We start from the raw sequence: 144,179 nt of genomic DNA, 5'->3' as shown, positions 1-144,179 counted from the left end.
CAACAGCTGAAGAAGGGGAAATTTGTAGCACTGCTGCACTATCCTCAGACCCTCCTCTTCTTCTCCCTGTGCAGGAGTCCCCCCCATGCCCCTATTCCCTTACCTCCACAGCCAGCCAAAAGATGCTGGGGAGAAGACAGTGTTCCTGCTAGGCTGAAAGGGGCTATATGTCTCCACCCCTTGTCTCTATAATTACACCCTTGCCAGCAGGGTCTGGCCAGTGGCATTTTCTCCTAATTTCTTCATTCAGTTTCCTTCCTTTGCCAGAAGCAGCTGGGATTTTATTATATCATATTTACTGCAAGCCAAGAATAACAGCTCTTAACTTAGTGCTGAAGAGGTGGAAAGGCACAACAAAGAAAACAATCAGTGCCCTGTAATAGTCTGGATACAGAAATAGCACTTGAAAGTAGAATAAGCACAATATGATCTATTGCGTCCGCCCTGACATGTGACGGGGCCCTCAGCCAATGGGGCCAATGGAGCTGGTCCATTTTGTCACTGGCTGTAGGTTTTTTTTTGCAGGGAGCATTGATAAGGGAGCTCATGCTGGGCATTTGCTGAAGGTAACTCTGGTTCAGTAGAAAGGGACACCAAGCCCTTTCTAAACACTTCACAAGCACTTATATTTTTAACTTAGTAAAGTTAAAATGGCAAAGACTTGCACAGACGTGTGTGTCCAGAATTGAATACAAATTAGTACATTCAACTGTAATTACCCTCAGAAGGTCTGCATTAGTTTCACAGGTGACCTGGACTTTCAGCCTTACCTTCCTCATGTTCTTCTCTCCTCCCCCTGTTGTATCCTTCACTTAGAGCGTCAGTGACTTGGGTAGGCAGAATTTACATGCTTCATAAAGTACCAGGCACATCTAGGGGGCTCTGTAAGTAACAAAAAATAACAATGATGATATCTACACAAGCACAGCAGGAGTCACAGCACATGACAAAGGAGAAGACTCCGAGGGTCTAACCCTGACTCTGCCACTAAATGCTGTGTGTTCTTGGGCAAGTCAAGCATAGCTCTTTGCCTCAGTTCCCCCTATGAAATGGGGAGAGGAGGCCACCACATGGGTGTGTGAAGTTTGATGTGGCAACCCCCTATTTGCACAAGCACTGCACCTTCACCTCAGCATCCAGACAACCACACACAACACAAACCAATATGCACAAGTACCAGCCACTTGTATGCACACACACTGAACACATATCCATCTGCACAGGGGCTGTACTGGATCACTCACCTACACACAACACAAACCAATAAGCTTAGACACCTAGGACCCTGCATATTCACACAGCTGTGCATATATGGCCTTGTCTACACGGCAGAAGTAAATCGAAGTTATCTAAATCGATTTTATAAAACCGAATTTATAAAATCGATTTAGAGCGTCCACACCAAGAATCTTAAATCGAATTTGTGCATCCATGGCCCACGTCTTGCATCGATTTCAGGAGCGGTGCACAGTGGGTAGCTGTGACACAGCCATCCCATAGTTCCCACTTCCTGGTTGACAGCCCAGTGCCTGCTGGGACCAAAAACATTGTCCCGGGTGCTGCTGGGTACAGCCTCACCCCTCCCTTTGTGAAAGCAGCAGCCAACCATTCCGCGCCGTTTTTCCTGGGTGAAGAGAGCAAACGCCATAGCACAGCAAGCATGGACCCTGCTGAGACCATGGACCCTGCTGATACCATGGACCCTGATGAGACCAGTGACGCAATCGTGCAAGTTTTAAACAGCTCGCGCACTCTCGTGCTGTCTATGCTGAGCCATGACCTGCAAATTCAGGAGAATAAGGGGAGGAGGAGGAGGGAGGAGGAGGGACAGGAGGAGAATTGGAGTTTGAGGAGGCAGCTGCGCACCGCGACAAGAGCGATGATGATGAGATGATGAACATAGAGACTGATCTCTCCTAACCGCAGGACCAGCATTTTGGAGCTACTGCTGGTAATGGGTCAGCTTCTGCCCATTGAACGCCGATTTTTGGGGCACGGGATTAAAACAAGCACAGACTGGTGGGACCGCATAGTTTTTGCAGGTGTGGGGATTCCCCAATTTCCTGCAGAAGTCCTGGCTGCAATAACTTTCGCATAGCGTAAGAGTACTTTCTTTGAAACTTTGTGACTTGCTTTCCCCTGCCCTGAAACGCCATGATACTAACATGAGATGCAGCTCTCACTGTGGAGAAGCGAGTGCAATAGCCCTCTTGGAAGCTTGCAAACTCCAGACAGCTAACCGGTCAGTCGCGAATCAAATTTGGAGTGGGATTGAAAAATCTACCGTGGGGGGCTGCTGTGATGCAAGTAGCCAAAGCAATTCGGTTTAGGCTGCTGCTACGAAAGTTTGTGACTCTGGGTAACGTGCAGGTCATAGTGGATGGCTTTTTGCTGCAATGGGATCCCCTAACTGTGGAGGGCCATAGATGGAAACCATATCCCTATCTTGGCCCCAGAGCACCAGGGCGCCGAGTACGTGAACCGCCAAGGGGTACTTTTTCCATGGAGCTGCAAGCACTGGTGGATCACAAGGACGTTTTACCAGCATCCACGTGGGATGGCCAGGAAGGGTTCATGACGCACGCGTCTTCAGAAAACAGTCAACTCTCTTTAAATGGCTGCATCAAGGAAATTAACTTCCCAGACCAGAGAAAATAACAGTGGGTGATGTTGAGATGCCTGTCGTTATCCTGGGTGACCCAGCCTACCCCTTGATGCCATGGCTCATGAAGCCATACACAGGCAGCCTGGACAGTGGTCAGGAGCTGTGTTCAACTACAGGCTGAGACAAGTGCAGGATGGTGGTAGGAGTGTTGCATTTGGGCGTTTAAAGGGGAGCTTTCGATCATTACTTACTCGCTCAGACCTCAGCCCAAAGAATGTCCCTTAGCTATTGCTGCTTGCTGTGTGCTCACAATTCTCTGTGAGAGTAAGGGGGATACCTTTATGGCGGGGTGGGTAAGCTGAGGCTAATCGCCTGGCCGCTCGACTACTGAGGCAGCCAGACACCAGGGCGATTAGAAAGAGCACACCAGGAGGCGGTGCGCATCAGAGAAGCCCTGAAAATGTGTTTCGTCGCGGGCCAGGGTATGGTGTGATTGCAGTGTCTTTCCCCTTGATGAACACTCACCCGCCTCTATTGACTCCCTGTAAGCAACCACCCTCCCCCTTTACTTACAGCTTGGCTGCAGGACTTTCAAAATCATACAACCCCCACCCTTTCATTACATGTGGCTGAAGGAAAGAAAGCCAGTATGTTTTTAAAAATCATTTAATCTTTATTTAAAACTCATTTGTTATTGCTTTAAAAAACATGCGTTCTTTTTTAAAGGATCATTCCCTGTAAATTAGGCCAACCGCTCCCATCCCTTTTGGATGTATGTCTGATATAGAAAGGAACTATATTCAGAGGCACAGATTTTATCTAGGTATCCCTGAAAGCTGTGCTTTGGGAGAGGATCACAGGTAAGGAAAAGCCCATAGAAATACATTTCAGCTTCATTACAGCCTTTTGCGTTGGGCTCTCCATGGGGGTGGAGTGTGCTGGTGCAGGAAGCCTTTCCCCCACGCGTTCTAACACGTCTGCGTGAGGAGATCATGGAACTTGGGGAGCGTGGAGGGTGATTAAACAATGGACTGCAGTGGCACTCTGTACCCCGCTGCTGTTTCCTGAACAATCAACATGCGTCTGAGGATTCAGTGTGATCACGCAGCAGCAGCTCCGCGTTCCATCAACGCCAGCGCCTATCTTCCTCCCTGCACCTCTGATCTTACCTGCCTGTCTTCCCTTGCGCCACCACAGATCTCTTCTACCTGCCGATTCTTCCTCCGCCACCTCTTTCTCTTCCTCCGCCAACCCTCTCATCTCGAGCGTCTCTCCTGTCCTCCCGAGCCTCTCTCCTGTCCTCCCGGTCACTGGCATCTTTCTTGTATTTTGCTATCAGTTCCTTCAAATACTGATGATGACTTTGTTACTGTGGCTGACTTCCATGACTTCTGAAAACATTTAATCTCTCGTTCTCCTTTTCTCTCGCCTTTTGGCTAGCCTTCGCAGATGGGGTAGGGAGTGAAGAACACTGCACAGCTGTATGGTGGAGGTAAGAGACAGAAAGTATGTAAAAAGATACATTTCATAGAAACAATGATTCCACTCACTCACACAAATATTTCTAGCACAAAACTATGCCACCTTATTCACAGGACATGTGATGATTTCACTGCAAGGTCACATTTTTTCATCTAATACTGGGAGACTCTGTCCCCTGGGCTCAGAGCACAGTACAGATGCAGCTGCCGGTACTGCCATTATAAAATTTTGCTTCAAGCAGCCATGGTAAGTCTTTATGGTTTGTCTCACCCCTCCCTGCTAAAGCATCATCGCAGCCAAGTCCCCTCCACCCAGCTACATCGAGTGGCATTACAGGGCATAATGGCCATTGTTTTCTCTCCTAATGACAAATTAATTACTTATTTAAACCAGTCACAATGAACGATAGAACTCTGGTGAGAGTTACAGCAGAAGAGGCAGAGCGAATGTTTCATGCCTGTGATCAGAGTCCTGGCGCTTATGCATCTATGCTTTGTGAAAGCAATGATTCGCAAATTACGTCATGCATGCCTGGAGGGGCAAAGCATCTTTCATTGGAAGGACCGGCTAAGGCAGCATTGCCCCGAAATTTACTGAAAAGGCTCTTTGATTTCCTGCAATATCAATTCATGGAGATTTCTTGGGAGGATTTTCATTGCATCCCCAGACATGTTAAGGAACTTTTCATGTAACTGTAAATGGCTAAAAAAGAAATGACAACGCATGCTTAAAAATTGATAAGTTAAAAAACGCTAAAGTTTTTAAATATGACTGATTTAAACATTTACTCACCGCTGGTTCCCTTCCATGGCTTCACTTTCTGTGTAGACTGGCTTATCATTAGACTGACACAGGTTAAATTGGGCTCAGAAAAACTTCCTGGCTTCTGTTGGGTAATTGAGAGCTTGTGCTATCAGCATCTCCCTCCTGTAACTTTCCGGTGACTGATTGACATCCTCAGAGTTTAAACTGAGAATGTTTATCTGAATCCATGATCCAAGGATGGGCGACTGGTAGCCACGCCCCAAAAATTGCATGGTAGCTCTGCATAGAATGATGGTAGGATCCAAAAGATCTCCCCGTTTCCCCTCTCTGTTTATCCTGGTATGCCTGTTCTCAGTTCTTTTGACTTTAATGCATTGGCAAAAGAGTCCCTGATGTAATCCTTTGGCAAAGCAATAGACCTATTCTTTCAAATACTTTCCTCATTCCGTTTTGACGAACTGAGTTCTGTTTAGCACTGAATCCGTCACCCCAGATAGCAATTCCAAAAGCTCTTATGTGGTCCATGCAGCCTTTTTCTATTCCCAGGAGAACTGCATTTTTTAAAGGTGCAAGTGTGATTCACACTGCTGCTCAGAGCCCCACGGTGACATAACCAGGAAACTGATTCAAAAACCTCCACGGGTCGTTTTTCCTGTTTACCTGGCCAGTGCATAGGAGTTTTGAAAGTGCTGTCCAGAGTGGTCAGTGGTGATCTGTGGGATAGCTCCTGGAGGCCATTAACTTCGATTTCCGTCCACACTGCACTAAATTCGAATTAGTAAAATCGATTTTAGGGTTACTCCTGTGGTTTAGAAGGAGTACTAAAATCGATTTAAATAGCCCTTTAATTCGAATTAGAGGGCTGCGTCGTGTGGACGGGTGCACCATAAATTCGAATTAACGCCGTTTAATTCGAATTTAAGGCGTCGTGTAGACATGGCCTATGACAGAAGCTATCTGCACTGGGATACAGGCAAATGCACATCTCACACATACACAGGGACATCACATATCAAAAACAAACTGTCGTACTGGAACAAGTCACTTTCTGGAAATGCAGAGTGGTTTTCTAGCAAAGATGGCATGGAAGAGCCCAGAGTCCTCCAGTCATCAAAGATTATTTTCAATTCACGATGTGTAGTTTCCTTCTGAGTGTGGCCTCACAGCTCCCCAAGTGCCAGCACCGCCACATAGGGGAAATCCTGTCTTGTCCGACCTTTGTGTCAATGTGCCACTGACAGTTATATAGGTTAATAACATGCCATGTGTCTGCAAGAAGCAGAAAACTGTGACACTGTGTCAATATTTAGCTTTTTCACATTATCCTTATTAAAGAGCTATCAGTGATTCCCTTGGAAGGCATATGCCTACTGTTCTTTATTTCCCTCCCATACTGTATGCTCCCAGTTCACATGGGATAAGCATCAATTCATTATTTCTGGAGTTCATTGGTTGCAAACAGCATGTCCCAAGATGCTATTCCCAGCCACAGGATGTCAGAAAAAATTATATTAAATAAGGTGCTGTGAATTATTCATGACACTGGATTTAACATTAATCGGGGAGAAATGGCAAAATTTACTGTACTACAGATGATAACATTATATTCCCAGAGAGACAAAGACTCATACTTACTGGGAAAGATCAGAGACATGGTGTTAAACAGAGAAATACCCAGGTCCAATGTGATCAAAGCTTGGCTGATGGGATATGAAATGCAGGCAGTGGCCCATCACCCAAATATCTTCCTGCATCAGGAGTTCCTGTGACTTGCTCTTATTAATAAGGCATGGGCAGCTGCCTCTGTGATAATGAACATCTTACAAGATGCACTACTGCTTTTTGTATTGTTTCTCGTCTCCAAAAGCTCCCTGGATCAATGCACTACAGCTTGGCATTAAAGTAACTAATTATCAGCCTTATGAACTCTCACTAAAAAAATTCTTCACTGAAGTGTTTTTATTGGACACAACAGTGTGTGGAGAAAACTGGGCATCTGCCAAGCAGTGACTATAAAACACACAATCCTGTCCCGCAATGCATCAGACTTACCGTAAAACCTGGGATGATTTTGTAGGCAGTAGACACTTCTTCAGTTGCTCCAAAGTCCAGGTCAGAAATATGGAAGGGATCTAACCAGGATGACACACTTGTTACTTCTCTGTGACAGTGGTTTGGAAACTTATTGACTAAACATTTTTTTGCTGAAGTCCCATTGCATCAAAAGCAAAACATTATGAAAACGTATCTTTTTCTATGCAAGTTTTGACAGGATGGTTTCTCAGGTCCAGGGTAGCCTCTCAGGGAGGGGGAAGTGGAAGAGCTACAGAGAGAGAACAAAAACCTGGCTGTTTTGATCCAAAAACAGACATTTCGATGCTATTTCATTTTGCAGAAACTTTTGAAAGTTCTTGTTTCAGTTCCAATGTGGAATGAAAAAAGAAAAGTCAAAAAACCTCAAAAGTTGTCATGAAGTGGAATTGTCATTTTTCCAAACAGCTCTCTTCTCCACGCTTGAGTCCCTGTAGAAAGCCAGCCCTTACCCCCCATTGTGAAGCAAAGCCACTTTAGCACCCTGCCTGACAATTCCCTCAAAATAAGGGCATCACAGAATAAGGGTAGCACAGAAATAGTATAGCAGGCTCTATGCTCCAACTCCAACCCAGCATAGGAGGCGTGACTGGGTGTAGTGGGCGGGGACAGAGGGCAGCAGCTCTCCAGTGATCCCTCACTGCTGGGACACCCCTCTGGGTGCTGGGAGCAAATGAGGACAGACAGTCTGGTTCTGTCACACAGAACTAGGTCTAATGTCTGCTCTCTGTCTTGTCTTTATGTCAGCTCCAGCACACTGTAAACTACTCCTCCGCTGGTTAAAACTCAAAGCCTCATAAAATACACCTGACAAATAATCAAGCCATTTGTACAGTGAGGAAAGTTCTATATTTGACATAGCACATTCCAGATTTATTTAGCACGAGGGACAAAAGCTGTTAAACAACCTTGCTCCAAAATGCCTTGATTCTGCAGCCTTCCACCATACAGGGGAGTGAGTCAGAGAGACCTGAATGATCGGAGCGTTCATCTTTTTGGCCAGCTCATTCAATTAGCAGGTTGGTCTACAAATGCCAACCCAGTGACTCAACAGTCTAGTCATAGGGTCAACATGCTTTTCTCCTTTACCCACACAGTCCGTTTGTTAGCAGGCATCTTTTGCAAAGGCTTCCTGTCAGAAGCCCTCAAGCAATCCCACTTTGGGGACAGGAAGCGGGTCAGAGTTCCAAAGCCAGACATTAGCGAAACCTATGCTGGGCTCACGACTGGCCAGAGCTGTGCTTCTCCCTGTGCATCTGGCTGTGGGATCTTGCTCGAGTCCCATTGTCATCTCAGACAACGAGAGCTGGGTTGAAGGATGAATTTATTGTAGTCAGCACAAAGTGAGCAACTGCGGGGGAGGTGTTTGTGATCTAAAGTGTGGGTCACATTGGGGATTGAGGGCAGGTCTAGTTATAGGGAGGGCCTGAAACAGGGAATATTGTGGTTATTGCTATTAATGTGTATAGGCTCAGATTTTCAAAGGAGCCTAAAGGAGCTAGGTGCCTATCTTGGGTTGAACTGCAGTGTGATCTGGGTGCCTAACTCCTGCGGCGGCCTTTGAAAATCTCGGCCCGATGGCACAGTAAGAGCACAATGGGTAAAAAAAATCCAGTCAATAAGAAAGCCCTGCCCCAAAGAGCCCCAGCTTTGCAGGACAAGACAAAATACCATGGGAGTGGGGAGGGATGCTTCACAGGACAGGTGGGTGATCAGGTGGTTTTGAAAGGAAAAGAGGGAGGTTGGTTTGTCAGTGTGATTGGGAAACTGTTCCAAGTGCAAGGGGTGGAATGAAAGCAGGTGCACCTGGAACGGAAAAAAACAGGAGGGGGCTGAAAGAGCTGGGTGGTTGTAGCTGGGATAGTCTGGATCTAACAGGCCCTGATGTTTATTTTCTGCTGTGCTTTTTCTCATGGGAAACAAGTGAACTGGGGAAGATTCCAGGATAGATTGGAACTGACATTTGGTTTAAATTTGGCAATAGTTAAAGAGCAGAGCTGGGTTTCAGCACACAGAGAAAACCTGGAATAATCACTGTTGAAATGTCAATCCCAGGGCAAAGTAATCTTAGCTACCTTCCCTATATATCGCCGCTCAGCAGAGTTGTACCATGGGGCAGCCCTGGCCAGCCACCATGCACTGTGGGGTCACACTGCGAAGCCGCACTGTGTGGTTACCAATGCATCGCCTGAGATTCAGTGTGGGACTGAGCTTTTGCAGCTCTGCTCCTCCGCTGCTGCTTGTGTCCGACTCCCAGCACCATCTCCCTGTCTCCTCCTATTGGCTTGTGTTCTCCTCAGCTGCCAAAACCTGCAGCTGTCTCCCGACTATGCCCCTTCCAGGGACAAGTCCCCTGCCGCCCCTGCCTGATTCCCTTCCTAGAATCAGAGCCTCTTGCATTCTCCAGGAGAAGCCCCTCGACAGCGGTCTGAAACAAGGGAGGTGGGGTGTCTATCATCACATGGAAGCAGCAGCTTTGGTAAGACAATGCTTGAAGAGCCAGCTCAATATTTACATGTCATTGTTTTGTTTGGCTGGGCCTGTGACCCCTTAAAGCCCTGCCCCCATACACCCTTTTAAGCACTGCCTGATCCCTCCCCCAGCTACCGAACCCTAAAGCAGTGTTTCTCAAATGCGGCCACATGTGGCTACCGGGGCTTTCCTTGTGCCCACAGCCCCCTGGGCTGTGTGTGTTTGTGGTGGTGGGGAGTAACAGTGCCTCCCTCTCCCTGTTGCTCCTGGATTCACCACCTTGATGCTGGTTTCTGGGGCCGCCAGCAGGGGTTGGGCTCTGCCCCCCTCTGAAGACAGCTAGGGCACAACGCTGGTGGAGCAGGCAGCCAGTGAGTTACCCACGGTCCCAAGGGCAATGGGGCTCAGGCTTTGGGGTTCAGCCCTGGGGTGGCAGAGTGGCAGGCTCTGCCTGTGGTGCTTCGAGATCCAGCCCCAGGCTCTGGCTGCACATGGCAGGCCCCAGGCTCTGGGGGAGGGGCTTCAGGCTCTAGCCCCCTGCTGCCCCTCATCCAGGGCTTAATTTGTCCTTGGGCTTGGCAGGGCTGAGTAAGTCTACTGTGAAAAGTGATACTTGTATGTTTGTTAATATCACTTTTCACACCAGACTTACTAGCTAGCAATAAATAAATTACAATGATTTGGACATGTATATGTGCATGTTTATTTGTTTTTCCTAAAGCTAATTAAATGTTTTAGGAAAAAGTGTGAGAGCGGCCATCAGCAAGAATTGGTGGCCACACTCTGAGACAACAAAAAATTTGTCCTGAGAACCCCTGTCCTAAAGCATGTGTCCATAGCAAGTGCTCTCCCACAACTCCTTTGCCCCAGACCTATCAAACAACCCACTAGAAACCAGTTTCCTGGGTACAAGGCTTTGCTCTGTGTGATGAGCAGCCACAGGGAGAGGCATCTGGGGCCTGAGACAACTCCCCTGGCAACGGATCAGCCTTCAGAAACGCACCGTATGCTGCCTGCGAGTACCTGCAGCCTGCTGATAGGCATTTGCAAGAGCTCTTCCACGTGGTTCCTAGCCAGGAGAAGGCTTTTGCTGCTGGGTGATGGCAGGAGTGTGCATAGGACAGAGATGTTCTCCCACATGGTCACTGCATTTCCACGTTGCCTGCATCAGAGCTCGTATGTGAGGCCTGTCCGTGCTCTATGTGATGGAACAAATCAATCTTTGCCTTTGGCCCCACTGGGTCCATCTTGCTGCTCACAGCAGGAGCCTCCCAGCTGTCAGAGGCTCTGCCAAATTAACTCAACTGGGCTTCAACAAGTTCCCTATTTCCTGCTAGGGTCTTGGTTAGGGAAGTTATGCAAGCAGGAAGGTAGAACTGACAAGTGATGGGGTTCAAAGCCAGTTTCCAGCAGCAGGAGGAGATTATCCTAGCTCTGACACCTAGCACGAAGTCAAAGCCCCCCTCTGCCTCCCTGGAGGAGTTTCCCCACACTGCTGTATCACAAATGCCATAAAGTGAGGTCCTTGCTGGCACACAGGTCCTTTTATGGAGCTCTCACCAAACCTTGTTTGGGATTTGTAAACATGAAGGGAGAACTGATCTGTCAGCAGACAAACTAAGGCCAGGTCTACACTGCGACTTTAAATCGGTTTAATGGCCGATATACCGATTTAACGCTGTATCTGTTCACACGACGTCGTCATTAATATCGAGTTAAACGGCTCCTTAAATAGATTTCGGAACTCCTCCCAAACGAGAGGAGTAGCGCTAAATTCGATAGTGATAACTCGGATTAGGGTTCATGTGGACGGAAATCGACGTTATTGGCCTCCGGGCGGCATCCCAGAGTGCAGCACTGACCGCTCTGGACAGCAATCTGAACTCGGATGCAGCGGGCAGGTAAACAGGAAAAGCCCCGCGAACTTTTGAATTACATTTCCTGCTTGCCCAGCGTGGAGCTCTGATCAGCACGGCTGGCGATGCAGTCTGAAATCCAAAAAGAGCTCCAGCATGGACCGTACGGGAGATACTAGGTCTGATCGCTGTATGGGGAGACAAATCTGTTGTATCCTGCTCCGTTACAGAACACGAAATGCCAAAGCGTTTGAATTAAAAACTCCAGGATACACAGCGCTGTGTGACAAGCGTAACGGGAAGCCAGAGACTCAAATGGACGCTCATGAAGGGAGGGAGGGGGTACTGAGGACTCCAGCTATCCCACAGTCCACAGCAGTCTCTGAAAATTATTTGCATTCTTGGCTGAGCTCCCAATGTCTGTAGGTTCAAACACAGTGTCTGGCGTGGTTCAGGGAACAGCTCCTCAGTTTATTTCCCCCCACCACCACGTGAAAAAAAAAAGGGAAAGATTGCTGTGCTATGGCGTTTGCTCAATGCACTCCGCGAAAAAGGCGCCAAAGGGTTGTCTGCTGCCTTCACAAAGGGAGGGGTGAGGCTGTACCCAGCACCACCCGGGGCAGTGTTTTCTGCCCCATCAGGCACTGTGCTCTCAACACGGAAGTGGGAACTATGGGATAGCTGAGGAACAGCTACCCACAGTGCACCGCTCCTGAAATCGATGGTAGCTTTGGACCATGGACGCAAACAATCGATTTTGGGATCCCACTGTGGACGCGCTAAACCGATTTTATTAGATCTGTTTTGTAATATCAGTTTAAGCTAATTCGAAATAATCGTGCAGTGTAGACGTACCCTTAGATTAGTAAGAGCATGGCCCTTGCCCAGGGCAGTTAACAGCTGACAATCTCACAATGCAAACTGAACTAGCAGCACATGGGGAACATCGTTGCTAGCCCTCCATTCATCCCCTGCATCCTGCAGCTGCTCTGCTGCTTCCTGATGCAGTTTTGCTTATGCAGCCTAACCCAGTAGCCCCTGAGCCTCCTCTGCCCTGGGATTCATACAGAGGATACAGTTACCTGTGGTGCTGGGACCAAGGCTTTGCCGAGAGCTGGGAGGTGATGCTGAGTCTTCCTTATCAAACTGCCCTGCGGTGTCTCAAGAGCATGAGTACCAACCTCAGGGCAGACTGTTAAGAGGCACTGCAGGGTACAAATTGCAAATTGGCTGTGAGTTTTGTATTTATTTCACCAACCAGTTATCAAGTGGAAACTCCCCAGGTCCTGTAACAGCTTTCATATAGAGTCACTGACAATCCCCTTGCGTACTTCCATTCTATCTTGACACCCAGGTAAACATACCTTTGTGATAGGTGGTTCTTTACACCAAGAATCACAGCAATATTCCAGTCCTAAAAGACCAGTCACTTATCCTAGATCTCACACCAAAGATAATGCTTGTGGCCAATCCTATAATAAAATGTACACATATTCCTTAAATAGGAAAAGGAAAAAAGAGAGTTATTGTTAATGTTAAAGCACAAATGATACACAGATACACAAATGAGTTCCAATCTTAAGTTTCAAAAGGTAATAGAAGCTTCTATAATAAGCAAGCTCTATATGTCTTTTAGGGCTAACCCATGCTAAGCGCTGGGGTTCTCTTACTTATGCCTAGAAAACCTTTCCCTCCAGAGTCCAAGCAGCGTAGAAATACCGTTTCTTCTTGTGAGGGGTTTTTGCTCCCTTCCCCACACGTGCTCTGAGCTGCAAACTCAGCTGATGGGAGGAATCCACTTTCATAACTCATCTACCTGGGATGGGGGGGGGGGGAAGAGATGAGCAACAAAATCTTTTGTCCTCTTTAATGTTCCCCAATGGTACGCCTGGCGTCAATACGCCTTCCTTGTTGGCCAAGATGTAACACTTTCTGTTGGAGATCAGCACCACACTACTTAATGTCTCTCTTCTGTCTGGTAAGTTTGTTACACAGTCACAGAGGCTCACAATACAAATGCTTAAATATTACCTTACAATATGGAATACAGATGCTATAAGTGAGATTAATGCAGGCAGCAACTCATAAGCAACAATAAAGTCTAAACATTAAACCCATTATTATAATTCTAATATCTATTTTAACAATAGGTCAGGAAGAAATTTTCCCCCAGGTCAGATTGGAAAAGATCCTGGGTTGTGTGTTGGGGTGTTTTGTTTGTGTTTTTTTGCCTTGCTCTGCAGCATGGCGCACTGGTCACTTGCAGGTTTAAACTAGTGTAAATGGTGGATTCTCTGTAACTTGAGGTCTTTAAACCGTGATTTGAGGGCTTCTGTAACACAGACAGAGGTTAGGGGTCTATTTCAGGAGTGGGTGGGCGATGTTCTCTGGCCTGCGATGTGCAGGAGGTCAGACTAGATGATCATGATGGTCCCTTCTGGCCTTAAAGTCTGTGAGTCTATAACAATGCTTGCACCACAGAGGTGAGTCAGACTGGCTCCAGTTATGGATTTGCCAGTGTTCAGCTGAGACATGGGGACCTGGGCTTGAGCTGGCACCTGGTCTGCCAGTGTCTCTGCATCTACTTCTCCACTGACGCTGCTCCTTTCACAAAGGAAACGTGGGGGTGGGGGCCTTTGCTGGTGCTGGCAGGATGCTGGGCTCTCATCCTGTCTTCCCCCCTCCCTGCTCTGCTACCCCTTTGCCTTTTTCATTTTGTGGGCAGCATTAGTGTCAAGGAGGTACATCCCTTGCACTCACTGTGTCTGTGTCACGCAGATATTTATCTACAAGGGCCATCTTTCACCAGCTCTGAATCCACTGAAAACTTGCTGTAGGAAGCACAAGTGGAGGATGCATTTGGCAAAATCTATCCAGGGGAAAACAGCTGAGACTTTCCTCTTGGATCTGTGCTCTGGAGCTCCATTAATCTTCAGACTGTAACAGAGTCTGTTTTCAAACATACAGTCAAGTACCAAGTTAATTGGAGGCTGTTCTGGAACAGAAGATATGAGCTTATTGAAAACATAAAACCACTGGGGCATTTCCCACTTGCCAAATATCAGGATCAGTGACAATTAATTAGCAATTAATAATTTTAGTTGGAAATATCAGACTGCATCATCACAGGTAGATGGGCATCCTCAGGCTGTAGACATGACTAACTGGGTGAGGAGAGGATAGATTTGCATTGGTTGCACCTGGATAAACTCGGAGTCCTATGAAAATTGCCAAGGGATATTTCATAAGTCTGTCAATAGAGCTGAGCAAATAATTGATTTTACAGTTGCAAGGGAAGCTTGCAGGTCCGCTGCAGAGAGAAAACTGCTCATAAGAGGTCACATTTTCAAAAGGGCTCAGCAGGTCTCACTTCTGACCAGATTTTCAAAGGGGCTCAGCATTCAAAAAGACTAAACTCTTTTTTTAAAATCTGGGGTACAGCCTTCAAAAGTGCTTAAGTGACTTAGAAACCCAGTTCCATTGACTTTCAATGAGACTAGGCTACATCCCCTTTTGAAAATGGAAGTCAGACTCCTGAGACACTTAAGCGCTTTTGACAATTTTACTCCTACTCCCTTATTTTGGTGCCTATGTGGGAGGGAGCTGAAAGCTTTCAAAGATACTGGCCATGTTACGGGCTCCCTTCCTTGCCTCCAGGTGCAAGAAAGAACAGATGGGAGAGGGAAACTGAATAAAGAGTAAATGTAGACATTGCAATCTACATATTTTTCAAAAATGATAAAACATTTATTGCAGTAAAGACAACCAAAGATACATGAAATACTTTTCTATTGTTACTGCTGTAGGCAAGGAATTGTGCCCAAGGATGTTGTGCATTTGGGGATGGAAGGGGAAGAATACGACATGATCCAGACTTTGGAAAAGTTTAAGGCCCTGTGCTCCATGGCATAGCTATCACCAGTTGCCAGGTAATGAGTCCAACGATGTCCCATGCCCATCACATCTATTTGTACTACAGGATGAGAAATGTCATTGCTGCTAGCAGATGTTCTGCCTCTAACAGACAACCCCAACAAGAGAGTCTGAATGGATTTATTGATGGCCTCTCCTGTGGTTTCTGGTAATACTCTTATTTCTCTGTGTGTTAACCAATCTCCTTACAACTGACCGCTGAGCACAGTGAGAGCCCATCATCTTCATCATCAACATTACACTGAAGGCACCGCAGATGGCGCGAAGCACTGAGGCAGGCCAGAGAGGAGCCAGCAGGGTTGTGTGGTGAAAGCTCCAGCACTTATTAAGGTTTGTGGCTTCTTCCAGCTTGTTTCCATTTGCTGGCTATTTATGTTTGTGAGATTTCCATTTATTTATGGTAATCAATCCTTGCAGTTTTGATGTTTCAGGGTCACCTTGGAGGCCTCAGTGCACTAGTTCTAGTCAGGACTTAAATTTTCAAAGAATATTTTCCGGAGTCCCCTCTCAGCCCCACAGGTTAAAAAATATGTATCGGAGCACTACTCCGGACAGCTCCAGCTGAATTTAAGTCCTGGTCCCAGCCCTATTGAAGTCAATGGGAATTTTGTCATTGACTTCAACAGAACCAGAGCTTAACCTTGGTTGGCTTGGAAGGATAGGTGGTTGAGAAGGTAAGCTACTGGTCTAAGAGTCAGGAGACCTGGGCTCTATCCCGGCTCCACCCCAGGCTCCCTATGTGACTGAGGACAAGCCCACCGTGCAGCCATTTGCCTCTTCCATGCATTTCTGCACTTGCAGAAGGGGAATTAAAGTCAGAGCCTGAGGAAGGCAGCTTAGCTGTGCATGGCCTGAAATACGCTATCTTCTGCAAGCTGCAGCTTCACAGCCAGGCACACAGGATGCCTCCTGTAGTGACAATCCCAAGAGACAATGAAGTGAGTCTCTAGATGACAGCATGGGGAGAAGCAAGTCTGTCAGCAGGTAGCAGATGTGGGGGGGAGAGTAGAAGTGCAGAATATCCTTTTTTTTTCCAGAGCCAAGCCTTATCATTACAGAGTGTGAACGGTCCCTTGTGGAAAAGGCTCACGACAACACAAGGGGGGAAAACTGGTCTGTTGGTGCAGAGCCCAGCTGTCATGAGCTAAAAAGACTAACAAAAGTAACCTCCACTTCTGCCCTAATTTAGTTTTCTTGAACGGAAAGGGATTACTATTATTTTTACACCTAGATGTTAAAACCCAGTGTGCTAATCGAATGCCAGTTTGGTGATGGCTCTCTGCCTCACAAGCTCCTCCTGCATTTTCAGTTAGATACAGGATCCTTCTTCCAGTCCTGTCTTAAAATGCTGGGTTGTGGAGCTGTCAAACGGTTGTGGCCTTTCACCCCAGAGGTGGCTGCTTTTCCATGACCCCTGTGTGTAGTTGGTAGGGCAGTTTGTTGCTTGGGAAGTGCTTTAGGATCCTTCTGGGCTGCAAGGAGTTGTACAGATGCACTAGATTCATTTTTATCCTCTCCTCTGTATTTATTTACTGCTACATTACCATTGGCAATGGAGATGCAACAAAGCCGATGTAAGCCAAGTGCTTTTTGCAGTGACTCATTGCGTTCTTGTGATGGCTGCTTGCTTCAGACTATCCCTACCTCTGTGATTTGCTTCTAAACTGTAGAGAACACACAGGAAAAAGGCTTCTTCTCTCATTTCTGTGCAGGGGATTTACCATCCCTGGGGATAGCCACAAAAACCCAGTGGGCATTGGAGGGAGGAGAGACACCTCTCTGCACAAAGAAAGAAGGGGGCAGGCTTTCAAGGAAGAGATGGTAAGGCATTTTCAGTTGACCTGCTTTCGTGCCTATTTCCATCTCCACATCATCCCGAGTTAGTTCAGAAAACTCATGCTCAGTACACATACCTGCGCTGCGCTGCTATACACAATGGCATCAGGGAAACGCAAATAGAGAGCTCACAATGGGGGCGGGGGGAGGACTGATTCTCAGTGACACCGTGGCCCCTGTTACCTGGCTCTGGCAGTGTAAAGAGCCTGAAACTGGGAGTAACTGAGTCCTACTCACTGCAAGGCCCCTGTGGGGTGGGGTGAAAGGGCCTTGTGGAAAGAAGAGTTCAGACCTTGGTTTGCTAACAGGGGAGAACGTTCTCTCCCACATCGGAGCAGCAAGAGGGAATTTCACCCCAGCACAAAGTCTGTGCACCACTTAAATCCTAGTTAAGCCCTCATGCCCCAGGGCTTGTGCTGGCCTTCTGCACAGGGGTGACTTTCACCCCAAATGTGCCCTTTCCTCGTTGACTTCTCATGGTCAAAGGATCCACGGGGTAGCTGGCATCAATAGAAAGTATTAAGAAATGCCCAGGGTTCCGGTTGCCCTTCCCAGCTTGAATCCACTGCCCCTTCCCTAGGCAGAAAGATCAAATGAAGGCAAGGTGAGTCCCTTGCAGCACTCCAGAGTACCTGATTTCAGACTGCAAACTCCTTGGGGCAATGATTTGCAGTGAAATCCTGATCCATGGAAGTTGATGGCAAAACTCCCATTGACTTCAGCTGGGCCAGGATTTCCCCCTTGACATTTTCACTTCCCCGCAAAGCCCTGTGGGCACTGATAACTCTCCATAAATAAATAATAAGGGACTTGCCCCTCTCCACAAGAGTCACTGCCTCATCTTTCAGCTGGAGTATTAGAAAGGGAGTTCGGGGGTGAGGTTCATTCTGGGCAGGGCTCGAAGTTCTGCTTTATGCTGGACTCTTGTCCCCTCTGGTTATCTTTGCTGGACGGTGGTTTTTAAGTAAATGCACCAGAGGCTACTGATGGGCAGTGCATATTTTACAGCTAAATACAAGAAAGAAATAAAGCGACTCAAAGGGTCATAAAGCGGGGGCCTCAAGGCAAACTTCCTCTCCAATAAAATGGCTGTCTGAAAAACATTTTGGAGGAAAAAGAAAATCCAATTTGACTATCACGCAAAAAGGAGATGCTGAGAAAACTGAATTTAAAATACCTCCCTGACCCCATGCTCAGGACTGGGGAATCACTTAATCTGTCACCATAATTAATTATGCGGCCGCATATTTATTCTGGGATGCTCTGTTCAGATGAATTCACATACATTTACTCCCCAGTTTCCAGGCTGCTGAGCCATCCCTAATTACCATAAAAAATAAATAACTTTCGCTTCATATCACAGCAGAGAGGAATTTCCCTTTGTCTTTTGAGACCTCCCTTGAAGACTCCCTTCCCCCTGCTGCCTCCTTCCCATGTAAACAAACGGGTTGAAACACACAGAGACACTGACACATCACACACGGAAACACGCAGCTCCTCCAACAGGAACAAGCTCATTCTGCTATACAGAACTATTACACTGGTGACTAACCCACCAGAGTGAAACGTGCAAAGCCCAGGCAGGCTCTCACCAAACTACAATCCAGGACCAGCGGGACACGAAGCACAGTTCAAACACAAAACGGAGAGATGGCACAAAAAATGTGACCCAGGAGACATTGACAGAGATTGACTTTCTGCACAAACTAGACTGTAAGCTCTTTAGAGCAGGGACCCTCTTTTCATTTTGCACACCTGTACAGCAGGTAACAGCATAGGGCCCTTGTTTAGGTCCCCTAGGCGCTATCACAGAGTGACTACAGAGACTACTACTACTGCTAATAGTTGTGTCTGAAACACAAGGGAGCAGGAAGCAGAGGTTTCCTCAAACTATCAAGAAGATACAAATATATTTGTTATCAAAAAGCAATAAGAGAAAACAACATCTAGCCTAGAAGAAAGGCAAGAGAGGGCAGCGACCTGCCACCTGACTTGGAATGAACAGGACATGGGATAAAATCCCAAACTTAGTGTGACATCTCATTCTGGGCTGATTGTGTAGAGATCACCTGTACAGACTCTCATAGATACCGACACAACCACGTTGCATTCAAATGTAACCCCCAGACCTCACCCGATGGAGCACTAAGATTTTTCCTTTCCCATCACTCCATCCTGGTAACTGACCTCTGATGTAGTGTGTAGGACTGTAACAGTTTCTGGGCCTTCCAGATTCATAGAGATTGCCCTGGGTAGCAAAGGCAGCCCAGTGAACTGAAATGGGATGACTGCCTTGCCTGGGGCTTCTCTGGATTCATTCATCCTACAACAATCTCCTCTTAAAGAGACAGTGGAGTGTCCCCCAAGCCTCCCTGCCTAGGTCATTCCAAGTCAGTGAAGACGCCTTCCAAATGTCCTGTCCTGAGAGCATCTCAAACATGAGGCATTGCCTGGTTTCCCAGACGTGCACAATGCTGCCTCATGGTTCTGCAAGGTTTTAAATGCATTTTGAAGACTGCCCACTGTCTTAACTCTCCTGAGATCACCTTTCCACCAGATACAGAGTTTAGTAATACTTGGATAAGAACTGCTGCCAGGGTCACATCCTTATGCTGGGTGTGCCAGTGAACAATGGTGACCATGAGCCTGGAGCCTGAACACTGTGGGATAGATGCATCCCTGGCATAACTCCACTGATGTCAAGATACTTTCACCTAGGATAAATTTGCTCACACTAGCAAAAGAGGGTGCAGAATTCCTCTGCCACCGGCGCTAGACGAGCCTCTGGGTGATGCTATCCTGCCTGCTCAGAGCAGCCAGTCTATGGCAATGCTCCCAGTGCTGGAAGCTCAGAAGAGCTGCACTGGCGGTAGGAGGTTTTCGCAAGCTAGACAAGCTGTAGTGTAGACGGCAGGTCAGTCTGAGCAGGCTTAGATGACAGTGTTAAAATGCTGGGCTATGCAGCATCTCTCACTGCTAGTACCACCTGGAGCTGTGCCAAGGGGAAATTGTCTGTCCTAACCTTGCCAAAGCAGGCAAAAGTTTTATATCCGTATTGGGAATACTTAATCCAGACCTTTAACATTCATTGAATTGCAGGGTGGGGGAGCTGTCATTTCCCCTAAAGCCCTTGCAGGTTTGTTCACACCTCATACCTGGTTATGCTGCCAGTGCTCCTGGAAGAACACGTTGAATGTTATGCATGTTTATTTTTTCCAATGACTACTCCACTGCATGCATCTCTGATCCCTGTAGGGCCTGATCCAAAGCTCACTGGCACCAATGGGCATTGATTTGGTGAGCTGTGGATCAGACCCGTAGTCCCTCTGCCCTTCTCTCCAGGCCTCCTTTCGGTCGGTCGTCCAGGCAGATGCCCTGCCTGTTCCAGCCTGGGGAGCTCTCTCCTGGGGCTGACTGTTATGTGTGACACTTACCGGGGGGCTGCTTGGAGACCGCAGCTTCGGGAATCTCCTTTTCTCTCGGCTGCACAATAAGAAACAAATGCAGCAGCAATTGACTGCGAGGGGTTATTCTGCCAGAGAGCCTTTACGGGGCACTTTCCCGTTCGGACACTACCTGTCCTAATTAATTACCGCTCCCCCTGGGGGGCGGGGTCCAGGTTGCCTCCCCGGCAGCACAGCTATATTGCAGCAGGGGGCCAGGGCACCGGCTCCCGAGCAGCCTTGGTTCCTCTCGGCGATTTGCTGCTGAGCTCGCAAGGGGAGATGCCGCTCGGCCGAGAAGGGCAGATGGCAGCTCGGAGCGCGTCAAATGCCCCCTGATCCCTAAGGATGTTTCTTGCAATGGATACAGGGGGAACTTCCAGACGGTGCCTAGCACTGAGCTGTCCGCCAGCCCCTGGCTGCTGGGGCGGACGGGCTGGGCTTTAAAAGGCAGAGGATGGGCGCAGGCAGCCTGCTCCCGGAGAGGCTGGGCAGGTGCCTTGCGCTCACCCGGCGCAGCGCGCGCAGGAGCGGCCGGAGGAAGCCCCGGGAGCCGGGAGTGGGCACCGCGCAGCCCGGGCGCTAGGACAGCAGGCGCGGGGGCCGGAGCCCCCCGGCATGGAGGCGCCAGGCTCTGCCCAGGCTTCCCGGAGAGGGCGCAGGGGCTGAGGGGCTGGTCCGGGAGGCGCACACGCACCGCTGCGGCTTGCTGGGCTATCAGGTAAGAGAGGGGCACGCGGTGCCCAGCGCCTCGGGGCGGCTTTAGGGCCAGGCTCTCTGCCTCCCCACCCCCTGTGCCAGGCTCTCTGCCTCCCCTCCCTGGGCGGGACCCCCCACCCCCTGTGCCAGGCTCTCCGCCTCTTCACCCCTTCTCTGTGCCAGGGTCTCTGTCTCCCCTCTCCTGGGTGGCACCCTGCACCCCACCTCCACCCCCCCACTAGGGTTTCTGCCTCCCCTTTCTTGGGTGGCACCCCCCACACACCCTGTGCCAAGGTCTCTGTTTTCCTGGGTGGCACCCCACACATGAACACACACCCCCTGTGGAGGGTTTCTGCCTCCCCTCCCCTGGGTGGCAACTCCCTTAAACACACCCTGTTCCAGGGTCTCTTTCCCCTCCCCGGGTTGTCCCCCCCCCCCCAGCGCACACACCCTGTGCAGGGTTGCTGCCTCCCCTCCCCTGGGCAACACCCTATGTGCCAGGACACCTCAGGCACTGGCAGGCTTTAGTGGCAGCCTGTTTTTCCCTTCCCTCTTGCCCAGGAATTTCTGGCTCCCCTGGACTGTGGTCCTTAAGTCATTCACATGCTTTTCATGCGGAGCCATAGGCTGAAGGAGGAGGGGGCTCCCACTGGCAATCTCTGGCACTGCTGCTTCCCACCTGGAGCACGGACTGAGAAGCAAGAAGGGGGTGGCTCTGGGCTGGGGAATCCTGCAGTTGATGCAGGGATTCCCGGGCAGGGTCTGGTGTTTCCCCATTGCAGTGAGGCTGATTCACATTTGCTGCCTCAGCCATCTGGTTGGGACTCCAGGGAGAGGGGAAGCCTCTTTGAGCTGGGGAGGGAATAGGGATAGGGATCCTCGGCCCTGAGATTTTGCAGAAAACCTTGAGCTGCTCATCCCCATCTAATGCAGCAGTCTGAGCATCTCTGCCATGGCCCTTCCACTGGGGTTCAGAGAACCTCCCAGGACCTGATACCAAAGCCCATTCAAGTCAATGGAAGGGTAAGCCCATTAAAATCAATGGGAATCTTTCCACTGATTTCAGTGCAACAGGTCCCCAAAGAACAAAGAGGGTGCACAGGAAGGCAAAGGATGCAGCAGGGACCCTGCCCCTCTCTCTTCCCAGGGAGTGCCCATTAAAGGCAAACTGCAGCTCTCCAGGCCAGGCTCCCAATGGCTTGACAAACAGAAATCAGTCAGGGGAAGATGCAGGAGGACTCTGCAAAGGCACTTTGCATGTAATAAAATGACTGCTAAGAATTCCATGAGTGCTGCTGGACTCAAAGCTCATTTCCCCCAAACAGCCCCTGCAGATCTGTCTTCCTAGTCTTCACACACTAGAAAAACAGCTTAGATATTGCGGCCATGTGTTTTAATGCAATCAGCACTACCTCCCTCCCCGCACCAAGGGACACTTTACAGGTGACTTTCATACCTGGTGCATCATAATTCATGTGCCACGTAAACATTTCTAGGATTTGTCTCCAGCAGTTTGTCAAAAATGTGTTCACAGAATTTGCAGGAGTGAGGATTTAAAAGTGAGCTACAAGGACAAGAAGTGTGCCGTAAAACAAAAAAAAAATACCAGCTTTGCTAATTGCTTCTGTTCAGGAAATTTGCTTTTAATCTCAGTCAAAATGGGAAGTATCCATGTGTTGGGCAAACTTTTGAAAGCTGTTAATCTAAAGCACTGTCTACTGCTTGTAGGAAGAGCTCCTTGTTGCAGCTAGCTAATGAGGGCTTGGAACCAGGGTGACCAGCAGCCCACCTATCAGCTCCCCCTATCAGTTCCCTGCTCCCCTAAGTTCCCTGTGCAGCAGTTTCCAGCAGGCTAGCAATTGCAGCTGTGCCTCCCCCCACTGCCATGTGCTGCTCCTGCCCTCTGCCTTGGAGCCAGGGCCAGCTCCAGGCACCAGCATCCCAAGCAGGTGCTTGGGGCAGCAATCTGCAAGGGGCAGAAGTCCCTGTGCTTTTGCCCCCAAGCAGCACGCCAAATTGCCGCCGCTGACAGCGGGAGCAGCCCATGTGCCGTTAGGGCGGCACGCGTGTTTCCGCAGTGGTGGCGATTCAGCAGCAGCTTCTATGTTCAGCTGTCCATGGAGGCACGGCTTCTGTCTTTAGCCGCCGCGGAAGCACGTGAGCCACCCTAAGGGCACACGGACTGCCCCTGCCATCAGCAGCGGCAATTCGATGCCCTGTTTGGGGCAGCAAAAACAGTAGAGCCGCGTTGCTTGGAGCTGCTCCCTGAGACTCCTGCTTGCTGAGAGGGAGAGGGGGGGTAATGTCAGGGTGTCCCTCTCCCCCCTGCTCCTGTACGCTGCTTACCCTATCTTCCATAGAGCAGGGGGAACACACCAGGGCTGAGGACAGAGGGAGCTTGTAGCAGCTGCAGTCTCAGCAAGCTGATCTAATTAACAAGGTAGTGTACTTAAAGGGGAAATGAGCATATCTCCCTCCATTCCTGCTGCCTTGTAGTGAGAGAGTTAACCCTTGAGGGCTCATCATTCAGCAGTAAGGGAAATATCCCACCCTCTGACTCCTCCTCCTCAACCAAGCTTCACAATCATCATCACAGCATTAAATTGTTTGTTTAAAACTTATGGTGTGTGTGTGTGTACATACGATGTTAAGCGAATCCAATTTCTCTATAAGAGTTAATAAAAATGAGGGGGTTAGGTTCCAGGGGCACTCTTTTATATACTTTCATACCATATAAAAAAAAAATTTCCCCTGGAACCTAACCCCCTCATTTACATTAACTCTTATGGGGAAATTGGATTCGCTTAACGTTGTTTCTCAAAGTCACATTTTTCAGGAACGTAACTACAACATTAAGTGAGGAGTTAGTGTATATATATGCACTTACTTCAGGACTGAGATTCAAGTTTTAAGCTTCTCAGCACATGCATAATACATATTTCATTCTTCCCACTATTTTCAGACAAAAAGGGTCTTGGCCATTTTAGAATAAATGTACGTACCTTCTATTTGAAAGTTTTATTTGGAAAAAGTGTTATCCAAGGAAACTGTTAGCATGTTGTATGCACTTCAGATCATTATATACATACACACACACACACACACACTGCCTGCTTCAGAAAGTGAATGTTTTCACGAGATTGTTTTTTATTTAAAAGCACAATGCATTTTTAGCATCCATGTATATGAAACTTGTGTAATTCTCATGACTGTCTCCTTAAAATACTTGAAATACATTATGTAAATATAACAAGAAGAGACCAGCATTATCTCAATGTATTTTTTCATTAAGGTATAGCTTTTTGAATAAATATTTTAAGCTAATGGGGAAATTTTGAGAATTTACATATAATTTCAGACAGTCTCATTGGTATGCATTATCCATTGTGCTGTGTGTGTTAAAAAAAAAAAAAAAAAACCCTCCCAAAATCCACGAGAAAACTTAAGCTTATTTCTCTAAGTGTAAAATGGCTCCATGTCTTAATACCTGATATTGGAGATAGTGCTTAGATCTTGGCTCAGGACTTTGTGTGTTTTTTTTAAGTTGAACGTTGTCACTAATGTGAGTGTGCAAGAAAAAACAATGAAACCCCCACGGGGAGAGCCATCAACATATTTACTGTTGCATTTCTAGACAGTGGAGTTAACCGTGGGCAGAACTAATGTCACCCATTAGAAAACAATCATCAGAAGAGACAAGCTCAGATAGTTTGTGATACTCCACCACCTCAATATCTTCAGTGCAGGAATGAGGATTTTCCCTCTAATACAAAAGGCTTGCGACCTCCACAGGTCCATTTTTTCCAAGCTGGAAAATAGGCTGGTCCTGGCTAGTTGATGCTTTAAAGGGTGATGCACACACCTCCTTGTATCTGAAGATATTACTACAGGAAGTTATCCCATCTAAAAGGAATTCTAAGATGGAGCACAGCGTTCAAATGCTTTTGACACCATCACTGACTGCAGATGCAAACCTCTGAACTGGCACAAGTTGCCTGTTCCCCCAAGGGCCTGATCCAGAGCCCACTGAAGTCAATTGAAGTTTCCATTGTTTTTAGTGACCTCTGGCTCAGGTCCTCGGAGCTGCTGCTTCATGAGGTGTATGCCGATGCTCAGGCATGACATCGGGATATGTCTCTTCCCCACAGAAGCTTGAATTCACAAGCATCCTTCTGGAAGGAATCTGGATTAGTAATCACTTAGCCACAGATGGACTGTGAGGAAGTGTTCCAGGGAAAAGATTATAGGTCATGGAAATTCCAGTTTCTCCCTTAAAATTAACATACCCCCACTACCTCCCCATGTTAGTATTTTTTTAAAATGTTGATTTTGAAAGGAAAGTGATGCAATTAAGCTCTGAGCCTTATCACAGACAATCGTTTCCTCCAGACATAATAAAATGCGAGGGTTTATTTTATGCATTGATGAGCATGTTTCTTTAAGGAGCTGTGGTTGAGAGAGGCATGCCTTTGCTAGGCTGTTTAGCATAAATCTGGCATTAGTGTCTCTCCTAGACCCTCCATTTCAAACCTGCCTCTGGTTTTTATTCCTGTGACTAGACATGGCCTGGGAAAGGGGAACTTCCAAAGTCCCTTTCAGCTTTTTTTTGCCTGCATCTCTGTTAACAGGCACTCTGTTACCCACCCAAGATGGGAAGGACCCTTTTGTAGCGAAAGTTGCAGGTTCTCTGCTGAACTCCAGGCTTAGGCCATGTCTATATGTGCAGAGGCACAGCTGTATCAATGCAGCTGGTTTGCTGCAGCACATCTGGTGAAGATACTTGCTGGTGGAAGAGCTCTTCCGTCTGCGTAATAAAGCCAGCTCCATGAACAGCAGAAACTCTCCTACCAACATAGCTCTGTGCTCACGAATGCTTATGTCAGTGTAATTTGTCCCTTAGAGGGGTGATTTGTTCACAGCCCTGAGCGACATAAGTTATGTCAAGCTAAGCTGTAGCATAAACCAGTGGTTCTCAAGCAGGGGTACACAGAGGTCTTCCAGGGGGTACCTCAACTCATCTAGATATTTGCCTAGTTTTACCACAGGCTACATAAAAAGCACTAGCGAAGTACATACAAACTAAAATTTCATACAACTTTTTTATACTGCTGTATACGCTGTACACTGAAATGTAAATAATATTTATATTCCAACTGATTTATTTTATAATATATGGTAAAAATGAGTCAGCCATTTTTCAGTGATAGTGTGCTGTGACACTTTCGTATTTTTTAGGTCTGATTTTGTAAGCAAGTAGTTTTTGAGTGAGGAGAAACTAGGGGGTTACACAAGACGAATGAAACTCCTGAAAGGGGTACAGGAATCTGGAAAGATTGAGAACCACTGGTGTAGACATAGCCACAGAAGTGAGAAACAAACGATCCCTCCCTGACTGACACAACATTCTCACCGGATTTCAGAGACCAGTGGAAGTTACATCCTGCCTCTGCCAGCCTTGGTGTTTTGCCCAGTGACCTATGAACTCATTAGAAATCTAAAAATGTCCAGTTCTCAATGTTATAAAAAGCACATGCCCTGGGGATGCAGTTGTGTAATGTGGTGGTGAGTAAAGCTCAGCAATGTGGCTGAAGATGTCAAGGAAGAGTTTGTGTATTAACTTCCAATTGCAAACTCTTTGCTCCTTCCCTATTGAAAAATGGGCTCCACACTCAGAGGATTAATAATTAACGGATATTACTTGATCTCATTCAGTCCATTTCACAGAGAGAAATCACAGATTGGCAGCACTTACAGGAACCTCAAAGCATCAGCAGCTCTACTTTGAAGCCAGCAAGCTTTGGAATATTACACTGAGATCTTTTGAAAAGAAGTTCAGAGCAGGAAAAATACCTCATCAGCAATATCCCTCTACTATCGTCACTGTGAAGTGCTGTAAGGGAATCTCTCTCTGATTAGAGTTCCAAGCATTGTGCTGCACAGCAGCGTTCACTATTATCACTATTACTGCCCAGGCTTTCATAGGGTATATGGCCTCTGTGTGCGGTGTGTTTTGTTTTTGTGCCACTTGTGTGTTTGAGAAATTCACCGTGTGACTGTGATGCAGAAGAGCAAAGGGACTTTTTTTAACACCAGGCTGATCAAAACCATCAAGAGAAAACCCTGAGAAACTGCCCATGGAGAAATTTTAATCTCTGAAACTAAGCACCCGTCTAATGTCTGTTGGTAAAGAGACCAGCACTCCCGTCCGTCCCATTCCATCCCACCAAAGGAATGCTTTGAGATAGGGTGATGTGCATCTTGCAATGCAAATCCCTGCACGTGAGCTTGAAAGAATTCTAGTGTTAAATTTTGTGTGCAAATTCTATTCGCCCTAGCGGGCTTTATGGGTGCAGATTCTGATACCTGCAGAATCTTCTAAAGATTCCAGAGGTATTTGTACCAACAAAGGGCAGGTGCACAGTTTTGAGTTCAAAAGCAGAAGCCAGGTAGCCATCCCTCTGAAAGTGTGTCTAGATGACTTTAATGTCTTCACTTTCATAATTTCTGATGTTCGTGGCAAATTTTCCAACAATTTCATCAAAATAAGCACATTCCCATGAAACATTCTGATTTTGATTTAACTTTATTTTCTGATGGACAATGACTTCTTTTTTTCCCCCAACCAGCTCTAATAAGAAAGTAAAGAGTTCTTAAGGCTGTAAGGCTCTCTGACTGGACAGTTGATGAAATGGTGATGCTACAGGAGCTGACAGTATAAACTTTAATCTACAAGAGGAAGAGGGTGTTTTAGTCATACTGTTTAAAACTGTTTTTGGGAGGAGGGGGGGATAAACTGTATATAATGTCAATTGCTAATTATCACTTTGAACAGGGGAATTACCTCCATCCTTTCAGTTAAGGTGCTGGAGATCACAGTAAACTCCCTTATGTTTCGGTAGCCCTCAACAAAACTGGAAGCTCACATTTTGAAGGTAAAAAAGGGAGGGGAGGAGGAACCTCTCCAGGAGAAGTGGGGGAGATCTTTTCAGGCCTTCTGGGTAACATTATGAAAACCCTTCAATTTTTAAGTCCCTTGCAGATCATCTTTAATGGAGAAATTAATCCATTGCCACCCAGGATGTATCTAGCCCATGACTTTTAGCTGAACTGTACTTTAAGACCACTGCATAAAGAGACTGTACCTCTTTACTTCAACTGCACTGTGTATTATCTACAGGCTGAACCAGCAGCAGCTCCACTGATCATGGTCAACAAGACCTTAAACTACTGGGAGCCTGATTTTGAGGACAATGTCATCAACATTAACGTTGGGGGTCTGCGAAGAAGGCTCAGCTCCAGTGCGCTCTCTAAATTCCCCAACACCCGGTTGGGGCGTTTGTTATCCTGCGACTCTGAGGAGTCCATCCTGCAGCTCTGTGATGACTACGATGTGAGCGCCAGGGAGTTCTACTTTGATAGAAACCCAGGCTTCTTCCTATATGTGCTGCACTTCTACCAGACCGGGAAGCTGCACGTCATGGATGAGCTGTGCGTTTTCTCCTTCTGCCAGGAAATAGAGTACTGGGGCATCAACGAGTTCTTCCTGGACTCCTGCTGCAGCTACCGCTACCATGAGCGTAAGCTGGAGAGTCGGCACTACAACTGGGACGAGGAGAGCGAGGTCAGCAGCGTGGACACATCCCCTGACGAGATCTCTGACTTCAACCACGACCTGCTCCGCTACAGCGCCCTGCGCTGTGGCAACTTGCGTAAGCGCCTCTGGCTCACCATGGAGAACCCAGGCTACTCCATCTCCAGCAAACTCTTCAGCTTTGTGTCCATCAGTGTGGTGCTCGTCTCCATAGCCACCATGTGCATCCACAGCATGCCCGAGTACCAGGTACTGGATGAGGATGACAACTTGCTAGGTGATCCTGTCCTGCACAATCTGGAGTATTTCTGTATCGCCTGGTTCACCTTTGAAGTGTCCTCCCGCTTGCTTCTTGCGCCCAACCTGAAGAAGTTCTTCAAGCACCCGCTGAACCTGATTGACATTGTCTCAGTGCTGCCTTTTTACATCACCCTGTTGGTGGACGTGACTCTGGGCAGTGACTCAGAGCTGGGGAACCTGGGCAAGGTGGTGCAGGTGTTCCGGCTCATGAGGATATTCCGGGTGCTGAAGCTGGCTCGGCATTCAACTGGACTGAGGTCGCTAGGGGCCACCTTGAAGGTAAACACTGCTCTATGTCCTTATCTATCACTGTGGTGTTTAGGTGTGAAAGATATGTTTGGTATTTCAATAAGATGTAGCTGGTAGAGTTATCTACAGTACTTCCACTGGGGTCCCAGCTCATAGAATCTGGAAGATTCCTTAGGGTAATGGCAAAAACCTTGCAATATATTAGAAAAATCTGGCATGCTAGGCACTGTGTGCTCCCCTTAGAATGCCTGTAGCACCTTATATCCACACAGGCATTTACACTTGGATTTGTAGACCTGCTTCAAGGAAAGCTAATGGCCATGTGGTATTCCACCATGCCAGTCTCTGCTAATGCAGTACCAGAGTGGTCAGAAAGCACAGGTATAATAGAGCCAGTGGTGTGAATAGTTCCTGGGTTCATCTGGCCTGTCTGTTCTACAAGCCGCGCAGGGGCCAAGCTAGCCAGAAGCCACTTAATGTTCTAATAATATGGCACAACCATGGAGCTCAGCTGTGTGACCTACTCCCCAAACCCAGGTTCTTCAGCTTCATTCTACTTCTGTCTCCAGCATGGCTGAGGGGGGGCCTTCCTAGGAGCATGCTGCCAGCTCGCCCAAGGCCAACGCTCAAGCATTGGTGTCCCTCCTTCTAGGAGATGAGGAGATCCTGGGCCAGCTCTGCTCAGCTGCTTGCAATGCTCTAGTGGTCTGAGTGACTGGCTGAGGTGGGCATTGCTTGGAGTGGCAAGCAGGTGCCACGAGACGGCCAAAAGACTGAAGGTGCATCCAGTATAACAGGGCCTGGGACACAATAGGCTCAGATAAAGGCAGAAAACATAGCTTTTTGACAAAGAGCATGACTGAATTCTAGGCACTTTCCCTTCTGCACAGTCTGTAGTCTCTCAAGGTGCAATTCTGAGGGCTGAGCTGGAGAACGCTAGCACCCTGTCCTGAGCAGGCCAGCGGGACAGGTCCAGACTGGGAGATGCCTGAGACACTTGATCTCTTTGAGGGGACCAGGATTCAGACACAGCAGAAGAGACAGCGGTTAAGCAAGTCTGGCAGGAAGAGGAGTCTACAGACTAAGGGACCGTCTACAGCAGGTATGCAGCTCTTTACTGTCCAGTGAACTAATGGGGGCTGGGGAAGAGTTTTCGGAGGTCATTAAAAACCCTGCTATTAGTGTCCGTATAAGGACCCTCATGAGGCTGAAATCTCCAACCCTAACACAGTCTCCACTCACCTCCTGGCCATATCAGTTCCCCCATGCCATTCTCCATTCACCTCCACATAAATAGCAGCTGCTGATCCCCAGCCCAGTCAATTCAATTCCTCAAGGTCCGCTCCCCACTTGCCTGGCTCCCAAGCAGTACTGCAATACAAACAATCATAACAGCAGTCATCTATAGTCTAAACAGTAGAGACTCTTACTGTAAAAAAAATTCCATGTTGGGCACTGTGGCCAAAACCTTTCCTTTGAATCTCATCAGCCCACATGGCAGACAGAGGCACCTAAGTACCATGCAGCTGTTCGCTTTACCTGCAGACATACTTCATTGTCTTTCTGGTTACTGTTCGGAGAAACAGTCCTACTCCCCTTTTGCCAGCAAAGTGATAGACATCTAAACTACCACATCCCAGGAGAGTTGGGGGAATAACTATACTGCCCAGCCCACCTACTATCGGACAGCAAATACATCTTTAGAAAGCTAAGAGATACCAATTAATCTCAGCCTGTATTTTTCTCCCATTCTTGGCAGCTATGTCCAAAAAAAATGCATAAAGCAAAAATTCATAGATTCTTTGCTATCAAAGAGTGAGGCTATGCATATTTGCTTCCACTCCCACAGAAACACACATACTGCTGATCCTCCTATATCCTTGTCCATGTGACTAGTTCACCAGTGCAAATTTATCAGACTTCCCTCCTTGTTTTCTATCATTCCCTCTTGATAGGTCCCTCTGCAAAGAGTTGTTTTCAAAGGTCTGGTCTCCATTTAGTCATACAAAATGACCATCCCATGCACCCCATATTATCTTGTCAGCACCATATACCCTTATTTTCCTAAATATCTGTGAATGTCTATTGTATGCCCTTTATCATCTCTAGCCAAGGAGATAGTACCTTCCAAGAAGGTACACCTCTACCCCAATATAATGTGACCTGATATAACACGAATTCGGATATAACGCGGTAAAGCAGTGCTCCGGGGGGAGGGAGGGAGGCTGCGCACTTCGACGGATCAAAGCAAGTTTGATATTTTGCAGTTTCACCTATAAGGCAGTAAGATTTTTTGGCTCCTGAGGACAGCGTTCTATCGGGGTAGAGGTATATTAGAATTCAAATCTGAACTGAAATTGTCACTTAGCATATTTGTATGGCGCCTGGCTCATGAGTGGGACTCATAGACCCCCCTGCAATACAGATAATAAATCCTGGAATTCTTAGGGATATATGGGGTATTACTGTGGCTTTTAACTCTTTTCATTTCTTATTTTTCAGTACTGTGGCCACTCCAGCACTGCATACACCCTAAAACCAGCCTGGGGTCAGGAGGACTGGATTGACAGTGGTGGAATGGCTGCAAAACCTGAGAAACTGGGAAGACTAATTCTGGTACATGCAGAGACAAAAATAGTTAGTGCCAGGGTCCCACGGACCTATATTATGATCACCATATGTGGTTCTGCAGTGTATGATTGAGGCCCCCTACATGGACCAGCAGACTTGAAAAGTAGTGAGACTTTTAAAATCAAACATGTTATAAAGGCGTGAAACACAACACGTGTCTTAAGGCCCATGTTTTCAAGTGTTTTTTAAGATTTCTGTTTCTAAAGTAATAGTTCTTGTTACATAAATAGATAAAACAATTCCATTTCATTCTGAAAACCTGTCTCAAAAGTGAGCATTTACCTGAGGAATCTGGCAAAGGATGGCTGTAAACATGATGTAAAATTGTTACTTTCTTGGTTGCAGAATTCCAATAAAGTTGTACATGTGGGAAAGGCTCCCTGAACTCTCAGTGTTGCAGCTAAGTGTGAATGATAGTGCAACAGAGCTGGGACTGACAAGCTGATTGTATGTTATGCAGGGGTGAAGCCTGGGAAACTAGGATTTTCCTGGGCTTTGACTCAGCCTGAGCTACTGATTTGCTGAAGGATGCTGAGCAAAGCCTCTCTTGATCTACTTTGGCAGAGATTGAAATCTCACTGAAAACACCAAATTGCTGCGTCAGATTTAAGTTTCTTTTTGCTGGCATGTAAATTACAAAGTATTGTTAACATCTTCCTCCCTTCTGCAAAAGCATACAGGATCAGAGGAATGAAAGTCCATTGACATAAGAGGGAAGTAGGGAGTTGGTATCTTTGGCAAGTGGACAGATTAGCATTAGTGCCAGAGACATGAGCAGTGAGATTTCTGCTGTTTATTGTAAAGAAACTCTGGATGTTCATCAAATCACCCGGGACATAATCCAAAGCCCATTAAAGTAATGAACCTTCCCATTCCCTTCTGTGGTCTTTGGAGCCAGCACTTGGTTCTGACAAAGCCTCTCCAGGGGACAAAGGTCCACGTGAAAGAGGATCTGCTACAAGCCAGACCCAGCCACGCTTCACCCCCCCCTCATTGTCTGCTCCTAGCTATTGTACTTTATTCTGTCCCTCCAGCCTCTTTTATTTTTATTGACTCTTTCTGAACAATTGTCCCTGGCACTCCATGCTGTTAAGAGGCTGCCTGTTTGAAATTGACTTCCAGAAGATGCTGCCAGTGAGGCAGCAGTTGCAGAAAACATCGGAGAACCTCTGCTCTAATTAGTCCATCAGGCTTGGAAGGCCAATTCATGATATTAGATGCAGCTATCATGCTTCTCAGATACAGGTGAGGTGCCTAACTCTCATTGAAAGTCAGTAGGAGTGCCTAACTCAGGTGCTTTTGTAAATCCCAGTAGGCATCTATCTGTATCTTTAGATCCTATGTATCCTGGGCAAGTACAAAAGGCTATATTTACAGCAGTCACACAGGAAGCTTACACCGAAGCCAGGAAGTGCATCCAAGTCTCAGTCCAGTGCTCGATCCAGGAGAACATCCTTCCTCCCCTTAATTCTCACTTGTGCCTGGGCAGGGACTGTGATTCCAGAGTCTTATACCACATGGGCACAACAGAATATGCCAAGGAGCGACTTCCAGTCTTCACACTGCAGTCCCTTTTGTTTATTCATTTGTATCCTCACCCTAGTGTCCTAAGATGGAAGCCGAGCTTGGTTTGATTTTCCTTTATTGCATTAGAGAAAATATTTTGTGTTTCTTTGAAAAAGCCCTACCCTGACTCACGTGAAGCCCAGTTACAGGCAAACCTCTCTGGCTTTAGGGCTCTGATTTCATCAGAGCCAGTTAGCTTAGCTCCAGTAGTTGCTTAGTAGGGAGACTTCTAAAGCAGCTGCTATTGGGGTCATTATAGTAATTTCTTCCAAACCCACAGTCTCTCCTGCAAACAATCACTTACTAGAAGCAGCCGTGTTCTTATGGAGTTACCAATGAGCAATGCATTTTAAAAACAAATGACTGTGCACAGGCAGAAACCAATTTCCAAACATGACAATCTCAGATTCCTCAAGCCCCCGTGTTCTAGTCCTGGCTGCGGTTGGTAAAACTGAAATGTCTGAGTTACAGAATCACATGACTTCTACTTTTCTTGCCCTCCAATAACCCCCAGTGGCTAAACAGATACTCTTTAAAAATGCATAAAAAATTTCTGTCTCGTTACTGCTGTCAGGCTAGGGCCATTGGAGGTGCTGCTATGTTCCAGCCTGGAGCAAGTGTTTTATAGCCAGTTGGTAAGTCCCTGAAAAATCGAGCTGCATTGCACACTCTGACCTAGTTTTCCCCAAAGGATGTCATTTTGGAATCCACAGCTGCAGGTGATGGTAGAGGAAGATTAGATTGTTCCTCCTTGAAATTATTAGAAACTGCTCAGCTCCTGTCGATAGTAATCTTGGGCTTAGTCTGGGGTGATGGGGGAGAAATCGATCTAAGATATGCAACTTCAGCTATGAGAATAGTGTAGCTGAAGTCTAGATATCTTAGATTGACTTACTTCGCATCCTCGGGGTGTGGGATCGATTGCCACCGCTCCCCCGTCAACTCTGCTTCCACCTCTCGCCTTGGTGGAGTTCCGGAGTCGAAAGGGAACGCATTCGGGGATCGATGTATCGCATCTAGGCTACCTGATCCAGCAGGTAGTGTAGACATACCCTAAGCAAAGCCTTGTTTGTATCCTGCTGTGGGATCAACCTTCTTATTCTCTCATCTGGACCATGGAAGTTCTCGACACCTGAACATCCACATTCTGATTTCCTTTCTCCAATGAGTGAAAATCAAGTTGGCCAGTGCTACATCACACACAAAAAAATCTGTTAAGTACAGTCACATAGCTCAGTGGTTTAAGCATTGGATTGCTAAACCCAGGATTGTGAGTTCAATCCTTGAGGGGACCACTTAGGGATCTGGGGCAAAATCAGTAGTTGGTCCTGCTCTAGTGAAGGCAGGGGACTGGACTTAACCTTTCAGGGTCCCTTCCAGTTCTATGAGATAGCTATATCTCCATATATACTTCTCGGTATTAGTTACAATCAGAAAGCTACTGAACTACATCAGGAACCCTCCCGTGTGCGGCATTGGGCACTCTGACTAGCATCAGGTAAGTATACCTCTTAACTCAGCTAGTTCTTAGTCACTTAATGTTTAGCTTCAGGTTAGTTGGTTTTCTGTTTTCACAGTCTGCACTGATTCATGCCTGTTTTGTCCATCTCTGTGGGTATGTCTTCACTGCAGAGTTAGCTCAAGCTCTTATCCAGGTGTTGCCCATAACCATCCTCACACACCCAAACCTCTCACCTGAGTTTGATGGTGCTTTCAACCAAGGTAAGCTGGCTTGGCTGGGGGTTTGGGTTATAGCCCAGGCTCCACTCTCAGGTTGGTAACTTACCCACTTTGCACTGAGAACATAGGCTGACTCATGTGAGCGCTGATAATCCTCCAGTGCCTACCCACACTTCCCCTGTGGGCCCAGAAGATCAGACAAGTTCTCCCCCTATTCACTGGGAAAGGATCAGCGCAGCTCAGCTTACTACAGCACAAAGAATCATGGGATATGTCTCCAAGTGTCCTAGCAACACAGGGTAAGGGGCTTGGAGGGTGGTACACTTACAGTGCAGACACAGTAACTCAGGTAGGGCTTTGCAGTGCAGCTGCTCACTCCAGGCTCAGGCTAACTTGAGTGCTCAGACCCAGTTGCCAATCACCTGAGTGAACTCTGCAGTGAAGACACCCTAAGTTTTAGCCTAACATTTTGAACATGCGGTGTTATGAGCAGTACTTTCTCCTTAGGCACAGTTTGACTTCTGCACTATGGGGCGAGGGGGAGCTCTAGTCAGGTCAATGAGGCCACACACGAGGAGGCAAATTCTGTGCCTGCCCAAGGCTTGCAATTCGGGGGTGGAGGGCATTGCCCCCCTACTCCTCCAAACTATGCCCATGATCGTATCTATAAAATGAACACATGCAAAAATACTTTGTGATGCAGTTAGGACTGCTGCACTCAGAACATGCCCCCGGGCTTTGTCATCTGGCTATCCACCTGCACACACATCTCTGTACTGGCCCACATTGAAAACATGAACCTTTTAGCAGTTGGGTGAATTTATATAAGGTAAGAAAAACAAGTGAAGTTGCTTCCTTTTTGCTGAGTTGGCCTTGCTGTACTGACAGGCTTAGCTCCTTCTCTCAGGGCTAGAAGACAGAGTGGTTGCCATCTGCCCTGCGTGCACAACTCCCAAGGTGAAATCTTGGCCCTGCTGAAGTCGATGACAAAACTCTCATCAACTATAATGGGGGCAGAATTTCTTTCCTCAGTTTCATTTGGTTTTGGAGGTCTTCACTTACTATCCTTTCTGCTTCCAGAATGTCTTGCCTTTCTGACCTGAGCCTTCTGAGTTGTAGGTGTTTTTACACATTCCCAGCAGATGAACAAACCACTTCAGAAGCCATAATTGGCTCAAACCATCAAGCAAAGAAAATCCAGTCCTATGGAGGTTCAACTATCTCAGATTAATCCTCCTTCGGTCCCCCTCCTGGGCTCTTTGGCATTTCCATCCTATAGGAAATTCCAATATTTTAACGTTTTTGTCCCAAATCAATCTGTTGACTTTCCAATCCTGAAATGCTATATGAAATGGAAAATTCTGAAAAATTCAGATTCAGAAATATGAATGTTTTGGTGTTGTCTTGATTTCACATTAATCTGTGTCTCTGTGATGGGAGTTGTAGGTTGGGTAACTCTTGTCCCCCTTGCCCTCTATAGGCCAAGCTACCTATCCGGACTACATCTCCCACAATATACTGTGGTCAGGTGTAACTCATGATGTCCCGCTGTGGTCCAACCAGGGGTGGGAGAAGATGACAGTGCACCATGGGAGATGTAGTCCAACCTTGGCCCATTGAGGCGAATGGGTGGCATGAGGCACTGCAGTAGCTCAAGTACATGTAGATCAATGTAGAACTGACCAAACATTTCAGTTTGGTTTGACCAACCAAAATGTATCAATTCAGGTCAACCTGATGCACAATGACATTCTTCATTTTGATTTTTGCAGTGGACTGTTGAAATTTTTTGGCCAAACAGACATCCCACAGAACGTTTCAGTTTTGTAGAAAAGCCATCTTCTGTTTAACAAATGAAAAAATTCAAAAATGTTGACAGACAAATCCTGATCAGCTCTTGCCATCACTGACTCATCTGCCCTTTTAGTCACCCTCCCAGCTTCTCTTATCGCCCATCATTAGGGCCCTACCAAATTCACAGTCATGAACTGTGAAATCTGGTCCCCCAGCCCATGAAATCTGGTCTTTTTGGTGCTTTTGCCCTATATGCATGTTTTCAAGGTTGCTGGAAAGAGTTATTCTCTAGAGGTGTGCACAAAGGCCTGTTAACAATAAGGCCCAGTAAAGGCAGCTGTGTAATTCCCAGCGCTTGATATTTAACAGCAGGATCTCCTCTTTCTTCAGCCCCCTTTCAGATGCTGGATATAGGTTCTATCACGTACAGCACCATAGATGAGCATGGTGTTCTGTGTTTTCTTCCCCTCATTTATACCCCTCTCAAGACTCAGTCCTGTTGCCAGGGCGTGGACGCACATCATGAGCCCCTTGTAAGATCAGCTGCTGTATGTTTGTACTGTGCAGGCCCCGGGGTGCAGTGAGGAGCATGACCTGGTTATTGAAGAGCATGATCAGGCTCTAGATGGAGTTGGTCAGTTGTTACTGTAGAACAGGAGCATCCATCGTTTGCTCTAATTCAGTGGGGGACAACTGCAATTGCAAGGTGTTTCCAAAACAGCCACACAGAGTTAGGGTAACAGCTACACTAGGAAAGTGCCTGGTGTGTTTTGTAACTTAAGAAGCAAGTCTGGTTGTTTTGCACAGACACCTGCAATAATGCACATCAGGGCCCTTTGCTTTCTGGTATCTTGCTTCTTTGTGCTCCAGATCACAAGGAAATATATTTTAAAACTCAGTTGTGTAAAAGCCATTTCCTCCTGCGCTTACCCTCTGAGGACTGAGGTTAGGGTCCTGGGATTCTGCAGCAGCTGATGATACTTGCCTACAATGCTGTTCTTTAGGTAGAAGTGAGAAACACAACACCCTGTGGGCCTGAACACTAGTCTTAACAGACTAAAAGCCTTCCTCAGCATGAAATGACTGGGGAAGTCTCACACTTCCACAGGCCTAGCTGGTGTTTCTGCACTGTTGCCTTATCATTGATTTTCTGATTTAAAAAGTCAGAGCATAAAAGGATCCATTTGAATGAGCAGTTCTGATGTGCACATGTGATACTGACACATACATGAGCGATGCCATCACCTATATGGATCTGGAGTCGTGAAATGGCATGGATTCCTCAGCACTGCATAGAAACCCTTCTTTTCCCCTAGCAGAGGCAGAAACGGGGTGGGGGAGTGACTGTTGTCTCGCTGGTGGCGGTTCATCCAGTCCTTTCAGTTCTGTGTTAGTTCAGAATCTGATGCACTCTTCTCAGTGACAACAGTAAGAGCTGGCATTGCCTCTTCTTTGGTTTGGAGATCTGAACAAGGCAGAGCCAGTGTCTCTCTTCTCCATGCATCCGACGAAGTGGGTATTCACCCACGAAAGCTCATGCTCCAATACGTCTGTTAGTCTATAAGGTGCCACAGGATTCTTTGTCTCTTCTCCATCTTCTTTGAATTGTGTGGGGGCAAAGGCCTTAAAACACCTCCCCAGTGCTGGACTCAGGATGGTGAGTGGGAAGGGAGGGGAATTGCTTCTGTTTTAGCTACTATCTAGTGCTTTTTTGTGTGTGTGTATGTGTGTAAACTTCACAGGACAAGGAGCGTCCTGTGAGTCTCCCATTAGGAGTGATTCTGTTCTTGTGCGTAAGGCATCAAAGACGGAGTCAAACGGGGGGCTGAAACAATTTGTATTATGGGGGTGCTGAGAGCCATTGAACCAAACTGTAAACCCTGCATATAATGGAAACCACTTCAATCCACCCTTAGTTCCAGCACCTATGAAGTCAAGTGGCCATTTAGCTTACTTCCAGGGACAGCTGGACAGACTAGGATTCTCTGACTTGTTTCTGGCTGGTTTCAGGCCCCGGAACAGCTTGGAGATGACGTTGGTCCGTGTGATGGATGGTCTCATTTGAGTGATGGATAGACAGTTTTCCATACTGATAATGCCAGATCTTTTGAGACCAGTGATCGCTAGCCGACGTTGAGCTGTCTGTGTGGAGTCTGAGTAGCTGGGGATGGATGCTGCTGTGCTGTGACTGCTGCTTTATGGATAAACCGATTCTGGGGCTGTCAGGTCAGCACCTTTCATTGACACAAAAATTAGCATAGGAAAGAACAGTACTGAATAAGACTGAGGGAGAGTGACTCCCCAGCCTGCGAGGTGCTTGGAGAGTTGGAGACTGTGTTTGCATCGGGGGAGCAGGTGTGATTCAGGGGGAGAAGGAAGAGAAGAAAAGCAAATGGAGATTAATCTCATTTTGTTTAATGGTGAAAGGTGTTAATACAGAGGTGAGAAAACTATGACCCACGGGCCACATCCGGCCCACGGAACCGTTCTGCCAGGCCCCTGAGTTCCTGACCCGAGAGGCTAGCTCCCAGCCCCTCCCTTGCTGTTCCCCCTCCCTTGCTGTTCCCCCTCCCCTGCAGCCTTAGCTCACTGCGCCGCCGGCACAAAGTTTTGGGCGGCGGGGCTGCAAGCTTCTGGGGTAGCGCAGCTGCAGAGCCTGGCCTGACCCGGTGCTCTGTGCTATGCGGTGCGTGGCTGGCTCCAGCTGGGCAGCGCAGCTGCCTGTCCTGGTGCAGCCGCACCACCAGCCACCAGTGCTCCAGGCAGCGTGGTAAGGGGGCATGGAATGGTGGAGGAGGGTGGTCAGGGGGTGGGAGTGTGGATAGGAGTCGGGGTGGTCAGACAGTGGGGAACAGGGAAGTTGAATGGAGACAGGAATTCTGGGGGCAATCAGGGAGATAGGGCAGGGGGATAGTTAGGGGCAGGTCCGGTGGGTGGTCAGGGGGAACAACAGCGGGGGTTGGATGGGACAGGGGTCCCGGGGTGGGTCAGATGGGGGTGGGGGCCAGGCCACACCTGGCTGTTTGGGGTGGCACCTCCATACAATTTCTGAAACCCGATGCAGCCCTCAGGCCAAAATGTTTGCCCGCCCCGTGTTAATAGATGCCATTCAGGAGCTGTCTGATCTATAAATTGTTACAGACCTGGTTAGAGCCTAAGCACCCTTCATTCAGGCAACATGGAAGGAGCAATTAAATACTTCTTTATTTTGTGATAACTGAAACAATAGGAGGCAAATGTCCAAAGCATTGGGACATGTTGCAGACAATGTATTCCCCAGGAACTGAAATTAAGGGGGGAGGGGGTCAGGGCCAATGAGGGGTGAGACCATGAGGGTGAAGGTGGGCTGTATGGCACCACAGTAAAAACTGAAAACTGTTTCATGACCATTTTATTAGATTTAACGCATGTTTTGAAATCACACAAATTAAAGTTGGCTACTCAAGCCTTCTATGAAGCACAAACATCTACATCCTTCTTGGTTCCATGTTATAATTTTGCACAACTCTGTTATTAATGAACTTCTTGAATGCAGTGCATTCATCTTTGGTGGCTTCTCGTGTGTCCAATATTTCCATTCCTTCAACTGATATGCTCATTAGTTCATTCATATGATCAGGCAGAAGGCTGCTTCGTTCAGAACACAAAATTCTGTTCAAAGATTAAAAAGAACACTCAACTGTAGCTGTCGTGACTAGGAGTAGCAAGAGATGAATTCCTATTTCTTTCGTCCCATGAAACATAGCATAAAGATTGGGTCGAGCCACTAGTGATGATAAAAAAAGAAGTTGAAGTCAAATCTTTATTCAGTCGTTGTATGATATTCCACTCTGTATTCAAATTCTCTATTCTGTCCTGAGCACATGGCAGCCCCATTGCTGGTAGTGCCTCACTTCACTCAACTGTCAGTGTTTTATAGGACGAGGATCTGTAAAAGCCACCTAGAAGTTGAGTAGAATCTAGAAGTCACCGCTGTAGATTTTTAAGATTAAAGTCTGTGTACTTTTTCAGTTGTCTTAAACACTTCTTGTCCTCTTCGCTTAAGGATTCAGTATAAATGCCTTCATTAGTCAACTTCTGGACTGAAGCCTTTGCTTCTTCCAGTACTTTTTCAACTGATAGCTCTCTGATTGACCCAAATGTAGACAAAGATCTACTACTGTTGTAGCAGATGCCTGGATAGCATTGTTTAATGATCTAAGTGGTTTCAGCGGCAGACTTATGAGAGATAGTATGGCAATAGTCTTCTCTGAACATAGTAGCAAAAGTAATCCACCAGCCTCACTACTTAGATCCATCCCATCTTGGTAGATACTTTTCCAAAGTCAGTAATAATGTCTGGAGTAATTTTAAGACAACAGCCAAGGATTGTTCATGAGAAAGCCAGAGGGTTTTCCCAGCTTGGACTAATTTGAACTTCAGCCCCAGTGTATCTTCTATATTTTCCAAGATATTCAGTCTTTTTGGACTCTTGCTGAAAAAAGAATATAATGAAGACATTAAACTTATAGCTTTTTAAATGTCTTTTGTAGAGTCTGCAGCTTGTGCTAGCACTAGTTGGAGTAGATGGCCTCTGCAGTGCGTACAGGAGGGATTAGGGGTTACACTTTTCTCTGAGCAAAGCTTGTACTCCACCACATCTTCCAGAGAAGTTTGCAGCTCCAACAAATGCAGAAGCAGCCATCTGTTTGGGGTCCAATTGACAAGCATTTAACTCTTCTAAGTGGTGGGTTGTCACAGATGCAGCTGATATGTCTTCTGTAACTTGAACATCTAGAAATGCATCTACTGGCCTACCTCTGACATCAAGATAACATACACAATGACTTAATACTTCCCCATTTGCATCGGTGCATTCATCAGCCATGTATGCAATTTTTTTGAATGTGGTGAGAGAATCTTCACTTTTTCAACTGTTGAGTCTTTCACTGTTGCACCATGTGCTTCTAGCAAGTCAGTTGACTTTCTTGTAGAAAGATAATGAGCATCTGCTGGTCTTGTTCAGAACCAGTGTTCAACTTCAGGATGAACAAGTGACAATGCACTTAACAATGGCCTCCAGTTTGGAGTATGTGGTATCTCTTACTTAAATAAAAAGTACGATGCCAAATCCATGTTTGTTCCCATGCCTCTTGAGGTTCCGCCCAGCTCACAGTGATTTCAGCTGAGCTCTCATAGGGGGAACCTTGCTGCTAGTGCAGACTGGGCCATCTCTTCCACTTAGACCTGATTATCAGTGATTTCAGCTGTAGTGGTCACTTAACAAAACAAAAGACTATCTATGGAGCCTAATCAGCTGTCTTTAAACAGTGGAGAGGGGCAAGTCAAATAGTACTCGTGACTCAGGCAGACCATCAAGCAAAACACCTATCCCCAGCCTCTCTCGATGCCCTCAATCAGCACAGGCTAAGTACAGTTCTACTGCCCTTTACTCATACAATAACAATAACAACAACATTTAATCCCCCCCCCCACACACACACACTCAAGTGATTTGTAACCCAACCCCAGCCAAAATCTATCACTTGGGCGACACAGCTCTGTTTGCTGGATACCTAGGTAGATTAGGTGTGACAGTAAATACGATCTGGTCCTGAAATCTTTCCCCCCAGTTCACCACTAGCTGTCAGGGAGAGCTCATTTAGACTTTGCTTACAAATCATAATTTGGCCAACATCACTGAAATGAATCCACTGACATCATCATAAACACAAAAGCTGTATAAGGAAGCTAGACTATGTTCATACTTTTCAAATCTATTATACTTTTTCAGATACACATATTTTATCATACGCTTTATATGCTTTTAAAGTATGTATTAATGTTTCAATTTCAATTCAGATTTCCAAACAATCACTAAATTGGCAACACTGCATGTAACTAATTCACAAAATTGGAGGGGGTGTTGGGGAAATTCAGGGTGTGTGTGTGGGGAAATCCCTGTTTGCAAAGCTTGAATAGGGCTACGGCCATGTCTACATTACAGGTGCTGCAGCAGCACATGTACAGCACTGTAGCGCCATGTGTAAACACTTCCTGAAGTGACAAAGGGGTTTTCTCATTGCTATAGGTAATCCACCTCTGCAAGCAGTAGTAGCTAGGACCTAGCTGTATCTATATAGAGGGTTAGATCACCATAGCAACAACTCTGGTCTGAATTTTTCATACCCCTGAGCATCGTAGCTATGTCAAGCTAACTTTTAACTGTAAACCAAGCCATGTGGTCTGAGGGATTGCCCTAGGACTGGTTGCACATGCAGGGGCTCAGGGATTGATAGGCGAGCCGTGTGTGTGTGAGAGAGAGCCAGCAAAGAAAACAATGTTTCCAGTGTTTAATTACCCTCATTGTTAATAGTTTGCACCTTATTTCCAAGCTGAGTTTGCCTATCTTCAACTTCCAGCCATTGGATCATGTTATATCTTTGCTAGACTGAAGCAAATATTTGTTCCTATGTGAGTACTTAGAGATTGTAGTCAAGTCACCCCTGAACATCTTTGGTAAACTAAATAGATTGAGCTCCTTGAGTTTATCACTATAAAGCAGATTTTATAATCCTTTAATCATTCTCATGGTTCTTCTCTGAACCCTCTCCAATTTTTCAACTTCCTGTTTGAATTGTGGACATCAGAACTGGACACAATATTCACAGAGCCAAATACAGAGGCAAAATTACCCAGGTTATCCTATTTACCTTTTTAAAATCTTGGCACACCATTAGCTTTCTTCCAGATTTCTGGAACTTCCCTAGTATTCCAAGACTTATTGAAAGTCAACATTAATGGTCCAGTGAACTCCTCAGCCATCTTATTTAAAAGTGTGGGATGTACGTTATCTGGGTCTGCTGATTTACAAAGGGTTAACTTTAGGAGGATGTGAAACAGCAGCTACTGAGTGGAATGGAAGGAGTTCTTATATGATATGACAACATCATTTCTTCATCCCCCCCATACAGAAATATTTAGTGAACACTTCTGCCTTTTCTGCATTATTAGTGATAATTCCATCATTTCCATCTAGTAATGGATCAATGCTATTATTAGGATTCTTTTTGTTCCTAATATACTTGGGGGGAAAAAACTCATGTCCTTAACTCTGCTGGCCATATAGTTCTCCTGGCTAGGAAAGTGCTTTATTTCTGTTCAGTGAAACCTGTTTCCAATTGACTTAAGCTAAACCACTCTACACTGAAATGAGTGCCCACATGGCCTTTGGTACATGTTTAACTATCAGTTTAAATTCACACCTTAAGTGATATCAGTGTGACTTCCTTGTGTAAACAAGATATGTAGAAAACATCTGATCTCTAAAGATTTCCATCTTTTTTCTGTCCTGCCTTGATCTACCATGACTCAGGAAAGGACTCCAGATCAGTGCAAGATAACTATTCCTGGGGGCTGGTAAGTGACAACAGATGACATGCTTCTGTCAAAAGCAGCCTGCCCATGTTTAAGGAAGGAGGTTGTTAAAGGGAAGAAGCTGTCACTCTGCCTGTCACCTCCCCTTGGGATCATACAGCAAATATTGCTATGGGAATAGAAATAAATCTTCACCAAAAGCATGAGCTTATTTGGAAGGTTTGAAGATGTTACCAGCCTCAGTTAGAAGAGCAAAGGGGGTTCATCAGTTCAGTCAGTACAGCTCTCAGTAGCCATTTCTCCAACACCCAGTAGGATGGGGTGTTTCTAAAGCAAACATCCCTTCTCTTGCTAGGGGCAGTCCCCCTCACTCCTATTCCTGCCCAAGAACACAAGGCTTCCTCTCCTGCCAATGTCACAAGAAAATTATTTCAGTGGGGGAGAAACTTTCCATTAGAAGATATCCAGAGTCCTGCCAAGATAAAAGGAGAATGTGTCCAAGTGTAATTAAAGGAGACCATATTAGCAGGGGTGATGGGAGAAGGAGTGGGAAGCCCCTTTATTTAGAAGCTTTGCTGGGAAGAATATTTTTCCTCTCCTCCCCGCACTGTAAACTGTTTTTTGTTTGCTCCCCAAAGGCCGAGGAGAAGAAGCTGAAAGTAAAGTAATGATTGCTATAAAATGGTTAGAGAATAGTATTGATTCAGGAGGCTGCATCCCATTAGCTCCAGGTGTAAATTACATACACATCCAGAGATTTTATTTCCTGTAACCCCTTCTCTGCTGCATTGACCTCTGGATTCTTGTGCCTTGATTAGTTTCTCCTGTAGCAGCCTCCCCTCAGTACCTTCTAACTCATGTAGGAGGAGAGCTGTATCTCTGAGCTGTCTGCACTGCTCTGTGTTTTGACTTCCATATGCTGTCCGTATGCCGCTGTCACTATGCCACTGTCCCTCCCAATTTGTCACTGAGCCCCTTCCTATAAATAGCAGGCTGTCCTATTGCTCCCATTCAGCCCACGTGACTGTGCGTTCCTCCCCTCTGATGAATCGCGCCTGCTATTCCCCACCTGACATGTGACAGCACAACATGCAGCAGTGACATTGACGGAATGACACATGACAGACCTGTTGGCATGACAGCAGCTCTGAGTGGTTGGTGCATGTGCAAGGATCCCTGCCCACAGCAGCCTGTCTTGAGACTTCCACATGGCAGTTGCCGAGCAGAAGAGTCCTTGTCCTCAGCTCCTCTTTGCCCAAATGTGGCAGCAGTGCCAGGAGCACTGCCAAACCGTGCTGATGAAACCAAACCCTCGGCCTGGGGAATGAACAGGGCTCCAGCCTTGAACCTTGACCACCCCTTGTGCTTCCCACAGCAGAGGCAGCGACCCCAGGCCAGGGTGGCCCCGGATCTGATTGGAAATTTTCAGCTTCCAGCCATCCCTCACTTTAAACTTCAGTGGAGCGGTGGATACTCATCACCCCTAAAAATCCAGCCACGTACATTGAAGTGCCTACAGCTGCACTAAGTTTAGACCCATGGGTTTGAAAATGCTGGTAGGTGTTATCTGTGCTAAAGAAATGAAGGCTACAGCATTTAAACCTCCTGTGGCCTTCATTCACAGCCTACGTCCTACCTCTAAGCCTCAGGGCAGAGGAGTCTGGGAGCACTGATAGTCTTGGGAGCGGTATGGGGTGCACCGTACAGCTGGACTGAGTGGGTCAGGGGGCAGGACTGAGCTGCTTGTCATGGAAAAGAGTCTCTGGGGCTATTCAGATCTCTGTCTGTGCCCTGCCTGCCTTCACCCCCGCAGTTGCACCTGCACCTCTTTCACCCTCCATCCTCTTTCCAAGTCAATCATAGCTGCCCCGTCTGTCTGCAGTTCCTGCTCACGCTGCAAGTTGCAGTGCTGGACCTTTGGAACAGCAGCAGTGAGCAGATGTTTGTAGGGCTCTAGAGAGCACCAAAGTCACAGAGCCTCCAGCACCACCCAGTAATCTAGAGTAATGCAAAGGACTTGCATCAGTTCTAAGCTCAGACACATTTCCCCTCCCTCTGGACCTCCTGGCTTGGGAGTTCTGCGAAGGCAGAATACTTTTCTCCCGAGGACGGAGAGCGCCTTGCATGCTCCCCAGCTTCCCAGGAAACTAACTTAGCAATGGTGACACACTGTCTCTAATTTTCTTCTGCCAGAAAGATGGATTCATCTCTCATTTAGCCCTGTGGTATGGAGGGGATACAAAGAATTGTCAGCAGGCTCCCAGTCAAACGTCCCACAAAATGGCAGTGACAAATGATGAGAGAAAAGCACACTAGCCTTGCCTGGCTCATGTCCTTCCCTTGAGCTGTATGGCTGCTGGCAGGGCCTTGATCATTGCCTGGCACCTGGCTCCATGGAGGTGCTTCCTTCCTATTATGAATGCAGGCTTATAAGTGGAGACAGGGAAGAGAATGACAGATATCGATTTGCTACTGGGAAATCAATTGTGTCCCTGACTTAATGCTACAGACCCCAGACAAGTTCGCATCTCAGCTGCATACAAACCAGAGTCTAGTCTAAAGCATCACTGGACACTTGGGCTATTTGGACTCCAATAGCTCAGTGCAGAAATTCCATGAGCACTAGGCAGGGGAGTCACTGGTCCCTCCCTGGTTCATTCCTCCTTCACAGTAACCCCACTGGAAATGGCCAGGGCATTGCTAGTTGATCCTGCAATAGGCAGAATGGGAATCAGCAGTGCAGCTTGAGTCAGACCCACAGAAGTGCCCCAGCAGGGCATGGATTTCAGGGAGCCTCAGTTGCCCATATATGTAGCTCAAACTGGTGCCAGCTTTTGGACAGACGGCAAGTGAACACTCTACTCAGCAGCTGGCTCAAGACTGCTAATTGCAAACAATTAGAATAGCAATGAAGCTCCCCCCACCCAACAAGTGCATAATTTTGTCTCCAGCTTGGCTTCCCACATTCCCAAAGAAATGTCTTTTTCTCCTTATGGTGGGAACCTGAAATCCTCGACTGGAACATTTAAGGTGCCCACACACCAGGGTGAAGGGAGAGAGACTGCTAGTTCTAATTCAGTGGAATGGATTCCTGCCTTCCCGTGTGACACTAAGGCAAAGAGCAAAATTCCAGGGAATGAACATGAGGAAGGAAAGCCAGTTAGAATATTAGGGAGCGAGAGGGAGGCGTGTCGGAAGCAAGCCTGTCTTGTATTCATGCTCATTAGGTCTTGTTTTCTGGCCCCCTAGACAGCGTCAGGGCCTCTGCTGACTCTCCCTTTGCTTTGCCTTTCAGCACAGCTACAGAGAGGTGGGCATCCTGCTGCTCTACCTAGCGGTGGGAGTCTCTGTGTTTTCTGGAGTGGCCTACACAGCGGAAAAGGAAGAGGACGTTGGTTTCGACACAATCCCTGCCTGCTGGTGGTGGGGGACAGTCAGCATGACGACTGTGGGCTACGGCGACGTGGTGCCGGTGACCGTGGCCGGCAAGCTGGCAGCTTCAGGGTGCATTCTGAGCGGGATCCTGGTGGTGGCTCTGCCCATCACTATCATTTTCAACAAGTTCTCCCACTTCTACCGCAGGCAGAAGGCCCTCGAGGCTGCTGTGCGGAACAGCGACAAGAAGGAGCCCAAGGACTCTGAGAATTATCCCAGCCAGAACCATGACTCAGAGACTCTGGGGGAAGCCTTCCAGGAAGGAGGCAGAGAGGATTTCCATGACCTAATCAGAGACACCCTTCCTGCTCACTGACCTTACTGAGGCTAGAGTACATGGCTCCTCTCTGGTACCTTCTGTCCTGGAGACGCGTGGCAGTGAGGATCTGGTTTGTATGGAACTGTCCCTTCTCCCCTCACCACCTCTCTCACGGGAAGTGAACAGGACCAGAGACTGCAGATGCTGCTCATGCAGTGAATTGTCCTTCTGCCAGGATGACGAAGCTACCAGAACTAGAACAAGAGTGACTCTGTGGTGCCCAAACTCTCCGGACATCCATCTGGCCTCCCTTAGCACTCCGCACAATGTTGGACTTCATCCTCTGCCGAGCCAGGGCCATTCAGAGCCAAGGGCTCAAAGCAGTATCCCCATCAGATGTCAGCTGATTGTCATCTTGAGTGGGGCGGCACACAGCAGCTGTATCCATTTGGGCACTTCTTGAATTATCGTATTTACTGTATTAATGGCAATGCTGTCAGTGCCCCCCAAATGACCTATAAGCAGGTGCCAGGAAATCTGGAATTAAATATAATGGACTTAGAAAAGGAAACCAACAGAAAAGGAAACAGGGAGACCTCAGTGTATCCAACTAGCCTCCAGGACGGGCTCCCAAAGTCCTTGGTTAGCTAAGGGCAATCATCCTGCAGCCTAACGTTCTGTCGCTGTCCATCATAATGCTAATGCGCAGCCCCTAGTCCCCTTCCCCGCCCTCCCCTAGAGAAGAAGTGAAATCCAAATTGCAATAGTGTTCACAACAGAGAAAGTTGCTGAGGGGTGGGGGTAGAATTCAAGGCCTCACAATGTCTTCTCTGCAGCACTGGAGTGTGATGAGTAAGCCCACCTCAGATCTAGCTGGTTGCCTGGTGGGTATGCAGCCAGGGCTGATATAAACGCTGGGTCTCATCCTCCTTACAGCTTTAATCCTGGGAAGAGCCTAAGCTGGTCATATCCTTTCAGTGAATAAAGAAGAAAAATAAGGGTGATAAAGTTAATGGGGCCTAGATACCATGGTGAGGGGCATACCAGGAAAAGAGAGAGAGAGAGAGAGAATTACATAGGATGCCCTGTTTTACTCCTAGTGCATAGCTGAAGCTGGAATCATCCTCAGGTGCCCTTGGAAGGACCCTCATCTCAGCGCATGCATTTGCCTTCATTAGTGACTTGCAGTCACAGCACTTGCTGTGTTCAGAGTGTCATCCCCCAAGATGCAATGTTCTGGGGAGAAGCAGAAGGCTGGGTTTGCCCTGGGCTCTCTGACGCCACATGGGAAGTCCTAGGAGAGATCTCAGTAAGTCTGTGAGACGATTCCATGTTTGCCAGCATTCCCGATATGTTCCCCAGCCTGGCACTGAGCCACACAGCATACCCTGTGTGAAACAGGCATGGTGTGCATTGGCCAGACAGCCAGCAAACCCACTGCTCACACCAAATCTGCCCCATGAGATCTGGAGAGAGTGTGTTTGTTGGCAGAGGTTGCCAGTGCTCTGATAGGAAAGCCCAGGAGAGAGCAGCTTTGCAAGAGATTTGACAGACGTAGCAAGAAGAGACGATGTCCTTGCTGTATGCAGGATGCCCTAAAGCAGAGTGATAAACCATGGCCTGTACCTAGACACATGCTCCATGATGCCTACAGGTTTTTTGCCTTCGTTCTCACAGCCTCCTACCTCTGGCGAAATTGCCAAGTACTGGCCGTTCTGCTGTGTCCAGTGACTGCTGCAGGCTAGTTACATAGTGAAACAAAACTCCAATGCTCTGATCTGCTGGACAAGGTATTCTGCTGCGTCTGGGCAGGGCTTGTGAAATCTTCACACTTAGGTTTGGTTCCAAATTCAGCCATCTCTCGCTGACCCTCCCCCCTGCTCTCCCCTGCCCTCCTCGGATGTGCTCCAGTCCTTTCTAATTTTGTTACCCTCCAAGACTTTTCAAACATCTTCTTGGCCCCTCCAACACCCACGCCCCTGAAACTCCTCAGTCGCATGGTCTTGCTCCGCTCCCTGCCCCACACCTGCATACAGAGACTGGTTAACGTCCATCCCCAGATCTCTGCTGGGATGCATTTTGGGTTCCAGAGTCACATGTTTAGACGCAGCCAAGGCCTTATTTTGCTCATTCCTATCCCTAACGTTTAGAATCTAAGCAGCCCAGCACGTTCTCGCACCATCACTGTCCCCCTCCTGACCCCTGCTCACAAGCACAGGTACTTGTCCCTTAATGCGCCTGCACCCCCCATTCTTTACAGCAGTTTCTCATTCAGCAGAGCTGAGCTGGGTGCTAACTCCAGAACAGTGTGCACATCCAGTGGGTGATCTGACTGACCCCAGATTGAAACAAGAAACCATCGACTACCGTGTGTGGCCTCTGATTTACCAGCTCACTAATGAATAGCAAATCGGGGGGCGGGGGGGCAGCTGCAGCCCCTGACAGAAGCCGCGGGACTGGGCACATGGCCCCAGCTGCAGCCCCCAGCAGAAGCCACAGGGCTGGGGCTGCAGGGTCCTAGTTCCAGCCAACCTCAGTCGCAGGGCAGGGACGCACAGTCCCACCTCCACCTCCTGAAGCTGTAGAAGTCACGGAGGCCTGGTAAAGTCATGGAACCCATGACTGCCGTGACCTCCATGACAAAATTGTAGCCTTACTCCTCACTGATCCTTGCCCTGACAGCCAAGAGTAAACAGGAACAAACAGACAGAAGCAATTAAAAACATTCAGGGACACACACACACATTGATCCTTGGTGTAACTCTATTGACTTCAGCAGAGTCACCAGGGAGGGATTTGGCCTGTTGACCCATGTAAGAGATTTTCCATTCACTCCAACCAACTATAAGGCAGAAGAAATTTCTCATAAAACATCTTAAACAGAATTTCAAAAAAAGGCTCAATAAGAGATGCAGTTCTGACATGCCTGATTTAGGTCAAGGCACAGAAAATGCAGCTCGCCAATGGACCAAATGGGAAACCAGCCAGTTACAAACTGGTAAGGGACATTCCCTCCATAAACCAAACAAGCCCACTATTAGCTCTCAGAAATAAATGAAAAATCAGAGCTGTGTGCAGGGGCTCATTTTAATCCGACCCCTTGGGAGTTCTCTGTGCATTTGAAACACTCAAGACTTTGGTTTGTTTTAAGTGTAATGCCCCAGCCAGGATTTATGCACTTGCTTATCTTTACGGGCTGTGAGTCGTCCGTCTAGCTCCCTGGGATAATTCACAGTGCATATAGTGAAGCATGGGCAGGACTGGGGGCCTCAGTGTTTGAGTTTGACTAGTCAGGTGCCTGCTGCATAGGAGAAAATCAGGAGCAGAAATGATATACTCATGTCAACTGATGGTGTATCAGTGCTAACTGCCTGTGATGGGGTGTTCACCCCACATCAGCCCTGAGGGCTTAAAATGGTACAGATAGGTCCAATTAACCCTGCAGGCCACAACTGGTGGAGAGTTGGGCTAGATTGAAAATGACTAATGGCTGATGGGGGTGATGACTAAGGTATACAGCTAGGATGTTTGTGGTAGAAGGGGGCTGTAGTGTGGAAGGTGGTAGTTAAACAGGACACCTAGAGAGAGAGAAGCCCCAGGATCCTGGCCCTGAGGGTAGGGTTTACCCAGAAGCATGGAGAAGAAAGCCTAGGGGAGATGTAGTAGGAAGGAGCAGCAAGGTAAAGGATTGTGCAGACCTTAGCTGTAGATTATAGGGTTGCTGGATTAGAACCCAGAGTAGCAGGTGGGCCTGGGTTTCCCTACCAGCTGCTGGGAAGTGGCACAGGATTGTGGGGGATACCACCTTGCCAGCTGCTCCAGAGGAACTCTGTTGCTTTCAAAGAGGAGGACTCTAGTGACCTGCTTGAAGGGCTGAGTCACAAAGTGGGAGTAACCTGAGTCCAGAGGCAGAGTCCATGGGGTGAGCAGCCGAAGGAGGGGGCATCAGACTGATTGAGAGCTCATCCCCAGATGAGACTCAAGGAGGCATCCCTGTGGTGAGTGCACCCCCATGATACTGACATTGATGGGCCCTCTACAGATCTGCCTTGTTTCCTGTGTGGCTTTTGGGTTTCTAGGTCATGTTTCTTGGTAACGTCATCAAAGGGGAAAAAATAACCAATTTGTCTTTCTAAAAATAAAAGCATTCCCCCTCAAGCCACGTTTGAGTCCATGGCGCTGGTCACGGGGTCAGACACTGAGCTGCCTGTTCTGCTCTCCATTAGCATCAGCAGGCTGGGCTTCCTGCTGGGAGCAGCTGGGAAAACAGCCACTCAGACTGACAGGCCACCCAGAGTGATGGAGGGTCTGAGACAGCCAGGCTGGCCCAGGGGTTTCTGCAAATGCAATGCTAATCTCTGTCCCTGTTTGGGGCCTGACCCAGAGCCCACTGCAGTTGAGGGGAGTCTCTACATTGGCTTCAGTGGGCTCCGGAGCAGGCCCCCCTGGGTGACTGTAATGAATTTAGTGGTGCTCCCCCCCCCCCCCCAATGAAGAGCCTTACACCCAGCGGTTGGGGATTAGTTTACTCACAAAGGCAAGTGGTGCTCCTGTGAAATTGTGCTAAAGGAACCCAGCAGAGTTCAGGGCTGGGGGCTACCAGGGGTGGGAATGCTCCACTGCCCCTGCCCAGGGGCCCTAAGGGCAGGGTAGGAGAGACCAAATGGGGCTCCTCTGGGCTCAGTGAGAAAGGGTATGGGGTCTATTTGGACTGTGTGGGTCACAGCTGCTTGGAAGCTGCCCCCTTGGAGACAGTACATGGGAAAGGCACCCAGGCTGGCATGAAGCAGCTGGTCGGTGAGGGAAAGGCTGCTGCGTGGGTGATGGTGGTGACAGGGATGATGTGGCCCTTTGTGGGTTGCTGGAAAGCCAAGCAATAGGCCAAGCCTTCCTTGTGAGGCTAAAGTGAGCTGGGCTGGGCCGGGCCTGGCCTGGCCTGGCCTTTGCTGCGCTGGACCAGACAGGGTGCTGTCTGGGATCTGGGCAGATCAGTGTTCTGTGCACCATGCGCTGCAGAAGCCGCTGCCACAGATCCTCAGCTTTAACCCAGCCCCACTGGCCTTGCTTTCTGGAAGCTTCTAGAGTAAACCTAGCCAGAAAAGTCCAAGTGGGAACAGACCCTCTGCAGCTGTAATCCCCCAGAAACCAGAGGTGGCAGGTATCCCAGCACTGTCCCTTCCTGTCTTTGAAAGCAATCCCTTCCGTCCCATTCGACATGGGGCTGGAGCCAGCAGAGGGGGTGCATTGTACCACACGTTTCGCTGTTAGGGTCTTCAGCATCAAGAGCAGACAATACAATTATGTGAGTGCCTCTCCCTCCACCAGTCACCCCTCCTCTCACCCGACAGGCACCACCTGTCCCTGTTAACAAACAGGACTGGTAGCTCTGGAAAGGCACCAGCATTTCTTGTTCATCGCCAGGATAAAGGTTCATTCTTTCGTTGTAGCAGCCAGGCCCCCTTTGTAACTTTTAGGGATCTGTAACCTGTGGCAAGGAGCTAACTTGGTTCAATTTGCTTTATAAATGTTAGCACAGATTTCCCTTGAGAGCCTCTTGTTCCATGAGACCCAGGGATGGACACCCCCCCATTCCCCCGCTGGCATCGATTTGACACTGGTGACTAGTCCCTTGAGTTCAGAGGAATGACACTGATTTACATCAACTGTGGCTCTTACCCATTGTAGTTAAGTACAGAAAATAGCTTTCTAGAGCTCCTCTGCCCTCCTGTAACCACAGGGAAATGCTAACTCCTTCTCAATGAATGGGATTTGCTCACTTCTAATGCTCTGCAAGGGTGTCATATCTGCACTGGACACAGAGACAATCATCTTTCTCAAGTGCAAAAGTAGCTTCTGGACAGCCCAGGTTCCTACAGAGATGGGAGGAGTTTGGGAAACCTCCCAAAGACTTGAAAAAACACACACAACCTGATTTTAGGACATTCCTTGACCTGTATTGCTGCAAAGCAGGAGGCTTTATCACACAAACCCCAACTCAGCATTGCTCAGCTGCTAGGTTAGTTGTCCTATTTCTGTCCAATGGCAACAAGTATTGTGCAAAGCTTAGGAGGGGGGCTGGGTAGGGATTGAATGACACTGCTGTGCTACTCCACACTGAGTGTATAAAGATGTGCAGGCTGCTTTTGCTAAAAGTTAGCCATCTACTTGCACGTGCAAGGTGTGTGTGTAATTGTATTTCTGTGCACTAACACATCTGATCACCTGCACAACCAATGACCCAATCTGCACAGAACTGGCCATTTGTGTTTGCAGTAACCTGAGTTGCAGGATATGCCTGTACCAATCAGCCTGCAATTGCTTAGCTATAGACCTTGAAAATCTGCCCTTAATGTTATAAATGAATTATATGCAAATGGAAATACTTTGACTGCATGCCCTCCACTGGAGCAGACCAATAAGCACCATGTCTGAGCCACTATTGCAGTATGGCCAGGGAATCAAGGGGAGGGGCATTGGGAAGGTCAAAGCTCTAAAAATTGTCTTGTAGCCACAGCCAATTTATGTTTCTGTGGCCTCAGCTGAAAAAATTGCATTACATTAACCTTCAATATTGACGTCTAGGGCTGAATTAATCACCCTGCAGCCACCCGGGATCAGGAAAAGCGGATTAGAACTAAAGGGAAAGCGACAAGACTAGACCTGGGGACGCATTAGAATGAATTGGTGGTGGTGGTTGTTTTAAACTGAGATGTTCTGATTTTAATTTGTCATCCACAGTGCATGGTCTGGGCTCCCTGCCAAGCCTCCTTCTAAAGCCTGGGACCAATTGCTATCTGAGCTCTCACCATCTACTTGTGAGTAAACCATTGCTGCAGGGGGCTCCTTGGCTGTGGAATCTGCTTCCCTTTTTATGGTCCCTGATCACCTGTGCACCTTGATGCTGGGGAGAGGGTGTTTCCCTGGAAACCAAGCAGAGCCCTGTAGAGAGGAGACTCTTCATGTAGAGGCCAAGGATGCTGGGTTTTAATAGGCAGCTTTCTTGCTGCAGAAACAAAGGCAGTAAATATTGAGCTGTATCTTTGGGTCTGGCTGAGCTGGGCTCAGTGTGGGACATGAGGAGCTGGGAAAGGGGATTCTGAGCCACCTCTCTGTTCCTTGGATCCCAGGGTGGGCTGGGGATTGGCCCAGCAGGGACCACTCTGCTGGAGTGTCGCATTCCTTCCAGCTCCTTACACTGGTAGAGAGGAGGGAGCTTAGAGTTAGTGCCATAGAGCCAGCTCTCTGCCACACCAGAATTCCCCTCTCAGCTACCAGAGAGGGGGACTGAGGACTTGGCCTGTTGTGTTTGAGGTTTTGGTTTTTTTTTTGGTCTCCAGTGTGTTTGAGTTCAGCAGTATAGGGAGCTGCCCTGAGCTCAAGCCTAGAATCACTTTGGGTGCTAGAATGTTGCAGATATCTGACCTGGCAGGAAATATAGCAAAAGCTGCAGACCGAGGGATCAAATGGGCACACAAAGGGGTTTCCTATTAGGGTTGCTATTAGAAGAACTCCTGGCTGAGTGTTAATCACATAGATATTTTTCTTATCCCAGGTGCTCCAGTTTGAAATTGAGTATCAGCTGGAATAGTGAAATAAATATATATTTAAAAGACTGGTTTTTGGAGGACATAGTGGATGCTTCATCATTTTAAAGGTTTAAGAACATAATATGGTCACAAATCCAATGAAGCCCAGGCTATCGTATCTGTGCAGGTGAATAACCTAGGTGTGTAGTTTCTGCAATGAGATGTCCCAACTGGCCATCTGTGCACACAGCTAGGGTAGTGCACACAGCTGCTAACTAATTCAAAGGGATTGAATGTGCATGTGCACATTTGTGCCTGTGCATGTGTGAAAATCTGTGCCTAAAACCCCTCCCAACACCTGATTTTCATTCAGCTGTGGGGATGGCAGCTCTCAGCAACACACCAATATAGGAGCAGCTGCTCAGAGGGAAGAGTTAGAAGAGAAACAGCTGTTTAGTCTTTTCAAAGCCACTGCAGGAAGGACAACATGGGGTGCATTGTAAACTGGTTCCAAGACAGACATTGAGGGAAGAAGGTAGCTAGACACTGATATTATTCATCAGAGTCTTCCAGTATCAAGAAATCAACATCGTTGCGATTCAAGCCTCACTCCTTCTCTCAATGAGAAGTGATCACTGATGAATTCCCCTTCTGCTCTGGGAGTCCACCAGCTCCTGCTACACAATACAGGAAGGGGTTTCCCTTCACTCCTTAAATATTCCAGTAGCAAAATATATTTAAATGTGAAAACTGTGTTAATTGAAAGAATTATGCAAATAATTAAAAAGCATGTAAAGTAATTTTATATCTATGCATGGAATGCAAACTGTATATTTTATTAAAGATCCAAGTGACCCACTCTGCAACCTGGTTCTCTTTCTGGGACAGCTCAGAGCTTTAATGTGATGCAAAATTAAATTGGCTTGTTTGGGCTGGGACTATTAGGTTGGCTGAAACTTCAATGGCTGTGGCCAAACTTCCTATTTCCAGAATGACTTCTGATGGACACAGCAAACCAGAATGTTCATAGCAATGCCCTGTTTACCACATGGTACATGGGTCTGAATCCTGATTTGCAGAGAGAGGGTGGTAGAAGGAAGGTGTCTGTGATGAGTGCCTTTGAAAGCAGCCTTAGGATTTGTGAGGATTTATAAGGGAATGTCAGTGGGCTAGAAGAGAGTGAGGTGTCTTCTGCTGGCACCTAAATAGCTTGGAGGATCTGGGCTCTAGCCCTGACTGGGTTAATTCATCATCCTTTTTTGTCCTCGTCTTCCTGCCATCCCACCTCTCTACAGACACATCACCCACCCCAAGCTGTTGGGCTGAGAACAGACACATCTAGTTCCATAGCATGGATATACCTGTAAAGTGGAGTTAACACCCTGAGAGCTCTCCTAGGAAGTGACTGTGTCTATCCCACTGCCTTTTCCCAGAAGGCTGGCTAAGGGACCTTATGCATTGCTGAGAGACTTGGATTTTACCTCCTGGTAAATGTAGGATCACACACTCCACCATTAATTTACGCTTACTATACAGCCAGTTTAATGAACTATCTTCAGGGTATGAAATCATGGATTAGCAGTTCCAAAGCCTTGTGAATAGGTGTGAACGTGTGCCAGGCAACTAACCGGGTGTGAAGAATGCATAGAAAGGATCCAACATTAATTTTTAATGGTGCAGTTCCTAGGCATAAAGCAAGCCTCATTTGAACTCTGGCTCCCTCATGCCATAAAAAGGCTGTTCTGACTTCACAGGCCTCTCAGAAGCTGTTGGAAACAAAGAAGCAATTTGCAGGGTTGTGTTTTAAGAGGCTGCATGCTCCTGAGGAAGGGACACAGGATCCGTCACACAATGGAGCAGAAGGGCAGCCGCTCTCTTTTCTATGAAGGGGTAGCTTATGGAAAATCCCAGGTCCCAGACAGGCTGCTGGGATACACGTTGAGTGTTGCAAGCCAGGCCTTGTAGCTATCCTATCAAAGATGAAAGAGGCTACAAGCCAAGCTGTGTAATGCGCGGGCTGCATTAGGTCACCCCTGCTTTTAACAAGAGTTAGAAAACCCAACGTGGTCCATCTTGCTTATAGGTCTGGAATAATGACCTAGCACTCAGTGCTTTATACCCTCAGAACTGCACAAGCATCAAACAGTTAATCCTCACAGGTCATTGGATTGTGCAGCTATAGCAACCCCACTTTGTAACTGTGATATAATGATCCACTAGGAATACCTTCGTTTTGGGTTGGTCTCCTACTCATGCTCTGCAGCGCCCGCTTGCTGCCTTTACAGGAACTTTTCCCCAGCATACCTTTTTGGTGCTGGCATTTATAGCTGGCAGAATCAATCAGCTGTATCTCTGAAGTAGCCATTGCTGCTGTCCAAAAACCAAAATCCACCCTCTTCTCCTAGGAGACTCGGCATTGCCATTGGCTCCTTGTCCTTGAAATGTTCCAGGCAGATAGCTCAAATGACAAACTCAGAATGGCCTGATACGCTGACGGGAAGGAATTGCAATGTATAGGGAAATGTCGGCCTCTCCTGTTTAAAGAGTTATCAAGCTGTCTTTTGGGCTAGAATTGACCAAATGATTAGCAACAACGTGGGATTTAATTTCTACCTACTTAACAGCTAGAAAAAAATAATCTGCAAAACACCTTGTTTAAATTCCAGCCTGCTGTGCTCTATGAAATGACAATGCTATCCTGTCTTTCCAAGAGTTTCTAATGGAAAACCTGTCTGAACCCTCGTTGTAGAGCAAAACCAGTAACAGCTAGGGCAAATTCTGCAGCCCACAATTGAGCAAAACCACCATTGTCTTCAAAGGGCACTTTGCTCAATTAAGAACCACAGAATGAGACTGAAGGATTAGGATGATTTGAGCCTCTCCAGCTCTTTGTGACGATGCAAGGAGTTGTACAGTATTACTAAGTAATTATAGCAGAAGTGGAAACCTATTGGGAAATCCGAATGGCTAGCACATGAGAGAAAACTTGTGGTGCTGGAGTTTGTCAGAGCTGGAAAGAAGTCAGAGCAGGAAGGTTGGACTGTGTCACTCAAATTAGTGATTATAGCCCATTGTGTTACCAACCCTGCTTCACTGCATGAATCCAAGTGCAAAAGAAGGCTGCAAAAAACAGCTCTAGGATTGAAAGCATAATTTCTAAGAACAATAGCAGACTCCCTTGCTTTCCTGGGGCCCGTTCAGGGAACATTGACATGGTGTGTCTTCATAATCTTGCTAATCAAATTCCCTAATCACTTTTCATAAGAATGATTGTATTTGTAGGAAAATCAATTACACACATGATCAAGTTGTTGCTACAAAAGCTGCTCTCCAGGCTGAGAAAAAATGAATGATGCTATTGATTAGTTTGCCTTGAGATGATGATGAAAAGGTAATCTGATTAAGTGTTTTCTTCTAGCTAAAAGTTATAAAACTAAGAATAAAAGGAGAGTTAACTTAATTACCTGCTTTTATCTCTGTATTCCCCACATCCAGTGTTCAAAAACTATGAGTCAGGCCCCCTCAAAAACTCATGAGATTAAAAACAAGCAAATCCCACACATTTGGGGTTATTTGATTTCTGGATTTTTGAGCCTTCAGTTGGGTCACAGCAACAGACTTTTCTCTACAGCAAGGAGGGCTAGAAACTCTTTAATATGAAAGCTGAGATTCTCTTAGGCCACGTCCACACTACGCGCGAAAATCAATTTTAGATACGCAATTTCAGCTACGAGAATAGCGTAGCTGAAATCGAATATCTAAAATCGATTTACTTACCCGTCTTCACCGCGCGGGATAGATGTGCGCGGCTCGCCATGTCGATTCCGGAACTCCGTTTGTTTTGGTGGAGTTCCGGAATCGATCTAAGCGCGCTCTGGGATCGATATAACCCGTCCAGATCAGACGCGATATATCGATCCCCGAGCAATCGATTTTAACGCGCCGATACAGCGCGTAGTCTAGACGGGGTGTTAGTCACGTCTAAGTCCTGGGGTTTTAAGGAAAACATCAGGTCTCTCCAGCCTTGTGATAAAATTATGAATTAGCCACACTAATATAGAAAATTCTGGTAAAGGAAAATGTTTTTGCAGTTTATTTGCTTTATGCATTTGATAGCATTTTGTGTGTAGTCTGTCGGATGTCTCTTGTTTTTGTGAGCCTTTCACACAGCTAGGGGGGAGTGCAAACATAAAATAAATAGGCAAATTTTATTGTAAAATCACAACAGATGGTAGGGAGGACACGGGTGGCTGCAGTGCTTATTACAACTTGTTTTTGCAATATGCATATACTGGAATATCCTAGCGATTCTAGTAGAACTCATGCAGATAAACAAGTAGCTCTTTGCAGATGACTGTTCTGTAGTGGAGTTGATTCACTGTGCATGCAGAGAAAGAGTACGTTTTATACCATTGTCCCTAGCTCAGGACTCTTTAATTTTGTAAAAATTGTATCTGTTTTTGAACTAGCTTTGCAGTGGTGGTGTGTTGGAGATGGCTGAAATCCATGCTTGTAACACTGGGGTCTTTTTTCGTTTCCATTGCTGTGCAATACATAAGATTGCATGAGAATATAAAAATTTCTTTGAGAAACAGCAATCTTCAGGAAGTATCTCCAAGAGAACATCTTCGGATGCACTGGAAAAATGTTCAGTTCTCCCACAGTTCATTTACTGTTTGTATATTTTTCCCAGTATTTTTGTAGTCATACACAATTCCATGGTATAGATATTAAATCAGTATGTTGTCTCCAATAGTGGCTTTTTGGAGTCCAAGAAACAATGTTATACTTTAAATTTTGCATTTATTGCGATATAGTTTTAATACAAATATTGACTCATTCTTCTAGTGTTAAGGGAATCCTCCCATGTGCATGTTTGCATGTCCAGTTTTATATCCATGACATGAGTAATTGCATTATAAACATCAATAACAAATGTAATTAAAACTACTCTTAACAATTTTTGACTAGATTTAAAGTTATCCCTTTAACTATCGCCTTTGAGGTTGTTGGATTGACCATAGGATTAAGCTACTAAGGAACCTGGCTAGGAAGAATTTTGAGTTATTGGGTATAAATTTTCAATACAGAGAAAAACCACAATGACACTAATACAATAAGGCAGCAGACAGAGCGAGACACTGCGTTCCAACAAATATGCGTGCAACCAAATCATGAGTCCATCAAGATGTTAGACAGTTCCAAATCATAGAACTGGAAGGGACCTCGAGAAGTCATCTAGTCCAGTCCTCTGACCTCATGGCAGGACTAAATTATCTAGATGGTTCCTGAAAAGTGTTTGTCTAACCTGTTCTTAAAAGTTTCCAATGATGGAGATTCCACAACGTCCCTAGGCAATTTATTCCAGTGCTTAACCATCCTGACAGGAAGTTTTTCCTAATGTCCAACCTAAACCTCCCTTGCTGCAATTTAAGCTGCTGCTTCTTGTCCTATCCTCAGGTTAAGAAAAAATGTTTTCCTTCCTCCTCCTTGTAACAAATTTTTACTTATTAATAAGGGAAAAGTTGCTAAGTCTTCGGCTTATTTGTAGCAGGATCATTCCTGTATTCCATGAATGATAGCCAAGTGGAACGTAATTCTTGTAGTTCAACTTTTTCAATGATCAGGACATCCCTCACTTTAACAATCCACTTATTAAAAGGAGGGAGGCTCAGGGTTATGCCATTCAGCTGCATTGACCAACCCAGAAGCCGGCAAAAGATGCTGCAATAAAGGATGGTGATGGGGCTTCTGGTATCTATGCAGCCCTAGCATATTTATTTTATGGGGAGCGTGGTGAAGTGGAATGGGCTGGAAGTGCCAAATTCTATTCATATTTGAAACAAAAACTGGCTGTCTGCTTGGACTTTAACCACTTAACAGGGATTTAAATCAATTTGTGCTTAGAAGTAGCAGACTGGCATTTTGGGAGGTTGAGGATATTTCTGCTGATGTTGCTTTTTGTGTTTGTTCTCCAGAGCAGAGGCGAGTTTTGTTGTTCTTCTGGCACAAAAATAGCTGGATCCAAGAGGAAGATGGAAGTGTTGTCAAACATTGGTTTCAGAGTAGCAGCCGTGTTAGTCTGTATCCGCAAAAACAGGAGTACTTGTGGCACCTTAGAGACTAACAAATTTATTTCAGCATAAGCTTTCATGAGCTACAGCTCACTTCTTCGGATGCATAGAATGGAACACACAGACAGGAGATATTTATACATACAGAGAACAAGAAAAAGTGGAAGCATGCATACCAACAGGAAGAGTCTAATCGATTGAGATGAGCTCCAAAGAGAGACTGCTGAACTCAAATATGCAAATTAGATACAATTAACTCAGGCCTAAACAGAGACTGGGAATGGTTGGGTCATTACACTAATAGAATATTTCCCTATGTTAAGTTCTCTTCACACCTTCTATGGGTCATCTTAATCATCACTTCAAAAGTTTTTTTTCTCCTGCTGATAGTAGTTCATCTCAATTGATTAGACTCTTCCTATTGGTATGCATATTTCCACCTTTTCATGTTCTCTGTATGTATAAATATTTTCTGTCTGTGTGTTCCATTCTATGCATCTGAAGAAGTGAGCTGTAGCTCACAAAAGCTTATGCTGAAATAAATTTGTTAGTCTCTAAGGTGCCACAAAACTCCTCTTCTTTTTGTCAAACATTGTTTCTATAGCCTGATTCTAGCCTTCGTGCTGGTAAATGAGCAAAAGGGATGAAGTGAGATAAGGCACTGGAGAGATGGCTGGGAATAGGACCATCCTGTGACACCCAATGAAATGCTGAGCTACCCAGGTCAGTATTTGAACCAGGAGATCTGGGCTCTCATCCCTTCACAGAGCTTGTGTAAGACTTCCCAGCTCACTATTAGAATGTGGCCTCAGGACCTTATCGAAAGGTTAAAGAAAATGAGGGTTTTCCTGTTACGGCAGCATTAACAGTTCTGGGAATTTACATTGAATTCATACCTCCTCCAAGTCTCACTAAACTGCTAGGTTGCTATTTGTTTTATATGCACAGGAGGGGGAGAGAGCCCCCCCGCCTCCACCTGTGTTATAACTACCCACCTTGCTAGATATTTCCCATTTATATGGGACAAAGCTCAGGGGCAACAGTCTAAGTACCAGCCCCTGGCTCATGCAGCTTCTTGTGCACTCTTGAACCTTTGCTAGCTATATACTTTGCCATCCATAGCTATTTTTGCAATGTGCATGATGCTCCTAGATTAACCCTATGCACATGAACTAGTCAATATTTGAGACACACAACAGTTCAAAGGTGATGTCAGTGCTACAGCAGAAGTTGCACAACTCCTGTCTTCATTCTGCCCTTCCAAAATGTGCCAGTAACCTGTGTTCTGAATAGGCCTATGCTATACCCCATCTCCAGGCATTAGTCATTTTGCTGCAGTACCTACTGTCCCCCACTCTTCTTTAATTCAGGAATTGTGTTAAAATGCTCTGACCTAATTTAATTTCTTCTAGCATGGCTAACTAAAGAGAACTCCTCTGCATCCGGCATCAATTCAATTTCTTCTGCTTCACTTTGTCATCCTTCCAGTATAGATTTTCCACCTGCAGCAGCAGTGCAAGGAAATAGTGTAGAATACAGAGTGCACTGGCAGAGAAGGATGGCACTGTTTCTTAATGTACTAACTCAAATTTCAAGCTCTCAGGAATTCTGAGTTAGCTCCCATGTTCTTAAATGACCCAATATTCAGATACAACCCCCCACCCCAACAGTTACTTCATTCAGCTCTACAAGAGATAGAGGAACCACTAGGTTAATGTGTAGTTTATAAACTCTGTATATCTAACATGCCCACCTTCCATCCCCAGAAACTGTAAAATGAAACTAAGGAGGGCAGAACCAGGTCTTCTGCAGGGGACAAAGTATAAAGCTGGATAAAGAAACTATTCCCCACTCCCAATGCCTTATGGCCCAGAACCACAGAACAAGCACAGGGATGCTGAGCATGGCCATACTGAGGCTTTATGGATTCCATCAAGTTAAGACGCTCAAAAGCTACGTTTGTGCCTAGGTGCCCTGTTCTCCCCCCTACCCCTTCTTCATTGGAGAGCGGTGTCTGAGAAACCCAACATATTTAGCAGGCAGCTGCTTAAATTAACCAAGAGGAGATGCTAATGAGGTATATCTTGAACTCTGCCCCTCTTAAGGAGTTAAGCATCTAAGTCTGGCCTGGAGGGAGACATCTAGTTTTGCTTGCAGACCATAGCCATGAACCCTTCTCCTGGAGTCAGGCAGCTTACACATCTAAGGCATTTGAGGTAGTGGTGGTCCCCATGCTGCTTCCTTTAACTTTACCTGGCTAAAGCATTCCCCTGCTTCTTCCACAGCCTGGGTGAGTGCTCATCTTCACATGGCTTGAGGATCATGCTGGAGCTACAGTGTGAGATGGGTGTCCAGATGACTTGAAGGAAGCAGTAGTTTGCATGCCCAGAGGCAGAAATTTAGGTGCCTATGGGACTTGTACAGCAAAAATGCAGGCGGAGAGTGTTTAGGTGCCAGATGAGCCAGGGTTTTGTAGAACTGAAAATCTTGGCTTCAAGCACTTAAGTCCCCAGCACCTATGTCTACTTTCACACAGGGAAAGTATCTTGAAGAGTGAAGTCATAGGCACAGCACAGGTACAGCAAGCAGCTGGGGCAGTGCAAGGTACCCCTCAGAGGGAATGACTTCTGTCTCCATACACACTTGACTTCTGTAGAGACTATAACAAAAGGGGCTAACTGATTTCTGTAGAAAATGTCACAGAGAAACTGGACTCAGCTCCAATTCCTAGGCCACTGAAGAGTCATCCAATGGTTAATTTATGGACCCACTGCTAACAGGAATAGATGGGAACCAGTTCTCTAGTGGCAACAGGTTCTAAATCTTGTTACCAATTTCTGAACCAACCTGCCCTTAAGAAAACTGCTCTAAAAGATCTGAAGATTTTTCAATGTTTCTGGGTGCTTATTACTCAAGCAAGAAAATTACTGTACTATTAAGACTAAAATTCCCCATATAGTCAAGGCATTGTGACTTTCATTTAGGGCAGTTTATTTGTCATTTTGAACAAATAAGGCAAGATATTTGAGCAAGATCATTCAAACAAGATATCCTGTATCAAACTTTAAGGAAATGGAATAAGTCACTTTTCATACATATACAAACTAATGACAATACTAATATATACAAACAGTCAGCTCTTACAAAATAGCACTTCAAGTCAGCACTTATGCCAGTGTCACTAATTTGTTACAAAAAGTTAAAGCTACAAACTTCACATTATTAAGTCTCATGTAACTGATATCATCAGCATCTTTGCAGGTTGGAAAGTGAAGATGACACTTTGTCCAGAACACTTTCAGTAATGCATATGGACCCATAAAGCAGGTGAATATAATTTTACAATTAAATGAACACATTGCTTAAAAATGTTGCCTGAATTACTTTCCCTCACGAGATAAGCCTCAGTTGTCACAAGCTGGAGGAGTTTAAGGAGTGGGCATATGAGAGGCTCCTGCAGGGGACCTGAAAAGGGAAATGTTTTCTCTAGTTAAGATTACAAATTCTTGAAGGTGAAAAAACTCCCATTTTTGTTCAAACTCAGAGTAGCAAATCTAGGTGTAGGCCTCAACTCTTATGAGTATTAAGGCAGATTTAAGAGAAAATTAAACCATTGGACCACTTCTTACTTTCACATATTTGGGGTCTTTTTTCTGTGATTTTTTTCATAGTTAACCATTTCAGTGCAAGTTATTTCACTAACACTACATTGGGCTGTAAGCACCAATTAGAGCAATCAAGTTATGCACTCAGTAAAGTGAAAACTGAAGTCAAGCACCCAACTTCAGTGTTTTAAGTAAAACATGGGCATCTCAATGTCTTCCCATTGCTGAAAGAAGTTGTGTCTATCAGTGGTAAATATGGTACAAAGACAAACCATTCCTAACAGAACGGTCTATTTGACATGTAAGCAATGCACTTAGCTTGCTACGAAGTCACTCATATTGTACATGTGCATCATGCCAGAGGCAAAATGCATATATACTAGAAGTAACTAAGCCATGAGCCAGTATTTAAAATTAAAAAATTGCATCTTGTTACTGGAAGTTTCATTTAAGCAAGGGAATGTAATGAACACACGCCCTTAAAAAAAAAAAAATCATTTGAGCATCTTTAATAAATATTTTTAAGCGAGAAAACACACACATTGGATGAATTTTTAATAAGTACTGCAGATGGTGTGTTTGTGTCCAGCATTATTAGTGTGCTGTATTGTCAACACAGGTGCTTACTAGCCTGCATGGTTCATTTAAATTGCCAGATTCTTATTGCTAAGAGACTGTCATCTACTAACAAAACGAGAGGTTTAAATTATTTAGCTTGTGCTGTGGAAGTGATTTTAACTCAAGTTACTTGGTTTCTTTCAAGATCTTCATGCTAGAAACTTCTGCAATATTCGAGGCTATCAAAAATTATGCCTTCCCCACAGCTGGTTAACGTGGGTACGCATGGAAGATTGTTCCCATTTTGTGCCAGACCACACTGCTGACTGCCTCCCTCTCTTTCCAGAGTCTGCTTGACTAGGCTGCTGAGCTCTTGAAGTCCATTATATTAGCTCTATTTGCAGCTGAGGAATTAACTGAAGCTGTTAAAAGCCAGATCCTCAGGGGTGTAAACTGGCATAACTCCTCCTATGCCAACAGAGTTCACTGATTTACAACAGCTGAGGGTACAATCCCAAGAAACAAAGGGTCTAAAACTATGATGCTTCCACCAGCTATGACGGGAACCTTTCTTGTTACTAGAAGCATTTGATTTCAGGAGACACTGATATTTATTTGTGTGCGTGTCGTACCAAGCTCTGGTTCAGAAGGATGACATGAAAACTAGTCCCTCTATCAGAGAAAGAAAATAATTGAAATACTTGCTCTTTACAAACATTTCATTTTATGTGGAATAACTACAAGTGGATCCTAAAATCGAATCCAACATTAGCTTTGCTCTACTGCTGCCAATGCACAGCACACCCACTGTTAGGTCTCTGCATCTATACCTAGAGATACCGGGATTACTTTTTCTGTTTTGCTCTTTATCATGTCAGTGTAAGTTTATTAAATCATTTCAAGGTAACTTGACTTGCACTGACTGTAAATGTACAATCTGGTGATTGTCCACAACCCGTTAATACCATGAGAAAGGCAGACTTTTACATAGTTATCCCAAACAGAAAACATACTATTTACCAGTGTGTCCAGAAAAACTGGAAGAGGTTGATCTTGGCCATATTAAATGCAGAACAGATTAAGTTGGAACTTCAGTCGCCCAACCCATCTGGCATCAATATATCATTGTTTAATCTTCTGTATAACCTCTCTTTATTTTCAGCTTAGCTTTTCTGCTGTACTTGACCTTTAAGTAAAACATTATGCAATTAATTTTTCATCTAAAGATGGAAGCTTGAAATTGTAAAGCCCTGTAAAACACCATAATTAGTGAAATATTTTTAAATCCTCTCCTTAGTGGAGCAAAATATCTAACTTCCCAAGAGAGGGTTCACACAACTTTTTAGCACTCCAGTGCTAGTAGGAACTAAATGAAGGATATTTCCCAGGATGCAGATGAAGGAGCTTCTGCTTTGTTTTACATTGGAACTCTGCTTGGATTTTGGTTTAAGTCAGTGAGGCTTTTAAACTGCAGAACAGCATTTGATGGAAGCACAGCAACATGCTTAATCTACCAGTATTAATTTATATAGTACACACAAGACAAAACTATGGTCTCAAAAAACACTTGCTTAAAGCGCATGGGGTAAGGCATAGGGCTTATTACAGCTTTTAAAAAGTAAGATTTGTTCCTTTCCAAAGGTGGGAATAGTTCCTGCATCTTCTTGTCTACTCTTTTCAGTGACCCCTCTTCAATTTAACACTTTCCATGGTACCTTAACAGTAGTAAGACAGTTAAAATGTTTGAAACTGAGTCTGTACAAAAAAAAGAGATGGAGCTGTTAAACACCACAGTACACATTAAAATTCAAAAAGGAAGAAAATGGACTACTGAAGGTTACATCAAGAAAATGAACCAATGTTAGTCTTATTTGTATCTGTTCCCCAGATTTAAAACAAGTTTATTCTAAAAACAGTAACAACTGAAATAATACACTTTCTATTTTAAATATATCCAACATTAAAAACATACCATTATCCATCCATCAGGATGTCCCACTTAATGGCATTCCTGAGTTCAGAAAGGTGCTATGGAAAAATAAGTGAGCAGAAGTTTTGCTCCCTACTTTGCTAACACATTTCAATAGAAATCAATCTGCGTAGTAGTCATAAAAGCAAGGTTCTGATTGTTTCAGAGGGTTGACATTTATTCTACCAGTGGCGCTCTCAAAAGTTCTGTTGCCGACGTTTCTTGGCTTCGATGGCATCAAGGATTGGCTGCCGTTTAGACTGATACTTCTGGCGGATCTCTTCAATTTCCTGTTCCATCATGGGATCAAGTGATGAGAGTCTCCTCTGAAGTTCCTCTACGCCCCAGCTCTTTAACTAGCAGAAAGGAAACAGAATGCATACCAATATCAGAGCCTGTGCGGATACTGGACAGAAAAGATCAACACTGCTGCAGGGAATTCTGCTCTGACAGATTATAAAAATTCACCCAGCATCCTAACAGTAGGCAGAAAAATGGTTTTGAACTAACCAAGGAAAAAACAATAAGGGGTTAACTGAGAAACAAGAGGACAAGTGACATGCTTGTGAAATGTATACATGATATGTCCATATGTGGGTTATTATAGCCCTCTCCATTTACATAACCTGGAAGCAAGCACCTTTTTCTCTTCATAACCAGGATTACTGCCAATCACTCCCCCCCCACGTTCCAAAATTAAGCTGCTTTTTGGAGTGAGAGAGTGGGAATCAAGATGCACATCACAACAGGTGGGCTATCTTGTCTGGGGAGCATCAATTAAGTTAAAACTGAATTACACAATTCCCAGGAAAGCAAAGAGTCAACTTCAAGCTATAATAAATCCTTAGACAGGAACCTTTCATGATGTGCATGTGGCAAGAATTCCCACCTCATTGTCTAGCTACAAGGAATTAAGAACCAGAGAGGAGTTTAGAAAATGTAAGTTAAAACCAGGTAGGAATAGACCCAAAAAGTCAGATGTCCCAGAGGTCAAACTCAGTGACACCCTACAATGTCTAACATACATCTTTCATCCCAAAGCAGAAATAGTACATTCACCTTCCTTATAAATCAAATCAGATTCCAAGGCCAGGAGGGACCACTGTGATAATCTTGTCTGGCCTTCTGTGTAACACAGGCCATAGAACTTCCTCACAATAATTCCCAGAGCAGAGCTTTCAGAAAAACATCCAGTCTTGATTTAAAAGAAAGATTTAAGAGATTTAAGATTTAAGATTTAAAAGATTTAAGAGAAGATTTAAGATTTAAAAGATTTAAGAGAAGCCACCACAACCCTTGGTAAACCGTTCCAGTGGTTAATTACTCTGTTAAAAAGGTATGCCCTCGCTCCAGTCTGAATTTGCCTAGCTTCCACTTCCAGCCATTGGATTGTGTTAGATCTTTGCTAGATTCTAGAGCCCATTATTAAATGTTTGTTCCCCATGTATTTAGACTAATCAAATCACCCCTTTAGATTAACAAAGAGAAAGTTAATAGACTAAGCTCCTTGAGTCTATGGCTATACGGTGTGGTTTTTTATCATAATTCTTGTGGCTCTTCTCTGAACCCTCTCCAACTTAACGTCCTTCTTGAACTGTGGGCACCAGAACTGGACACAGTATTCCAGCACTTGTGCCAAATACAGCAGTAAAATAGCCTCTCTGCTCCTACTAGAGGTTCCCCTTTTTATGCATCCAAGGACTGCGTAGGCCCTTTTGAAAACAGAGTTGCATGGGGAGCTCATGTTCTACTGATTATACCCATGTATATCTTTTTCGAAGTCACAGGATGGAGGACTCTATCCTGAGAAGCAGTATGGTCTACATTCTTTGTTCCTACTGTGACAGACCCAGGCCAGTTGGGAAAAGCAGAATAGTAGAACGGAGATATACTGGCCACTGGATAAGCAGTTTTCTGTTCCCTGAATGACCAGAGCAGGGGCTGCTCCAGGCTAATGAGAACCCCTGACTCCAATTAACCTGCTAAGAGTCAGGTGAGGCCGTTAAGCACCTGACTCTAATTTAAGGCCCCTCTGATGATATAAAAGGGCTCACTCCAGTCAGGCCAAAGACAGCCAGAGGAGAGGAAGTGAGTGCAAGGAACTGGGAGCAAGAGGAGTGCAAGAAGCTGAGAGTGAGTAGGCATACTGCTGGAGATCTCAGAAGTGCAAGCGTTATCAGACATCAGGAGGAAGGTCCAGTGGTGAGGAAAAAAGGTGTTGGGAAGAGGCCATGGGGAAGTAGCCCAGGGAGTTGTAGCTGCCACGCAACTGTACTAGGAGGCACTCTACACAGCTGCAGTCCACAGGGCCCTAGGCTGAAACCCAGAGTAGAGGGTGGGCCCGGGTTCCCCCCAAACCTCCCAACTCCTGATCAAACACAGGAGGAATTGACCTGGACGGTGGCTTCTACCAGAGGGGAAGGTCTCTGGGCTGCTTCCTGACCCACAGGGTAAATCTGAGAGTCGAGCAAATCCACCAATAATTGCAGGACCCACCAAGGTACAGGAGGAACATTGTCACACTAGATATATACATATAGCTGTGTTAAGACACATTGTTTGCTTGGGCCTTTACCAGAGATCTAGATATTCTCTGTCAATTATCTGTCCCCTTCCTTATTTACCACTAGGGTTGCCATATTTCTAATGGTTGGTAACTGGTTCCCCAAGGGCCTTCCCCCTGCCTCACCTCTCCCCCACAAGGCCCTGCTCCCTTCTCCACCTCTTCCCCCACCCAAGACCCCACTTCAGTCATTCGCTCCTCTCCCCACTGTGGCTGGATCATCTCCATCTCTCCCAGCTAGACTCCCTCTGCTCTGGAGCTGGGACAGGAGCTGCTGCAGCCTGACAAGGAACCTGCATGCAGGTAAGAGGCAGCCTCAGCTGAGCAGGGGCTGGTGAGAGTTAATGACCCGGCACCTCCCCCTACCCCAAGGTAACCAGGTTTTTGGTCAGTACATCTGACTGGAGACTGCCAGGACCCATTTTTGACCAGACTTTTCACTCAAAAACCAGGCACCTGGCAACCTACATGGCACCTGAACACAGAAGCCAAAAACCAGACTGTCTGGGTAAAATTCAGATGGGTGGCAACTCTATTTATCACTCCTCCAATTTTTGTCATCTGCAAACTTTCTCAGTGATGATTTTACTAGTGGAATGGAAAGAGTGTGATCAGCTATGTGTCTTGTTCCTCTAGTATAGCATCTCATGTATTTGATAAGCCCTGAAAGATGTGAAATGAAAAAGTATGTATGGACCATGTGTCCATTAGATTTAGAGGACCAAAGAGATTTTTTTTCCCCTTTGTAAAATAAGAATTGTACAGGATAAGAAGGGAAAAGACAAGCACCTAACCAGGGTTTAACTTTGAAATATTAGAAGAAATTTCATAAAATGAGGAAACCTCTCATGCTTGGGTTAATACTGAAATACAATCTATGAATCAAATCAAACAAAAAACCCTCCGTCCAAGAGAAGCATTGAAGAAATTTGTTTATACTGACACCATTTACTGGATACTGGCAGAAGCAAGAGAAGAAACAGCAATTTGAATGCCCAGGTGACCAGTGCCCAATAGAAAGTAAGAGAACTGCCCTCCTCCAAGAACCTGGAAACAGGGTACATAAACTTGATGCCAATGCAGGGACGGCAAAGTTTGCTGAAACTCCACAGCCAGCCTCTCCCTTCCTCCAGGGTTACAGGATGAAGCAGAGTTAACTAGACCCACAAGCAAGCTTCAGAAATCAGACCAGCCTTGGAGCTGGTCTACACTGGGGAGCGGGGGGTGTCGATGTAAGATACGCAACTTCAGCTTTGGGAATAGCGTAGCTGAAGTTGACGTATCTTATTTCGACTTACCTCCCATCCTCACGGCACAGGATTGATGGCTGTGGCTCCCCTGCCAACTCCACTTCCGCCGCTCGCCCTGGTGGAGTTCAAGAGTCGACGGGAGCGCATTCGGGGATCGATCTCGCATCTAGATGAGATGTGATACATCGATCCCCGATAGATTGATCGCTACCCGCTGATCCGGCGGGTAGTCTGGACATACCCTTGGACCAACCTTATGAACAGCACTTCCCTCCTCCAAGATAACACAGAGCTAAGAAGTGGTGAGAGTTTGTTTTAGAAAGTAAAGAACAAAGAATAATTCCGTATAAATAATTGAAAGCTGTCTTGAGTCTACATTGTTGAGTGAGACCTCAAGTAACTATACGTTGGATTTTAAATAAGTAATGCTACTTGCATGTTCTGCTTTGTAAGACCAAACAAACTAGCCAAAAAGTGATGTAAGAAATAACTTTAAGCAATTACTTTCAGTATTTTAAGTTTGTCCCTTTCACACCAAAGTATTCAACAATCAGGGATTATACTCTTAAAGTGTCTGAAGACTAGTATATGCTTTTAATCCTTGGAGTACTAGAAACATGATAAATGTATTTGAGGTACTAAAGAATTGTGATTATGGTAATTGAATGTAAGAAGAAATCTTGGTGATTTGCATTGTTCCTTGGTATAACTCCTGTGCCCCAACACTGGTTTGCATGTTGCAAATTGTTTATAAGTTACACAAAGACTTGATTTATTATTTAAATCTGTTAAATAAATGGCTTTAATTTACAAGCCTTCAGCCTGTAGATTGTTCAAAAAATATTTACCAACTCCCATCTCCCAAAACTTCTCAAAAGGACCACACACTTGTGTACAATTACTTCTATAAATATTTGCAAAACGATTGATAACACTCTTGCTGCAGAACTTCTTGTAGGAAGGTATGCGAAGAGCAAATAAAACATGCAACAGAATTTGTGATTTTATGTGAACAAAATTGATTTTTAGAGGTTTAATTAACATTTGAATTAGAGTATTTCTCTTTACTTCTGCTAAATGCAAATGGCACTCCTCCAAATGTTTAATTATGCAGCTACAATGGTTTTTTTTAGTCATTTACCAACCAATACTACACAGTTAACACAATTATTTCCTATTAGAAGTATAAGAGTACTATTGGCAAATTATTATTGAATGACAATTGCTGTAATTTCAGAGTCCTCAATGTACTAAAATATTAAAAGAAATCCAGCTAGTTATTTAAGTGCTTAGCAAATTAAGTACTCCTTTGCTAGATGGCTTTTCTTAGATTGTAGAGTGAGAATTCCTGGAAGTCACAAGGTTTTCTGTTAATAGATCCAGCATGATTCAGTTTTTGGAATTTCATTAGTGTTTTTGTGCAAGATAAGCCATTATTTCCCACCAGCAGCTACTTTAAGATCATTATTAATACAGACATAACAATCCTAGCCCAAGAAAGCTTTTTAGCAAGGATACAGAGTGATTTTGCCTATCTAGTATAAAAATTGTTCATTAGAAAGACAAGGTGTTTTCTCCATAAGATATACTTTAAACACATTAATACAACTTTATTATAGACAGCAGTCTAAAGCTGATGTAAAGCACTTATCTTCTCGTACTGATTTAACAAGATAAGTATTCAATATTCTCCTCCACAGGAGTCTGGGGACTGTAATGTAGTCAAGTAAAGTCAGACGAAGAGGAAACCCTTGAAATGGCCGTCATTCCTCACAGAACAGCCAGCATTAACACTACAAAAGAAGAGTTTTAGAAATGACTTGAAACCTCATGCTTTAGAGCTTATGCCAAACTACTAGAGGTTAGCGGGTTTCCTGGGGACAGTATTCTCTAGCTGCATATTGCAGGGTTTCTTGCACCTTCTCTGAAGCAGCTGATGCTGGCCACTGCCTGAGACAGGATGCTAAAATAGGTGGACCACCAGAATTGATTCAGAATGGCACTTTCTATGTTCCCAACAACACGGTACATGTGAAGTCTCAGTCCTCATCTTCAAGGCTCTTCCTGACACTTAAGTAACCTCAATCTGGGATGAAGATCACAACTGTCAACTATGCACAAAACAACTATCTATTGCAAGCATAATACTTGTTTGTGCTGGAGCCAATCTGGGACCACACTCTCTTTCAGAAACTAAGAACACACCTCACCTGCCTCCATCCAAGTGCAGGGTGTGCTTTTGACCTGGCTTTCACAAATGAAAGCACATAGTACTTTATAACAAAATAAAATCCATAGACCATTTCTCCCCTTAGTGAGAGGAGAGACATGGAGAAGGTACCCTATACAGCACATATTGCTTAATACATCTTTGGAAGATGCTCAGACACCATGCTGATGGGCAAGATACAAGAACCTGAAAAGAGGTGAAAAACTGGAACAGCAAAGGTGTTGTGGGTCAGTATCAAGAGATGTATTGGTGGAGTGGTGGGAAGGATACAAAAAAAAAAAATAAAATAAAAAAATTCACACTTACCCAGAGCTAGGGCTATGAGTCCTTCACTTTCATTTAAAATTAAATGATATGGAGTTATCAATATAAGCCACAGATCTCTGCCAAGACCCTATGCGGTTAGTGTAAATCCTTTTTATATAATCAGTAATTATAATGGATTTCAAATCCACTACAAGTCCTGTAATATGAAAGGTCGTTTTATTAAGGTTGTCTCCTACCCACAAAGTGTATCTCTACCAAAATAAACTTCTCTTTTGCCTAAAAAATGTCATGACCTCCATTCTGTTTAGGGAATTGGGGCTCCACTACAAACCATACAGACCATTATTTTCTACAATATATTACATTTTTACCTTACACATCTGTCGTGGAGCAGTGTCAGAAACTTGAGTATCCCATGAATTTATGCTTACTGGAATTTATTTTTCTTTAGGAAAAAATGTCAGAGGCAAAATGATAGGAAAGAAAGGAAAAACTGTCTCACGATGCACAGATATTTGGGGGTAGGTCGTTTGTTCAGTCTCCTATGCTAAGGCAGGACGACGTGTGTCTTGACCATCCATGACAGGTGTTTGTCTAACCTGTTCTTAAAACCCCCTAATAACAGGGATTCTACAGCCTCCTTTGGAAGCCTATTCTAGTACTTCACTATCCTTATAGTTAGAAAAAAAACTTTCTAATTTCTAACCTACATCTCCCTTTCTGCAGACTAAGCTGACTGCATCTTGTCCTACCTTCACTGGACAAGGAGAACAATTGATCACTGTCCTTTTTATAACAACCATTAAAATATTTGAAGACTTATCAAGTCCCTCCTCAGTCTTTTTTTCTCAAGACTAAACATGTCCAGGATCTTTTTTAACCTTTATTCATAGGCTAGATTTTCTAAACCTTTTATCACTTTTGGTACTCTCCTCTGTACTCTCTCCAATTTGTTCACAATCTTTCCTAAAAGTGTGGTGCCCAGAACTGGACACAGTGCTCCAGCTGAGGCCTCACCGGTGCTAAGCAGAGCAGGACAATTACCTCCCATGTCTTACATATGGCACTTATTACTACACAGCAGAATTATATTAGGCTTTTTTGCAATTGCATCACATTGTTGGCTCATGTTCAATTTGTGAGCCACTAACTCCAGATCTATTTCAGCAGTACCACTACCTATCTAATTACTCCCCATTTTGAGTGGTGCATTTGATTTTTCCTTCTTATGTGTAGTACTTTACATTTGTCTTTAGTGGATTACATCTTGTTGATTTCAGACCAATATTCCAATTTATCAAGGTCATTTTGAATTTTAATCCTGTCCTCTAATGTGCCTGCAACCCCTCCTCACTTGGTGTCATCTACCCATTTTATAAACATACTCTCTACTCCATTATCCAAGTCATTAATACAAATATTGACTAGGACCCCACTAGATGGATCCTCCAAGTTTGACAGCAAGCCATTGATAATTACACTGAGTATGGTCTTTCAACAAGTTGTGTACACACTTGATAGTAATTTCATCTAGACAACAACATTTCCCTGATTTGTTTATGAGAATGTCATGGGGGACTGTGTCAAAAGCCTTACTGAAAATCAAGACATCACATCTACATCTTCTTCTCACCCCTTAGCCAGGGACTCTGTCAAATGAGGTTGGTTTGGCCTGATTTGTCCTTGACAAATCCATTCTGACTATTCCTTATAACCCTATTATCCTCTAAGTGCTTACAAACTGTTTAATAATTTGTTCCAGTATTGAAATTAGGCTGACTGGTCTATAAATCCCCCAGGTCTGTTTTCCTCCGGTTTTTAAAGATAAGCAAATATAGCAGCTTTCTCCAGTTCTTTGGGAGCTCACCCATCCTCCACGAGCTCTCAGACAATTAACAATTCTGAGATTGCTTCAACTAGTTCCTTTAGTACCCTCGGATTAATTTCATCAGGTCCTGCTGACTTGAATACAGCTAATTTATCTAAATATTCTTTAACCTGTTCTTTCCCTATTCTGGCTTGTGGTACCGTCCCCCTTGTTGTTAGTATTAATTATGTTGCATCTCATTTCCATTAACCTTTAGTGAATGCTGAAGTAAAACAGATTTTACTTGATGTCATCTTCTTCCCCGTTACGCAGCAGGCCTACATGTTCCTTTGTCTCTCTTATTCCTAACATATTTAGGAAACTACATTGCCTTTTACATCCCTTGCTAGGTGCAGCTCATTTGTGCCGTAGCCCGTTCTATTTTGTCCCTACATACTTGTGCTAATCTTTTATACTCATCCTTAGCAATTTGTCTGTTTCCATTTTTTGTAGGAGTTTTTTGATTTTTAGGTCATTAGAGAGCTCCTGATCGAGCCATATTGGCCTCTTACTATTCTTCCTATCTTTCTTTTACATCAGGATAGTTGCTGTTTTGCCTTTAATATTGTGTCTTTGAAAAACCACCAGCTCTCCTGAACTCCTTTCTTCTTTATATTTTCTTCCTCTGGGAGCTTACCTACCAGTTCTCTGATCTAGTTTATAACTATTCAAAATTAACAGCTTTATTTTTCCTGCAGATATTTCAAATGACCTTATTATATCACAGTGATACACAACAGGAGACAAACTATCTGATCAGTGATGCAACTGCTCATGAGGAAGTCTCTCCAGCCCAACCAATTGTATATTTATACATTTGTCCTTCAAACTGCAGAATAAAGGTGACTACATTGCCTTTCAATATCTCTGCATCTCTATATTAGATAATTACACCCACGCCCCCACTTACTAAAGAAAAGCATCCACGACATCCCTTTGCAGTCAAGTCAGGAAGACTTATGGATAACTCTCTACCTGATGCCATGTAATGTTTACACCATCAATCTGCTTCTGAGTTACTGTTTTTTCATTTCAATTCTTAAAAAATAGGAAAAAGATTAACAGACTCATATTTGTTAGTCAAGTGAGGTGTCACTGCAACATTTAATTTTATTGAATGTAAAAGATCCTAAAACAGAAAAAAAGAATAAATAATGGATCTAAGCAGATACGTTAGACACAGCCACCGGTTATATATCCAAGGGCAGAGTGCTCTGTAATTTATACCTCCACAATTCTGTCACCTCCAGAGACAGTCTATAACAGCTACATTCTTTCCAGCCAGACTATGCCAGATTTAAATTGCACAAAAGATTTACCTCAAAAAACCAAACTAAGGGTGGAAAATTACCACCCTTCCCCACTGCTCTAAACAAGTAAAAACAGGGAACACTAGAGTGCAAGTATTCCAATATAAATGAATCAAAATCCAAAGAAAGAAGCGAGCAAGCAAGCAAGCAACCAGGGGCTGTATTAAATAGCACAGTGAAGTCCTTTTATTAATCCAGAGAACAGGTACAGCAGGGACAGTGCAAGCTTTCCCTGGCAAGTGACCTTAATCCTGGTCTTTAGGGACAATTTCTAGGAGCAAGGGGAAAGAGTTATGTCTCATTTGTGACAAGAATGCCACTGATGGTGTCAACTGAGTTGTGCTGACATTGCCTACTAGGAGCTGGTCTGAGACCAATTTTGTTTTCCTGATCCTTGCCAACAGCCCTTTAGCAGCATGAAGTCACTACTGATCTGGACCAGATCTGAACTAGGGACAGATGTAAAAAGGCTCCATATCTTGTGATTAATTATATATAACTAAATAAAAGTTAGGAATAGAAAAGATGCAACTGCAATTTACCAGCAGCATTCATATATTTCCCCTACAGGCCAGTATTTCTACAAGCCAGTTCTCGGTCTCCAGTGTATGAAATCAGATTCACACCAAACTGCACAAGGAGCCACAGAATGGTCTCTGAGGACAGCCAAAGCTTCTGAATCCCAATTCTTCCTGCAATTCTCGTTATCTGCTGACACTGAACCTCATCCTCCAGTTAGCACAAAGCCCTTTCTTAGCATCTTTGCCATGTCTCATACAGTTTAGGATTATTTTTTTTTAAATACTCTCTAAAGCCAGCAGGCTGTAAGGAACTCAGGTGTCGGAAGTCAGGTCCAGTGGTTAGAGCTGTAGGCAAATTGAACCAGAGTCAATAGGCAGGAACTGAGGGGCCAGATGAGGAGGCAGGAACCAGAAACAAGGTGGGGGTCTCTCCCAGCAGGTCAGGGATCTACCTTTTTACATATATGATTTCCTGGCATTCTCTCCAGGCTTAAATAGTAGGTCTGGAACATCAGAGGTTATGGGAGGAGTTGCCAGTCACCTCTACGGTGAGCAGCCCTTCCTGCAGTGACAGGTTTCCCAGGATGTATAATGTGTTGACAGTGCCTCTGCCAAGGTCACCGGGTGGAAGCGCTGCTCACCTGGAGCCCCAGAGACCCAGGCTCAAGTCCCACAAATCCTTACCCAGGCTGGTGTTGCATTTGCTCCACAAGAGCACAGCCAGTACTCCATTGCCAATAAGGGCTGGTGGTTCTTTTAGCATAGTTCAAATTCACAACCAGGTACTGATTTTTGGAACACAAGCAGACTCCTGAGGTTAAAAAACAATAATTCCACACTCCCCATACACACATTTTCAGTAACTGACAATTGCTGAATAAGTAGTTTTATACCAGAAAATAAAAAATGCTTAGTCCTTAGTAGCAAAACAAATTCATGGTTTTATTAACTGTATTAACCTCTAAACTACAGTGTAAAATTCTTAACTGAGCTGTAAAATTCATTTTAGAAAATAAACTTTCCAGCCTATCACAAATTAATGGAACATGATACAGTTTGAACCAGTTACATCATAACCAACTGTCTGTCATCCTGGCTACAAGTGATTAATACAGGACTGCTTTATTTCTATCAGAAAGGACACAGTTTAATTCCTTTCAAAACTGGTTAGAGAGTTCTCATTTGATTATGTAGCTCTGTGCTTTGTCTCTATTGATTAAACAGTTGAGTTTTCAAAACAAGGTGTTATTCACCTCTGAAGTGCATCCTACATACAGTGCATCTCAGCCAAACACACAGATGTATTGTACAGAAATATGATAGAACGGATAGCATTAAGAAAGAATAGGAAGTCATAAATAAACAAAGTGCTCTTCAAAAAGATAAATTAATTCCTAAAGTCAAGACACTATGAAACCACAGAAAGATTTGTTAGAAGTTGCAAGGATTTTGCCGTTTTACTGAACACCCAGCAGGCTGCCACTCTTGTTAACCTGACCATTAATCTTAGTTATCAGAGGGGCAGATTTACAGTTTCTCCATCTGATCTTCAAGCAGTTTAAACCTAGTTTCAAGCAGTGAACCTGTGCTCAAAATATATCCCAAAGTTGTTGGAGGACGAAGGCAATAGGTAAGATTTAAGTAAGAAATTCTAAAGGGTGGCAGCCATGCAAAACCTCTTGCCAGAAACAGGGCGCTATTAAAATCTCACACTAGTATCAAGAGATAAGGAAACAGGAAGCTCCCAACAGCATTTCCAAAGCCGACCTCAGTAGCCACAGCTAGAACTTAGTTGCTAATAAGATTCAGTTTTTTCAGGAAAATACAACAAAACCTAAATGATGTTAGCAGGAAAAAACCCACAGGGTTTTTAGTGGAACTTCAATGAAAAGGTACTTGTACCTAGTGCACAGAGGGGAAACCCCGTTCCTTCCCCAGTTACTCTTCCATCTTTCCACACACACTTTTCAGTTGTTCTCAACTGATTCTCTCTCTCACATGCCCGGTTCTTACCTCCCACCTTTTGCCCACATAGTCTGACTGGCTTTTACTGGGCATGAGCCTCAGGCCTGGTCTACACTATGCATTTATATCGATTTTAGCAGTGTTAAACCAATTTAACACTGTACCCGTCCACACAACGAGGCCCTTTATATCGATATAAAGGGCTCTTTAAACCGGTTTCTGTACTCCTCCCCGACGAGAGAGTAGCGCTGAAATCGTATTACCCTATCGGATTAGGGTTAGTGTGGGTGCAAATCGACCATATTGGCCTCCGGGCGGTATCCCACAGTGCACCATTGTGACCGCTCTGGAGAGCGATCTGAACTCGGATGCACTGGCCAGGTATACAGGAAAAGCCCAGTGAACTTTGAATTTAATTTCTGTTTGCCCAGCGTGGAGCTCTGATCAGCACGGGTGGCGATGCAGTCCCAAATCCAAAAAGAGCTCCAGCATGGACCGTAAGGGAGATAATGATCTGATTGCTGTATGGGAGACAAATCTGTTCTATCAGAGCTCCGTTACAGAAGACAAAATGCCAAAGCATTTGAAAAAAATCTCCAGACAGAGGCCACAGCAGGGATTCAGCATAGTGCTGCGTGACAAGCGTAACGGAAAGCCAAGAATCAAATGGACGCTCATGGAGGGAGGGAAGGAGGGGGACTGAGGACTCCAGCTATCCCACAGTCCCTGCAGTCTCCGAAAAGCATTTGCATTCTTGGCTGAGCTCCAAATGCCTGTAGGGTCAAACACATTGTCCGGGGTGGTTCAGGGTATAGCTCGTCAATTTACCCCCCTCCTCCCCCCCCATGAAAGAAAAAGGGAAAAAAATCGTTTCTTGACTTTTTTATATGTCAACCTATGTCTACTGCATGCTGCTGGTAGACGCGATGCTGCGGCAGTGAACAGCAGCACCCTCTCCCCTCCCCTCCCCGGTGGCAGATGGTACAATAGACTGACTGATAGCAATTGTCATCATCATCCCGTGAGTGCTCCTGGCTGGCCTCAGGTGAGGCTGGCCGGGGGCGCCTGGGTAAAAATAGGAATGACTCCTGTCATTCCCAGTAGATGTACAGAACGGCTGGTAACCGTCTTCATCATAGCAACTGGGGGCTGAGCTCCATCAGCCCCCTCCTTTCATGTGTAAAGAAAAGATTCTGTACTGCCTGGACTATCATAGCAGCGGGATGCTGGGCTCTCTCTCCCACCCGATTTAATGTCCTGCCTGGACTATCATAGCAGCTGGAGGCTGCCTCCCCCTCATTTATCTCACTAAAAAGTCAGTGTTTCTTATTCCTGCATTCTTTATTACTTCATCACACAAATGGGGGGACACTGCCACGGTAGCCCAGGAGGGTTGGGGGAGCAGGGAAGCAACGGTGGGGTTGTTGCAGGGGCACACCCTAGAATGGCATGCAGCTCATCATTTCTGCGGGATCTGACACGGAGAAGCGGCTGTGCTCTCTGTACACTGGTTCTCTAGTACACTTGCCCCATATCTCTAGGCAGGACTGACTCTATTTTAGATACAACATAAAGGAGGGAATGACCTAGGGAGTCATTCCCATTTTTGTCTTTGCGCCCCCGGCCGACCTCAGCCCAGGAGCACCCCATGACAGCAGCAGACGGTACAGAACGACTGATAACCATCATCTCATCGCCAATTTACAATGGCATGCAGCAGACGGTACAGAACGACTGATAACCGTCTCTGCTATCTTGCAAAGGCAAATGAATGCTGCTGTGTAGCGCTGCAGTACCGCCTCTGTCAGCGGCATCCAGTACACATACGGTGACAGTGACAAAAGCAAAACAGGCTCCATGGTTGCCATGCTATGGCGTCTGCCAGGGCAATCCAGGGAAAAGGGCGCAAAATGATTGTCTGCCGTTGCTTTCATGGAGGAAGGAATGAGTGACGACATTTACCCAGAATCACCCGCGACACTATTTTTGCACCATCATGCATTGGGATCTCAACCCAGAATTCCAATGGGCACAACCGGAAGCCAAGAACCAGCAGATTTAGCTACCTCACAGTTCTGGCAATCCTCCAGAAATCGACGCGAGCCTCGGTACATGGACACACACCACCGAATTAATGTGCTTAGTGTGGCCGCATGCACTCGACTTTATACAATCTGTTTTACAAAACCGGTTTATGTAAAATCAGAATAATCCCGTAGCGCAGACGTACCCTCAGTGTCAAACCTCCATTTCTGTTGTCTGTAGAAAATAGGTTTTGCCAAATAATTTCATCAGGAGTATTGGGAGTTTCCAAGATTAAAATACAAAAGGAATAAAGCTGAAGCTTCATGAGGAAAGAAGCTCCTGATGGTAGAGATACATCTAAACCAGACAAGTCAATTTAACAAAACCATATTTTTTAAATTTATCAAAAGTATTTCCCATTTATGCTCAGTTTCACACACCAAATTTAACAACCTTTGAATGCCTATCAACCATCTAAAATGCCCTAAGGAAATTCAAAACAGCTTAGATTTTTATGTCAGCAGAGTACCAAACTGATTATTTGCTTGTGGGTATTAGGAGAAATTTAGATATGACTTGGGGGGAAAAAAAGTTACTCAAGCTATTCTAACTCATTAAATGCCAAAATGTGATATGCTACTAGAGATACAGTATCTTGAAAATGTTATTACAAACAGGTTTTAGGACTGATATGGATTTTCAGATTAAGTATTGTTTCCTATATTTGTTCCATTCAAATCTAACACAATTACACAAAGATGGCATGCTATAAATTAGAGTAGGAAGCTAAGATTTGAGATCCGTTAGTGATTTTGGCTGCTCCTGTTTTTGGGTGCCTGAGCTGACACACATTAAAGGGTTCCTGATTTTCAGAAAAGTGCTGGAAGTGCATCTGCTGCAAATCAAACCCCTTTAAAGGAACTGATCATTGGAATGGACACCCAAAAATTGAGGCACATAAAATCATTAGTCACTTTAAAAAAAAAACTTGCCTAAGGAGTGTTACACTATAAAGAGGTTACCCAGATGTAGGGTGCAAAAGGGCAAGCAAATAAGAATGGTTTTAAGGGTCACCATCTGCAAAGGCAGATGCTCCATTAATTACTGAAGGGAAACAAGTTGGGCACAGAACTCTGACACCCCAAGGAGGGAAGAGTGATTAATTGTTTTGAAGATAGTGCATAGACTGAGCAGGGTGAGAACTGAGAAGAGATACTTATACAAGGCAAAGTGCCATTCACCTTAAGTGACATTAGCGAGACTCAGTGGATGGGCAGAAGTTTGATTGCAAAATAGCCCGAGAAAGGAGAGGAAGTTGAAGTATTAGGAGCAGACAGGACGCTCAAGGAGCTTGGATGTGAAGAGAGATGACAGTAGCTGGAGAGGCAGGAGGGGTCATAGGATGCAGGTTATAAATAGCACGCTTGTACGTTATATAGAAGTCACAACATACCCCGGTTCACACTGTGTCTTCATAGCGAACAGACAAGGAACCTTAAATGTAGATAGGCAGACTCATGAACACATTCAAAATAAAGCTTGGCATATGTTTTAATTGTTACCAAACTATTTCCCTCCAATTTCAGGTCTTCAGGAACTGGATATTTTGCAACAATTTGCAGTATCATAAAGTAAGTGAATCTCAAAGTATCTGAGCCTCCTGTACATAACACAGATCAAGCTGCATGGAGTTGCCACATTTAACTCCAGAAGTGGCTACATTTCAGTGGTGGGTGAAGGGATTCCTATAAATAGTGTGTTAAATGCTTACAGATCCTTTGGGATGGAAGGCATTTCATGCAGGAGACCATGTGCACTTGTGTTTCAATGACCTTGGCTCAGAGAGCTATGTCATCAATACTAACAGGATGTTTTCCCTTTAATGAAACCTAGGTCAATACCGAGAAATTTACTAATCCGTTTTTGATGCTTATCTACCTAAATTTTTGCACTTCTTTATTCTTCATTTGTAAACCATGAATTTTATTTCTGGGCCACAATCGCCGATTTGAAGCTATTTGCACACAGCTTATCTGCAACCCAACAAACTGTAATGAGAATCCAAATGTCAGTGTGTTCCAATAGCAGACACTAAGATAGATAATATGTGAAGTCTCAAAAATTCAAGTATAAGAGTTGTGACAGATGTAAAAGCCAAGGCCATTCTTGGTACAAGCCTTTTGTAGCCTGAAACAATGGTTAAGCATCATGCCAAATATATGCACTTCTTTTTAATAAGAGCTCTTGAGTACAGCAAATTACTGAACAATGCTACCAGCTTGTTTTCTGAGGTCCCAATCAACCAGCAAAAAGTCTGTAATTCTTCTGGCAAAAATAAAGTAAACGCAGAGAGCAATTTCATATGCTGAACAGTGGTACAGGATTCAAATCCTGAAACTGGCAAGCTTTTGGCTTTATTAAAAACAACTATTTTTCCTCTCTAGCACTTTCCCTTGAATTGCTGGCTTAACATCACCTGCATATTTTAAACACTAACATAAAAATTAAGGACTCGTTCTCAACATCATCAAGGCCCATGAAAACAGGCATTAAAGTATTTTATCACTCTAGAACAAGTTGGCCAATGCAAGAAATTGTTTTAGAAATCACAGAACTAGGACAACTAATAGATTTAATTATAAACATGGTCAAACATCTGCAGTCAATCTTACTGTGCTTTCCTTAAATGCCACAGGGCTTGATTATATGTATATTATTTTAAACATGCTAAATTAAGTCATGAAAAGATATTATAGTTAATAAGCACAAACCACAGTACTCTGCTAAATACTAATTATCTCCATTTCTTTTAAGCCTCAGAATGTCAGTGAAGTTTCTCAATAATGTGAAGGCAATGGGTGAATGCAAACACTGTGGGATTTCTTGTAAGATTAAAATACAGATATTAATTTTTCAGAGGATCTGAAAAATAAAAAACTCAACAGCACAAGCTTCTACTTTTAATGTAACTTAATTATTTAGGTAGCGTTCTGGCTATACACACTGTAGGCTGTAGCATGTGGTGTGATTCATAACATCACTTGTGCTGGAATTTCCAGTAGAGAGAGAAGGCTGACGCTGAACAGTAGGCATAGACATCTCCACACACAGTTTTTGTATTGCTTTAACTATAATGGTTTAGAAACCGATTTCCCATCATGGAAATAAGCACTTTTACACCAGCATAACTCTGTCCACACTAGGAGTTATGCCAGTTTAACTATATTGGTATAAAAATTACAACCCTAACTGAAATAGATGAGTCCACCCCCTAAAAAAAACCTCATCCCAAAACCTGAGTGTAGACCAAACCTTACTGGCTATGAAGGAAAGAAAAGACATAGTTCAGCATACTTGGAATCCTACTTCCAGCTTAATCAAGTGATGGTATTTAAGACAGACTGGTTATGTTATAACAGATCCAGGACACTTCGGATTTGTACACTTACGTCAGTTCTACTCTCCTGTTCGTGAATATGGGCTTTTAGCCACTGCAGCTGAATCATCTCACTGTATCAAGGCTAGAGAAAGCATCTTTCTTCCAGGGCCCAAATCCATCACGAAACCTGGGGACTAGGGAATCATCTAAAATTTTCTACCTCTCCACTGTAAGCCAGTGGGCTTCCTCACCGGCTCAGGTAACAAAGAACACTCTCCAGCCACAGGATTCCAGCCCCTTTTCTACAGGGATTCAGTGCTATTTCTTCAAATTAAAGCTATTTAACACACATTCAGCACAATCACATCCTTTCACCTCCCAGGGTCTTCTGCAGGGGTCTCTCTACTCCCCACAGGTAGACAGTCCACAAGCCATCTGCCTGGGAATCTAGTCAAACATCTCTTCTCCCTTTTTCCTAACCTGCTCCCTGTAGATTAAATTTTGCAAGCCATCTGCCTGATAATCCTATGTAATGTGGGCTCTTTCCCCTGCTCCATGGTCTCCTGAAGAAGTGTACCAACTCCCTGCATGTCTCCAGCTCAACTGAGCTACTTCAAGCTATCAAACTTCATGCTATCACCTGGTCCTTTCCCTCACAACCTCAGTGGAAACGCAGTTGCTTAAGCCGAGCTGGGTTCCAGCCCCACCTACATGTCTACAATGCAAAGAAAACCCATGGTACTGAGTCTCAGACTCCATGCTCCAGACCAAGCAGTAACATCTACACTGCTATTTTTAGCCCCACAGCCCAAGCCCCATAAGCTGGAATCAATTGACCTGAGCTCTGAGACTGAGGCCATGGCTACACTTACATTTTTGCAGCGCTGGTAGTTACAGCTGTGGTCGTACAGCTGTGTAGGGCCAGCGCTGCAGTGTGGCCACACTGACAGCGACCAGCGCTGCAGTGTGGCCACATTTGCAGCATTTGCAGCGCTGTTGGGAGTGGTGCATTGTGGGCAGCTATCCCAGCGTTCAAGTGGCTGCAACGTGCTTTTCAAAAGAGGGGGGTGGGGCGAAGTGTGACAGGTAGCTTGCAGGAGACAGAGAGAGTGGATTTTTGGAGCAGACACTGTGACAGCTCCCTGCCTTGCAAGTTCAAAAGAGGGGGGTGGGGTGGGGTGTGACAGGGAGCGTCGGGGAGACAGAGAGAGCGGATTTTTGGAGCAGACACTGTGAGCTCCCTGCCTTGCAAATTCTGGCCATTTCCCCCACCCCTCTCTCAATCACTCTTAAATGTAAAAAGGCTTCAGACCAGATAAGCAGCTTCTCCGACGGACTCCCTCCCCCCCGCCGTGCTGTTTGTCTCCTCAAGCAAACAGCTGTGAACATTCCAAAGCCTCGGCTCGGCTCGCTCGCTGGAGCAAAGAGCAGCTGTGTTTGGTAGCTCCGGGGAGTACCTTCCGGTTTGTTGTAGACAGGAATTCTGGGATACCTCTTAATACCCTGGAGGCCAATAACAGCGCTGGTGAGTGTCCACACCTGATGAGCAGCGCTGCATCACCAGCGCTAGATTCGCTACACCCGTAGCAGACCAGGAGTACAGCCAGCGCTGCAGACAGGGAGTTGCAGCGCTGGCTGAGCTTTGTAAGTGTGGACACCTGCTAAGTTGCAACGCTGTAACCCCCTCACCAGCGCTGCAACTTGCAAGTGTAGCCAAGGCCTGAGTGCCACAGGTTTTTCTTTGCCGTGTAGATATATGCTGTAGAGTTAGCCAACTTATGATATCCATTTTCCAGTGTTTGTGTCTTCCTGTTTTACAAAAAAATAGGAAAGGTCTCGGTTTTTGTTTCACATTCGAATGGAAGGGGGAGGAGTCTTTGCAACCTTGAAATTTTTTCACAAAACTGAATTCTTGTTTTCTAGCCTGCACAACTTTGCAGTGTGGCTGCTCACACCCAGGCTAGGCTAGCCAGGTGCTTAGAACTGAAAGCCATTTTCTTGGGTTAACAGTGAAGACATGCCCCAAAGCACAACTTCCAGAAAGGCATCCAGTCTTGATCTGAAGACATGAGAAGATGGAGATCCTATGACCTCCCCTGGTAATTTGAATGGTTGGAACAATGATCTTCCACTGTTTCAAATTAGAGAGAGAGAGCTTTTTTCATTTTAATTTCTCTGGTTTTACTTTCAGCCGTTAATCCAGCTGAGAAAGGCATAACACGAATCAAAGAGCCCTTTAGTACAAGCTATTTGCCCCTTGTGAAGGTACTCAGACAGCACAACCAAGTGACCTCAAATCTTCCTCTATATTCACTACATTTTCACCACTTAGCTATCTGACCTTCTGACCCCTTGTTACCTGAAGGGATTAGTATTACACGCCAATTTATATTCAGGCTTCATGTTTTCTGTATCAAGGACAGCAATAACTTTAGCGTTCACCACATTTCTAATGTCCCTCCTATCTATACACATCCATTCTCTCCTTATTGGTCAGCAAAGCCCTTCTCTCCTGGATTATTTTCAGTCATTATGGGACTATTCCAGCCCCTCCCTGTCATTCACTTTAATAATACAGAGGCCCTGCCAGCTGGCAGGGATGGTGAGGAGAAAAATGAGAAGATCAAAAGTCAAAAGCATTTGTAGCTTTATAAACACAAATTTTCTTTCATCTTTCTGACAGCTTTATTTTCTTTGCTTTTCACCAATTTCCTCTGAAGGGAATGAGAAGCTAAAATGGCATCTTTGTTGCTGGCAAACAGTCAAAAATTCCAAATACAGGAAGCAATTACAGGTAGATAACAGTGGCCAGTAGTAGAGATCTGTACATTCACAGAGTTATTGTGAAGTGACTGTACAGTGATTATGCAAATCAGACACATATCCAGGTTGTAGGGAACTGCAAACTGAGGAAACACCATGCAGCTCCACATCAATAACTACAGAATCACTGACTAGCTCTTATTCCATTTCAGTATTGCTTATAATAATGCCTGAAAGGAGAGGTTCTAGCATCAGTGCTTTCATACAGCTGCTCCATATTGTTACTACTATCAGTAATGTACAAGAGTTACATGACAGGGGAAATTGCCTCTAAAACTCCATTCTCTGCTATGAATTATCAAAAAGTTTTTAAACAGATTTGATCAGTACATTTTAATCATATGAGATCCAAGACCATTTCCTTTTTCAGTCTGAGCAAGTATCAGCGCAAGTCACCTATTTCGTATTTGAAAACGGACCACTTCATCTAAACAAAGGAAGTGACAAACTCAATAGTTTTGTTTTGTAGCACTGAACTTCAAGCATTTTAAAATCTAAACTCCTTGAGGGACCTAGAAAGTAGATGACTAATCTTAAAACCACAAAGATAAGTTCTCACTATTTTTTCAGTAACTGAATTAGAAACCAGGCTAAGGTCATCTTGTCTGGTTCAACAGGAGAGCCCAGCCTCTCTTGTTTATCCAGAAGATCTGTTTTCCGGAGACAGCACTAAGAAAAAGTGCTTAACACAAGGATAGATTTCTCTTGCAGCTTCAGATGTGTTCCCCTTGCAAAGTGATTATGATTTGTCTGATTTCCTTAAATAGAATCCTCAAAGTCTTTTTACACATTAGAATAAATTCCAGAAGTTTCTGCTAGGAGTAAAATTAAACATGGAGTAAAGTTAACGTCATGACTTCCACACAACACTGCTTGAGAAAAGTACTCAGCAAGCTTTTACTAACGAGGAAGTGTTAGAATTAAGTGGTAATGCAACGGTTTGCATTCTGCTGAGATTTACACACAGCTTCCATTAATACTTATTATACCCTGCTGTGAAAATGCTACTGGAAGACAGGCAACATTGGAAAAATTGTTCAAAAGCTCAATGCCTAGCTAGTTAAAGGAAAAAGGGAGAACACAGAAGTTCACAAAGAACTACAAGAGCTGAACCACTTGACCAGCTACACTCCGCTCCCAATGGACAGATAGATTCTGCAGTTCTCTGCTCCACTCTAATTGTGCTGAGCTTCTGATAGGCTTAGAATCAATTCTATTTAGTAAAAGGCGTAAGGCCCAAGGGATAACTTCAATGAATTATGGTCATTTGTCCAAAGACTTGATACACTTTGAAGTACAGTACACTGCAATTTCCACAGCATTTCCCCCCCCAGTAAAGACTGACAATTAAGTTAAACAAAGCAGCTTAATGTCTATTAACGATGGGCCTGAGTTGGATCTGCTTGTGGTTTTTCCAAGCTTACTCTTAAGTGCCGGTAATAGATTAGAAACAATCATTGTAATTTAGAACTCTGCCTCCTATTTGCTCCCTAGGCCTGGAGTGCTATAGAGGAAGGAATGCATCCATGGAGTCATTTTGGAGTAAAGGGACAATTCAGGAGTACAGCTGGAAATACCAGTCTGATGGGTCCCCTATCCACTACAACATTCAGTCAATTTAAGGTAATAAAATTGTTTCATCTGAGTGCAAAAGGGATGACAGTTGCTTGAAAATCCTGTGAAGGAGCACTGAAAAACAAAACAGTTTATAGGGTATTTTAAAAGGAACAGCTTGGGCTTGCAGGATGGTGCTCTTCGTTGAAACAGGTACCAAATCTTTGAGATTTCAACCAAAGGTTCAGATGACCTTTCGGTGCAATATCATCATGTGCGTTCCCTAGAAACCTATGTCTAGTTAATGACTGTTTTGTCATGCCAGATTTTCATAATTTTATTTTTGATTCCGAGTAGTCATCCATCTAACTATTTATTATGGCACCGTGGGTATACACAAAAACACAAAGGAACTAGACTAGCCACTTGCAAACACTATTTGTTTCATTAGAGCCTGTTAGTTTTCAGGGACTTTAAATATTTCCAACAGGTTTTAACCTCAATAGGTTCTATGTGGATTGGGCTTTGGAGCTGTGCTCTAGCTCCGCTTCAGCTCCAGGCAAAAACCTGCAGCTCCACTGCTCCGGAGTGGCTCTGCTGTCCAGCTCCAGGGTCCACTCCAAAGCCCTGGGATCTACATTTTTCTTTCTACTCTAAGGGCTGTGAAAGTAGAATTAATTATATTGTAAAAATAAGAATGGATTAAAGAAATGTTGTCTGCACCTTAAGTATAATTGTTGGAATGTTGCAATCCAGGTGTCAGGAACACAGACATTAGCATAGAACAATTGCACCATTTAAGGGCAATTGGAAAAGTATTAGCCTTAGATCGATACCAATCAGTAAGGACGTGGAATATGCATGCTGTGTCACAGGTGGTTTTTCCTGTCTGTTGCTTTCTTTGTCCCTTTGTCTAAACTCCTGCCCTTTTATCTGTATAAATAAGATAGTTTGTGTCTTGTATGGGGCTCACATTATCTGGGTGTATTAGCAGAGCGCTGTGCTAATAAAACAGAGTGGTCTGACAAACTGTGAGTCCTGAGTCTTACTTTGACAGGGCATAATAAACCTGAATTTTTTAAAACAGCTGTTCACTGAGTTCAGTATGAAAGATGACAGCGCAAGCCTTTTAAGGAGCCCACTTGCTGTTTTATTCCATCACTGCTAATTGGAAAACATTCAACAAATGTATTAACTCCTCCATAAGTAATATCCTAAAAAACACAGATCTGATGGAACGCTGTTCAGTCTTGTAAGACTCAGATCTAAACCAAGACTCGGGAGACCATCATCCAACACCTCCTCTTTGCTGATGATGCAGCAGTGACAACCCACACAGAGCCCATCTCCAAAACCTCATGGACTAAAACCTCATTTCCAAAGCGTGCCAAGACTTCGGGCTTAACATAAGCCTAAAAAAGATTAACCTAATGTGCCAAGGAGTTGAAGCATCACCCTCCATCAAGATCAACAACTATGAACTTGAAGTGGTGAATGAGTTCACATACCTGGGATCCACTGTCGCAGTCAACCTCTCACTTGAAACAGAACTCAACATCCGCATTGAAAAAGCTACGTCTCCACTGAGCAAGAGGGTATGGCAAAACAACAAACTGACAGAACACACAAAGATTGGTGTGTATCATGTATGTGTTATTAGCACACTTTTGTATGTGACTGGGACATACACTTTACAGCCTCATCGGAAAAGAGGTTCAACAGCTTTCCTATGTGTTGCCTTCATTGAATCTTTGGACTCTCCTGGAGGATAAGTCACCAACACTGAGGTGCTCAAGTGGGCCAGTATACCTAGCATGCAAACATTCCTCAGAGATGCAGCTGCTGGGTTGGTGTGTGCCAAATGAACGATGGGTGCATCCCAAAGGACATTCTCTATGGTGAACTGGTATCTGGAAAAAGACCTAAAGGATGCCCAAAATTGCGTTTCAAGAATGTAGGCAAGCGAGACCCCCCAAAAAAGGGATGTGGACAACTGAGAAGATCACACTCAGGACCGCAGCCTTTGGAAACAAGAACTTAAAGGCCTCTGGAGTTATGAGAGAAAGCCATCCAGCTTAGCAAAGGAGAAAAGAGCTCACAGAAGGCAGAGCCCAAAGGGTCGACACACCACCTTTAAATGTGACAGGTATGGCAGAGATGGTCTCTCGAGTGGGTTTCTTCAGCTACAACCATGGCTGCCATAAAAACAACTGAGTAAATTCTTTACCTCTCGGGGTGCATACCTAAGGTCTCAAGACTGAAGGATACCGGCTACACTACTACAGATAACAGCATAAAACCTTAGCAAAGAGGCTTTAGAGAGATAAACAGGGCAGACGGAGTAATTACACACATAGTACAGCAGTGGTTCTCAAACTGGGGGTCGGGACCCCTCGCGAGGTTATTACTTGGGGGGTCACGAGCTGTCAGCCTCCAACCCAAATCCCACTTTGTCTCCAGCATTTATAATGGTGTTAAATACATTTAAAAGTGTTTTTAATTTGTAAGGGGGGGGTTTGCACTCAGAGGCTTGCTATGTGAAACGGGTCACCAGTACAAAAAAGTTTGAGAACGAACAGGAGTTAGACTTTTCTATTCATATGTCAAAACTGAAGAAATAAAAAAAATATAATGAGGAATCAAACACAAAAGGAAGAAGAGAGGCATTGAAATGAGACTCAAATACATTTTGACCAGCCTTACACAGAAATTCAGATATTTGTGCAAACTAAACCATGTACTACTTACAGACTGCAGCCAAGAAATGTTTTATAAATATTTTGGACTAAGCTCCTTAGGTAGTGACTGTCTCTTCCTTTGATTTGTACAGCACCAAACAGTCTTAGCACTTAATTAAAATAAATTTAAAAAGCACTTGTGCCAACTACCTTCTTCATAGAAAATTCACAAATAGGGCCAAGTGTCCCAAACCCAACGTCTTCCAGTCTTCACAACTCCCACCTAACTACTTATCCCTCATGAAAAGCCCAAGAGAACAAGTGGACCTTGTATGACCTTAAGTGACAAAGTCTGGGCTCTGAGGAAACAAATTCTGCACTAAAGAACTCCTCCCTGAAAATACCCTAGCCTAGCCCCTCATGGTTGATCTAAGGAATTTTCAACTTGACCACCTCAGTTGATCAACAGTTACAATGTCACATGGGAAAGAGGCATCTCCAAGGTAACCAGGAGCCAATCCATGTATAGCTTTGTAGGTTTAGTCCTGTAAACAACCTTACAGGACTGTTAGATTCATAATGCTTCAATTTAAGAGGGCTGATTATGGCTATACTGTAGCCTATCTAAAAGACTTCATTGCAAACCATAACAGCAGCTTATATATTTTACATGCAATTTTTAATGCTCCCAAAGGATACTTTTAAAATTAAGCTATATATCAAGCACAGACTGCTATATGATACAGCAACAAAAATGTAACTTTGGAAGCAAGTTATAACAGTAAGTGCTCTGCAATCAAATCAATGTCAGTTTGTGCCAAAGTGAAACAGCATGAATGAATGATGACTCCTATTTTACAAGACGTTTTCCTCCCAATGCGGGGCGAAAAGAGCAAAAAAATCATTATCTTCCACAGCAGATATTCAAAAAAATATTCAAGCCACTGAACTACTTGACTTTTTCCATTTCAGATATTCCCACCATAAGGTTTTCAATCCAAAATGTGGTATGCCCATATTTTGTGTTAAAATGGAATTCAGAGCTCTCAATTTTTTTATTTTTTTTTAATAAAGCCTACATACAAGGAGCTTGCTGAAAATCAGATCAGCAACTTGGAGCAACCATGAATTTGTGTATGCAGTTTGCAATGCAGGTTCAAGATCACCTCCCCAGTACAAATGGCCTTGAAACTTTGGCCACATTTAGCAAACAAACAAGAGACTGATTATAAGCAATAATGGAGTTAGGAATCTTTTGAATAGGCAAGAGCAGAAGATATCAACAAAGGACTGAATCAGTGCAGACAGCAGATGCAAACTATTGCAGAATAGTGAACACTACTGAGTTTTCACATATTTGTAATGAACTGATGGATTTATGATGGAGATTCAGAACTGTTCACATGTACAGCACTTTGTATTGGCCACTACTGCTCATATGAAAGCATCAGTTGGTAATACAGACACTGCTGAGGGTATGTCTACAGTGCAATCAAAATCCCACAGCTGGCTCATGCCAGCTGACTCTAGCTTGTGGGGCTCGGTCTAAGGGGCTGTTTATTTGCAGTGCAGACATCTGGGCTCAGGCTGGAGCCTGGGCTCTAAGACCCAGTGAGGTGGGAGGGTCCCAGAGCCTGGGCTGCAGCCAGAGTCTGGTTATCTACACAGCAATTAAACAGCCTCTTAGACCGGGCCCCTAGCTACAGATGTCTAACTGCAGCGTAGACATATCCAGTCCTAGCTTCTGGGAGTCAGGGTAACAGATCACATGATGGTTTGCCCAGTTCTGTTCATTGCCTCTGAAGAATTCGGCGCTGGCCACTGTTGGAAGACAGGATACTGGGTTAGATAGACCATTGGTCTGACCTCATATGGTCATTTTTATGTTCTTATGCCAAAGCTCACTTTTAGTAGGAGAGCGTTTGATAATAGATGACAAGATATTCAACTTTTAATAAAAGCATCACTGATTAAAACTACTGCTGGAAACGATGTGACAAATATGCCAGACAGGTAGCAGCAGCACTTGCTTAAAAGAATCATATGCAATGAGCAGGGATTGCTGGATAAGGAGGGCTGGGCAGCCTCTGCAGTCTTTTAAGGAATAAGATTTTTTTTAAACTTAAATCCTCTCCTTCTAAGAAAGGTGGTAGCACTAGTGTTTTCCCATCAAAAGCAGCTTTTGCATTATGGATTCAATACAGTATCACCTGTATGTCTATTTTTTCTAGTTATGAATAGGGCTGACGTAATGCATAATCTAGATAGAAATATCCATCACTGTTTCCAGACATGACTAGTTAAAACAATGAATACCTTGCCACATAAATTCATTTTATAATCAAAGTATGATTATTTTAAAAGTTAGTGCCTAAGCTGTATTTTCTATTCCAGGCACTGCCAGTGGGAAAGGAGAGTATATGATAGATGGAGAACAGAAATTTTTGGACAGAGAAATCCCTCTAGATTCACTGAAAGCATTTGGTCTAGTCATGAAACATTTAGTGCAGTTGAAGAAAGTAATGTTTTAATGGAAGCTTCCTTTTGCCCTATTCAAAAAAAAACTGTAGATATTCTAGTGAATTCTTGAGAAACAACCTTAATTCATTGCATAAGGCTCTGGGTCAGAAAAAGTACATTTACAAAAATCAGAGTGAATGTTATTTTAACACATATGCTTTTCACGATTCAATTTAATTTAAGAATACTAAAAGTCATATAAAAGACCTGTAAATGTGCAAGATGGATTTTTTAATTCTAGTAGGGATTTTTTCCCCCTACCACCAAACTGGATTTTGATACTTCAGCCAGCAGCCCAGAATATCCATTCAAGCCATGGGATGGGGAAGAACCAACAAAATAAGACTTCTTTGGGGCCTCATGTATTTTTCTGTCTCTGGAACCTTGAATTCTATTTTCCAAGCAATTTCATAAACACAAGTGAATTAAAACTCGGAGGGTCATATCAGAGGCAGAAAACTTAAGTGGTAAACAAGCTCAAAGACATCTCACACAATGTCAGGGTGTGTCCCTATATTACTATAGCAGAAACTCCGAATAACAATGTAATTAAAAAACCTTGTCTGTACAATCAGCTCTACAAATGCATCATTGGTATGGTTTTTCACTGTTTGAGATGGCTCTTCAGATCTCCTCTAAGGCCAGGTCTACACTACAGATCTATGTCGGTATAACTACATTGCTCAGAGGTGTGAAAAATCCACACCCCACGTGATGTAGTTACACCAACCTAACCTCCCATATAAACAGCACCACGTCAATGGAAGAGTTTCTCCCATCAACACAGCTATGGACTCTCTGGAAGGTGGATGAACTACGCCTTACTTCTATCGGTGTAGTAGTGTCTTCACTAAAGTGCTAGAGCAGTGCTACTGCACGACTATATGTGAAGACAAACCCTAAGTAATGAAGTGGAGCCAGTTATTTAGCCTGCTACTGTCCTTGGGGTGTCAAAGTGTACAAAAAACACACTTTCCTTCTTTCCTATATTCCCACGCCTTTGATTAGCTCAACTTCCACAAAGCCATAAAAGTGTCAACAAGTTGTTGCCAATAAATGCCATCGAACATCAGTGTTCAGAAAGACAGAAAGCAAACTGAATGTACCAGGTATTGGTAGACACCAATGTGTTCATAAGACAAATGACACCTGCATGAAGGACTATAATGCACCAGACACTCTGGTCATTGTAAAGAAGAGCATATTTACAATGATCAATAAGCAATAAATCACTTGGCCTCTAACAGTTCCTTTTATATATCATTTGCAGTGAGATAAATGGATGGTTTCACTATACAACGAGCAGAACCATTAACATTCTTCTGCAAGCCATGAAGTTGCCAGTGCATCAGAAGGGAATATGTAACACAGCTTGAAGTTTTAATTAATAAAAGTACTCTTAAAACTTGAAATTTAGCATTCTGCCACTGCAGAAGAAACTGCACTGGGTTGTGAGTGACATGTCACTACGTTAGGATGCTAACAGTAGCTTTTGTGGCGAGACTAGGACTGAATGGGATATGGGGCCTCAATTCACGCCTCACCCCATACACTAATGAGCCAATGTGGCTGGACCTTACACTACCCATGATGTACCTAACCTAAATAACTAGAGGATTCCAGCCTGCAGATGCCCTCAGTTTTACCAGAACTAAAATACAGTATTCTGATTTAGCTTGGTCTGAAAACAAGAAACTTTTCTCCGTTCGCATTATTATTTGCAGATGTTTCAGTAAGAGTTAAGTTCAGAGCTCGGTATATCATCGAATCAAAATTAATACGTCTAGACAAAGGGGAGGGGAATCCACAGTGGCATTTCATCAACAATTCTACAGGAGGAAGCTACTACTAATCTTTAAAATGCTTTTCCTTCTCTTCTTCCCTGCTAGTAAAACTACAACTGTTCTTTTGTTTGTTTCAACTTAAAGATCCCAGAAATTAGGGAGATACTAAATACAACAGATCCAAGACTACACTGCTACAAAGGCATACTGACTCAACGGGGGGGAGAATGTTTTGTTTTTAAAGCATGATGAGATGTTCTCCGTATAAAAGCTCAGCAAAAAACTGTTACATTCCTACTGAAGGACGAAAAAGGACTCACTTTAGGTTACATTATACTGCAGAAAGGAATTGACCTGGACAATGGCCATTAAAAGCTTTGGACCAGAACTAGCTTACAGACAAGCACAATTACAACAACTTCTATCAGGTACACATAAATGGAGATGATGGCTTCTAAAACTAACAGAATAATGTTAATATTGCCCTGTGGAAACAGTCTTGTATAAATATGCACGCTTTAAAGTAATTTAAATGAGGAAACCAAGATGGCACAATTAATTGCTTTCAGGATATATCTCTGTTAATTACTGTTCTGATACCAACTGCATTTCCAATGCACTAAAGGGAATTTTTATGAGACAACAGATGTGGGTACATTTGTTAAATTAGGTAAAGCAAATATATTTTACAGTTAATTTTTCCTTCAACTGTTTGCCAGATTTCCCTTGATTACTTCGTGCATTATCTGAACAAATGAAAATCCAGTATATGAATGTGTCTTTCTACGGGTCACTCATCTGTATTTTTTTGTGAATCTTTCAATTTATGCAGCTTCCTGGTCCAAGTTACAGTCCCCAGGGTCAGCCTGACAAAAGCAGAGGAAACATGGCTTAAAGAACGGAGCACTTTACTGAGGCTCAGAGACATGGAAGCAAATTCCAGCTCTGTCACTGATTTGCTGTGTGATTTTGGGCACGTCTCTTCACTTCTGTGCTTCCATTTCTCCTCCCACCCTTTATCTCATCTATTTAGACTGTGAACTCTGAGGCAGGTATTGTTGCTTATTTTGTGTCGTACAGTATCTAGCACAGTGGAGCCCTGATTTTCATTAGGGCCTGTAGGTATTACTGGAATACAAAATAACCATCTAGCCTAAGCGGCTAGATGAAGGGTCTGACCCTTTTTCAGCCATGTGGAAGTCAAGCTGTATCTTGGAATCTTTCCACCTCAATGGTGATTAGTGTCTTCTCATGTTACCTCTAGAACTTCTGAAGAGTCCTAATAATTGCGATGCATGAACCCCCCAAGAGACATACAGAAATGAAACATGACAGCCTGAAGTAGAGAGGAGACAGAATCTATGCTGGGCTTGCTGAGTCCAAAAATTAAATGGGCAAAAATTAATTCTTATCTTCTATAACTGATACATAAAAGGGTTTTATTAGCAGTTAATTGCAAAACACTTCTCAGACGGAACTAGATAGAGAACATTTAGCATGGAGAATATTTTCTCCACAGGAGTGCTACGTGGCTAAAAGTTGTGTCTGTGTAATGAAAACCTGAGTACAGTGAATGTGTGAGCTAGGGATGTAAATATCAGTTAAAAAGTTAACCTGTTAAACAATTAAAATTATTTCATTTAACTGGATAACTGTTATCAGAGGTAGCTGGGGTGCGGCTGGCATGGCCAGGGCGGGGGTGAGGCTGGCTGCCTGACTCCGTGTGGCATGGCGAGGGCTGGTGTCCGTCCACCCAGCTAGGCGCAGCATGGCCAGGGTCCGGCCGACCGGCACGGTTTGGCCTTGTTAGCACAGCTGGGGCTGGGGCCGCTCTGGCCTGGTCGGGGCTGCTGAGGTTAACAGTTAACCTTGGTTAACCGGTTAACCTTTTACATCCCTAGTGTGAGCAAATGCTGTGTACAGTAGCAGCTTCTTACTTGCACAAATATCTCCACAGGAGGCCAAAGGGAGGATTATTAAAAGTCATCTCTGCTGCCTCGCACCACACATTTATGCTGAGTGATCTACAGCAGTTTTATAACTGACTTAGTTTATGAAAGAAATGAAATACACACACACACACACTTTACAGGAAACCTTGGAGACTATCAAGGAAGACACTCATTATTAGGCTCAAGAGGTGGCGCATGGAAGACAACAGGCAGACATCGGCTTTCAGTAATTGCAGGAAAGGGAAAGGGCTTATTCACCAACATCTAGGCATGAACCAAATCAGACTGTTCCCAAAGAAGGTGGATTATTTGAAAGGAAGAGCCATGAATTTTGTTTCTAAATGGCTGTCTCCTTGCCCCACCATAGTGCTAAAACTTGCCAATACAGGAATTCCTGCTAGTTTAAGGGCATTTAGAGGATTTTAATGAGGGCTAACAGGCAATGAGTAAAGCTCTCCTGAACAAAAAAGCATACCCATTTTCATCACTGGATTTCTGCCAGGTATTCACTGGCAGCTCTGGAAGCTAGAAGCAGTATAAATAGCTAAATACATCTGGGCTACTAACTTAACTCTTAAGAGAAGCACCCCTAACAGGCCTCCAAAAGTACAGATATTGTGCAGGTGGCTTCAAACAAACAAACCCAAAATGCTCATTTGAGACTTTAAGGCATCAAGGGTTGACCCTCGTGCTAATAAATACATTCTGAGAGATACAATTACCAGTGTAAGTACTGAGACAATCTGCTTCTGTCCTAACTTTTTGTAGCAGAAGTGACATAGCTACAGGTGCCTGTAGGGAAACATAAGATGCTATCCAAATGCTTTTGCAATAGCGTCCAACACTAAGTATTGGTGAAATCTGCCTCACTTCCAAGACATTACCTAGAATTTGTGGCCAACCTTTTGATTAATGAGACAAAGTAGTAACATTTTCTTAAGCAAAAGCTCAGCATTGCTATATAGAGACATTTATAGTTAGACAGAAAAATCACATTATGGCAAAAGGATGCAGATTAACTAAAAAAGTGTATGAGAGGAAAGTTATTCTCATCTCATTCTCATTACTTTCCCGTGGAATCCGGAACAGCTTTCAGTATTGTAATGATGCCAAGAAAGCATGGATCAGGAATTTATTATTGTGTTAACATAAAAAGACAAGATTTTCAGTGATTTAAAAGTTAGATTTTTTTAAGTCAGCAGGTCTAGATAACTCTCAGATGCAAGAGTTAAGAGCTGGCTGAGGAGTTCACTGGACTGTTATTGTGTATTTTCAGTAAGTCTTGGAGCACTGGGGAAGTTCCAGAAGACTGGAACAAAGCTAATGTTGTCCCAGTTTTTAAAAAAAAGGGTAAACAGGATGACTTGGGTAATTATAGGCCTGTCAGCTTGACACTAATACCGGACAAGACAATGGAGCAGCTGATACAGGACTCGATTAATAAAGAACTAAAAGGAGGATAATGTAATCAATGCAAATGAACAAATAGATCCCGTCAAACTAAACTGGTTTTTTATGATTACAAGTTTGGATGATAAAGGTAATAATGTTCATGTAGTATACTTAGACTTCTGTAAGGCATTTGACTTGGTACCCTGTGAATTTTGGTAAAAATTAAAATTATATAAAATTAATATGGTACACATTAAAGAGATTAAAAACTGGCTAACTAATCTGTCTCAAAAATGTAACTGTAAACAGGGAATTGTTATCGAGTAGGTTTGTTTCCAGTGGTGTCCTTTAGGGATTGGTTCTTAGTCCCACACTATTTAAAATTTTTATCAATGACTTTAAAAAAAAACAAACCCTTAAAATTATCACTGATAAAGTTCAACACAAAAACTGGAGGTGTCGTAAATAATGAAGAGGACAGGTCATTGATTCAGAGTGATCTGGATCACCTGACAAACTAGGAGCAAGCAAACGATATGCATTTTAATATGGCTAGGAACAAAGAATACAGGAAATTCTTACAGGATGGGGGACTCCATCCTGGGAAGCGGAGACTCTGGAAAAGATTTGGATGGAGGATTATCAACTGAACATGAGCTCCCAGTGTGATATTGTGGCTAAAAGAGCTAATGCAACCCTAGGATGCACGAACAGGGGAATCTCGATTAAGAGTAGAGTGTTTATTTTAACTCATATTTGGCATGGGTGCAAACACTGCTGGAATACTGTGTCCAGTTCTGTGCCAACAGTTGAAGAAGGATGTTGATAAACTAGAGAGGGTTCAGAGATGAGACACGAGAATAATGAAAGCATGCCTTATAAGCACTCAATCTATTTAGTTTAACAAAGAAAAGGTTATAGGGTGACGTGATTACGGTCTACAAATACCTACACGAGGAACAAATATTTAATAATCGGCTCTTCAATCTAGCCATGATCCAATTGCTGGGAGTTGAAGCTAGACAAATTCTGACTGGAAATAAGGCATACATTTTTAACAAGGAGAGTAAATTGTTCCAGTGGTGAATTACGAAGGTTGTGGTAGATTCCCAGTCACCTACAATTTTAAAATCAAGATTGGATGTTTTCCTCAAAGATATGCTCTAGAGTCTAGGAATTATTTTGGGGAAGTTCTATGGCCTGTCATACACAGGAGGTCAGATAATGATGCCAATGGTCCCTCCTGGCCTTAGAATCTATGAAACGACTCCCAGTAGATCTAAAATATACACTGAATAGTCATAGAAGATTCTATCAAAGTGCCCATTGTGGTAGATTTGGTGAGAAAGTTGCCATTCTAACTTTATTTTAATCTCTTCAAACTTCTCCCACTTCAGTCACATATGAGATGAAAACCTTGGTTTACTTAGATTAAAAAAAACAAAAACAAAAAACCCACTCTCTTTAAACCAAAGTAAAGAAAACAGTTATTCTGGTTTTTAAAAGAGCAGAACAAGTTTCAAAACTTCTTTTTGGTTTTGGTCTTAAAAGGACATTCATTGAAACGTGTGAGGAAAACATTAGCACCAACATGCAATGACCATGGAAGTAGTGACAGACACTTAAAAATTACAAGGCTAGAAATACAGACGCTTTATGATATCCCAGACCACTATCATGGCACAGGTAGAGTGGTTAATGGCACATTTTGCTGACTGGAGTTCACATCCTTTTTAAAGCACTTTTTTGTTTAAGTTTTTCAGTTCCTTGGGTGACAGGAATGCCTTCATTTTTTGTACAGTGCCTTGCACATTATCAACACTTAACAAGTAACAGGAAGTCTGGATGAAAATAATGGAACCCTAATCCAACATCACATCGCTGTGGTGTATAAATAACTTCATATTTGCCTGCTTCAGAGGAACAGTTCTAACCAGGAAAAAGGTCAAATGTTTTTCTACAAGGGAAAAGGGGAAAAATATCTTTTGTAATTAAATGTTGCTTGCTTGTAAACCAAGAGTTTCCAGTTCATAGAAGCTAGGAGTGAGAAAGCATATAGGACTTAAGGCGAGAGAAATGTTAAACTAGACTGTGTTAACAAACCAAACAGTATTTCAAATCACATTTCTTGAGGCTCAGAGAAACCAATATTTATCTCTAAGTTGACTGATCTGGTTTCTACTTGGAACCACAGAAGTTAAAATAAAAAGCATGCTCCTGTCCATCCCCTCTGACAAATCACAATTAATCCAGTGCTGGGTTCAGTTTAGGTTGAATGTGCTTGACATTACTAGTGAAAGTACTCTTACTTCAAGCAGTTTATGACATTGGGGCATTCAATTACTAAGCAGTTTAAAAGATGAGTTTTGCCTAAAGCCCATCATTCGGTTAGTCTATCCAATTTTTTTAACCAAAACAGGAGAGGTATTCAGTGTTAGGTCTTTGATTGGATTACATAACATGTTACTGTTACTAACCCTCATTTAAAGGCTGCAGGAAATACCCTTGTGTCTATTAAACATTTGCTGCTTTCAAGTACTTATCCTACATAAAAGAAAATTAACTGGAGACTCAGCTCAATTATAGAATTAAAATGCAAGACTGTGGCACATTCACGCACAGAGGGAAAACAGAACTAAGGAAGTGTACACTGCTTGGAAGTGAGATTTTTACAAATTAATGTATGAGTGTGACCCATGCACATTTAAATAATGTTTGATTTATTGCTTTCAAAAGGCTTCCTTTTTGGGTTTTCACCAAACTGGTAATCTATGTAAACAGCAATACTTCAGTAATAACAGAAGGCAGTAAAGAAGGTTATATAACTGAGTCAAAACAGCTACTCATCACAGGTCTAAAAATATTTCTTCTCTGTAAGTGACAATGTTCTGAGCCTCTGTTTGCCAGAAGCTGGGAATGGGTGACGGGTGATGATTACCTGTTTTGTTCATTCCCTCTGAAGCATCTGGTATTGGCCACTGTCAGAAGATAGGATACTGGGCTAGCTGAACCATTGGTCTGATCCAGTATGGTTGTTCTATGCCACAGAACTTTCCCCTTTACCTTGTGCCTTCTATACTGCACACTTCCCTCACTGTGTGCACACTCCCACTGAACTAGATGTAAACTGATCCATAAGAGGACACCCGATTCTATGGTAATAAATTGGTGTCTTCACAGTTTTCAATAAAGTGCCAGAATGTTTATATGAAAATTTTTTAGATAGATTTTGGTATCAACCTATTAGAATTAAAATAGAAGCAATTTTTCCTCCACAACTCTTTTCAAAAGGAATGTGTATCCCTTACTAAAGTGTCCAGCCTCATATCTTTGGGCAATACAAACACCCATTCAATGACAGCCTGCACAGATGGAGGAGGGAAGTTATGCTGCACCTCTTAAATTAAAAGAGGGAGAGAGTTATATTATGTCAGAGGGTGGATGACCCTTTTAACAGGAGTTGGGCCTAACTCTACCTGTGACTAATTAGCCACTCCCCAGCTGAGGCTGTGAGGCCAGGATTCAGGTGACAGCTTGAAGATCACCTGGTTCTCATAAAAATCAACAAGTCACTCAGGTTAGCTGGAGAGCTGCAGGGAGTAGGAAGGCTCCTGCGGTAGTCCCCAATTCAGGAGAAGAGCTCAGTTTATATAAAACTCTCAGGCAGATGGCCTGCAGAGCATAATCTGCAAAGAACAGGCTAGGAAGGAAAAGGGAACAGAGAGGCTCGCCCTGACTCCCAGGCAGATGGCCTACAGAGTTCTGCCTCTCGGGAGCACTAGGGTTCAGGGCTTTAGACCTTGGAGGAGAGCTGAGACTCAGGGCTTCAGCCCTGCAGCTCTGCTCCTAGTTTCAGCCGGGGGAGGGCCGGGGGAAAGGAGGGTGCATGATGGGGCTGAAACTGGCGCTCCCCTAATACTTAAACCCTAAGCCCCCTGCAGGTCTGAAGCCAGGAAAGGAGGCGCAGGGCTAAAGCCCCAAGCTCCGGTGCTCCCAAGAATCAGAAACCCTGACCACAATTCCCTGTCTGGAGCCCTGACCCTGCCTCACACTGCAGCTGCAGCCCCAAGCCCCAAGGCAGTGAAGGAGTGGGTCTGTGTCCCCACTGCTGCAGGATCACTTCTGGTTCCATAGGGTAGCCGCTTGACCAGTATGTCTGTAACTCTGGTGTTTGTATCTTTGAGGTTCTACTGTACTTTGTCCAAATAAGAAAGCTACTATATTAAGATTAACAGAAAACCTTTAAAATGGCCACAATACATTTCAAAGTATATACTTACACATTCATAGTCTCCATCCTGTGGTACCTTCCAATCAGAGGAATTTTTTGTCTGGCCAGATGCATTCTTCCCAAAGCTATTGATCTGATTCTCCTTTTCTTTTTGTTCAAAATATTCCAGGAATGATGGTTTGGCTGGCTGCATCGTTTCATCCCTCCCTGGAAATATTTAAAAAATGGTAAAACAACGGTCACTTCTGTAAAAATCAGAAACTAGAGCATTTTATATTACACCAAACAGAATCTGTCTCAAGCAATTAGATCACTAATAATAAATAATAATAATAATACTTGGTGCTAACAAAGTACTATCTCTTTGGAAAGCACTAGACAAAAAGCTAATCCTTACGCCACTAGTGTGAGAGAAGTATTATCCCTATTTGCCTCTGCTTCCTCATCTGTAAGAGAAGTTAAGAGACCACAACGCAAGTTGCATCAGAACCAGGATTAGACCTGTGCTGAGTCCTTCAGACCAAACTGCTAAGTGACTGAGCCATATGTACTAGAAGCCGCGTAGAGACTTCAGCCAACAACTAATGAGACCAGAACCAAAATTTGTTTTACAAGTGAGAACATGCTACATTTCCCATTTGACTGTAACAGTACAGAAGACCAGCTGCCACCACACTCCAAGAAAGCCCCTGTAAGTTCCTTTGTATAAAGGTTACATATCCTGTCCTTGGCTGAAGGCATGGGGAGAGACTATTAATTTTCTAAGGTATGTATAGGGTGGATTTTAAAATCAACACTTATTCTATCAGATTCTTTTGCTAGGGATTTCCCTAAGTCAAATATAGGTTCTCCTACTGGGTCACACAAGTGCCTCATCTTTATGTCATATTTTTTTTCATATTTCAAAAAACTAAGTACATGCCATGCACCTCAAACTCTCCATTACTAAGACCCGCTCAGTTCCATTACACATTCTTTAGAGGAATCAGAATCTAAGTAAAAGGAAAGGCAGGGAGAACACTGTGGACTTATGGAGGACATGATGCAGTAGGAGTCCAGTTTTGCCAAGGAAAAGACCAGATGGGCTGTTTCGTTAGATTGGATTAGAAATAAGAATGGTAACATGCTGCCTTCTTTCAGCCACAATTACATTTGGATTGTGGTTTAATGTAAGCTGTGCAGTGGTGCTGGAACTAGAGGTACTGCTGCATCCCTTTGGCTTGAAGTATTAATAACACTTAATACATGATTTCCACCATCAGCACCCCCACTATAAAAATTCTTACAGCACCCCAGGATCCGTGTACATTTAGGCATGATTTCACCCAACCAATCTCCATTACCCCTACTCATCTTATGTCAAAAGTGGAAGTGTGTGGCCATACATTCAATTAGGACACTGCTGTGGTCTGAAACACAGATGAGATCTGAAGTATAGATGAGATGGGATCTAGGAGGAGCCCAGCCTTTCTCAGTTGAAGGATCATTAGAATGCCATATGGGGTTATGGGTCGGGGGAAAGAGACAAAATGAACAGACCATAGCCTCAAAGCACCTCAGAAAAAAAAAAATCCAGACAATATAAGAACTGTTAGAAGTAACAAAATATTGAAAGTTTCAGCGTGGATTCGTGACAGTATAAAAGGATATCACTGTCAAATTTAAGACTTACCGGCTAGTGCAATTGGTGCAGTTTCAGATGTTGTCTAATATGTATTCAAATTTATGTCCAGCATGACAAGCTAAATTCAATGCAGATAATACTTTGTGTAGAGTCTCAGCATAAGAATAAAAATATGTTTGTACGGAAGACGTATTGTTGCAGCAAGCTATATCTTAGGATCATGAAAACAAACTGTATTTACAAACATTCATAGCTAAATGCAGCATTGCTTTCATTTATGATAAATTGCTGCATATGGTTTTTGTGCACATTACATGAGTTAGTTCTGTAAGAGCAAGCCAATTAACCTATTTTGAATACCCTGTTTTCAAAAGGAAAGGTTATTTCATTGTGATAAAAACAGTTTTCTAAACAATGCAATAAATCTGTCATGTCTAAATACATTTTCAGCCATTACAGAAGTCAAGTCTCTCATATCCATAGAAGCCAGCAACTCAGAAATTCAATTTCCCACAACAGTGACCCCAGGTCAAGTGCCTGTATAAATGGCACCAAAATTAGCCAAACATAAGCCAGGTCTAGACTGAGCAGTTAAGGTTACACCAAGTGCCATACAAGTATAATAGCCAAAACTAATAAAAAATGGGGCTTAAAATACATAAAAACAGTCTCTTAAGTGATTTGCCAAATGTCCATAAGACAATATTTGGCAAAGAGTTTCACATTTAGGCGATATGCAGACATAAGCTTGTCAAAGGTCTAAATTTTCCAAGAGACTGTATGCTATTACTTGGTGCTTTATTTTTGATATCTGGAAATCCATACATGTTTAGTCACAGGATATTATTCTTTAAAGTAAAACTGACATATTATATTGTAGAACTTCATTTCCCAGATTTTATCGGATTATTAATAGATATAATGGTTTGAATTCTTGTGTCTACTTGATATTTTAAGGACATCTCGTGTGTTTACAGAAGTGTTAAATATACAGTAAAGTGAACTTCCATAAAGCAATAAGATTTTTAGCATGATCCTTGGCTTCAGATACTGAAAGAGACAAAAGGGTGGCTGTACAAATAGTAGGAAAATAGCATTAGAACTCTAAGCATCACTGCAACAGCTATCTTGCAGTCTTTCTTGAGCCAGCAAACAGCTGAAGGATGAAAATAAAAGCTTACACATTTGCATTGTAACAGACATTAAGACAAATTATTTTATTCTACCGCTGGCAATAGTTTCTTTTTTTTTTTTAAAAAGCCTCATTGTACAGAATCATATCAACAAAGCCACCTTCAGACAGACTGCATGAAGGTCAGAGTCTGGAAACGTGTTTGCAAAGTTAAGAAATACTGTGCTATTCGGGATAATTACTGAAGTAGTATAGAAATCTAATTACCATTGTGGTGACAAAACATTTAGAGAGTGAAGATACTCTATGGATACTCATTCTATGCAACTGCAAGATACTGTTAGAAGCAAGAGGCACTTTATAAATGTTATAGTCCAGGAATACAGAAGAATGTTTTATGCGGTGGAATTTTGTAGAATAGGCATGAACTCATGTTGGACAATCCAGAATAGTAACTGAAATGAGGTTTAAGGGGCCTAATATCAGTAGCTCCAACTAAGGACAAGTTGAAGAAGGTTGGGCTACACTGGTATGGGCATATCCAGAGGAGACCTGAGAGTTATATCAGTAGCATGGCTCTTGATGAAAGATAGCTAATGGAGAGACCAAAGACTCTGTACACAGATCGGATATCAGTGAACTCCAGAGAGACCAATCTGCATGACAGCCTAGAAGACGATTACAAGAGTCGCCAACCCCGAATAAGGGAAGTGTCAAGAAAGAAGATGCAGCAGGATGAAATCAGCTGTTGTATACACACACACACACACAATACACCTCTACCCCAATATAACGCGGTCCTTGAGAGCCAAAAAAAATCTTACTGCATTATAGGTAAAACCACATTATATCAAACTTGCTTTGATCTGCCGGAATACGCAGCCCCACCCCCTCCCCCAGAGCGCTGCTTCACTGCGTTATATCCGAATTCGTGTTATATCAGGTTGTGTTATATCAGGGTAGAGGTGTACTGGGTAATCTGGATCTTTTTAAAAATCTATATTATAATGAACAGTCAAATTGGTGCTGAGTGATTTGAAAAAGTCATTTTTAAATGCTCCTTCACATAGAGTACTACTTGATTTTCATGAGCTTATATACTTACTGAAAGATAATTTTGCTTAGATGTAGCTGCTGTGCTGCAGGGATTAATTCAGAAAGCAACATTAAAACACACACACACAAAACAAAACCACACCTCCCCCTCTTCCCAGAACAGTAAAATTTTATTCTTCACCAACTGGTGCTCACAGTAACATCCGTGGGTAGGTGCAGTCAATCACAGCACTAGTTAATTCAGTCATGGAAGGGTCCTTTGGTAACTTCAGTGAAACCAAATCACAAATTTCTAACGTTTAGTTAACTAAATTTCTGTTTCCACACAGAGGAGCAACATAAGGATACAAATAAAAGGCAAATGACTACAAGCAGCTTCTGGGTTAGATTTTGATAACTCTACAATAGTTAAAAGAAAGCATGTACTGTACTTCTCATCCACATTAAACTGGACACCAGTAGCCATGAAGTCAGCTTTGTCCTTTGAGGGGATACAATAACCTTCAGACTATAATGGCCACCAATTAAGTACATTTGTATAGGATATATTTTTAACCTTAAATATTGATTTACTGGAATAATTTATTAAATGGATTAAGATGTAGATTTACTAATTGACAAGGAAATGATGAACGGAAAAAGACTGTAAAATAACAAATCTAGCACAGCTCTGGGGATTTTTATCAATTTTAATTGCTACTAGAATTTCAGAGTCAGGTTGCTTATTTAACAAGAGTGACAGAAATGCTCCTTGAGAAGGAAAGACAATACACCAAATCCATGTCATTCTGGAATGCTAGATTTATTTTTATAATCCTGACTTACATCAGTACCAGCTTTGCAGAAAGGTCATCTGCTATTAATTCAATACAAAATTCACCTGTTTAATTCCGTTTAAGGTTTTGATAGAAACTAAAAGAAGAAACTAAAAACTAAGTCTGGTTCTCTAAAGAAGAGTGTCAGATACTGGCCACTGCTGGAAAAGACGCCAGACTAGATGGGTCTGTCAATTTATCCCAAGTAGACATTTCCTAGTATTACAGGGTGGTATCAAAATATTAATGTTTAACAGAAGTGAAGTGCAGAGACAGATGGAGAATCACTACTAGTTATACTGTGGGCACTATGCATGTCAGACTGGAGTAACTTCTTTATGTAAGCATGTACTTAGGACCTTTAAAAAAAAAAAAAAAAAAGCCTCTTATGGAGATGAATCAATATAGCTCCTCTGGAGCTGTTAATGTTCCATCATTTAAATATATAGTCGTCATTTTAGGAGCCATATTAATTACAAAATGGAACACAACAGCTCTGTTGGAGCCTTTCCAGTCTATTACATGTTTAGGATATGTATTTAGCACCATAAGTGCTCATAGCACGTTATTGTAAAGTGTGCCAAATGAAGAATAAAGATCAGAATCCCTACCCAAAAAGAAATACAAAAAAAGAAAACCCTCAAATGTGCTGTTGGTATAATTTCTTTGAAAACTGAGAAATATTAATGTTTAAATCTATTTTGGGACAGATGTTAGAACAGTGAAATGTCACTGCCATGCCTGCTCAGGTGAAGGGCAGATCACAAAGCATGTATGGCAAGTCCCTCCCCTCACACCCAAAGGTGTGAATTCCAAAGCACTGCTATCCCAAGTACTCCATATTAACATTAATTTCAGAATTACTGTTAAATACAGCCTAGCGTCCAGTAAATAGCCACTGCTTTGAATCTTCATTAGTATTGCCCAATAAACTCTAATAGCATTTGGACTTTATGGAGGGGATTTTCCAAAACCAAAAGACTTCAATAGGAGTAGAAATAGGCCAAGGTAGATTGCTTTTGAAAATTCCACTCTATTATTCAAGTAAGCTTGCTGAGTAGTAAATCTATGAACGTAACAAGAATGTTTCTCTCCTACTAAAATAAATGGGAAATAGAAACCAATGCAATAGAAAAAAAATCCTTGTTTTACTATTTCCCCCTCTTTATAGTGACCCCCCCCCCCCATCAGCAAAAGCAAATTCCAGAGCTGTTACTGGCTATGATAGAAGTACACATATTCCTTCAAGAATGCATAACCTCTTGCAGATTCTTTAAATCTGTTTTCTGTTTTAAAGAGACCTATGCTTGAAGCATGTAGATGTTCCTCATTCCAAATCAGAGTCAGGGAAACTGCATTGCAAGTACATTAAGATTTTAAAATTAAATGTTTAACCTGCAGCCCTGCCAGTTTGCTAATGGACACGTTCATATACAGAACTATAATTCTATCTAAAACCATAAAATGTTGGCTTATGAAGTTAGCAATATTATATTAGAGAAGTTAGATACCAAACATGTGTATATTTTCCTGATAGGAAGACTAAAGTTTATCAAAACAAAAATTTGGCTCTTTCCTCTAAACTTAATAGAAAGGTTTTCAATTAAAAATGTTGAAGATAAAAACAAGCTATTTCGTTTTAAACATTACCATGAAGTGCTGAACACCCAAATGCACAAATGTTGCACTAGTGCATAAACTGCCAGAACATGAATTGTTTTTGTTAAGTCAGACAGTAATTTTTGGTGACAAATGATATCACCAGTGGCTAATTAGACTATAAACTTCTATATGAGGAACATATCAAAATAAGATTATCTTGGAGTTTTCCCACGAACTACACACAGGTAAGTGCTTTGAAATCCTTGGATAAAAGATTGTAAATGCAAAGTATTTTTGTTGTACTATGTCTTTCATCATGGCTTAGCCTTGTTGTAACAAACTATTTGATATGCCTATGCACTGAGAATGAGAAAAAGTTTGACAAAATCTGAGTAGCTTGGCACATTTTCTGGAATTACATACCAGAATACTAGGAAAGAACTTGACTGACTTTGTTAGACATTAGTTTGCTCATGGTCCTAGTAAGCTGCAGCATCTAGACACGCTCTAGTGGACTACAATTAAGTTCCGGAGAGTGCATGCATTTGTGACAATGGGGTGGCAGGAGGCACATACACCAAGGACTCTGGAAATAACTTACTATTTGTTTTGTGGTAGGACGCAGAGACCCAAAACAAGGATCATGGTGCTACACATCCGGGAATACAGAGTCCCTGTATAGAAAAGCTCTTGATCAAACTTTGCAAGGATGTATGAAATGTTAGTTTTAACTTTAAAAATCAGAAAAGCCATTGCTGTCTATTATAGTTTAACTCAAAGGTCTAAGCCAAGCATTTAACAATAATAGTGCCCAATGATTACATACAATAAATGCCTAATATGCAAATTTCAAATGGAATTGTAGTTGTTTGCATCAACCTTTTCCTCAAAGAACCATAACTGAAGTTTAAAACAACAAGGAGTCCGGTGGCACTTTAAAGACTAACAGATTTATTTGGGCATAAGTTTTCATGGGTAAAAAACCCACTTCAGATGCATGGAGTGAAAATTACAGATGCAGGCATGATTATACTGACACATGAAGAGAAGGGAGTTATCTCACAAGTGGAGAACCAGTGTTGACAGGGCCCATTCAATTAGGGTTTTTGTGGATACAGAATAACACAGCTACCCCTGATACTTGAAGTTTAAAAGCCACTCGGGATAATTTGTACAGAAACTAATAAAGATTAACAGAACTGTATCATTTCATACAGCATAGCAGAAAGAGGCAAATTTATTCAACTACAGCTAAAAGTATTCCACCATTAATTACTTTCCTACCCTTTAGTAACATGAACTGGAATTCACTCACATGAAGTGCAAGGCACGCATTTCACAACTCCTTAAATGTACACTGATAAGTCTTGCCACGACTACGAGGAACTGTTTCTCAATCCCAAACGAAATCTAAACCATGCCTGGTGGGTCCTGCCACCACTGCAAAGCAACAGAGGACTATTACAATTAATCGAAAACATCCAAATTAATTTATTTTGTAAACTATCTTCTGTTCATTCAAAGAAAGAATATTTATTCTTAAGGGCACACAAAAAAGTCTATGGTACATGTGATAGAGAAGGCTCTGTGCATTTTCTATGATGCAAGAAAGCTAGTTAAACTGACGACTACCCTTTTTGACATCTTCTTTTACTATGTTTTATTAAGAACTATGACAATATTATACTAGCCTGCAAGCAAATGAAGGGACAGAGGCTGCTTTCCTCCCCATCCATCACCACAGGATTTTCTGACAGGGAATTCTTCTGTCTCAGCTTGTTTGCTTTAGTCATTGGACTAAATACATGAAGGTATTGGCAATGGAGACAAAAGCAGAAAGAGAGGAAACGGTGACAAGTTCTGATTGGATAACTCATTCCTAGCCCATATCATAAGCTTACCCAGAAGCAACTTTACTTGGATGTGTTGCAATGTCTCATATCTAGGGTCTCGTGCACAACAATCTGAGAATTTTGATTGGTATAAAGCTGAGTGAGAATACAGATGTGTCAGCAACTCCATTTTTTAATGTCTCTACTTGTTTGTGGCCATAAAAACTTACCAATGCTTAAGACAGAAGCTGATATGCATATACCACATTGTTTGCTGTTCTTTTCGGAGAAAGAGCCTCAACAGCATAAGTAATGGCTGGTAAGAAGAATTCCAACTTAGAAGTGGCATTCTCTTTGATCCAAGAAGTTTTAAGATTTTATTTGAGAAATTATTTGTTCCCAAGAGGAGGACATTTCCTCCACAGTTTATTTGGGTCCTCACAGGAAATAAACTCCTAATTATTCTTAGAGGAGACAGGTTGGTCAAAGCTAGCCTGCAGATGAGGTTTACTATTTTGGGATAAAGTTGTGTCTAATCATAAATGATTCAACTCTTTCCTCTACACCTTTCAAGATACTGTTGTGGTATATGGCCTACTGTATGCTACTCAGTAATCCACTACTCATGCTCCCCATCTTGATCAAGCCATTGCTCATGTCCAGAAAACTTCTCCCAGTTTCTATCACTGGCATTCATAGGTACACTAGCACAAGTATACTTTCTTACACAGTACTGTAAAAGTAATAAAGGCACTCAAATGTAAACTTCTAAAGATTGCTACATTAAACATCTGTACGTCTGCTTCTAATTTCAGAATGCTGGATGGAATTTATGTTCATGTAGTATCGGCTTTATTAATGGTGAGGCCATGTACAAGATGCAGCATGCAAAGAACTGAAAGTGGACAAGTGTGTAGCTCAGACTCCAATTTAAAAAAACGTAATCCGTTGGGCAAAGCCTTCAGATTCTCAACGTGTTTTAGAAGACATCATTACCCTACTGTTAAAAAACACACCACTTTCTTGCCAGCACCAAAACGGCAGTATATGTACTCCCACTGCTAGTCTACATGACCGCACTCAGAGCTACATGACATGATATGCCTGTTGCACAGATGGGAGGTAAACAGAGAGCAGTCAGCTTCACCAGAAGCACTACTAAGATGAAGGTGAAAAGCAATATAGAATATAACTAGCACAGGGGAACATGCCCAGTACTGGAAGAAAGTTCTCATTTGTGGACATTTATATTCACCATGCATCAACAGCGGCAGTGTAATGCTACAGTGAGGAAGGAAGTGTTTAGTCAATTTAGGTATTTATACAATGCTCATCATAGTATCTGAGGACATATTGCTAATAATGCTTTATGTCTCAATTACCTTTAAATGGTCCAATTCATTTTAGATATAAAGCTATTCAGCATCTTCAGTGGTATAACCTAATACATGAACCGGAGGTAGTGTTATGGAAAGTCATCTTCTGAAGAACAGCCGAAAAATGCCAATGACATACTTCTGCAATAACCACATCATCCATTTCAATACCAGGCAACTAAACAACTTCAGATACCGACTGTCATTAAACCACCTACAGCTGCCTCATAAGTATAGATAAATAGTGCTTTATTCATTTGCAACAATAACCGAGTTTAACACCCAGTGGATGCCTTCTAAGCCACCCACATTTAATTATGCTGTGCATTTTAAATGACTGTTTTTACAGAGAAAAGTCATTGCTCTACATGAAAAATTAGACTTCTAACTAATGAAAGGTCTATTGAATGTTGGCACTTAAATGTTTTACTGTAGCTAAAGTTAAAATATCAATATCTTGCACATTTAACACAAGACTACCAAGACTAAACATGCTCAGACGGCTCTTCTCACCTAAAAAAATTGCAACACACACACATACCACTTTCACTCATTAATGAAATGCTGCCATCTCTAGGATGGAAGGTGGCTTCTTAACAGAGCATAATCATTTGCCAGCTTAGGACATAGGGAGAGATTTCAAATGTAATTGGAAATGCCAGATGAATTCATGTAATCATTGGATTTGGAATCTAGCTAAGACAGGCTAATGCACCTATTCTGTGGGGAGTGCCAAAAAATCTTTAATGATCACAAATGGAGGCATATTTTACATCATATCCAAATGACAAAGGGTATGGTGCTATCAGAGCTGCTAATGCCATGCTGTTGCATTTGTATACTACAATAAAGAACCTCACTCATGTGTATACAAAAAAAGCCTCATACACAAGACCCCATCTTGGAACACTCAAATTCCATGGTATGTTTTGTTTGGTGCTTACATACCACAGTGACAGGCCCTTTTAAGAAAGACAGGGCAGGTTTAAGTACTGACCAAGCTAGTTCTTACTTCACTTACGAGATCCGATTATAGCCCGAAGGCAGTATAGTTATCTTACCTGCCACATCAAGTATGCTTCTACTCTTTAGTCCTAAAAGAGCCAAGGTATCAGTTTTCCTCATCTCAAGTGCTACCCATTCTATGGGCAAGTAATAAAAGCAAGATGTGGATAAGACAAGATTTTCAAGTGTCTAGCAGCACTACGAATCCTGGCAAACAGCAGGAAATGTGTCTACTAACAAACATACATACACAAATAGCCTGGGAGATAAGAGAAGAAATTTTAGTAACTGAATACAAACAAACACTTATCAATTGCATGAATATTAGTGAAATTTATCTTTAAAGAGGAAATACCAACATTTTTTCCCCCCACTAGCAATCCCAGCGCATGGCTGGCTGAAGTGTAGTTTAGTAGATGTTTTAACAAGAAAGGACAATAAAAAGATTTGTTGTGACTATAGTGAAATAATTATTCCAGTGTTTGAGCAGAATAAGAGTTCCTCATATTACAAATGAGTGCCCTTCCTTAGTGCTTCAGAAGGCTAGCTTTTAAATGTTAAAATTACAGCTTGTTCCAAAGCAGTTAAACTTGTATCAAGTAAGCTGTTAACAATGGATTTACAACAACAAAAAAAAAAGATGTGTAACAGTGCAGTTTAAATAGTTGTAGTTCTCAGAAAAATCAAAGACTCAAGGGCTAATGCACAACAGACTAAGACAGGGGTAGACAACCTATGGCATGGGTTCCAAAGGCGGCAAGCAAGCTGATTGTCAGTGGCACTCACACTGCCTGGGTCCTGGCCACCTGTCCAGGGAGCTCTGCATTTTAATTTCATTTTAAATGAAGCTTCTTAAACATTTTAAAAACCTTATTTACTTTACATACAACAAAAGTTTAGTTACATATTATAGACTTATAGAAAAAGACCTTCTAAAAATGTTAAAATGCATTACTGGCACACGAAACTTTAAATTAGGGTGAATAAATTAAGACTTGGCACACCACTTCTGAAAGGTTGCTGACCTCAGGACTAGGATATTTAGTGACCTGTTTGTTGTGTGTGCGCGCGGGGGGGGGTTGCAAATGTTTGAATATTTTGTTTTGAGTATCTTTGGAAAAACAAAACCAAACAACTGTAAAATATTTAAGCAGCCAAAATTAGTACGTGATGGATTTTGGTACTTCTGTATTCAACCCTATACGTAACAAGTCCACTTTAAACCTAGTATATTTAGGTGATCAAAGCCTAAAACAAACAAACCAATTCATTTAAGAACAGAAGGTATGGCTCTCTGAAAGCTTCATCACACATTGTATGAGGTGCTAGAGGAAACTGTTTTCCAGAACTTCCATAGAAGGCCAAGTCTGAAATATGACATTTCAATGTCTCACAGACCCTTTTTCATTTAAAAAGGCAGATTTTTTGTTTTGTTTCTTTTAAATGGTGCAAGACAGCAAAAAGAAAAAAAAGGGGGGGGAGTGGAAGAGGGGCAGCGAGAACCAGTTTTGATGCAATTTTGCAGTTACTCAAAAATATAAGCCCCCAGGAGTTTCAGGCTCCTGGAAAGATTCTACTCACCACTGCTGCTATGTAAAAGAATTGAGATCTTCTTACTGTATTCACCTGAACACTCTTAACTGGTCTAGCAATTCATGGTAATCATTTGAAAGATAGATCATTTAATATGAGAATTTTCATTAATTCATCAATTCCAATGCATTAAAAATACCATTATTTCACCTATTTAAGATTTTTTAAAATCCTTCCTCAAAAGAGTTCTGTTGCTGGTTTGATGACTTTTTACAGCTCTATCAGTTTAACTGAACATCAAGAGAACATTAACATGGAAATAAGTTGGGGAAAAAAAATGGAGCATTTGAGGCAATTCACAGGAAAGGCATTTGCAAACTCTTAAGAGACTGCTGCCTAGCCATCTCCCCAGGAAACAGTTATACAAAGGAATATTAATATGGACAGTGCACTGGGCTGCACTTAGGAATTCAATATTATTCTTCTGGAGGAGGTGGAGAGGAAAGGAAAAGGAGTTTAAGCCAATTTTTAACCTGATATGGTAATTTTCCAAATGATTAAATCAATAAACCAACTGTGTAGATGATTTTTTTTTTTTTTTAAATGTACGTACTCCTTTTGATGGTAAGAGCAAAAATGCTGAATGAAACCAACCTGCCCTGGGTCCTCTTGAAATTATGGCATTAAATGTACATGTACACGAAAGTAGTGTGCACAAGAGTGACGCTGTCACAGCACTTGCACCGGGAACCTCAAATTCATTCCTCAAACTGAGGAAGTCCTCTGACACTTTCAAGTGTTTGGAAGATGAGCTTCCAATGCCAACAGTATCTGCCAGCAGCTTGTTCTGGAGCTCCCTCTTCTGGTTAGATGCTAAAACACAGCCAACAACTGCAGTAGCCATTGTAGGATGTCCCTAACCACAAAATAAATGCTGGTTTTAAAGTTGGGTGTTTCATCTGTGAAAGTAAAATTACCACGTGCATCTTCTATACTAAGAGTAACTGGAGGACAGAACTATTTACTTTCAGTTTGTAAGGACCACAGAGTTTTGAAGAAACGATGTAAGTGAAGGTGAGTGAACTGAAGTAGGCCAAAAAGGAAGGGGTTTAGCATTGTTCAACTTTGTAAGTTAACGTATCAATTACATCAAAGAGAAAATCCCTCTCCCATCCAAGTTTAAACAGAATTTTGGTAGCATTTTTCCCTTAGTGTGAAGTTAGTGAATAGTTAAAAAGTGATAGCAGAGGTTTGGGAAAATACTCAAAAATGAAAGAATCATCATAGGCTTTTTTCTTAAAACAAAAACCCTTTAGATTTCTGATCCTTTTAAAACCTGATAAGCCATATTACTCAGATTCTTTAGAAGGACAAACTCAGTATGTTTTCTGTTTGTGAACAACAGGTATTCTCAACTTAAATAGCCCTTGTCCCCATCCTCTTGGGGCAACCATTTAAATTATAGTAAACTACTGTACATAGATGCCTGATTTGCCATTTCTCTCCTTGTTACAGACTATTATCCTGTTTCAGTCATACTAACACTGAAATATAAGTCAGCTTTCTTCCCATTGTTATAAAAGCAGACTTCCCTCATTACTTACAGCTAATCAATATTTGCCAGAGTTTGAAATTTCAGCAGGAAAGCCAGAGTTTGCAGAGTTCTATATCAATTTGTAAGCATATTACTATGTGCTCCCTCTTCTAAAACAAAGTCTTCACCGAGAGATGGTGAGTCTAAAAAGCCATTGAGTGGAAAAGAGTTTTCATTTGACAGAACTAATGAATTCCTGGGAAAAAAGTCCTATAAAAGTACTTCTTCCTAAGTGATTTGTATAAAGTTTATACACAATTATTCTTAGCTGGTCTAATCCAGTGGTCTCCAACCTTTTTACACCCAAGATCACTTTTTGAATTTAAGGACAATCCAGGATCTACCCTGCCCCTTCCCTGAAGCCCCACCCCTGCCCTGAAACCCTGTTCAGTCCATCCCCTCTTCTCTCCTTTGGTCACTCTCCCCTACCCACATTCACTTTCACCAGGCTGGGACAGGGGAGTTGGGATTGGGGGCGGGGCTCTGGGCTGAGGGGTTCACAGTGTGGGAGGGGGGCTCCGGCTGAGCATGGGGCAGAGGGTTGGGGTGCAGGCTCTGGGAGGCAGTTTGGGTGCAGGAGGGCGGGTCTGAGGTTGGGCAGAGTTTTGGGATGCATGAGGGGTGTATAAGGTGTTGGTTCTGGGAGGGGGTTCAGGTCTGGGGGTTGGGGTGCAGGAGAGGTTTTGGGGTGCTGGCTCTGCAAGGGGGCTCAGGGCTAGGGTTTGGCTTCCTGTCAGGCAGCACTTACCTCAGGTGGCTCCCAGGCAGCAGCTCAGCAAGGCTAAGGAAGGCTCCCTGCCTGCCCCACCCCCACATCACTCCTGGGGCCAATGCACCTCCTACTAAAGTCACAAATCTTTGTATTGATCGTTTCCATGTGAGTTCAGTAACTGAGGACTTAAACTCAGATCACCAGTGCGGCCCTTGGAAACAATGCTAAGATGCAAGGAAGGAAGGAAAAACTTGCTTTAGGAGAAGGAACAAACCTTCCCTATAAAAAAATAAATGAACAAGCTAGCCATGACTACACTGGTAGCGCAAATGTGAGAGAGCATTAAGGAGCAAGACAACCACAGAGTCTGAAGATGTTCATCGCACCCAACTGAAGCATCTATAAGATATTTCCAGTATTGTCAAAACTCCAAGTCTGCAGGAACAGATTTCCATGAGAAAGTTCTTAACTGGGGGAGGAAGGAAGCGATTTTTCCCTTTCTTCACACCTTTTCCAGTTCAGCACTATCATTCTCCCCTGCTTCATCCAAAGTGACCCTGTTCCAAGTCAATCTGTGAGGAGTAGAGGAGCGTATACCCTCCTGCAGAGTCAAACTGTACCCATCATTTTAAACTCTGCATCCTTCAATGAGATGTAAATGTTTGGTAACTATCTTTGTGTGCACGGCTGTATACCAGGCATTCAAGACACTTGCTGTCTTACAAACATAGCCCTTTATCTCAAGCATCAGCTCCAAAAGAGACTTGCTGTTGTCTAACATCTGAAAATGGCAAGGTCATCTTAAGGCAAAGGATTTCTGGACTAACCCTACAAAGGATTTTTAATTCCCCATAAACTCTGAAAGATACTAGCTAGACTGAGACCAGGTTTCTTCTGGAATTCTGGGGGAAATGAACCTAATTCATTCCATGTACCCATCTTTTAAGACTGCAAAATTGCTTAAGTTAATCAAATATACTCTATGCTACATGAGTATATGAAGGATTTTTACCCACACCTTTTATTCTTGGACAAGCATCAACACTGTCCCTCTGTTTATCACTGCATTCTCTATAGCCTGAGCGATAAGAGCTAGATTATCTTGAATACTCGAACAGCCTCCTAAATATTAAAGCATTTAAGCTATGCATGGACTCACTTTCCTGTTTTGAATACATTTTAGAGTCTATGTCCCAAGGTCACTGTATCTCATCTACATTACTTTCATGCAAATACTCCATGTGTAAAACTTTTCAACTAGAAGTCATTTCTAGTATGGCTAGTGCTAATCTTGTCTTGCAGGCTTGTTGTTTCCTGTTTGTTGAGAACAACATTCGATGAACCAGTAGAGAAAGCACTGCCTGCCACATGTAACAAAGCACTTCACTTTTCCCAGAGAGGCATTTTAAGCCAGAAATGAGGGCTCAGCGGTCGAAAGGCAAAGGTTGTGTAGTAAGGAAAAACTTCCAGCAGATCATCCGGACTAATGAAGCCAATCTATAGCTTAGATTAAGTGTAGCTGCTGCTAAGAGACACAGTTCTCCAAAGAACAGGTACTTCAAATGAAGACCAAGGTTTTTCCAATTGTGGTGAAATAAAACACATCAGCTTATGAACCTCTCAAAACTAAAAAAATCAGATAGAGTTCCAAAATGGTTAAAATACAGCGTTCTAGGTTAAATAGTAGCAGTCAAAATCAACCAACCTAGAGGGAGTAGCTAATGAAGAACAGTAAGAAAGGGAGTGCTGGAAGGTATGTCCTTGTTACAATTGTTAGAGATGAAGCTGCACCATCTGTTTCCCCACGCAAGCTTATCAGGGCAAACTAAAATTCAGTAAAGTTGAAAGTGGGTCCACCACACCATGCCTAATTATTTGTAAAAGTTTCAGCCTCCAGCACCAGCTATGCCACATGGATTATACACATTATAGTTAAATTTTCTACAGAACGTCTGCATCAAGATAACATACAACACAGAGAAGAGACGTAAATTAAGAATGACAGCACAACCAGAGGACTGAAGTATAGGTCTTGCAGCAACTGAGTTTATGGTTTGATGCTCCACACTACTGTCTGGATCACAACTGATTCCATAGTAAACAGACCTCCAGCATTATTAATAGTAAATATGCACATTACTGTCATGAATAAGTGACAATGAGTCACAAGACATTTGAGTGTTACAAAGGCTATTCCATTTTGAACAAATCTCACCACGCCTATTGAAAGCAGAGGACATTTTCCCAGATCACTTGTATCAGTGTTATTTAACTGTACCTGGTGCTCACGCAGCATGCAGTTGCCGCCTCCTAAGAACTGACTGCTGCAAATGTAAGTCATACCAAATTAGACAGATTCCATTATCTAGTTCATCTTTAAAGCCACAAGCAGGCTTAGACCCAGTTCCTTCAAGGACTGACTTGCCACTCCCCAGAATGTTTACTATGCTTAGCACGTGTTTTCCAGCTGATGGAGCCCAGGTCTCTACTTGGGTCACGAAAATCCCACAACAACAGGCAAAACTTTCACAGGTCAGGCTGAGGCTGAATCTCCCCAACTCCTGATTATGCTGAAGGAGGTGACCGTTTGAACCAGCATTTTCCAAACTATCATGTTTTAAATACAATCATAGAAGAAATTAACCATTAGTTTGTACCATCATATCAGCTTAAAAGGTAAGCCTTAAAAGACTGTCATGTCTTACTGCTTTACATCATTAAGATGTAGCCTTTCCTCTCCAATCCCTCAGCTAAATCTCCCCATCCAGAGCCACATCTTGCATCTCAACTATTGCAGCCACCTCCTTTCCAGCCTAGGTCAATGCAATCTTGCCCCACTTATACTCACAGAAAAAGTCAATGCAAAGGTAGTTTTCCTGGTTTGTTGCTTCTCCTACATCACTCATACCTCTCTGCTCCTGTCCACTGGCTCTCCCTCCTGAAACACAAGCTACCCATCTTTACTTAAGGCCCTTATGGCCTATTCCCATCCTACCTAGCATACTGTACACTACTGAGGTATAGACTCCCACCTCTGCTTTTCCAATCAATGCCAACCTTCATTGCCTATTTTTTATATTTTAAAAAACAAGTACTGTTGCACTTTCTCCCATGTCACCTCAATGCCAGGAAGGAAGTCCCTGTAAACATCTGCAAAGCCACTGCATCGTCCTCCTTAAATCTCTCCTCTGCCACGATGCCTACAAAAAACACCATCTCACCACCACCCTCCCAGACAGTGCTAGACAGCTGGTGTGCTGTGACCACTACTTGTCATGTTGACCTGTTTTGTTGTTACCTTGTGTTCTCCCTGTATACTATATACACCGGTTGTCTCATTTTATACTCAGATTGCAAGGTCTTCAGGGCAGGCATCATCTTTTTGTTCAGTGTTAGCACAATAGGCCCTGATTCATGATTGGGAACCCAAGGCACAATCACAATACAAATAGCCAATAATATTTTACTTTTTAGAAGTAAAATCTCCCTAATAAAATGCTTGCATCTACTGAGTGGAACCATGACAACAGAGAGCACCTAGTAACTTCAAACAGCACATCTCCTTCGAAACAGGAATTGAGGCAGACATGCCATAATAGAAAAACTATTAACTGAATTCAAAATTAGAAAACCCAGGTTGGGTTTAACTGGTAATTTATAATTATTTAGTATGTTGTGTCAAGGGAAGTTAGAGCAACACTAAGAGTAATCTACAATAAATAGTATAGTGAAAGTACATAAATTCCATAAAATTAGTATCTTCCATAGGCAGAGCAGCTTGCTGAAAGCTATTACTCACTTTAATTAAAACACCCTTAGCTGCCGTACATAAAACATTTATTGTAATAATCTTAACTTTCCATTATATTTAGCTTTCTCCCTTCTGCTGACATTTCATCCTACTATGGCCTCATTGTACTTTTTGACCACATACATTCACATGTTTTTCCCCACGTCAATTTTTGTATTTTAATCTCTGTGTGAATTAGGGACTATATAATCATTAAAAATAAGGAGTTCTTACTCTTCATGGTCCCCTCTTCTTCCTCATCTTCCGTGTTTATTACCATTGTACCCAGCTGGGATTCCAGCGTTCCATCGTGTTCTATCATGGTATTCGCTCCATCACTCGTACTGACAGCTCTTATAGTACCAGTCTCATCTCCACTTGTCCGGACCATGGTACCCGAATCTGTTTCATCTTCTTCCTGTAGGAGGATGCAAGACACGCATTTACTGATCAGAGTAATCTTATTAAAAAAGTGGCAACATTCAAAGGGAATTGGTACCAACTTCCAATATTTCTTTGGTATCAGAATCTTACAAAAATTTTGTAAGGTCAGCAAGATGCAACAAATTATGCCTTTTTTCCCCCCTCTCCTTCCTATTCCCAAATGGGTAATGAAATATCTTCTCCATTCCTTTTCCTCTAGCTTTATCTATTGTTAGAAATATGCTAGGACTGAAGTCTTCCACTTAACTACAGAAGAGAGATTAGCAGTATAAGCATCCCAACACAGCCAGCTGGCATCTGAGCCCTATCACTAGGAGTAATTAAGTTGCAATACTCATTCAGCCCTTACTATTTCTAAGGGCAGGTTTACACTATGGGGTTAAGTCAACTTAAGTTGCGCAACTCCAGCTATGTGAACTTAGGTTGACTTATTGTGGAGTCTATACCACGCTTAGGGTACGTCTACACTACGGGATAATTCCGAATTACATTAAACCAGTTTTATAAAACAGATATTATAAATTCGATTTCACGTGGCCACACGAGGCACAGTAATTCGGTGGTGTGCGTCCATGGTCCGAGGCTAGCGTCGATTTCTGGAGCGTTGCATTGTGAAAGCCTTTGCATTGTGGGGCAGTTCTTCCATTAGCTATCCAGCATAGTTTCCGCGGGGCATGTTCCCCCGCCTCCTTGGAATTCCTGGGTTGAATCATTATTTGTCGCGGGTGGTTCCTGGGGAAATGTCAATCAGTCATATCCTTCCTACCGGGAAAAACATCAGCTACAATCCTTTTCCGCAGCCATTTTCCCCCTGGAAATTGCCACTGGCAGATCGCACATAGCTACGGCAAACCTGTGGACGCGTTCAGCCTTTTTTAGTCTTTTTTTTTTACCGGCCACCGTATATGTGTACTGGATTGCTGCGGAGAGAGATGAGCGAGCACTCCGAGCCGCTACAACAGCACCATTCACTTGCTTTTGGCAATGGTAGCAGAGATGGTTTATCAGTCGTTCGGTACGTGCTACTGCCGTTAGGGGGATGTAAAACTGGCAAATGACAGTATGAGCGGATACTCTCTACCTCTCGTAACTGTCTACGCTGCTATATCATGAGTGCCCCTGGCTGACAAATCGGACCGGGGGCCGCAAACGCAAAGAGCAACAATTGGAAATGACGTCAACTTGAGGGACTGAGTCAATCCACTCCTTTATGGATTTCTAAAAATAAGAGTACAGTCCTGCCCTAGAATAAGGGGCACAGTGTAATTATGAGGAGCCAGTGGATCAGAAGAGCACAGCTGCTCCGTGTACATGTATTCACAGAGGGATGCCCCTGCAACATACCCCACCCGTTGCTTCCTCCCTCCCCAACCTCCTTGGCTACCAGTGGCAAGTGTCCGCCACCTCCATTTGTGTCATAGAAGTTATAAAGAATGCAGGAATAAGACACTGAATTCAGCAGACATATGGAATGAGGGGGAAGCAGCCGCCTAGTGCTAATGAGACAGTCCAGGCGAAGATATAAATCGGTGCAAGGGAGAGGCAAGCCCAGCATGCGGGGCTATGAACAGTCCGGGCAGTAAAAGAATCTTTCTTTACAACAGGAAAGGGAGGGGGCTCGATGAAGCTCAGCCCCCCAGTTGCTATGATGAACGACGAGTTACATGCCGTTCTGTAACCATCTACTAGGGAATGACTGGGAAGTCCACTTCCTAATTTGTACCTCAAGGCGCCCCCGGCAGCCCCACAAGCCTCACTGAGGCCAGCACAGGAGCACTCACGGGCTGATGGTGAGACAATGGATATACAGCATGATGCCAGCACCGATCTTGCCCACCGGGAGAGGAGAAGATTAGCCCGGATACCTGCTTCTTGCACTTGCTGCAGCAAGTACTGCATCTAAACCAGCAGCAATTCCAGTAGACCATTAGGGGTGACATTTGAATAGAAGTCAAGAAACTATTTATTTCGCCCATTTTCTTTCATGTCGGGGGGAGGCGGTGGGAGAGATATAATTGGACGAGCTAATTCCCTGAACCACGCTGGACAAATGTGTATTGACCCCTAACAGTCTCATTGGGAGCTTCAGCCCAAGTAATGCAAAATACTCTATTGCAGAGGATTGCTTGTGGACTGTGCGAATAGCTGAAGATCCTCACTCTACCCCTCGCCCTCCGGTCCTCCATGAGCGTCCATTTGACCTTCTCGGCTTCCCGGGTTACGACTTGTGTCACACAGGCACTGTGTTATTCCTAGGAGATTTTTTTTTCAAACACTTTGGCATATTCGTGTTCCGTAACGAGAGCTCTGATACAACAATTTGTCATCATCCCCATACAGCAATCAAGAATCTAGTATCGCCCTGTAAGTCCATGCTGGAAGCTGCTTTTTGGATTTGGAGACTTGTACATTCGCACCTGTGTTGATTCAGAGCTGATCAGAGCTCCATGCTGGGCAAACAGGAAATGTAATTCAAAAGTTTGCGGGGCTTTTCCTGTTTACCTGGCCACTGCATCCGAGTTTAGATTGCTGTCTAGAGCGGTCAGTGGTGCACTGTGGGATACCGCCCGGAGGCCAATAACGTCAATTTGCGGCCACACTAACCCTAATCCGATATGTTTATATCGATTTTAGTGCTACTCCTCTAGTAGGGGAGGAGTACAAAAATCGATTTAAAGAGCCCTTTATATCGATATAAAGAGCATTGTAGTGTGGACGGGTACAGCGTTAAATCGATTTCACGCTGTTTAAATCAATTTAAACGCGTAGTGTAGACCAGGCCTTGTACTTCTCATTCCAGTGGCATACCGGAGTCGATGGGGGAGCGATCAGTGGTCAATTTAGCAGGTCTTTACTAGACCCACTAAATCAATCCCTCATGGATCCACAATAAGTGGAGACAAGTCCTAAGATTGCCAGATATGATAGTTGAACTAAAACCCCATTCTGAAATGATCTAGAGATCACTGAACAGTTATTAGATGGCAGAGGTATTCAGTATATAGTGTGTATGTGCATGCTGAAGATCAAACAAGATCATGCCAGTCTTCACAATCTGAGATTTAAAATAGTTTATCGCTAGTAATAAACTCTTAAGGAATTGAAATGAACTGAATTTGCAAGGGTTTAAAAAAAAAGAAAAAAAAGAATCGTACACTAAAATCAAACCCAATCATTTTTTTAGAGAATATTTTTTTCAGTTTGTTACGACACATTAACATTGTGACAAATATTGCAATCCCATGCAGTACCTTTGGGAGAACATACTGTATGATGGTTATGACTGGTCATGTATCATTGTGGGCCAGGGACTGTACACAACTCCAGAGGGAGGGAGGGTTGCACAACTTCACCAGGAACTAAAAATAGTGAGTGTGTGTGGGGTGATTAAGGAGAATCACTCAGATTGTAAACACTACAGAGATACCAACCCTGGGGAGGCTTGCACATACTAGTTCAAAGTGTCAAGTATCAAAGAGGTAGCTGTGTTAGTCTGGATCTGTAAAAAGCGACAAAAAAAAAAAAAAAAGCATCCTGTGGCACCTTATAGACTATCAGAAGTATTGGAGCATGAGCTTTCATGGGTGAACACCCACTTTGTCAGATGCAAGTGAGTATTCACCCCTGAAAGCTCATGCTCCAATACTTCTGATAGTGTGCAAGGTGCCACAGGACACTTTCGCTTAGTTCAAAGCGGGCACTCCAGAGGCCAACAGACCAAAAGGGGAAAAAAAAAAACAAAGCTTTTGGCATAAAAACGCTGCATTTAAACTGACTCTTGGCCTTCTTTCTGATCCAGCAAATGGACAGGACCTCTGAGCAAGGGGGATCCCAACCCATGTAGAAAATCTGCAAAGATATGGGGCCCTGCTAAAACAGAAGGACTGATAGGTGACCTCTGGTAAGCTTTGAGCACGTGTATAAACTTCTCTGTTTTCTCTGTAATGCCTTTACTTAAGAATAAAGGTGGTTGCTTAGAAAGAGCTGTTTGGTAACTTGCAACTGCTGGCAATATGCTGTTCATAGCCCTCAGAGAGAAAGTGACATTCAGGCACCGGCCTTTAGGCAGCCTGGCTTGCTGGGTATATCACAGTATAAGGCCGGGAGCTGTACAGTTTTAAAGCCACTGGTCAGAAGGGAGCAGGACAAGTACAAATTGCTTCAATTTTTTCAATAGCAAGGAGGCGGAAGTGGGCATGTGCGGTCTTGTGCTTGGTGTGGCTTGTAGCACAGGTTCCAAGCAGTTGTGGCGCTGACTACTGTTCCTTGCATAAAACTGTTCACAAAATCCAGTCCCCAAACTACTGCTCCAACACAATGCCTGCCCAGTGCTATGAGCTGCACTAAGCAAGAGACAAGTGCGTGCAGATGCCCGCTTCTACCTCCCTGCTGTTGGAAAAAATTGCAGCAGTTTGGTGGGGGGGGGAGGGGGGAGCTGGAGGGGAGGACTCAGCAGCCATGCATATTCTGGGCGGGGGAAAATAAATCAATACTTGACACTGCCATGAATTTAATAAAAAAACAGCCATGATGTTCACAGGTCATTTGTTATAAGTGATAAGCCCCCAGTTGCTTTGTATACATGATTGTGGTCTTTGTGATCTGAGCTAGTGTCACAGGGCTAATGCGCATACTTCTCACAGAGCTACAATACAAGGTCTCACCACCCTCAACTTGTGGTAGCACACCCTGCCCTCCTCCAGTGCCTCCATGTCTGAGGCCTCTGTCCTATTAAGGGTGCCAGTAGTTCACAGCCAAACCCCTGGAACACCAAACCAAGAAAACTGGGAAAAGGATGAACTACAAAAGTTAATGGGGGTGGGGGAGAGGGTGGAGTGAAGTTTTACTGCAGGTGGGCAATAAACTCCCCCTCCAGCACTGTGAGAAGCTGCAGCAGAAAACCTACAGTGCCATGGAAGCTCTTGGTAACTCTTTCTCTTTAGCAGCAGTAATGTGGCAGGGTAGGGAGGCCACAGGAAAACATTTACACTAGAGGAATCCCTCCACCTCCAACTATCTGGCACCAGCTGTCAGTGTATCACAATTCAGGCATATAAGCAGCTGCACATACCTTAAAGTCAGTATCATGGTGACACTGAGTTAAGATTACTTCCATCCCAAAGCACAATGCAGCCCTAACTTCGGTGAGGAAACACTGCATTTAACATACCTACATTTCACTGCAAATCATGCTATTCAAATCTAGCTTCAGAAGAGGCTTGCTCTATAGAATGGCCATCTGTTGTCCATTTTATTCAGTCAGGTTGAAACTGATGGATCATGCTTCAAGATGGCTTTTGACATGCTTTTGAAAAACCACCACTCACATGATAACACTTATTCAAAGTCAAAATGTAGCATTTGAACAAGCAATTAGTTGGTCTGCAACTCTGGAATCTCACTCCCTCAACTGAAAAAAAGCTCACAGCACTACACCATCAAAAGAAGTCTAAGCACACATCCCCTCACTTTAAACTTGTGTCTGTTTCTATTGTACAGTATGAACTTTCTGTATAGGGGTTTCTAAATCAGGAAAATGGTATGAAGAAAAACAACACACTTATGTTATATGACAAAATAGAAAACACTGAAGGCTACAAACAAAAGGGCTCTCTACTACAGGAAAAACTTGATCCAGCCAGGAAAATGTATCTGAAGTCTTCTACAAATTTATTAGATATCTTTAAAATATTCTGCTGGGCTAGTAATTGTCCTGTGGTAGGTGTTGTGTCTATGTTCTGCTGACTCACTAAGGCACATAGCTCAATACGGTTGAATATAAAGGAGGTGGGAGCGGGCTAATAGAGAGCAGCTACAGGACAGGAGTTGAGCACTCCTAAGCTAGAAAACCCAGGAACAAATCAACGCTGGGATCAGAGACTGAGCTGAACACTATGTAGTATTATTGTTAATTTCTGTATCAAAGCATACAGTGGGATCCTAATCCAAGACTAGGGCTCCTAGGTGTTACGATAATACAAACGACGACAATAATCAGGAGGGAGGAATTTTAGACTCTACCAAATATGTGAACTACTTTAGAGCAGTTTGGGACAGGAACGTACTTGCACATGTCAGTATCAGTATTTTAAAGTTATTGTGTCCATTAAAAACTCACTGAGTTTTCTTCATCATCTTGATCCAATTCACGCTGTTGTGCTTCCCGACGTTTCAGTTTCACATCCATTGCCTCATTAATCAAGTCCCGCAGGATTGACGCGCCTTTGGCACTTTTAACAAATGGATGCTAAAAAGGTAGATATATTTTATAAGCAGCAGATAAGATGACAAAGCAGTAAAACGCTGTTATCCATAGCTATGCCCATCCCTGCTGAATTACAGTTGGGGTACACAACCAAGTAAAAACTTAATAAACTTTTATTTCATAATTTACCCTTTTAGTGATGGAGAATGAGAGATCCGTACTGAATCATAGTACAAGGGCATTTCTGCATGACCTTGCATTCATACTTTATTTCTGAACAATCAAATCTAGAAATGAAGTAATTAATAACACCTAAGATAACACTATGGTTATCGCTTCCCAGTAATAGGCCAACAGTCTGCCTTCGTTATTTGCCTTCTGTTTCTGACATTCTAAGGATTAATTGAAAAGCCATAGAGATAATCCCTGGACAACGCTTCAGAAACCAAGATGCACCTCTGTCAGGGAAAGCAAAAGGTACTTTAGAGAAAAGAACTGGGGCTCCTCTAACATGATGCAGAGGGCAGGTAACCTCCATCAGCTCAAAGACAGCAAAGGGAAGGTTAGTTATTAAAACTCAGAGAGAGCTTTAGAAATTGACTAGCTTTGCTTGTATCTCTGTAAGTAGTAGCCTCTGAGGTCACCGAACAACTAGAGGCAATAGTTGGGATAGCTAGGAAATGGAGGACTTCGACATTAATATAATCAGATATGGCTCTTCTCTAACCATAGGGTCCGTTAAGGGATAACTATTAAGCCATACAGTTTAAGTGCCAGGATTTTGCTCTCAAAATCTTGAAACACTGACAAAAGCCCGGGGGCACCAAGTGTGTATGAGTATGGGAATAGAAAGCAGGAAGAAACAAAAGGTTTAAAAACCTCACACAACTTGATCTGACACTCTACAAGTTGTACAGGGGAAGCATGAAGGGAAACCAACATCTCAAATTGCACAAATACTCATTGCCTGCACCACGGTTTGTTTAGTTAAGAACTCCCTCTGATACCCTCTGAGAGCACCCCAGGTAACAAATACCAGACCTGGAGAAGTTGTGTGGCAGTGGCTCTTTGTTCAGGACTTTTCACAAGACACTGTTTTACAAAGTCCGTAAAGTTCTCTGACCAGAGTTCTGGCTTCCGGAATGTTGGAGGAGGATTTGTAGGAATCATGAAAATTGCCTGATAATAAAAATAAAATAAGTATTGTTCTAGTGTTCGAGTTTGGAAATCTTTAAGATAAAAAAAAAACACAGAACAGACAAACATTTAATCAAAGCATAGGGACAGACACTTGCAAAGTTATTCATGTACCAAAACCCTCTGTGGCGTCTCAAGTTCATATGGCAATGCTATGTACATTCCTCCCCGAAGAGAACAAGAGATTTGTACACCGCACCGGCGTTTCCTCCTATGGCAAAGCCATTATTTTGCATAGAGGGTGACATTTGCCATTTTAAACCATTAAAAGTCCTTTACGAAAAAGGAAAGAGAAAAACAGGTGCATAATACAGGATACTCACTGTATGGACACATTCCATCACTCAAGAGCTGGAACTCCCAAAAGAGCTTTGCCTCTGAAAAATCTCTTACCCAAAATACCACAGTGGAAAGCAATGGAGTAACAAAATGGTGGGAATTACCAATGATCTTGGAGAACCTGGTTCCTTCAGAACATCTCCTTACAGGAACTGACCTCGAACAAAAATACTGGTATACTCTAAATCTAGTGAGAATTAGGATGACAAAAGACTGGAAACAATATGACCAAGTGGAAGTGGAGGAATGGACTCCCCACAGGTGATTGTGGAGACCCTAAGCAAAGACTGGAGCACCGACTGACACAGTGCCTCTAGCAATGTGCTGTACTCCCGAGGAACTATTCAAGATAAGTGATAACACCAGATCTTGGCTGATATTTTGGACCAATAAGCTATGATGGTGACCATGAAAAATTGTGTTTACTGGTGGCTGTGACAAAAAAAAAAAATTCACTTTGGATCAAACCTCAAGACTACCCCATTTCCACGCATGCATATTCTGAACAAACCTGGTAATTTCACATGCTTGACACAAAAGAATCAAGTTGGCAGATTTTCCTTTGAAGATTTTTTTCCCCATTTTACTAATTATTAAAAAGCACAGGTTAAAAAAAATATAAAAAAAAGAGAGAAAGCTTGCTCATTTTCTCTAGGTTAAAAAGCTAGATAGCATCTTGTAAAATGTTTAATCAGCTAACTGCCAACAGAGGCTACCTGCATTCTGCGAGAGAGTTATATTTGAAGAGGCCTCAGTCCTTACCCTCATTGGGTGAATATCCGCATATGGTGGTTTTCCTTCAGCCATTTCTATTGAAGTGATACCCAGTGACCAGATATCTGCTACACAGTTATACCCTATTTCTTGGATCACTTCTGGAGCCATCCAAAATGGGGTTCCTATAACTGTGTTCCGTTTTGCCATGGTATCCTAAAATGGAAGGGGGGTGGGGCAGAAGAACAGACTATTTGGCAAGCAGAAGAAACAAGTTTGCCCGCTAATAAATAAATAACACTGTCCCTAAAGATTATACACAAAAGTTACTCAGTAAGACTGAAATATAAGGAATTTTGCACATCAGGCTTGAAATGCATTGGCAGAACTGTGTGGGGACTCAGTAGAAGACAGTAGGTGTTACTACAGTATGTGCTACTACACACAACTGTTTTGGTGCTTTAGTTCTGTGAACAAGAAAGCCAGAGTGTCAGCCTGCCTCTCCCTCCTCTGGGCCCCACTGTAGTGCATGTGCACTACATTCATGGAAGTGCTATAAACAACTGAATTTAGTATAATCTCTCCAGTAAGTGTTTCACTTCTACCTGCAGGCTGAATGAGAGATTTCTACATACAACCAAAGTAACAATTTTACTCACTGTAAGTTGGCCCGCTACCCCAAAATCTGCAAGTTTAGCATGTCCTTCCGTATTTAGTAATATATTTCCAGCTTTGATATCTCTGTGTATTTTCCTCATAAAATGCAGATATTCTAGTCCTTTGAGGGTTGCTTGTACTATTGTAGCTATTTCCTCTTCTGTCAACTAAAGAAAAAAAAAGCAGTTAGATTGGTATCTCATGCCAAAGACCGACATTTCCTTGAAATACAAATACAAGATTCCCATACCAACTAGCAGAAAATTCTATGCAGTTTCAGTTACCAAGATACAGTATTATCTATGCACAGTACAGGTGGTTTACTTGGTCTCCCTTCATATATTGTATGTGCATGGCCCTTTCACGGGTAACTTGATATTACACCACCAATGTAACTACACATGATCAGTTATAAAAAGCTCAACACTGAAAATCAGGATTCCATTTTTTCAGACATACAGATCATTTTAATCAGAAAACTCACTCAAACGCAATTACATTATCTTCAATGATCAAGTTAGCTACCTAGTTAAACATCTTGGTTTCCAGGAGTCCTGGGCACTTGCAGCTCACAGGATAGCTAATAAGAGCCCTAGATGCTCTGAAAAATCAGGCCAAAGAACTATGCATAGACTACCACAAAGCTACTTAGTATAATATAAAATATGTACTATTTAGACTGGATACTTAAAGCTTGACATTGTATAAATATGGATTGTAAGGGGAAAGGACATACTGTTTTATTTCGTAATCGAATAATATCAGACACAGATCCAGCTCCACAGTACTCCATAACTATCCACAGGTCCGTGTTCTTAAAATAGCTGCCATAATACTTGACTACATGGGGACTATGGAAAATTAGAGAAAAAAAGAGTCAGATGGTGTTAATGAAAGCAATTTTATAAATAGGAGCACAATATAAAGCACAGCCAAAAAAGATGCTAAGAGTTCAGGGTCAGACTTGGGATCCCAGACTTAAGACGGAATATATTACAAGGTTAAGAGTTTGCAGGAAATGCTCATATCCTCCATTTGAGGATTTCCTCTTAAATACTGTAACAACCATTCTTCCCAGTTCTGCAATTTAGTTCTAAGACATGAGCATTTTACTGAACTAATAAGAGTTAGGTCTTTACAGTTTATCTTATCTACAGTTGTTGCCTGGCTGCCCAAGAAACGTTAATATAGAGTAGGTTATTGCATCAGATCATAAGGATGACCCTCTGTCCTTTAGAAAGAAGCCAAAGGCTGTCAAAAATGAAACGGTTATAAAAGGACCAAAAATAAACTCTCTCTGCTCTATGAATCTCTCATGTAAGAATTTAAATTTTGATATCAGAAGAGTTAGTCACCATGTAGGAGTCTCCCAGAATGTTTGCGCAGAGAACAGAGTTCTTCCATGATTCACTATCCCTAGCGCTCACAAGTGGGGAGCAGTTGAGTAAAATGGAAGGTCCCATTTTAGGTCTTATACTCTCTCTTTTAAAAACAAAAACACTCAAAGAAGCCTAATGAATTTTGTAAATTAATTCACAGAATACTTTACGAACAGGTTCTAAAAAGGTTACATTTTATTTCGTCAAACAACAATTACCATTAGGAAGAGGGAATAGCTGTAGAAGTGTACTCGGCAGAATTACAAATCAGTGTGTCCACGTTTTAATACTGAAAATCTCATTCATGTTAAGCTTTTTTGCTTGCATGCAGTTGCAGTCAGACTAGAGGCTTAACACTAAAATAAGTAAGGATTTAGAAATGGTCTGTGGCTTTTAAGTATTCATCCAAGGGAAACACTTTTGTGACAGGAGGGCAGTTGTGTAAATGATCTCTTCATAAGCTTCTCTGCTCTGATAGTTTTCCCAGATGAAATGAGTGAAATCAGTGAGATACGCAGGGCCTGGCTTTCATAACACAACTACCCCACTTGTGCAAGAGTAATTCTGAGTGTCTGCCAACTTAGTCGTATATTTTAATGCACTAAAATCTGCACAGACTAGTGATGGCTCTGCAAATGAGAATTCTGTCACCTTTGCAGACAGCACACTAGCCTGTGCATATGCAAAGTGAAACACACAAGTGGAACTCAGGTGGAGGCATGCTAAGGTGGGGGGTGATGGGAGAGAGAGAGAGAGAACTCATGCATACATTGCCTGCTCTTTCGGTTTTCCAAATAGCACTTATTGTAAACAAATTTATACAGTCTATTAAACTAGACTGAGGAGAGGCCAGTTTAAAACCATTTTAAAAAACTCACTGTAAATCATGTTTCTTTGATAAATGTTGACTAGTCCACCTCAGACAGTGCAACAGCTAGTCTCACTTCTGAGAAGTGTTTAATACAACACAGTGTTTCCTAGATTCAACTACTAAGCAGATCACATGCAATACTTTTCTTAAGGGGTTGCAGGTGGGATTCACTGCAGGCACTTACCTGTCACATTGCTGCATTATGGATATTTCCTTTATGATTTCCTGTAGGTCAGACTCAACAGGAACCTGTTTAATTGCAACAACTTGACCCGTTTCTTTATGAATAGCTTTGAATACACTGCCATAGGATCTGTACCAATCAAAATGTGAAATACTAAATACAAGCAATACAACAGGTTAAAAACTGGCACACTTTTTGGTTTACATTCAGAGGTGCATCACAATCTGGAAAAAAAGGAACACTGTTTAATGACTTCTCCTACTACAAATATCTTAATCGTTGATTTTTTGAACACCACAAACAACTTAGACATAATAAAACAGGAGTATTTGTAAAATTTCATTTAATCTACAGGCTCCTGGGGCTATAGTAACAATGAGAAATACATAGGAAAGATGCTAATCACAACATTCCCAATAACCTTAAAAATCTCTTTTTACCCAAACTCCAGCAAACTCATTTCTCTAAACTATTTTCAATATATATCTAACTGAGGTGCAGTAAAAACTGGTGTATATAGGTTTTTATATCATGCTCATCAGCATAATAACTGAACAACATGACTATACATCTGTCACTTGTTTGTTCTCTCATCTTCTCCCCAAAGGGAGAAACATGTGCAGTGGAGTGTCTTCTTTTGGTAGATTTTTCTCTGTTTGTTCGAATATAAGATATATTTGTTGATATATGTTTATGCTGGAGAAGGCAAAGTGAAAAAAGTTAGCCTTGAACTTGGAACGGAAGGTGATGAGGTTTATGATGGTCCTTGGTGTCTGAGCAAGTTCATCCCAGGGTCTTGGACCAGCCCCTGAGAAAGTTCTATTTCCCACACAACGAATTTTATCCTTATTGTTGAGAGTTCCATTGTGCCAGAGGAGCGAAGCTGTCAACCACAGTCCTCATCCCAGAGCTTTAGACCATCTTGGACAATACTATATATTTTTATATATATATAGGCACATGGTATAGACGTTTCATATTTTGCATGCTTAAAATTATGTTTTCATCCATTTACAAGTAAGGGACAGCAACGATTTCCTATAATGCCATCACATCCATTCATTTTTCAAGAGTTATTGTGGATGCAATAAACTTACAGGCATCAGGGAAGTAAACCAAACTGTCACTTATATCCATCTAATTCATGAAGTACAGTGATAGTGTCCAGATTATCTCAGACTGAGGTAAAGCACTACAATTGTTTCAAAGATGCAGGAAAAATAGGATAACATAGGGGCTTTGTTCCCAGATGAATTAAATGCAGCAAGGATTCTCAGAAGACACGGTTCTGACCCTAAAATAGAGAAATCTTCAGGGCTTGGTGGAGACATAGCCAAGAAAGTCTCTGTATTTCACAGCACCACACAGTAAACACTGTATAAGCTGTTCCAAGATAAGCAAATTAGAAAGACAAAAAGAAATAAGATGTGTTTGCCCCTACACTCCAATATTACCTTGATTTTGTAGAAAAACATATTTGGATAACCCTCTCATCCCAAAAATTAAATCAGCTCTTGCTTCAATGAACAAGAGGATCTGAATAAGAAATGTCCTTTGAGACAGAAGGGCTTAGAATAAATAAGTTTTAATTTCTTATAAAATTGTAAATAAATAAAAAAAACAATTAACTTTTCTGAGGCTTTCAATTTTTTATCACCAACTTTTCTGCCAACATTAGTGTCTACTATAACTATTCCTAAATCCTGTCTCAAAACACAGTTGTCTGTCTCCACTGATATACTGTAATTCAAATAGACCAAATATGTTCCAGCTATCTTGATGGGAAAAAAAACAAAAAAAACCCCCACCTTTTCCAGCATAAGTTTGTACATTGTCAAAGGTTTAGAATTCAACATTGTATTCAGTTATTGCAGTTTCAGAATTTCACACAGCACTTAACTGTTTAACTGGATGCCAATTAGTAAGAATGTACAGTCCATCCATTTTGCCAGAACTAGATATTGTTACTGGGCACAAGTGCAGTGTCAGTTTCGTGGGTTCACCTTGAAAGAGACTACTGAGTTTACAGAAGTTGTCTGTCTCATGATTTTTTCAACATATCTTATTCAGGCACAGTATAGGATTAAAAAGAAGTGCCCAAGTATCAGAATGCAAGCTAACCTCAACTTTTATGTTTCTTCTAGTTAGCATCTTCCCCCTACACCACACTGAACTTCCAACAAGAGGCGCTAAGATGAAAAGGAGAACATTGAATTTCAGTTTTCAAAGTGCAGCATTAATACAGGTCTTCAAATTCTCCACTTAAGAGTAGGGAAGTATGTTTTTTCCCCCTCCTACACTTTGTGGGGTTATATGCTTCCTATTCTCACTATTCTAGCGCTACATATCTTTTGCTTGCCTCTCTGCCTTGATTTACAATTAATTTCTGTTTTTTATACGTCAGTAAGGAGGTGATGTTTTCTAGCTATAGCCTGTACATTAAAAACCAGGAAAATGAAAGGGTTACTGTGTGTAACACCCAACAATTGAAATGGTCATTTTTATTCTTCTATTACTTATTTTATGCTCTACGTTTTAATATTTGGATTAAGAATTAATTTTAAAGAGTTAGACAATTTACAACTACTTATGTTTTTTGATTCCCAATACTTTCAAGTGGGAATGCTGATTCTTCCTGTCTACTTGATTCAAAATGAGGTCACTGCTAAAAAGTATGCTTAAAAATGCAGCTCCAAAGCCAACAGTCCTATTCACTGAATGGAGATACTGAAATAGCAGTAGGTATGTCTATAATACAGTTTTGACAGTCTTTATTGCTTTATCTAGTAAAAAGTTTGTTTATATTAAGGCTCTGTCATCAAAAGAGACATTACATTTAAGCTAGAAAGATGTAGATTTTATTTCCAGACAGTGTCCCTTCAAGCATTTTAAATTTAAACGTTCCTCAGTTTAAAACTGATGTTTACACAACTCAGAGCTTAGATGTAGGTGTTCCAATATATTCAAATTGCCACCTGCCTCAAAAAAGTTCTCTTGTTAAAAAAAACAAAAAAAACAAAAAAAAACAAACGAACCCACAGGTCTTCACAAACAGTCAGCCATTACGTGTGCATGTTCTTGGACAACTTTACATTCTTTACATTGTATAAGACACTCACCCTTCTCCCAGCTTCTCCAGTACATCAAATACTTCTTCTGGTTGCTTGGTCAAACTATCTTCATCTAATTTCTTCAGCTGCCTGTATATACAGAGATGTAGAAATGAAAGAGCTTAAGATTCTGTAATTTGGTTATTTCTGAGAACAGAACTTTAAGCAGAACTCATTTTAAACCATGCAACTCTGACAATTTGACAAAAATACATTTTATCTTAAAATAAAATTTAGTCTGCTTGAGGAGTAAAATACAGTGGTTAGATGTAGAGTGAAGTAAACCGCATTTAGCACAATCAGATCTCCAGGTACTGCTATTTCTTACTACTACAAAGGTCTGAGTCTTACAGGGGGGCAGCATTTTATCAAGCACAAAGATCTACATTTCCTCTCAGTGGCAGGAAACAGTTAGTAGTATGAGAATATATTCAGGATCATTTCCACACCATCTGAAAATCATGCCTCCGATACTTATTGAACAAATCTTCAACAAGCTTGAAGTCTTGTGGCATAAGATTGTGTGGGCTCTTGGCACTAAACTAACATTTTATTAAATTTATGTTCATGCCTTTTTTCCCCCCGTTTTCTTTTTTTTTTTTGGTGCTTTGTGATGCACAAAGAAAAGGTTTGTATTGGGGAGGTTTTTTTCTTGCTTATTTTTCACATTTGAAATTCAGATTTTGTACATCTTGGAAGATTATGAATGACTGGAGAACTGGCAGGATCATGGCATAAAAAATAACAACAACAACAAAACTGAAATCTCATTAACCAAGATAGAAAGTGATTTTTAGTCAGACTGCTTAAGTCTCCTATAGTTGAAACACTTAGGAGCAAAGTTGCCTTTGTTAAAGATTCCTATGCTCATTCAATTTGAAGAAGAAAAAGAAAAAAAAACCTCATTCATCACGAAGCAGCAAGAAAAGCACAAAGTTAGTCTTTGCAGGTTACCTTTAACATATGCTACATACAATCACTACAAGGTTCCAAACAATCCTTAAGGACATGAACTGTCAAAACCTATCCTTTACAATCCACTAAGTGACATAAAGTGACAAGAAAGATACATTGCCTCCATTTGAACCCAAAAGAGCTCAGCTGTGAAGACAAGCATAATTCCTCGCTATCAGTCAATTTTGATTCCCACACTTGAGCCAGGTTAAGGATGAAGCACGTGTGTATGCCTATAACTTATAAATAAATATCTGATGGCTTCTATGGGCTGGAGTTACTAAACATCAAGACAGCAAATACAGATTTTGTATTTGTGATACTAAGGTGGCTCATCAGAGGCTATTAAAAATGTAAAAAAAAAGTTTTGACTAAGATTTTGTAAACCAGGAATAGAAGCCACGCTGTGCTCATTTTCTATTATGTTTATATACAAAAGCAATATAGCAGAAGCAGTACACTCATGCGTTATGTACAATGGCTTCCTGAAATGAAGAAAATATTACAAACAAGCAGACTCAGGAAATGGCGAAATACTGAAAGTAAGTCACTAGCTTCTCTGCAAAGATAAGCATTGAACCAACCAAATGTTACTTGTTTGAAAGAAAAAAAAAAAAAAATCAGTACATAGTCACCATATAAGTCACCATTTCCAAGCAGTGTGAAATGTGGAAATCTAAAGGACAAATACTACACTAAAAAAAGCATCTGAGACCCAACCATTAAGTATCAAGATAGAATTTTAGAAAATCCAAGCACTACACAAGTTCATTAGAAGCCAACTTAACTTCTGTTTCTACTGACACCACCAGAATACTCAGATTTCGAACAAATCAGAAATTCAAGTTTTATTTAATCATTAACTAAAAAGCTCTGAATCAATGATGAGTGAGCCGATTCATTTAGAATCGGTGTACATTTTTAGAGAGGGTTGAAGCCATAAAACCAGCATTACTGTATGAACACTCCAATCTGGGTCAAGTATAGTTAAACATTTGCATAAAGAGTTATATAATAAATGCACAGTAGAAATGTTACTCCATCATTTAAAAAAAAACAACTGCTATCTACGCCACAGAACAAAGGAAGCTGCCTCTTCAGTTCATCATTCAAATATACCGTTAGAAGCAGCTGCAAGCTACCGATAGCATTTTGACAAACTGAAACTTCATTCAATTGAAGAGATGCCTCTAAAACATCCCCTATCTCGGGTTGCTCAAGTACAGCCTGCAGTGAAATGATAGGAAGGTAACAGCTTTATTCAAAGGTTTCACTGAAATCCTAAGATATAACTGGTCTTCACACCCAACAGACATAGCTGTACCTGACACAAATAAGATAAAGAACACTGAGGGACATTAGTAACAGTATACATGGTTCTGTGCATAGCTGTTAAGAATAAACATCTTGTCATCATTCTAATTAGTTTGCACTACAACTAAACATTTTGACCATTTAATGGAAGAGCCATGAGTGCAAAGAACTAACATAATTTCACTTTCTGACAAATAGACATGCATTAGTGACCTTTACTGATACACAACTTATTATTAAAGAGAGACGTTAGCAATTAAACATCTGAGTTCCCCTCCAAACCAATTAAAAAAGCAATCTGACAGCAGACTTGACATCTCTTAGTATAAAAGGTGGGGTTTCTTGTTTTGTTTTTTGAGTGTAAGACTTATGCCTCCATTTTCCAATAGAAAAGGTTTGAGTCATTTGTTTTTCCACAACTTGACAGGGTTTCCTCAAAGGGTGGAGGCCTGATTATGCTAAAGTTGTTTTTGTAAATTCCCTTCTCTGCAAGCCTGATCCCACTGTTAAACTAATCTAGTGGCAAAAAAACAAAAACCAGTTAATGTTTTAATATTACAGATTTCAACTCTATTTCTTTTTAAAGAAATTTGATGCTCCTCATTCATTCAAAGTGTTGTCATTGGTTGTGTTCTTCTAGAGCGAGTCTCCATCTCTCCCCCTCTTTTGTCCAAGGTCCTCAATCTTACAAATGGACATAAGAACACTGAAAAATTCTAAGAACATGTGGACCAAGCAGACCTAACCTAAAAGATAAAGCTGTGTGCAGTCTCACAAGATATGTACATTAATGGAAACAGAAAGTTACCACAACAATCACCCGCAACGGCCACCACAAGTGCGACAGAATTGTTTCTAAGGTATTTTTAAAGTGCCTACCTCTTGAGCTTTAAGTGCTTATTCTTAAAAGGGGCTTACAGAATATTTCATTGGGTCTCCCACTGTGCTTTTGGTTGTCTATTTAGATTGTAAGTGCCTCAGGGCAAGACGACTACCTTCTGAATCTTCTACCATACTGAACATAGTCACAAGTTTAACATACCCTTTTGATGTTCATAGACAGATGCCTTATATAGCAGTATCATTGCTGAAAGACATGTGGCTTTTGTTTTCAAGATCTGGTGTCTTTAAACTCTGTTTGCCAGAAGCTGGGAATGGGCAACAGGAGATGGATCACTTGAGGATTACCTGTTCTGTTCATTCCCTCTGTAGCACATGGCATTGATCACTGTCAGAAGACAGGATACTGGGCTAGATGGACCCAGTATGGCCATTTTTATGTTCTGCTTGCCACACTTAGATTAAGTATTTGCAATTACTCCAGGTTGCATCTTTCTTGTGTAATATTTAACCTACTGAAAAGTCTTGAAATCCCTTAGCTTCATCCTATTCTTCGCTTTCTATGACTTGTGGTTTCACTAAGGTTCCTAAAATAATGCAATTACTAGCCTGAGCAAATTGCAAATGTGATGGAGCGCATGTTTACTCTTAAATTTATCTAATCCCTCTTTAAGAAAAAGAAATTTGTGAGTGTATTTTATTAAAACACAAGGGCACTGAAGATTGGAAATTGTGATGCCAACATTTTAGCTGCACATCAGTAGTGCTGGTGATTGCCACAACAAATTTGTAACCACAACGCAACCACACATAGCCTACTTGACAAAACAGACACCTCTTCTCACAGATATGTAAGGAACAAACTCCTATACCTTGCCCTGGCCACTGCAAACTTTACCTTAGGAGCAAACATTAGAATTTACCGCTCCACTATCAAATTCTTTTTCTTCTATCCCTAATGGATGCAAGGTTTATTACCCTAACATGTATTTAATAACCCCGGCCCTTTATCATTTATCCACATAATTATTATACTTGGGCTCCATACATATTACATTTATTTCCCTTCAGTTGTTTTTTATCCCTTCTTGATGAATTTCTAACACTCCCACTGCAGTATGGTCCACGCACCAATATTAGTGAAGCTGTAGTGACACATGCTGCCTCAGGGGATTTTTAGCCTGCAGAGAAAAGTCCTGTGATGTTGGTTGCTATGTCACCCATCCCACAGCTCCCTGCTCTCCCTGGGAAAACGTGGTATAGCTAAGGGATGACTCACTTACGAACCTGGGCTGATTTTAGAGGATTTAACCTTTCAGTGGGCAGGTTTTTTATTTACATTTCCCACTGCACCAGCCCCCCTATCTCCCTCCTCCACCTCCCAGAGACCAACCCACCCCACCTCATCCCCTGCAGCCTCCGACAGACCAACCTACCCCCCCGGACTCCTACAGACCGACCCACTCCCCCATTCCCTCCGCCTCCCACAGACAGACCCACACCTCCCCTCATCCCGACCCAACCCCTTCATCCCCCACAGACCGTCCCACCCACCTCATCCCCAGCCTCCCAGACCGACCCATACCTTCCCTGAACCCCCCACAGATCGACCCACTCAGTCTCATCCCCCAGCCTCCCACGGACAACCCACCCCCTTTCACGCCCTCATCCCCTCACAGACCGACCCACCCAGTCTCATCCCCCACAGACCGACCCACCCCCCATCTTCCCACAGACAATTCACCCTCCCTCACCCCCTCATCCCCCGGCAGACCGACCCACCCTCCTGTGCCCCCACAGACCGACCCACCTCCCCACTTCCCGACCCACCCAGTCTCATCCCCCACAGACCGATCCACCCCCCATCCCTCAGCCTCTCACAGACCGACCGACCCACTCTCCTTCATCCCCCAACCTCCCACAGACCGACCCACCCCCGCCATCTCCCACAAACGGACCCAACCTCCTTCATCCCCCAACCTCCCATGACCCAACCCCTAGTCCCGACACCACAAGTCCCTCACCGGCGCGGGTTGCGCAGCTGCACGGTCTCCATGGCGCCCTAAAGCAGCAGGGCAGGGGGCGCGCTCACTCTTCCATGACTCCAGCCGCTCACTCCCGGCGCTTTTCCAAAGCCACTTCCGCTTCACTTCCGCCTCCTCTCTACACACCGGAAACAAGGGGCGGGGTCATCGTCACATGGTCTTACCGAAAGGGAGGTGCTGCCCGCCTTCCTCGGTTGTAGGGGCGTGGTCCTTCCACTGGCTCCGCCCCTCCCCACTCACGAGCATGTGCGGGCAGCTTTCTTGCTCATCCCCCCGGGTTGGCTCAGGGTCAGCCCCTAGGACAGGGCAGTGTATTGAGGGCTGGAGCGACAATTTCGCAGCAGCTCCACCACCGCCGCCTATTTTGCGTACTAATTTACATATATTAAATATTCAATCGGATGGGTATCATCCTGATTGTCTTAGGCAATCACTTTGAGGCCCCAAACTCGGGAGTATGGGTGCCAAAACCCCTTGGTCTCTGCCCTAAGAACCACTCCCATCCCTTCAGGCTCTGCTCTGGGAGTTGGAAGTAGAGCCCAGCAGCCCTGTTTCCCAGCCCTCTGCTTTCCTACCCAGTCAATCTTCTGAATGCACTCCAACCTATTATGGCTACTGGGGGACAGAGGACCTTAGCCTGCCCAAAGCTAATGGCCCTTAACCAGTGGGGAGAGGCCATTGAACCCAAGTAAATTTGGGGGACAACAAATGAAAAAAGGGGGACAGGAGTCATAGGTTAAAGGTTAAAAATCAGGGAACTGGAAGGGCAGACTGAGCAGAGAACTCCCAACAGTTCCCTAAAGGTGTCTAAGGAGTCAGTGGATGCTGCCCAGAAGACCTCTGCTCACAGGCATGACACAACAAGGGATCAGAAACAGGCCTCACAGTCACAGAGCACCCCACCATCCAGCTTCCTCCTTCTGGTGTGATGGATGGCCACCTTAGCCAGTGCCAGGACAAAGTTGACAAGGAAGTCTCATGACTTTGTGGCCCCATGGATGGGGTGTGTGCATAAATGAGGAGCTGTAGTACTTTCTGCAGTACTCCTCCCTAGGCAGTCATTTCCAATTATAGTAGAATACCAGCTCTGCTGTAGTTAAGATTAAGATATCCATAGATTTTTAAAGCCAAAAGGAATCATTACTATCTATTCTGACCTGCATTACACAAAGAACTTTACCCAATAATTTCTGCATCAAGCCATAATTTCTGTCAGAGCTATAGCATCTCTATTAGAAAAGTAGCCAGTCTTGCTATAAAGATTTCAAGTGATGGAGAATTCACCACATTGTTCAAATTTTATTCACTGTTCAAAATCATTCTGCAAATAGTCCTTGGTTTGTAGACTGCAGGAAGGGGGCTGGTGAGTGTTGAGCCTCAGGGGGCTGCAGCAAGAAAACTGGGTGGCACAGGCTGTAGGGGCCACGGAGAGGGGGCACTTCCATTGCATAATGATTACACTTGAGAACGAGGGGCTCCAGGAACTGCAGCAAGGTAGTTAGTTGGCTTGAAGGGGCTGGTATGAATGAGCTGGTGGATTTTGAAATCCACAGGGATTTGGCAAGGGTGTTGTTGGTGCTGAGCGCCAGGGGAATGCAGCACAGGGCTAGGGGATGTTGGGCACCCATGGGATGAGGTGAAGGGGCTGCTGGGTGTTGGGCACCAGGGTGTTGTGATGAGGGGACTGGTGGGCATTGGGCACCAGTGGGACGTGGTGAAAAGGCTGGTGAGTGTTGGGCACCACAGGGATGTAGCGGGGAGTTGGTGGG

General features: G+C 43.3%; 2 protein-coding genes across 4 annotated transcripts; one reads left to right on the top strand and one right to left on the bottom strand.

Moving 5' to 3' along the window:
* The first annotated feature begins 21,131 nt into the window (after positions 1 to 21,131).
* Positions 21,132 to 49,224, top strand: KCNS1 (potassium voltage-gated channel modifier subfamily S member 1). Its single transcript, XM_032767401.1, has 3 exons — positions 21,132 to 21,204; positions 28,360 to 29,352; positions 47,645 to 49,224. The coding sequence occupies exons 2-3, from the start codon at positions 28,387 to 28,389 to the stop codon at positions 48,098 to 48,100; spliced, it is 1,422 nt and encodes a 473-aa protein (XP_032623292.1). The 5' UTR covers positions 21,132 to 21,204; positions 28,360 to 28,386; the 3' UTR covers positions 48,101 to 49,224.
* Positions 49,225 to 64,617: 15,393 nt separating this feature from the next.
* On the bottom strand, positions 64,618 to 142,543 carry STK4 (serine/threonine kinase 4). 3 transcript variants are annotated; one of them, XM_032767398.2, is made up of 11 exons: positions 142,390 to 142,543; positions 137,267 to 137,347; positions 134,148 to 134,276; positions 132,450 to 132,564; positions 131,716 to 131,880; positions 131,105 to 131,272; positions 129,848 to 129,985; positions 128,720 to 128,848; positions 122,392 to 122,575; positions 104,136 to 104,293; positions 64,618 to 68,131 (listed from the first exon to the last, which is right to left on the bottom strand). In XM_032767398.2, the coding sequence occupies exons 1-11, from the start codon at positions 142,419 to 142,421 to the stop codon at positions 67,973 to 67,975; spliced, it is 1,458 nt and encodes a 485-aa protein (XP_032623289.1). In that variant the 5' UTR covers positions 142,422 to 142,543; the 3' UTR covers positions 64,618 to 67,972. The 3 variants fall into 3 exon arrangements, with proteins under 3 accessions (XP_032623289.1, XP_074928392.1, XP_074928391.1); XM_075072291.1 differs by having other exon boundaries at positions 134,148 to 134,371; positions 142,390 to 142,519; XM_075072290.1 differs by lacking the exon at positions 64,618 to 68,131 and adding an exon at positions 76,977 to 77,081 and having other exon boundaries at positions 142,390 to 142,525.
* Positions 142,544 to 144,179: the final 1,636 nt, after the last annotated feature.

Source organism: Chelonoidis abingdonii, chromosome 14, assembly GCF_003597395.2.
Source record: "Chelonoidis abingdonii isolate Lonesome George chromosome 14, CheloAbing_2.0, whole genome shotgun sequence".
NCBI lineage: Eukaryota > Metazoa > Chordata > Testudines > Testudinidae > Chelonoidis > Chelonoidis abingdonii.
This window is presented reverse-complemented; position numbering and strand designations above follow the sequence as displayed.

Coding starts and splice junctions, on each gene's coding strand:
- KCNS1 (XM_032767401.1), top strand. CDS start 28,387: ATGGTCAACAAGACCTTAAACTACTGGGAGCCTGATTTTGAGGACAAT. Junction 29,353..47,644: donor CGCTAGGGGCCACCTTGAAG/GTAAACACTGCT, acceptor TTTGCCTTTCAG/CACAGCTACAGAGAGGTGGG.
- STK4 (XM_032767398.2), bottom strand. CDS start 142,421: ATGGAGACCGTGCAGCTGCGCAACCCGCGCCG. Junction 131,273..131,715: donor GGGTAGCGGGCCAACTTACA/GTGAGTAAAATT, acceptor CTTCCATTTTAG/GATACCATGGCAAAACGGAA. Junction 122,576..128,719: donor AAGATGATGAAGAAAACTCA/GTGAGTTTTTAA, acceptor ATCCTCCTACAG/GAAGAAGATGAAACAGATTC.